At 35.4% G+C, this 108650-nt stretch overlaps 1 protein-coding gene across 1 annotated transcript; it reads left to right on the forward strand.

The window, feature by feature from the left end:
- Positions 1 to 22405: 22405 nt before the first annotated feature.
- Positions 22406 to 90300, forward strand: LOC120637541 (alpha-1D adrenergic receptor; the record flags this gene model as incomplete). The annotated part of the gene is made up of 9 exons (XM_039909363.1): positions 22406 to 23099; positions 29747 to 29849; positions 47667 to 47788; positions 58378 to 58576; positions 65254 to 65382; positions 68640 to 68846; positions 79208 to 79377; positions 85057 to 85183; positions 90117 to 90300. Coding segments are annotated over 9 exons (1935 nt in total), but the record flags the coding sequence as incomplete, so codon positions are not given.
- Positions 90301 to 108650: the final 18350 nt, after the last annotated feature.

The following is a 108650-nucleotide window of genomic DNA, read 5'->3' on the forward strand; positions in this document are numbered from 1 at the left end:
GTAACAACACACATTGTGTTGTTATACAAATGTTTTCTGTAATTTTTTGTTTGGTGTGCAACAAAAGTGCAATCATTCGTTCATTCATATTTATATTAATAGGAATATTCTAATAATACTATAAAAAGGATTTTTTTTTTGTTTGTTTTTTTGTTTGTTTGTACCCAATAGGCTCCGAAAGTTCTAGACCAATTTGAACCATTTCTTCGGCCAAAGAAAGCTAACATATCACGTATTAAGGCTATAATTTATTTTCTCAAAAATTGTAGATCCTTAAGAAATTGCAATATAGGAACCTAAAGTAGCAAATTTATTGCTATAAAATTCATTATTTGGAGTGCGCCGTTCAAACTATTGATGATACATATAAATGATGTATTACATAATTAAAGTACCTACTCACTATTACCTCTAAAAGAGTCAACGAAGGAATATATCTAACTTATGTTATTTTATTTATTTATTTATACTGTGTATTTGTACACCACATCAAGTTCAGAAAAACTAAATAAAGAACAAACACTTCAAGATGACGGCCGATTGGCGTAGTGGGCAGCGACCCTGCTTACTGAGTCCAAGGCTGTGGGTTAGATTCCCACAACTGGAAAATATGTCTGTGTTGAACATGAATGATTTTCAGTGTTTGGATGTTTATCTGTGTCATATGAGTATTTATGTGTATCATTCATAAAATTATTCATCAGTCATCTTAGTACTCATAACACAAGCTACGCTTAATTTGGGGTTAGATGGCGATGTGTGTATTGTCTGTATATATATATCATTTTTTCATCGTACAGTAACAGATAACAGTCAGGAGTTAGGAATTAAGAGGGATTTATTCCCGTGCCTTGGTGGTCATGTTAAGACGTCGCCCGGTGAAATTATCAGTAAAACCCGTCTACTTTATTAACTCAGCGTGCGACTTCGCTCTAAACATCTCTATGTTATACATACCTTTTTTTATTGTAGGACGAAATCTTCATGGATGTTGATCATCATGACATGACATGACATGACGATATGTTGACATTTGTTGACATGTCCGTTGACATGCCCCCCCATCCAAGTTGACATGCCAGACTGCACTAGGAGTGGAATCACCCTACGGGCTAGAACCTCCTACATTCAATGGCCTTCCTAGCCGGAACCGAAATACCCATTACTTCAGGAAGGGGGCTGTCTAATCAGGCTGCGTTCTGCTTTTGCCGATTCCATTCATCCTTCACTCGTCTTCTATCTTATCGCTTCGTCTTATGGATACCTAAGATTCAAGTATATAGCGATTCGGTAAACTCTGAAATTATTCACAGCCTAAAAGCGTTGTAAATGAATAATATCATTCGCATTTGTTCTTGTGAATAATTTGTTCGCCTCCACAACAGGGTAAATATTGGAAAAACACAAAAAAATACAGTGCTTTGCATGATGATAAGATCTACCGGGCCATAACCTTGTTGTTTAAGCGACTGTAGACAACAAAAAAAGAAAATGCTTCATTGCGTTGCCTATCGATTCACATCTTTAAGACATACCTACAAATATTTTAAGTCCAAAATTAATAGTCAATGAAATCCGAAATCTTCGGATCGAATAATTTTTTTCTAGAAGATTGCCTGGAACAGTTGTTCCCAACCTTAGCACAGCGTCGTACTAACGAATTAAGAAATTTGGCAACGTGGCCCACGCTCTAACCTAGCTAGTTGTAATACAATATATTAGCTACTTGTTGGTTAGCGAAAATAAAACATCCTCATTATGACACTAATAGAACCATATCGTCATCATCATCACATCAACCGATTGAAGTCGCCTGCTGGACATAGTATTTTTAGAGAGTTCCAAAATCCACAGTCCTGGGCCTCCCAGCAACTCGCTTGATGTCGTCCGTCCACTTCGGTAGACCGACGCTGCATTTACCTGTGCGGGGTCGCCATTCCAACACCTTGGAACCCCAACGTCTACCAGTTCTCCGTGCTATGAGCCCCGCCCATTTCCACTTCAGCTTTGCAACTCGCTGAGCTATGTCGGTAACTCTGATTCTTCTACGGATCCCCTCATTTCTGATTTGATCACGTAGACATACTCCCAACATTGCTCTTTCCATCGACTGAGTCGGAGAGTCGGAGAGCCGATCCACCCACTGAGTGATTTTGAGTCTTCTTATGAGGCCCATAAAACCATAATCCAACTATTATTATTAATGTGAAAGTGTGGCTGTTAGGATGTTTGATACTCAATCACGCAAAAACGTCATCATTATCAACCCATTACTGGCCAATTGCAGGCCTATGGCCTCAGAATAAGAAGCTTTATCCACCACGCTGGCTTTACACGACTTTGAAAACAATATGGAAGAATCTCTCAAGCATGCAGGCTGCCTCACGATGTTTCCTACACCGTTAAAAGGTGAGTTAGTCGGGAGTGTTCTTGGATATGTTTGAAGATGGCCGTCGCCACAAAATGGCCGATTCTATATTTTTTTACAACTTCCTCAATATGAGTATCAAATGAAACAACTTGACTAGTAGAATGCTATGCACTATAACAAGTTTCAAATTCCAAGATGGCCGCCATCACAAAATGGCGTATTGCATTTTATTTTTACCATTCCTTCAATATGTATCAATTGAAAGGGTTTGACTAGTAAAATAGTGTGCATTATATTGAAAGTTGGAAGTTTATAAAAAAATTCTATTTAATAATTTTTGCGAGCGCTAATAGCCTAGTGGCTAGGACTTCGACTTCATTCTCCGGTGGCCAATTTCAAATCCCAGCACGCACCTCTAACTTTTCTAAGTTATGTGCGTTTTAAGCTTTTTAAATATCACTTGCTTCAACGGTGAAGGAAAACATCGTGAGGAAACCTGCATGCCTGAGAGTTCTCCATAAAGTTCTCAAAGGCGTGTAGAGTCCACCAATATAACGCAAATAACCGTCAACTACGGCCTAAACCCTTCTCATTGAGCGAGGAGGCCCATGGCCTGTCTGGATTATTGTCGATTTATTAACCCACTTTAAGATAAACGGATGATCATAACAATTATATTATAAGCAGCTGCATTCTGCATCCATGTCGTCATGTCGTGGTTTTGTGTCTTTACGTACATTACGCGATTCAATGCAAATTTTGCGCTGTGAATAGTTGTACGTGAGCACACGCACTGAGACGTTACTTACTCATGCGACAAGGCTGTGGCCCTGCGGTTAATCCAGGCTATGTCACTCCGAGTTACGTCGGACGGGGAAATGAGCTATACAAAAGGCAAACGATCTTGAATGTAAAAATTATATTAAAATGTTATGAACTAGAAACAGTTATGTGCGTTTTAGAATGTTAAAATATCACTTGATTTAACGGTTAAGGAAAACATCGTGTGGAAACGTGCATGCCGTTTACATAATATTCTCAAAGGCATGTGAAGTCCACCAAACCGCACTTGGCCATCGTGGTGTTACTCACTGTGGGAGACTCGTGCCCTGTAGGTGTCGGTAAAGGGTTGATTGTGATGATGAACTAGAAACGGTCATAAACTAGTGCGACGGCATATCGCCAGGAAGTCATTTATGGGTTTAAGTATAGGTTTTTATCACTATATTCCCAAGATATATTTGGACCTACTAATTCGTACGTTTAAAGAATGTGTCAAAACACATTTGTAATAGGGAGGTTACTATATAATTAATGAATTTCTTAATGACAAAGTTGCTTGGAAACACACGCGTCTCTCGCAAGACAGCATAATTATTGTGAAAATTATGGCGAAAAAGAGCGACTGCTTTTTGGACCGCACGATGATATCTAATATTGTACCTATATTAATACAGGCAATACGTTCCACTACAGTATATCTGCATAACCACCCTCTGTCTATCACAAGTGGTTTATACTGTCTTAATTCATTAAATATTAATTACAATATACGATGCGTATGGAAATTGGACGTGGATTTCAATTTGAAAATCAAATTGCGAATGGCTAAGCATGAGTTATGACGTATTGCTCGGTTACCGTTTGCTCTATTGTTATAATATATATATGTTTCAGTACCTAGTTTATGTTAATTTTTATTATCTATATGCTCTTAAGTATTTATATATGATTTAGTATATATTAGTTTATTATTCCTAATCCTAAGATTGCCTGGCAGAGATCGCTACTATTAAGGCCGCCTTTTGTATTCTACTTCCGTCTTTGTAGAAATACATTGTTTTTCTTTTATTTTCTTAACTTGTAAAGTGGAGGACAAATAAAGAGTTAAACAAAATAATAAATAATATAAATACTATAGTATCTACTGATACCATAGATGCTAAGTCTATGGTTATATGAGAATCTAGTTCGGAAACTTCTTTTGTAAATAGGTTATAAGCCTTTGACGATCTTCCCTGGCCTGTGTGGTAAGTTATGATGCAGTCTAAGATGGTAACCAAAAAGGGGTAAGGCATTTATAATAATCCCATATCCTTAATTATATTCTACGCGAACCGGAACGCTTAATTTCTTAGCGGCAAATCTCTTTTGGTGATCCAGAGAAAATACAGAGATTATAAATTCCTGAATTTCCCTCGCCGGAATTCGAACCTGTTACCTCCCACTGTTATAAAACCACAGAGCTTACCACTGCGCAAGGGATTTTGCTAGGGCCTTAACAATAATTTATTCAATTTCGCGGACTATAGCCAACGCTGCGTTTACCTGTGCGGGGTTGCCATTCCAGCAACTTTGAACTCCTGCGTCCACCGGTTCTCCGAGCTATGTGCCCCGCCCATTTCCACTTCAGCTTTGCGACTCACTGATGATGTCGGTAACTCTGTTTTTTCTATGGATCTTCTCATTTCTGATTTGATCACGTAGAGTTACTACTAAAATCGCTCTCTCCAGCACCCGCTGAGTGATTCTGAGCCTTCTTATGAGGCCCGTAGTAAGCGACCCCGTTTCGGATCCGTAAGTCATCACTGGCAACACGCACTGTTCGAAGACTTTAGTCTTCAGGCACTGAGGGATTATGCACGAAAAGATGATTTGAAGTTTCCCGAACTGCTTTCTCAATACTTTAACTTTGTAAATAAAATGTACCTACTAGGTACATTTTATTGCGAATGCAATTATAATTGTGGGATTGCATGGTTTTAAGCAGCGTCCTTTGTTATAAATTAAAAATTATAAAAAACCCTCGACTTTCAATACAGTGTACATTATTCTACTAGTCAAGCCCTTTTATTTCATACCCATCTATATTGAAGGAGTTGTGAAAAAAATGATTCACATTTTAATGTGGTGGGGATCTTGCATTTAAAATTTTCCGTCGTGTTTAGTATTCCAGTAGTTAAGCCCTTTATTTTGATATCCATATTGAGGGAGTTGTGAAAAAATATATAATACGTCATTTTGTTGCAATATACGATACCACAGGCAGACAGCCATACACACACACATACACAGAAACATTTCAAACTTATAACACCCTGTTATTCTAGCGGGAGCACTCCGAGCACGTGCTCAAGATATTTCCGCACTTTTCTCACCGCTTTGCAGAAGTTGAATTATTTAACATCATGTTTAAATCTGCCATCACTCTTAGTACAAAGTCGCGGCCATTTTGTGACTTTAGCGAACAATAGCTTCTATCCGTGCTTCGGGGTTTATTACTTCCTACTTCCCTGCCCTTATATCTTTCTGTACACGGATGACTATGTATTTAACAGAACAATGGCTGCTTTGTAATACGTATAAAACCCACACAATGTTGCAGGAAATCTAGAATACCGAAATGGTTTTTTTTTGGAATGGTTTTTTTTTTGCAAAAGTTCGGAAAAGTGTACAGTTTTCGTGTAAAATGGTAGTGAAGGTAGCAAAAATGTCACTTTTAGTTTTCTTTTCGTCTGTAAAAAGTAAGAAGGAACACGCTACTTTGGAAACTATTTCGGTAACTCCAGTTCTTCTAGCTCTCTCCATCGCCCACTGAGTGATTCAAATTGTATTGGATATAAGCAGGCGTTACTATGCGGCATTCCATGATATATTACGATAATTAAGCTAAATTTGCTATACTCCGCGAAAAGCTAATGATTTCTTTTGAGAATCTTTATGGTGCTATTTAATTTTTAATTTCTTCAATTTTTATCTCCACTTAAGAGCACACAAAAACAACAATTATTCGTTGTAAAGTCCGGTGTTGGAGCAAAACGTAGAAGGTACATTGCCGAAGATTAAAGATCTGTTCAGTGTGGAGTATAAAGATTGAAGAAATTATAAATTACACCATACGGGTTCTCAATAGCAGATTCTTAATAGAAATAAGGAGCTTTTCGCTTAGTAGGTATAGCAAATTAAGCTTAATTTCCATGATTCTGATTTTCTCCTTATTAGAGTTAGCGACCATATTTGGGAGGCATATGACATAACTGGCCCAACGTGTCGTGTTCGAAGACTTTGGTCTTCAGTGTTTGGTAGCCATTACTCTTTATCGTGCTTGATAAACTCTGCTTCAAACGTCTATGTATTTCTTAGGCATACTGTGGTGTCCGATAAAAAACCAAGAAAGATAACTTTTGCAACCTTTCGTTCCCAATTTAAAGACATTGGGTGCCAGTTTCCTAGAAGCAGCCTAGCTTTATTAAAATTTGTATTGTTTGTATTGTACTTAGTACGGAATTTATAAGCTCGCAATCGTAGCCGTTTTCGAGTATCGGAACGCTGGAACGTCACAGTAAAATATAAGTTATTGCTATTGTTTTGAAGCTCAGATTTGTTTACAATATACCTTCGACTATTTAACAATCGACAGGTTTATAAATATAATATTATATTTTAATCTTTAATGATTTCTGTGTTAATATGGCATATGTTTTAAATGTTACTATCGTGTGAATGTCAAAAAAAGAGTAGGTATATTTTATCGATGTAATCAGTTCCTAATTTTAGTTTTTTTTTTATATTTTGCATTTAATTTCCTGTGTAAATGTTAAGCTAAATTATATCGACGTATTATTATTACAAAAAAAATGCTTCGATTCGACTCAACGTTTGCGAGCGTGCATATCTTTTACTAAGGGTACTGATATTAGAAGACTACACTCGCATACAAACTGAACCAAATTATTTATTGCGCTCACCCTCTGATCGTTTTTCATAGAGGAACGTTGCCGGCGTGTAGAGCACTGTTATTAGTGTGAATAAGTGGGGTTTTAGTTTCTTTTGTTTTGTTGTGAAACGGCTCTGTTTGGCACTTAGCGCTAATAAAAGTTCGTGGATATCGAAGGTATATAAAATGTGTAACAGAATTGCGAAATACTGTTGAAGGGTGCATAAGTATATTTCATAAAAAATCACTCTGTATAAATATTAAAGCAAAAGATGCAAGCAAGTATTTATTTTTCCAGACCAACTAATTCAAACTTTCGAAATGCTTACTTATAGCAACCCAATTGAACGCTATGCGACACGTACCTAATAAAGTAACAGAAGTCAGTTGATTTTAATTAAGCATGTGATGTTAGGGCTGTATCTGATTTCTCTCAGTATGAATGAATGAATGAATGAATGAATGAGTATAAACTATGGCAGTGGTTTACCCAAAAACTATTTCGGTTGTTATTGATATGATAAGTCTCAGAGACAGTACATAATGTACTTCTAAGTCGTGTAAAGTATTATTTCGGTTTTCATTTACACGTTGTATATCGACGTCGAAAATTCTGCATCTTCGTTAGTAACACCGCTCAGGATATTTGTGAAAACAATCCCGGCAAAATGACAAATATGTGCAAGACGGTGTTTCGATTTATTTTACGAAATCGACTCAGATCTTAATGCTGTAAACAAATCAAATCAATTATAAAATATATTGACTATATATGTATATCTATGGATATTAAATGTCAAGTTAAGAGTACTTTATCAATGATTGAAATCATTTCTGAAGAAATTGAATAAAAATCTTTTCTCAATTTGATTATCTAAATTAACCCTTATTAATATATCGAAGTGGTAATATATTGGTTTGCCGAATTCTTATCAATGAAGACGGTAATTTTACGATGATTGGCATTTCTGTTATCCGATCAAAAAATATCGTTTATGAAGTGTGACAGCTAATTAAACGGCCGACTGGCGCAGTTGGCAGCGACCCTGCTTTCTGAGTCCAAGGCCGTGGGTTCGATTCCCACAACTGGAAAATGTTTGTGTGATGAGCATTAAGTGTTTTTCAGTGTCTGGGTGTTTATATGTATTTTCTAAGTATTTATGTATATATAATTCATAAAAATATTCATCAGTCATCTTAGTACCCATAACACAAGCTACGCTTACTTTGGGGCTAGATGGCGATGTGTGTATTGTCGTAGTATATTTATTATATATTTATTATTAAAAAAAAAAAAAAAAAATTAAATTATATTCCGAAACTAATATGATCCTATGTTTACGTGAGAGGAAAACTGTAATTTTTATTATAATGTGAATAATATATATTAATAAAGCGGTGATATCCTAGTGCTTAGGACTGTGCAGAAGAACATAATGAAAAAACCTGCATGCCTCAGAGTCCCCATGTTCTTTCTCAAAGGTGTATGGAATCGACCAATCCGCTCTGGGCCAGCGTAGTAGCCGTTCTCATTGTGGGTGGCCTATGCCCTGTAGTGCGCCGGTAATGGATTGTTATAATGATGTTAAGTATATAACTTAAGTACTAAAATTATTTTGATAATGTATATAAAAAGAAGAATCAATTTGGCGCAAAAATGGAGTAATATTTCATTAAAAAAAAATCTATGAGCCGAGAAATAAGGGTAGAGCAAACTAGCGATTTGTCTCTGTTAAAAAAATTGCTATTGGCCCTTTTTTGATTTCTTTATTCCACTACAAGAAGTCCCTGACTGAAATCTCACCAGGTCCCTAAGTCTTATATTACAACTGTGTGTCAGTTACCGAATAATGACAAAAAGTACTGCCGAAAAATAAATACAAAACGTTTGTAAAAAATTAAACAATTTAACAATATATAAAATTTCCTTAGGTAACACTAGGCAAGCCTGAATCTTGGGTGCCTTTTTAAGTTGTGTTTACTTCTTGCTTAGTTACCGCAAGCTTTTCCACAATTAATAATATTTTTTTTTAAGGTAAGTTCATTCAATCATCAATAAAAACCTTTTCGGTTTCTACCTGGCATTGTACTGGAATGTTAAATTCTTTGGCAGCACATGTAGAGATATTCCAAGCGTAGCTTAGTAACTGAGTTTTTTATGAGACTGACGTCCACGTTGCAGAATCTCTAACGCACACACACATGCTCATTCTTTAAAGAGCAATGTCAAACATTGTTCCTTAGGGACGGACGGATTTGCAATAAAAGATTTTCTAAAGTCCAAAAGTTTTACAACTAAAAGTCTTTAGTGTGATTTTTCTGAAGTAATCATGGAATAGGAGATTTTAAGCCTATTTTTTTTCTCTTAGGAAATAAAGAGCCCTTTGGGGCTGATAACAAAACTCCAAGTAGGTAAGTTCCTTGGTTGTGCTTATCTTTATCTTTATCTAACCCAACATTACTTTTCACCCGCTGTAGAAAATACCTACTGTTATAAGTAAAATTATTAATACACAAAATTGTTATGTTTGCATATCATTTATTAAGGTATGGACATTGACTCGCTGCTGTTTTAGAACAGACATTTTATTAACCCCTGCTTTTACTACGGTTTACGCCTGTCGTCTTTTTTACAAATCCTGTGGCAAACCATTGATTCCCTGGGATACTCGTATAAGCAGCTTTTGTTACTCTTCGTCCTTTCGACCAACTCTATACCAAAAATCAAATTGATTAGTTCCTTAGTTAGAGCGTGAATTAAAGACAAACAAGCAGCTACACTTTCGCTTTTATAAAAATTTAAGATGTCGAATTAGAATAAAAAAATAAAAAAATTGTATGTAGGTCTTAAAACTTATCATAGGCATTTGTCAAAGCCTTTTTGGCAAAGCCGAAGGAAAGACGTGAATAGCGCTAGGGCCTTAGATAACTAATTTTACTGAAAACACAAATAACATATCCTACTATATTATATTGTATATTATCATATTATCAGTGTGAACATGTGGATGTTTGTTACTCAATCATGCAAAATTTATGAATAGATTTCGAAAAAATGACATGGAAAAGAACATAGGCTACTTTTTATTCCAATTCCGTTAGTTGTTCCCGAGGAAAAAGCTTTGAAATTTGGTACGCATTTCACCTGTGCTATGGAAAAGGACAAGTATTTTTCATAGCGATCTCTCATATTGTTCCTGTGGTGGGATAAAAAATTGTTAACAAGCGAAGCTTTAAACCAAATCTGAAGTCCACGCAGACGAAGTCGCGGGCAGAAGCTAGTAAGTACCTGTATAAAGTTCATGCGAGAGTACGAATTGGACTCGCCAAATTCATCCATAATGTAATTCATCCAACGTCAATTCAACATTAGGGATTTGTCGTTTGCGTAAGTAGTTACCTTTTTTACCTGTTACTTATATATTCTTTCTATCATTTAGTACTTTTCAGTCGGCATGAAATCCATCTTTCAAAACAAGATAAATATCATTTAAAGATAAATATCATTTAAGTTTTAGGTTTTACCCTTGTAAACCTTGGAACTCAACGTATTGCTATTTGCTACATAGTTATGGTGTAAAACCATTAAACTTTCATCCACTCTCCCCACTGGATTATGCTGAATATCGCGACCAATCTTTTTTTTTTTTTTACAGTTTTGCCTTCAGCATCTAGTACCCTCCAAAATGTCTTTAATGTACAAAACTGGATCCATTACACTTTGATAATAATAATAAATGCTTTTAAATCAGGCCATATGACAGAAGTTAAAACAAAACAAACTGAAGATAAACAAATGCCGACTAGGATAATATAACTCAAATCAAATTTTTGCTATGCAAAATTGCAAATAATACAAAAATATTATATTAACATTGAAAATAATAAGCATAATAATAGATCAGTAAGTTTCCTGCGACTTCAACTACGCTTATATCGTAGGAACTCTTTATACCCATACATAAAATGTTTCCGTGGCTGTCTTAAATATGCAAAATTTCACCAAAATCATCTGTGAAGTCATGCTAACAAAAAATATTTTATAAAACCCTGTGGGACGTTGACCAGCTACTTTTACGAAATTAGAAGTAAACTATGTTCAGCTCCGGGATTAAAGCTATCTGTGCTCCAAATTTCATCAAGATCGGTGCAGTTTCATCTGAACTCATCGGTCTAGTGAACGAGGCGTTGATTCCTGATTCGGGCAAAAAAGAGGCACAGGGGTGAATCACCGCCAATTTTAAACTCCCATACAACATTTTAAAACCCAATACAAAACAAACATTTGCCCGACCCGGAGAGTGAACATGGGGCGTCGTGATCTGCAATTAAACGCGAGACCAACGAGGCAGCAAAATAAAAATAATGAGTATACTCTTGGACAATATCGTAAACAATTACAATGCATCATCTGACATCATTTAATGGAATTTTTAATATGCTACGAAATACCTATATCGAGTACTCCCGTTTCCTTCTAGTATTATGAAATGTTATGACCGTGAATTTCAAGACCGTGATGAAGGTCACAATCATAATGCAGTGACTTAGAGAACTCCGCTGTCACATTTCTAGCGGAAATGAAGAACTTAATTTGAGACTTGATTAGAAGTAAAAGATTAAAAATATTTCTAGCTGTAGAGATTAGTGAACGGATCGTGGATTGAGTGGAAAAGCGCAGCTTCAGGTCGTCGATTGATCGTCGATTGATTAAAACAGCATTACTTACTGATTATATTTTATTCTTGTCGCAAACATTAATCACTGATTTAAATACGGTCAATTAAATACTAAAATTAGATTAAATTAAATAGTGAAAATTCTAGATTATAAGCATATCGTTGCTCTGATGTCGCCAGGAAGGAATGCCTTCAAGTTTCTATAAGTGTGTCATTTTGTTTATATGTTTTTTGTACAATGTTGATGATGTTTGGCATAGAGGTATTTGTTTTCCTGGTATATCCTACAATTTTTACGAACGTCGTCTTCAAAAGTAACTTCCGTTTTAATCGACTTAACAATGGGAGAGGAGGTTTCTTGATTTGTACGTTTGTGAAAGAAAACGTATCAAGAAATTTTTGGAGCTAAAGGACGGAATTCGAACTTACCAGCAGTGTGGTAAGATTTTACCACTTCACTGCCTCTTCCAATCGATAAGGGGAATAATTCCACTTACTATCAACATGGTTTTTTTCATTGGCTTTTAGGTCATGTTAGGCTACAACTGTTAGTAAAGTACTAATTTTTTAATATGATAAGTACTTTTTTTGTCGCATTGATGTACATAGACCTCGGTTGTAGTCAGATCATTTGGTAAGTGAATGCAAAGATTGAATGCAAAGATTGAATGAATTCTTTGCACGGAGAGTGCGGTGAAATACCCGCTAGCACTGTGGCCACACCCCAACACAATAAGGATGTTAAGGAAGTGGCGGAAACCGTTACGTTAATAGGAATGTAAAATGTCGATGGAAATCGCATAATTTGTTTGAGTCGCGTCATCGCCACTGAAGTGTATTGGTTTTATAACTGTGCTACATCATTTGATACTGACATATGAGAACTCTTAAATAAAATACTTTGGTTATTTACTCACATAAACATTGAATCGTAAGCGACTTCTGCCAAAAAAGTAGAAAGTTCTTAATATATTATGTCTACGTGTACCAAAAAAAATAAAATTTCAGCCTTTTAGGCCTTCAACCCACTGACTTCTATTACTACCAGTGGACAGTTTGTCTGACGCCATTTTACCGGTAGTATAATTATATGCCAAAATGAAAACTTCAATAAACAAAAAAAAACAACTACAATACCAATTTTGTTAGCACATTGTTTCTAAAGTTTGCAAAGTTAAACCACGGGTAGGTAAATATTCTGCAAGAGCGCAGAGCAGTGGATATTACGTTCCTAATCACCTCGTTACCGGGCTCGGTTTTGCTTTGTAAGAAAAACAACCGCTTTTGCTTTGGACACATTATCAAGAACTGTAAAATATAAAAAGTAACTAAAAATCCGCTTTTTTAGCTTGCACTGTACGTGAAAATGTTTAGAAACGTTCTCAGAAATGTTTTAATTTCATTTTTACAAACTTTCAGAGGACTAAATAGTTTTTAAATTTGAATTAGAGCGCATAGTTTTTGTTATAATTGTGTGAGAAATTATTTAAATAAAATGCTGCAACGGATGCTAAGATAAGTTAAGAGAAATAAAGTATAGAACTAACTTTCATAATCCATATAGATTCTTCTTCGCGAAGCTGAATCTCGAATTGACATTTAATCTTAAACCCATGTTGCCATTCCTAAAACCAAGCTGGTAGCTTGTCATTAGGTCATTTTAGTTAATGCGTCCGTGCTGATATCGGTAAGAAAATCACGATGTCAACTAGTAGTAACTGATTTTTTTTTACCTTGTATAGTATAATAATATATTAACATTGGAAAGATCATCAGCTAACCTAAGAATCAGTGGCGTGCATATGCAGACGGTATAAAATGGAGAAAATCTGCAGCACAGTTTTATTGAAGTTATACTTCTTGGCGCGTTAGGGAAAAAATATGATAGTACATTTTTACAATGCGCGCGCACACCGTCACAAAAAATCGACACCCTGAAATTAGCTATAAGGTTTGACTGTGTACACTTTCAATTGGCAAAGTCTGCGGGCTCACTCCGGTGATTTAATTGATTCAATTGTCCAAAAATCTCAAATTTTAATGTTCAGTGAAACTTGGTTGTCCGATTAAGAGTCTATTAATATTCTAAATTAAATTATGTTTTTATGTCCATTTCTTTTGTGATATTTAAATAACATTATTTGACTAGATAATGCGTTATAATAAAACTGTGTATGTATAAATACCCATTTTTTTATTGTTAGTGTCGTTTTTTCTACAAACGTAGAATTAGGCGAAAGATTTTTATTTTTATAAACACACAGTTAGTTCTTACCAATACTATAAATGCAAAAGTGTGTTTGTTTGTTTGACATTGCTTAACGCCCTAACTATGCAACCTATCAACTTGATTTTTCGCATAGAGTTAGTTATAAAGGCGGAGAAGAACATAGGTTACTTTTGTCCCTGGAAAACAAATGGCTCCCACGGTATTTGTAAAACACCGTCATAAACGCAGACGAAGAATGTGGGTAACAGTTTTAGTACAATAAATGTTAAATAAAAAGAGACAGATTTCGGTATAGTCTTAGTAGAAAACACAGAACTAAAAAAAACAGAAATTTTCACTTCCACTAATGAATGCGCTGGAAGCTAAATGGATTGAAAGTTGTAGATGAAACGCACGGACAGCGAAATACCTAATACAATCGAGAAAGCTTCACTGACAAACTTACTTAGAAATACAACTCACTTCAGTTCAACAGCTGTAACCCACTAACAAATTTAAATAAATTCATGAACGACACGTTTGGTTTTAGTTCAGTACGGAACTCCTATTAGATATTGCTTTAGTAGTATGACGGACGGAACGGAACACAAAACATATTGCGTCGAATAAAGCATGTATATACATCATCAGTCATAACCGCTCAGAGTGGGTTAAACCAGGTCGGTGAATGTATGTGTGTATGGATTTCCTTTTACGAGTAACTAAGCTTTTACATGCCACGACTCTGGGCTCCAAGTCTATTACAATTTTAAGTCAGTGTTCGATCAATTATGAATTAACAAGTACCAACTAAAGACCAGTGGCGTGCATAGAGGGTATGCACAGGGTATGAGGGTAGGGCAGATGATATAAAAAAAAGAAAATCCCCAGTCATCATCACATCAATCGATAGATGTCCACTACTGGACATAGGTCTTTTGTAGGAAGATCCAAATCCCACGGTTCTGCGCCGCTTGGATCCAGCGGCTACCTGCGAAGCTCTTAATATCGTCTGTCCACCTCGTTGGGGGTTGACCAACGCTGCGCTTACCAGTTCGGGGCTGCCATTCCAGCACCTTGGGACCCCAACGTCCATCCCTCCTCCGCACTATGTGCCCCGCCCTTTGCCACTTCAGCTTCGCGACTCGTTGAGCTATGTCGGTAACTCTGGTTCTTCTACGTATCTCCACATTACTGATTCGATCGCGTAGAGATGCTCCTAGTATAGATCTCTCCATCGCCCGCTGAGTGACTCTGAGCCTTCTTATGAGGCCCATAGTTAACGACCATGTTTCAAAGCCATTGGTCATCACTGGCAACACGCACTGTTTGAAGAAATCCCCAGTACGAGCTATTAATACTTAATGGTAGGCTTTCTTTAACTCGTACAATGCATATCCTTAAGTTTTTTATAACTCTTATCGGAGATTTTCTTCATTTTATATCATCTGCATACCCTGTGCATACCTTCTATGCATGCCACTGCAAAAGACCTACGTCCAGTAGGATTTCCAAAATCCTCGGTCCTAGACCGCTTATTTCTAGCAGCTCCCAGTGATTCGCTTGATGTCGTTTATCTTTGCGTTTACCCCTTCAGGGTCGCCATTACAGAACTTTGGGACCCAAGCCTTTTTATGAGGCCTATAGTAAGCGACCACTTTTCAGATCCGGTCAAGTCATTAGTGTTATTATATTTATCATAATCAATTTGTTTAACCAGTATAGATTTAAACCTCAGAAATGTGCGTTTTTTATTTCAAGCAACTAAATATTACTTGTTTTAACAGTTAAAGGAAAACATCGCGAGGAACTCCTTCTCATTGAGAGGAGTTCAGTTCTCTCTAATTTTCGTAATGACATGTGAAGCTTACAAATTAGCATTTTCAAAAGTTCATAAATTTATTTTCTATTTTTTAGTTCGGTTTTCTATAAAAAGCGTGTTTTTTAGTTTTTTTTAACTATTATTTATTTTAGACCAGGGCGTGTTTGGAACCCTCGTAACTTTAGTTTTAAGTTTACGAATATGGTTATCGCCTTCATCTCACTACCGTATACACACCTATGGGCCTACATGAATAAAAATATTTTTGACTTTGACTTTTGAACTCGGCCCCCGAAAGTGAAGTCGAAGTCCTACCCACTGCGCTATCACCGCTTCCACCGATAGAAGACCCGTGCCCTGTAGTGGGATGGTGATAGCAGGCATCCGGATTGAAAATTTAGAAAATAAAAGTTAAGTCGCTTTGTGTAAATGGACTTTGATGGAATTCATACGTCAGCACTTTCACCGGATAGACTTAGAGAGCTTTCAAAGGAAATGCTGTGAAAACGTGTCAGCGGCTACGGGTGGAGCGGAAAACACGTTCGATAGGAGTAAAAACACCCTTTGTAGTCACAGAGAATTACAAAAGGAATGAAACGTTTTACACTAGTTAGCATGACGATATCCCTGTCAAAGAACCGTTTAAGGTTTTTTCTTTATTTTTTTTAGTAATTTATGTCGTAATTTAGTAGGTATTTGATCACATTATATCTGCTACTTAAATAACTTTTGCAAAATGACGTGATTCAAAAGATTAAATGTTTTTATATAAAACTAGCGTACCCAGCCCGCTTCGCCGGGCTAGATTTCGCTTTATTTTATTTAAACAATAAACTTACATAATTAAATTTTTAATTTAAGTCTCACAATATATTAAATCATTTATTTCTCTCCGTATTCATTCTCTTTTCTCTTCTCGAGCGGGTGAAGACCATTATCTACACCCATGTACACCCAACAATAGAATATCATCATAGTAAATTAAAGCTGTATTTGACAGTTCAAAAATAGGAGTGCTCCGATCGTCACCAAACTTTACAGGATTACTCGCCAGGTCAATCCGGAGATTCCCTGAAAGTTTCATTGAAATCGGTCCAGCCGTTTCGGAGCCTATATGGAACATACCCACAAACTTTCTCTTTGATATGCCTATATAGATAATACATAATTTAGTTGACTGCCCACTTCTTCAAGTAAGATTGCATGTTGTAGGTTAAATGCTTGACGTAAACCTCCCTTTGCGTGGGCTAGATGGATGACAAGTTATTCGTCAAATAACTATTTATCTCAAGCAAATAATATTGGGAGACGAACATTATTTACGCCAAAATTGGCACTTTTAGGAAAATAATTATGACAAAATAAGTATTATAAGCTTTTTAAGTTTTTTTGTTTTAATTTAATTTTGTTGTATAATTTTCGCTTGGTACTTAATTCCTAAGCAATTGGGGTTAATGTTTTCGTTTATGTATAACTAAGTTGTGAAAACTTCATTGGATATTTCTTGTGTGCGTGTGTGTGTATGAACTCAACTGAACTGAACACTGAACTCCTCCTAAGCGGCTGGACCGATTTGAATGAATTTTTTGGTATGCGTTTGGGGATGCACCCTGGATGGTTTAGATTCACAAATCAGCCCGACAGATGGCGCTGGGGTCCGCTAGTGTTATATAAAAATACGGCATTACTCTTATATGTAATAGTACTGTTTGTTTCCCTAAAAGCTAATACATTAATAAATAAATAGTAATAATTGACGGAACAAGCAGATGGGTAAGTGGAATACCATCGCCTACAAACAGAGCAACACAGGGCATGCAAGGAGCACGTCCTGCAACATGCCGAACTGTGTCCAACAATATGAGGCGTATGTGTTTATTTTTAATTTAAGTCTCATAATATATTAAATCATTTATTTCTCTCCGTATTCATTATCTTTTCTCTTCTCGAGCGGGTGAAGATCATTATCTACACCCATGTACACCCAACAATAGAATATCATCACAGTAAATTAAAGCTGTATTTGACAGTTTGACAGTTCAAAAATAGGAGTGCTCCGATCGTCACCAAACTTTATAGGATTACTCGCCAGGTCAATCCGGAGATTCCCTGAAAGTTTCATTGAAATCGGTCCAGCCGTTTCGGAGCCTATATGGAACATACCCACACACTTTCTCTTTTATATACCTATATATAGATAGATAGATAATACATAATTTAGTTGACTGCCCACTTCTTCAAGTAATATAAGCGTCATGTGCCTATAAAAACACAGTTCAGATTTTACCATACTTTTTAAGACTCAATGGTTGCCGTTTTTTTATTCGATAGAAAAAAATTACAACCTTTTACCGTACCTTTAATGTTACCTCTAATACAAATTGGCCTTCTGTAGCTTGCTTTCTGGAGACGGCTACAGTCACCGCGAGAAAAGTTCTGAGTCCCGCGGGATATCAAAAATTCTGCGCAGTCGCTGTCATCCGCTAATATCGTATGTTTCGAAGTGATAGTGATTCTCGAATTGATTTCATTTGGGAAGTAAAGATACTCGTGCAATAAGTACATGCAGACGAAGCCACGGGGTAGAGCTAGTTGAGATGATCATTAAAAAAAATCTAGAAAAACACGAACATTCTTATCGCAAACAAAGATAAGAAAGAATAATATATTGCAAATAAAATAATTAATTGTTATAATATTATTCGACCTATTCGAAAATACTGAATCGCATAATTGTTTGCTTTGAAAATAAACTGTGCTAATTAGAGTCTAAGTAAATCTTTTGCAACACTATTTATTCAAGATTTTTCGCTTTGCAACATTACACGGAGACATTTTTCACCAAAATTCAAAAACAACGTGGTTTCAATAATTGGTTTAAAAAAAATTGAGTAATTTTAAATGTTTTCTATTAATTCTGGTATGCCATTTTAAAATATTTCGCTTCTGACATTTCGGCCTCTTTTACTTAAAACTGTACTACATAGAGAAATAGCTTTATTTATACGGAAACATAGTATAAATAAATAGTATAAATAAATATTTAAAAATAAATAAATAAATACTTAGTTTGGTGGCGTTTTTTTTATTAATTTTTATTATAATTATTTGTATTAGTATTTTTTGTTTGCAAAACAAGTTTTAGAACATACAAAAAACCCATTTAATTAATGATTTTTATTACAAGACCGGAGCGTTTGCCTTCTTCTAGTAAAAATAGAATAAATAAATAAATATAAATAAATATACTACGACAATACACGCATCGCCATCTAGCCCCAAAGTAAGCGTTGCTTGTGTTAGGGGTACTAAGATTACTGATGAATAAATACCCAGACACTGAAAAACATTCATGTTCATCACACAAATATTGTCCACTTGTGGGAATCGATCCCACGGCCTTGGCTCAGAAAGCAGGGTCCACTGCCCACTGCGCCAATCGGCCGCCCACCAGAAATATGTGCAGATTTTTTAAATTGCTATCTCTTGTTAATCTATAACATTCCAACTTTAAACTTGTACGAAGTGGCACAACAAGTGATGGGTAACCATTTCGGTGACGGAACCCTAAAAAGAGCAAATTTAAGTATACACGCCATATTGACGCTCTTAATGCTTTTAAGAAAATGAAGTTTTTCCATTAAATTTCTATCATAAATTTATTTTTCCTTCTAGTTGTGAATGAAAGCTTTCGTGAATTTGTACTTTTGCGCGTTATAAATATCAGATGAGAGTAAATTATTCCGAATTTAACACAGCATATGCAGATTTTAGCCCACCAACCCGCATTGGGGCAGCGTGGTGGGTTAACCCGCATTGGAGCAGCGTGGTGGGTTTATGCTCTAAAACTGAGAAGGAGCCCTGTGACCAGCAATGGCACCTTAATAGTGTACGGATGATGCGGCTTTTACCACGTCTATCCTAGTAGTAGTAGAGGTTTTTGTGGCCGAACTCGTCCGGAAAAGTACTATCGCCATGTTTAATCAGAACACAGAAATGCTGCTTGGCGGCAGCAAGCAGCATTTCTGTGTTCTGGTCTGAATTATGAAATATACTAGGTATTGATGAATTTCTTAACAACAAGGAAGTAAGCCGCTCCGTCCTTCCATCTCACACAAGATAGAATATTCTACATACATATATATAATAAAGTTGTGTTAGTTACACCATTTATAACCCAAGAACGGCTGAACCAATTTTGATGATATTTAATTTTTTGAATTTCGCTTAGTCCGGAATAGGATAATAAGTATTCGAATATAACATTCATCAAAAAAACAGATCCGCGGTACGAAGTTCGCTGGGACAGCTAGTTATTGTTAAATTGTAAAATTATGTTGTAAAAGAGCAACTGCTGAGTTTCTTGCCGGCTTCTTCTCGGTAGAATCTGCCTTCCGAACCGGTGGTAGAGTCAATATACTAGAATACATAAAATAAGTTATTAATTTAAAGGAAATTGTATACAATAATATAACAAAGATGAAAGTTTGTATTAAACGTAAGCTTATAGAATAGTCCTATTATATATTATAGTATTAAGGACTACGTCAACGATAAAAATTCTTGGGTGTAAATAATTGCTCTAACCAGGTTGCTTCTTTAATAGTTTTTAAATGACAATGTGAGATGGTGATAACGAAAAAAAAAAATAACAACCGGCTAAGTTTTTTGTGGGCCTCTTATTAGACCAGGGCGCGTTTGGAACCCTCGTAGCTTTAGTTTTAAGTTGACGAATTTATTTAACGCGATCTCACTCCTATTTCGAGGGACATCCGAGGACTTCATCAGCAGATCTTATTATTATTTGACCAAATGGAGATTTCCAAATGAAAATGTACAAGTTACTTTAAAAAATAATCAAATTGCTATAATATTTAAGGACTCTAACTTCGAACTCGAGTCGACTTCACGTACAGGGGACCATTTGGGAAGTATACCGTTTTAAAAAAAAAAGAAAACCAAACCAAATCGGTCATTAAAAAAATTTGAATTGAGATCCTCCCCTTTTTGAAGTCGAAATCTGTTTGAGTGATCTTCAAATAAATAAATAAATAAATAAATAAATATACTGCGACAATACACACATCGCCACCTAGCCCCAAATTAAGCGTAGCTTGTGTTATGGGTACTAAGATAGCTGTTGAATATTTTTATGAATATAATACATAAATACTTATAATATACATATAAACACCATTCATGCTCATCACACAAACATTTTCCAGTTGTGGGAATCGAACCCACGGCCTTGGACTCAGAAAGCAGGGTCGCTGCAAACTGCGCCAATCGGCCGTCAAATAAAATATTATAGGCACACCAATATTAATTCGAGTATTTTGTAAAGTAACTTGTAATTTCATTCGGAAAGCACCATTTAGTCATATAACATCAACGATGTTGTCCGAGTTCTTCGGACCTCCACCGATACATAATACTCAACACGGGACTCGAACCCAGGACCTCTTTATCCATAAGCTAATTTATCATAGTAGGGATTCAAGTAGGAAAAACAGTGATTTGACGAAATGCAAAACCGACTCAGTCTCCTGCCCTTCCCTTCAGCGACAAAAGGAAAACGAATTATCCACAGAATGGCTTCGTAATGCCCACTTTGTTTTCTGCTTGCCTAGTACCCTTTGTTTTGGCAACGGGTTCAATCGATGATTTTAAAGGCCATTGTTTAATGCTTTTTTTCAGTTATATAATTTTAAAATTAATTACAGATCAAAATATTTACAAAACAAATTGTTGGTATTATTATATTTAAAATTTTTTTACCACAGTCTATTCTCCTTTTCTTTTGCCCTAATTCTAAGGTTGCCTGGCAGAGATCGCTATTAAGCGATAAGACTGGCTTTTGTATTCTACTTCTTTCTTCGATGATAACATTTTTATTCTTTAAAATAATTGTTTTATAAATATAACCTAAAATAAACTATTTAATACTAAATAAAATCTAAAACGTCCTCGAAACCACCGCAGCGAGGCACAGTTCCTAAGATGCTGGCAGCATTCTTTCTTCATGTTTCTGTTTTTTTATTTTATTTTTGTATATTATGTTAATGATGTGGTTGGTATACAAATAAATAATAAAATTAAGAATTAAAAAAAAACCTTTGACTTTCAATATTTGTAAATTATTCAAGTTCAACTATTTTTCAGCTTGAATGCCTCGTTTGGTCGTTCATATATCAACCACATGGTCATGGGTTTTCTTGTGGGGCCAAGAATTCGTATTGGAGTTTTTTAAAAAAAATTCTCACAACCAAACAATCTGGAGTAAGGAAATAGGCGGAATACACCCTCGTTCCCCAGAGAGTATGATAAGCCATCGCATACATGGGGTAGTAATCGTTATAGCCCAGTCGGCATTGTAGCGAGGTGGATCTGAGCTCCAAAACCCTTTTTCCTCTGAAAAAAATTTATCTACCAATCAGTAAGGAAACTGGCGGTATAAACCCTCGTGCCCCAGCGTTGGGCAATTCAGTAATGTCTATAATTAATTTCTATGTTTCTCATACACTATTTTCTTTTCGTTCCAGATTTCAAGAGGATGATGAAGAGCAATCGGCAATTCACAACAATGCATCGAGAGAGAGTTACCTAACTTCCTAGAAATGGAATAAATCTACTGGATATGACGAATTTCACTTATCTATTAGATCCCGTGCTAGAAGATTTGAAATGCCAATTAATTTCAGGCAAGAGTTGTGCCAACGAAACTATTTCCAGCGGTCTTGAATGCGCTAGCTACGGGAGTTCTCTAGAATACACCTGCGAACTAAATTTGGACATCCAAAATGAGACCTCATACTCTTGTTTCAAGTGTACGAATAATTCCTTGGATACTTACAGCAACTACACTTCATGCAACTCTCGACTCAAGCTGAATATGCTGGGAACTTTGTACGAGAGCGCCATTAAGAACTTGTGGTTGAAAATACCTGACTTGGACATTTGTGATTGGAACACGTTGTCGTGTTTCAGCGACCCGAATAGGACGCTGTATATTGATGCTTTCAACAGTTTTAATAGTGATACTTTCAACGAAACTTTTCAGTGTAAGTGGGACATGAGAAATGATACGGAGAATTTCATAAGTGCTGAGTACGATTGGAGTTTCTTGTTTGTGATACTGTTCATAGTGGCGGGTGGCGTTGGCAATATTTTAGTGTGCTTGGCGGTTTGTTTGGATAAGAGATTGCAGAATGTGACGAACTACTTCCTGTTATCATTGGCGATCGCTGACTTGCTTGTCAGTTTGTTCGTGATGCCAATGGGAGCTATTCCAGGATTCCTTGGTAAGGACGTCATTGGCATCATTCTTCATTTAGCATTGTTTGCATTACTTACCAAATTTGGGAGACTACGCTATGTAATAACTAATGATTTATTATAATTTTTAGTATATTGTTTTTACCTTCATTTGAAATATCAAATTTATATTTTTTTAACGTGTCATAACAATAAAGCCCACCAACATAGGAGGTGAATAAGGTGAAAGCTCTTATTCCACCAGTGCCGAAATTAATATACATATATTTTTTATTGATAGAGTAGCGCTTGGCAGTGCAGATGTGGCCTAAGATGGATGCGCTTGCCTAGAAGATGTTTATTCACTCCTATTTTAAAGATGCCCAGGTTGTTTAAGTTAGGGCCCACAGAACTCGGGAAGACTTTTCAAATCCTAGCCATGCGTATAAGAAAAGAAGATGCAAATCGCTTTGTGCAAGTTTTTGGGATATCAATAATGCCCTCTTTATCAGTGTTATAGCGACTCGGCGCGACGCCATCTAGTAGGAAAGATTGCAGATTCGATCTACTTTTTAAAAGTCCATATACAAAGTCCAAATAAATACACATTTTGAAACAAGAGATGTAATGTTTCTTTTAGTGTTTTTTACCTACACTTAAAATCGAAAATTTATGTTTTTTAAAGTTTCATAAATTCAATAAAATATAACCTGCTTTACCAGTGAAGGAAAACATCGCGAGGAAACATGTATGTACACACTGACTGAGTACTGAAATTTTTTAATGGTGGCAGTAATCACTTAACATCAGATGATACTTTCTCGGTATTATCTATTAAATAAAACTTACATGTATGAGCCTTGAGAGATACTGTGTAGGTAAGTAGTTATTACTTTAAGACACTTGTGATATATGATCGTTCGTGCACACCATCATTCATAAAATGAAAATGAGAATAAACCGAGCAGCTGATTCTTAGGTAAATATTATGGAACGTGTTGTAAATACTTAGTGAAAAGGTTTAAGTATTTCAAGTAGGTACTAAATCTAGCCACATTATTTATTTATTTACATCCAGTTAGTACGGAAGGGCTACTTACACTAACTAGACAGACACCATAATTTATGGATATAGACAAATGAATGAAAGATGACATTAAACATTATAAAAGACATAATATTAATTTAGTATACTATACTACTCTGCGAATATTGAAGTAAAGGTCATTCAATATTCTCAGAGTATCTCAACAGTTCGCGGAACAATGCAGTCCACGTATGAACAATTTTAGCCACATCTTTGCATTTAAAAAAACGGGCCGGTTACCGCTACGATCTGAGACTGCTTCATCACTTACCATATGCAGTCAAGAGGTAACATTCACTGTTCCTGTTTCAACATCACAAACTGTTCGATTCTATTCTGTTCTAGTCTATTCTAATCTGTTATATTCTATTCCATTCTATTCTATTCTGTTTCATACTATTCTGTTCTATTCTTTTCTATTCTCTTCTATTCTATTATATTCTGTTCTATTCTGTTCTACTCTATTCTTCTTTATTCTAATGTATTCTGTTTCATTCTATTATATTCAGTTCTATTCTGTCCTTTTCCGTTCTTTTTGTTCTATTCTATACTACTAGAATAGAATAGAATAGAATAGAATTACTCAACAGAATAGAATAGACTAGAATAGAATAGAGTAATTCTATTCTATTCTAGTCTATTCTATTCTGTTCTAGTCTGTAGTAATCTATTCTATACTGTACTGTTCTATTCTATGCCATCTTTCTTGCAACAGTGTTACAGGGACCACGAACAATTTGTTTTTTTCGTGGACGAAAGTGATTGTCTTTTGGGGCATTATACAACACAGACGGTAATGAAGATCTGGAGCATCGATATCTCCTCTGAAGATTTTCCACATTATTTTTAGTTGATCACAAGTCCGTCTGAACTGAGGCTGACCTTCAGAGTTTGAACCCTAAGCGATCTAAAAGAAATTTGTTTGGGTGCATAAGTGCACATATATCGTGGATTCGTATCTGGTTTGGCTTTCGAGGATTTTTATAGCAATAATTGGGGGTTCAAGCAGGTGACCTAAATGATGGAAATTAGAAAACCATTGCCTAACAATTTGTAACCTCAGTGAATTTTCAAACTGTTATTCTATCCATACTGAGGAAGTTACGAAAAAAAAATGTAACGCGTCACTTTTAATGGCGGCCATCTTGGATTTGATATGTTATGGTGTTTTTATAGTGGGTAGCAGCTTGACTTCACTTTCGGGGCGGACCGAGTTCGAATCCCAGCAACCACCTCCATCTTTTAAGTTATGTGCGTTTTAAGTAATTAAAATATTACTCGCTTCAACGGCGAAGTAAAACATCGTAAGGAAACCTGTATGCCTAAGAGCTCTACATAATATTCTCAAAGGTGTGTGGAGTCCACCAATCCACACTGGGCCAGCGTGGTGGACTACGGCCTTAACCCCTGCTGCTGGGTTGATATGATGATAGTATTCTACTAGACAAGCCCTTTTATTTCATACCCATATTGAGGGGTATGTGAAAAAAATATGTGATCCGCCATTTTGTGGCGGCAGCCATCTTGCACCGATTTTCATCAAACACACTCCTGACGTATTCACCCTTTAAAACCGTTAGAGAAATATGAAGCCACAGACAGACACACACACACACACTGACACGCCAAACGTCACCCCGTCGTTTTTAGGTCGGGGGTTAAATAATAGGACTCGGTATAACTTTACAAACGGCCTTGCGTATTTTCCCAATAGGATGCTACACTAACAATACAATAAAAGTCAGGCACTCGCGATTTGGAGAACATTGTGAAATCGTTGCAATATCGCGGCACGCCCACGAGTATTCGGAAACCATCGTTAGATATACCTATTGCACTCGTACGGCAGTTTTATATAACGAAGTTTGTTCATAGCTGGCACGTATAAAATGGCGGTAGGCGTTAAATATAGGATAAAATAGGCGATAGCATATGGGCGTTAAATAGCTATTTAAACTTCATTGTTGCATTTGCAAAATCACCCCTTTCTCCCGTCATTTCTCTTTCCGTGGGTTTTTTTTTAATTTTAAATATATATATTTTATTGTTCAGAACAAAGAAATTGAAAGAAATGGAAATTTCAACTGCGAAATATCCCACACTGTAATTGAATCCGGTTGTCCGCAAGTTGGATTTAATGTATTTCAAACTTGAATTAAATCTGCCTCATATCCTCGAAGTGCGATAAAATGCAGTCAAAGAAATTGTATTTTATGGACCATTTCATCGAGAAATGTTCGCTCGCAAAAGGATTATGTGATGTGTTTAAAAATTATTTATAAGTAATGTACGCATATCCATACTGATATTATAAATACAAAAGTGTGTTAATTTGTTGGTTTGTCTTTACTTTACGCTCTTACTAAGCTACCAAAACTCTTGATTTTTGATATAGAGTTAGATTAAAGGATAGAGAGCAACGTAAGCTACTTTTTGTAACAGGAAAACAAACAGGATCCCACTGGATTCGTAAAAATCTCGTCGATTCGACTTTCAAAAACATACGAACAAACAAACATGCTTTCACATTTATAATGCTATAAGATGAATGAATACACTTTTATTGAAAACCACAGAGATAATTCACAGAAATACATATACAATAGCACAATAAGGTAAAAGTACAACGTGGCGGTCTTATCGCTATATACCGATCTCATCCAGACAACCAAAGGCTATAGGTAATAAGGAGATGGTACAACATATACATAAGTAAAATATTATGATTTAACTAAATAAACATATAACATAGTACACATTAAACAACTCATTAAAGATATATACAAAAATATGATATATATTCCATACATAAAAATTAAATAGCGAATGCAATCAAGATTATAATATTTGTCTGCCCGTATATTATTCCGTCTTCGAGAAGGAACGGTCAGTAAAGCAGATACTGAAATCGAGCACTGAAATAAATTTAAAAGTTTAAATAAAAAACACTTTTGTGTGGGTCTTACAAACTGGAAATTACAAGTCAGTACATTAGTTTCTTCCTTGGGAAACTTTTGATGCATTTAACATACTGTAAATTAAGGAGATATTACTAGAAACGAAGGGGTAGACCTCATTTTTCAAGCGTCAAAAAGTAGACATACCTCAAGATGACAAACAGGTAGTGACGTGTACAGGGTTTCCCTGATGTAGCGTTGAAATCTTAGCTGTGCAAGTGATGCATTTCATATCGTAATTATTTTTTACATGTTTATCAAAATGAAAGCAATAAAAACATTTATTCAAGTACGCGCCGTAGATGGAACTCATAATGGGTCATAGTATATAGTATTCAATGGCTAACTTGTAGTTTTATAAAAAGTAAATGCAAATATAGTCACAAACTATGCCTTCTGATCCTAAATCTAAGATTTTAGTTAATCAGATTAAATCGGAAACTTGCAATCCTCCCTATATTTTATCGTCAGATTAAAATAGAATAGGACATCCTAACATTTCGTTAACGATTATGTCCAATTTAAGAGTTAGGAGTTGAGAAATGGGAGTCCTACATCGCGTCGCTTTTCTCTTTTTTATCATTATCATCATCACTTCAACCGATTCAAGTCCACTGCTGGACATAGGTCTTTTGTAGGGAGTTCCAAAATCCACGGCCCTGGACCGCTTGTTTCCAGTGGTTCCCAGCGACTCGTTTGATGTCGTCTGTCCACCTTGTTGGGGGCCGACCAACACTGCGTTTACCTGTGCGGGGTCGCCATTCCAACACCTTGGAACCCCAACGTCCATTGGTTTCCCGAGCTCTCGTTCTCTTTTTAACCATGTTTATTTCAAAGTGCTCTTTTAGATCTTTCAGAAACGAAAGCAGTAGGTACTCTTAAGACAACCATCATCAACATATCAACTCATGACCGGTCCACTACAGGGCACGGCTCCTCCCACAGTGAGAAGGGTTTAGGCCGTAGTCCACCACGCTGTCCCAGTGCGGATTGGCGGATTTAACACGCCTTTGAGAACATTATGGATTATAATTCTCAGGCATGCAGGTTTCCTCACGATGTTTGGCTTCACCGTTGAAGTAAGTGATATTTTAATTGCTTGAATGCATATAACTCAGAAAATTTAGAGGTCTGGTATTCCAACTCGGCCCCCGATAGTGAAGCTAAAGTTCTAATTATATTTAGTTACATATAACGCGTTTCAGTTTTAAGTGTAACATTTTTATTAACATAGTGTCACATAAATTAGTGTCAGAAAATTTTTATTAACATAGTGTCACAAAAATTGGTCCTTGCGTCTGGTGACCCAAGAGCTGGCGCTTATTTAGCCCAACGGCTAAGTCTAGCTATTCAAAGGGGCAATAGCGGCAGCATTTTGGGTACCATGCCCATAAGTGAACAGTTAGACAGCTTATATTTTTTGTAAATATTAATTTTAAAGATAATATATAAATTGAAAATTAAAAAAAAATTAAAATTATTCTAGTAGTCAAGCTTCTTTGTGGAAGTGGCCACCATGGACTTGATATTTGTGATAGTGATAATAGTATTCTACCAGTCAAGCCCCTTCATTTGATATACATGTTGTATGTACAGCTGTGAAAAATATGTAATAACACTCCCAATTAACTCACCATTCAAACAAAAAAAAACGAAATCAAAATTTGTTCATCCGTTCGGGAAATACGATGCCACATTGGTCGAAATTGGAAGCATGTTCATCCGGTCATGTTCCCGATTCAACCAAATTGAATAGTCATATGACATTTCGAATGTGTACTTGCAAGGTACACGATTTGCGAAAGCAAAGCGACTATAAAGTTCAGCTTGTTAACGTTTCGAAACAATGTTACTAGAGTTGGGAATACTGTTGTTGTTTCAGAATTTGTTTAGAATTTTTATATGAATTCATAACAGTTGGTATGACCTGGTTACGGCCTTGTGTAGGGAGTTTATTTATTTATTTCGGCATCTCATTTATTTCGTTGAACTTGAAATGGTGAAAGGAAAATTAGCCTGTAGAAGACCACTGATGGACTAATGGCCTCGCCCAAAACAGGAGGAATTTGGTTTTAATTAATTAATTAATTATTTTTTATATACCAGTTGTGTGAATCGAACCCACGGCTTTGGACCCAGAAAGCAGGGTCGCTGCCCACTGCCCTAATCTGTTATTCTGATCAATTAGCCAGCTTATCTAAAGCGTGCTCGCTTACTATGGGCCTCAAAAGAGGTCTCAGAGTCACTCTTCTGAGTGACTCTGAGACCTCTTTTGAGGCCCATAGTAAGTATTCTGATACTGGGGAAAATGCATTCCAGATCCTTGCGCTGCAAATCAGAAAAGAAGGACGCGCTTCCTTCGTATATCAACCACGTAGGGATGCAGATCCTTACATTGCCTCGCGGTTCGCGGGTAAAAAAGTGAGCGGGGAACTAGATCAAACAGTTCTTGAGCACACTCTCCGAAATATTTCGTATAGAATACCGAAAAGCAGACAACCTTGCCTAGGTCACCGATGGGCTTTCTATCACCGCGATCTACTGGATCCAAGACATCAAGCTGACACTTGGCACACTACTTTCTTACTTTAGTCATGCATATTGTGCCGTACTTAAATCAAATTAAGTTTCATAATCCTGTAATCCTCAGGTTATTGGCCGCTGGGCGTAGTTTGGTGCAACGTGTACGTGACATGCGACGTGTTGGCGTGCTCGGCTAGCATTATGCACATGTGTTTCATCAGCATCGGCAGGTGAGTGCTGTTTACTTTGTTTTGATTGGGGATTCTCTTTCCATTATCTCCGCTCCACTGGGTGTACATACGGATGCATCATTGTTGTCGGAACAAATTGTTTTATATTATTTTGATAGAAGCAGGTGATATTTTCATATTTGTTATCGGGCGTCGACGGGTGAGTTGCAGGCCTTCGAGTTGCAAATTTTAAGGGATGTTTAATTATAATAATAAAGCCTTTTTATTTCCCATCACCTTAGTATAAATTTATTTGTACTATCTATAAAATTTGACTTATAATAATTTATTTATTTATTTATACTCCTTATTTGCACACAAATAAAAATACAGAAGAAGAATAAAAGAAAACACAGACAGAAGAAGTATACAAAAGGTGGCCTTATCGCTTTGTAGCAATCTCTTCCAGGCAACCTTAAAATTATGCACATTATTCACTTCTAAACCTAACGATTTAATACCTCTTCTTGGGTGGGAACCATTTCTTGGTCCAAATCTTCCAGTGGCGTGCATAGAGGTTATGCACAGGGTATGCAGTAACTTAAGGTAACTTAAGGACAGGCATTCTAAGAGTTCTGTAAAGCCTACTTTTAAGTATTTGTAACTCGTACTGGAGATTTTCTTCATTGTATATCATTTGCATACCTTGTGTTACCCTCTATGCACGCCACTGAGATCTTCCTCTCTGTGGCTTTTTCGATCTACTACTTTCCTGCTGTCTTTATGTTATCGTCATTCCATCGTTTCAAAGGTCGTCTTTTTCACCTTTTTCCGCTAGGTTCTTCACATCTCGTCGAAAGGGAAGTTTATCACCCAGCAAATGTCAGGTCTAAGAAGGCAGCGTGTCGTGTAGCGCGCCTTCCTGGAGGATCCGGTAGCCATCAGACTGCCGACAACTATGGGACCCGTCATACATTGTGGGCTTTTCAAAACCTTGGCAATATTTAAATTCTTGTGGGTACCAATTGTAACTATGTGTGACAACCGCTCGTTTTTGACTCTTTGTATATGTCCTGCCCATTTCAATTTCGAAACGAGTACATGTTTTATGACATCTGTAGCCTTTGGTTTATTTCTAATAAAGACATTTCTCACTCTATCCTTCATTTTTATAATCAAGAAGTTCCGCTCTATTCTTCTGGCATTTACCCACATTGTCTAACGTTTTCTTGGTTTTTAGCCAGGTCTGACAGGCGTAGGTCAAACATGGTGTTGGACATTTATCCGTGGCTTTTTTTATTTCTTACATATATAAAAATAATAATATAGAGTGTAATAAATAATTTTATCGTTAGATTTCGAATTAACCTACTTAAAGCATAAGTGTTACCATATACCCGCTAATCCCTATTACCATAAACACTGTAGCTTTCAAGGCGCCATTAAAATAATAACCACTACGACCCGATTGAGCCGAGAAGAAAGTCATTTACATACAAATCTCCATAACAGAGCCGTTCGCGGGGCGCTATAACAATTTAAAGATTTAGGCCAAGTTGCCCGTAGCGACATTTTATCTCAAATCTGTGTCATTTGATATATTTCCCCTGCTCAACGAAAGTTGTCATCGTCAGCATTATCAAACCACAAACGGGTCTTCTCACAGAATGAAAAAGGTTTAGGCCTTAGTCCACACGGTAAAGTTATTTACTTTTCTGTGGTGCTCCACACGCTCGCCATGTGCAAATTGATAGAATTCCCACGCCATTGAAAGCATTATGCAGGTACTGTTATGTTAGTTAACCGCACAAGCCGCGAGCACGCGAGCACGCGAGCCCCAGCAATCGGTTGGGGTGGTAGATAGACGTCCGGGAGGTATACAACTGGTTCCGGGGCGTATAACAAAGCCAACAAGAGGGACATGCCGAGGTGATTTTTAGTTTGGGTATACCCCCTTTAGAGGGGGGAGTTATTATAACCTCATAACCTCCGTCTTGCCCAAGGGTTGGAGGCAGCAATAAAGCTTTTCCATCAAACTAAAAAAAAAATTCTTCACCATCACAGAATTTCAAAATTCAATTGCTTAGCAGTAAAACAATGTGTTGAGGGCGGTGTTGAAAGGCCACGACACTGTCGTGCGTCAGAGATGTTTGCGGTTCTACGCGATCATCCGCAGGCGTGCGGCATCAATGATGAGCAGGTTTGTGAGCACCAAAACCCTCCTCAGTACACTGACATGTAGGCTAGACAGCTCTCCCTGGAGGATCTGGGATGGTGTGCACATGTTTTTTTTTTTTTTTTTTTATTTATTTATAAGCAATTACAATAAAATGGTTAGTATAAAAACACCGAAAAAACCGCAGAGGTTTGTCCTCGGTGCCTATCTGCAACGATTACCTAAGGTGTTAATTAAAAGAATAAAACCACCTGTGGGAAAAACATACTGCTACATTGTAGAACGATAGGAACCAAGTAAGACTGTAAATTTTAATTTCTAATAGTAGTAAGTACCAAAATAATATAAACTACTAGCACCATCTACCCGTACACAAACCCATTTGCCCAGTGTGGTGATTATGGGCACACCCTCCCAATAGGAGACGCCTTTAGTCCAGCAGTGGATCTTATACTGATAAGAGGGTTTGCACCAACGATTTATTGTTGAACTCTGAATCGATAGTGAAGTTTTATCCTAAATATACGTTAAGGAAACTCGCTGATAGCTATGAAGGCGATTATCCAGGCGTGAGTGTCGTTTGTGTAAACAAAATAGGTACTTCCACAAATGGAAGGGGTATATACGTTGTAAAACATAATGATTGGGTTTAAACATATTGTGTCACTTAAGGTACTGTAGTATAAAGTACTTAGTAATATAGTATCTACTTTGTAGCCAACTCTTTGAAATTTTTTAACACATAATTACTGGGTGGGTCTGGGTGTTTATGTGTATATTTTAAGTATTTCTGTGTATTATATTCATAAAAATATTCATCAGCTATCTCAGTACCCATAACACAAGCTGCGCTTACTTTGGGGCTAGGTGGCGATGTGTGTAATGTCGTAGTATATTTATTTATTATTATTAATTTATGACGATAGGATTTTTGGTGATGAATAAACAATCTTTATTCCACTACAGGACTGCAATTTTACGTCGTGGTAAGAGATGAAGCAGTTTAAGTATAAGTCTTATTATATCGCACTTACCTGTTACGGGTATGGCAGTTATATAAAACCCATACCCCATATCTGTGTCTACCCGGAATCGTACTGGAACGCTACACCTCTTGGCAACACTCTTTGTCAGATAGCCTAAGCCTCGAACTAGAGACCAGACCGGAGAAAAATGAGAATTAATAATTCCGAATTATCTCTGCCGGGGATTGAACTCGAGACCCCATGTTTATGACTTCAGTGGTGACACTGCACCAGGGAAAATGGTGATTCCAAATTTTTCTAAAATTTGCATGTTGTTTAGCCGGAAAAATGTGCATGTTATCTCTTAACACGAATTTAAAATAAGGATTCCTTAGTTATACCGATTGCTAATTATTTATTTTTGTTATGTCGTATTTTATTTATGAGACTACTAAAAATTGCAATAAATGTGGAAACGGAAAATGCTCGTAGCGCATTTTATGTTGCGATTTAGTGCACAGAATTCAGAAATTGAATTCGGTCATGACACCCTCTTGTAAGGTTAAGGAGTGCATTTATGTTTTTGATGATAAGCGAATCCCATAAAAAACATAAATGTAAACATTTAGAGCCAAGTTCCATAGGAAGAATATGGGTACTTCGCCGACAAAAGAAGTGAGATTGGAGATGTGTTTATGATACTTGGGATTCTAGATTTTAAGTAGTTAAGAGGCCAAAAGTGGCTCTAAATGGTTTGTGTAATACATCATACAGCAAACGATCGCCACCTTTAAGAAACGAGTGCAGATCACTGTAATCTATTTTGCTTACTTCGTATTCTATATCTTTTTTAAGGGTTTTATTACGCATTATAGTAGATTATTTGTATGTTTATATGTTTGTATAATTATATTTTTGTACATATCTTTACTATGTTATGATTAATATGTACCTACGCTGCGATATGTTTTTTTAAATATTAATTTAGTTTATACTAGCTTTTGCCCGCGGCTTCGCTCACGTTAAGTTTTATTTTTGATATGTTAAATTTACTACAAAGGGTTAAAAAAAGGTCTTGCTGCTTATAGAAAAATATGAACGGAAATTACTTAGAAAATCAGAAACTTTCATATAAATTTTGATCCCCTATGAAATACGTATTTCTTTATTATAAATCGAAAACCTAAATTCAAAGTTTAATTGATGTGACGAAGCTCGAAGTCTGTTTGATTCTAATCGTTTTTTTTTTTGTTGCGGTTTTTCTGTAGTTCTTCTGGTTGCCTGTTGCTTCGTATTTCTCGTTGATCTTCCGATATTTGATTTTTTCCGTGGCATTGTAAATAATATTATTTGTGTAGCACCTGTTTTATCTATTTACATAAATAATTAATTAGTTAATTCTTTTCTATTTACAATTTAAATTAACTATTTATTATTATTAAAGTCTTGAGTATACTTACTAATTAAGAGTATTATTGACTTTCATTAAATTACACTTACAATTAAAATTACAAATCAATTTTTTTAGTACATGATCATGTTATTTTAAAATAATAATTATATTTTATTTTTTTATTTTATTGCTTTATTTTTATTTTCAATAAAAAATGATATATGTGAAGTTAGCTGATTTGCTTTTTAAATAAATTATATTTTTTTGTTTACAAAAGAAGGTATTTCTTTTATTTTCTTATTTAATATAAGTTGTAAAATAACTCATTGAATTTAATGAGAAAACATTTTATTGCATTCATTGCCGCATATAAAATTTAGAATCAGTTGATCGCTATAGAACTTAATGCATTGAAGCGCTATATGATGGTGATATTTAATAACATGGACATCATATTTACATTCTCCGTGGAAAAATACATGGTCATACCAATTTTTATGACAATCGGTTGAACGGGGCGGAAGTCGATACTTGACAGCGCCGCCTGGTGGGGAGTTACATCAATGGACATAGCATGTTCGTTTTCTCCGTGGAAAAATACATGGTCATACCAATTTTTATGACAATCGGTTGAACGGGGCGGAAGTCGATACTTGACAGCGCCGCCTGGTGGGGAGTTACATCAATGGGCATAGCATATAAACCTTCTCCGTGAAAAAATACATAAGCATACCAATTTTCATAATGATCGGTCAAATAGTTTCTGAGTTTATCGATGACATATATACAAACATCCTCTTTTATATATATAGATTGTAATATTTCACCTATGTATGTTGTACCTACCTACCAATTTTCTATAGCATTTTCTCGTATGCCTTTGGTTGCCTGGAAGGTAACCAAATCGTACGTTCTACTTTATTATGCTATTGTATATGTATCTTTGTGTATTTTCTTTGTGGTATACAAAAAAAGGGTATTTATTCATTCATTCATACGTTAGCTGCCTTGCCAGTTCCTTATTCTTGGCTGGAACTTGGCAAACGCATTCCCGCGTATCTTGTTGAACCGGCAGAGTTCAGACGGAAGACTTCAGCATTTTTAGTACTACCTTCCTATAAGAAATTGTCTTATTTTTTATTAATGGTTTAACATTACTATTTTACACCATTCCGCACCTAATAAGATCTAAGCACTCGCTATTTCATTGCTGGTGTCTTGGCAGATGCAGCTCAATTAAGGCAAAGTCTGCTTTAAATTGTTTATCTAATACTTTAAAAATATAATGTCATTATCATCATCTTCATATCAGGCCATTATCGGCCCATTGCAGAGCAAGGGTCTCCCACACATGAAAAGGGCTGGCCCTGTGGGAATTGATGGAATCCACACTTCTTTGATCTAACATTATGGAGAACTCTCAGACGTTGTTGGTTGATTGGTTTCCCCATGATGTTTTCTTTCACCGTTGAAGCAAGTGCTATTTTTGTATGCATAAAACGCATATAACTTAAAAAAGTTAGTGGTGGGTATCAGGATTCGAACTAGGCCCCAAGAGAGTCAAGCCGAAGTCACTAGCTACTAGACTATAATAATAATCTTTATTTACAGACATTACATCCATTTAAAAAAAAACTATAAAATTAAAATTAAAATAATTTTAAATTAAAAATTACTTAAAAAAGACCTAAGAATACCTGTGTCAATATGCTATTTGGCAAATCTTCCATTTACCTTCAACTATAGTATATAATTCTAGTCCAACCAATATGTTTGAGTGGAAAGTTCGGTGTTTATAAAAAAACACCGATTGTTCTTAACACCAATTTATTATATATAATTTGTAAACTTGTAATGTCCACATTAACCACTTTATTATTTACCTGGGTTATACGAGTCGCGGAACCCTAACCTAATCTTTAATCTCCTTGCTGAAAGCCAACCGGCAGTCTGAAACCAGGTCCATAGTTGGGCAGCAATTTGACTGAAGAATAAGAACACCCACTCCCACTAATATAATCCAACTAAACAATTATTATTATATAATTTAATTATTATAGTTTTTAGAAAACAACACAATCTGTTCTGAAAAAAAAAACAATGTTTTCTAAAAAGCTCAGAGAACGTAACGAGCTGTATGACGTCACAAATCGATTTAGTTTAAACTTACATTACAGATAGAGACTAGAACAGAGGTACAATGAAGCCTGGGATTGAGCGAGCACGAACGCTGGGAAAAGAATCTGCAGTAGCTCGGAACGAATTTGTCTTTAACGAAGGATAATATATTAATTTATTTGATTATCTCTAAATATAATTTTTATTAATACATAACTATAACCTAAAATAAACTATTTAAAAACTAAATAAAATCTAAAACGTCCTCGAAACCACCGCAGCGAGGCACAGTTCCTAAGATGCTGGCAGCATTGCCCCTCTGGATGGCCAAACTAATTCGTTGGCCAAGGTAACTGCCCGCTCTAGGATCACCGGTAGACTCGATAACCCTTTTCGATAATTCTTTGAAAAGGGCTCTTGCCTCCGGACCCCACGGTCCCTTTGTCCCAAAGGCACAAAAATGAAGCTGCTATCCAGGTTTTCATATTTACGCCTCTTGGCCTGCTCGGCACTGGAAGCAGCCGCACCTACCATTGACGAAGTGGCCTGGATGTGTGATGCAGCTAGGGTATCAACACAAGTTGCATCCCACAGAAGTGACCTTCCAAGCCTCCAAGGTATGAGCGTCATACCATCAGGTCTCTTGCCATCGCTTCGCGCCAAACCAATAGGTTCTAATACAGCTGGTACGTGAGTGGTAGCTAGAGAACGTCGGATAATGTCGTTGATGGTGCTATGGCGAGAGAAGCGACCAGCGCTTCTTGAACAGGAGAGTCCATGGTGACCGTAGGTGTCAACGCTGTCACCGCAGTGGCATCGATGAGGCTGAATTATAGAGGCGCCAAGCCTAAGACCAATCACCACCGATAGAGTGGTGTGGTCTAACATAGTGCCCAGGTTAGCTGAAGGGAGAGCATGTAGGACTCCTTAGCAGAGAGAGCGAGAAGACGAGCACGGTCTCTTTTAGATGGCATTTGGTCTAAAAGTGTGTCAAAAGTTTTTTTGCAAATAATGTCGTCCCACTGTCTCTGTGAAGAAAAAGAAACCGGCAAAATACTGGGACTAAGAGCAGACCAACTATTTCTTGCCTCTGCCAAGTATGACACTTCTATGGAACCCAAAGAATTGGATATAATTTTTTGAAAAAGAGTGTGTGTACTGTACACAGAGGAAAGAAAAGCTGGCAACGAAACACTTGAAATTTTGCGAATACGGTATGGCGGTCTTGGACCGCCATACCGTATCGGAAGTGAGGCCTGGGTCCATGCCTGATTACTTATGGGACAATTTAAAATATTAACAAGAATATCTTTTATAAAAGTATCCAATTTTTCCATTAAAAAATTAAATTTCCAAAGAGGTGAGCATCTAAGAAAATACGTAAATTTTGGAACAAATAAACAAAAGCGAATAATAGTTAGAGCCATATGTGGATTAATTTCGAAAAGACGATCGGAAGTGTTGCTAAATTGGGAAATTAAATCGTCAATAAACTGTGGGACTGACGTTTCCAGTATAGGAAGGATTCTGTTAAATACACATTTACTTCTAGTTGTTCTGTTGGGATCTCTTCTAGCGAGCGATAGGTATATCCGCTCTGCTTTTTGAGACGCTATTTTTGTAGTCACGTTTAGAAACTTCTATAAGTTTAGATAGATTGCTCTGCGTATCGATGATTTCATCACTCTATTTTTTCTAACTTATCTTTATATATTCCTGCGTTTCGGTGGCACCCTGGATGGTTTAGATTCACAAATCAGCCCGACAGATGGCGCTGGGGTCCGCTAGTAATAATATAAAAAAAAAAAATATTTTTTGGTGTATAGCATTTTTTACAATAAATCAAAACTAAATATGGCGCGTGAGATTAAAGTGTTACTTGGTTTTAGTAAACCAAGTAACACTTTAATCTCACACGTGTGTGACATAAAACTTCTTGAATAAAACAACTTACCAAACAATAAAACCACGTTTTTTCTCTTTGTATAAAATTATTTATTCATTGTTCTTACATATAAAATATATTTTGAAGCTAGTTCAGGAAGCTGAGCACAATGAATAATTCATTGTTCTTAGTTTTGGAGAGACACATAAGGTCATGGGTACGCGAGTTGATAACAGGGTCCAAAGAGCATATAAACTTAAGTAGGTCGAAGGAATCAATGAGCATAGCAACACTCCACAAACCAGTTTTCACAAATATTGAGTTAGAAAATAGAGTCGGCGCCAACACTATACTGTAAACCACTGCTGGGGATAGGTCTTTTGTACGGAGTTCCAAATATCACGGTCTTTTGCAGTTTAATTCCAGTGCCAGTCCGAATGATAATGATCATAAATGTTGACGACCTACCTAAGTCAGCGGTGAGCACTGCGGTCTTATGTCGGGGTTTGAACCAGGCGTTTTCGCTAAACTGCCCCAATTTAGGAATTTATAATTTATCTGGTATGGTCAGGTGGAAGGCTTGAGCAATCACTAGTTGAATTAGTCACTTACTTATGCTCGTTTTCACTAACGTCTGACAAGGCAATGCTTAAATAGGAAACGCATAATCTAAAGGAATTACTAGGCATACATGAACATTACATCAATAGTTATAACCTAAGTCATAAATAATAAATCATTAGGCATGCGATTTAGGCGATGCCTAAAGGTATGTTCTAGGCAAGCGCGCCCTAACTTAGACCTCATCATTGCTCTCCAGGCATGATAGTAGTTAAGCGCAAGCCTTTTTGGTATAAAAAAAAACTACACACTTCAAGTGCATTTTTATATTCTGTATTTTGTATGGTGGCATAGTGTTCGTTGCGCTTTTCAGTTGCAGTTTATTGAAAAACATTTTCTCCTTCCTGGCATGTTTTTACTCTCGTGTTCGAATAAAAAATTTAAGCTCTCAAAAATATTGTGTACCTGAATATAAAATACGTGGAAATGCAAGCAACGTTCAATCGAAATTTAACCTTTAATAAATGTTTACGTAAATCCCTCACCCATAAAATATATACCGTCAAGATAAAGCATCATATTCCGTATTATTGCTGATTTTGTCTGCACTGAGCCGTAAAATGTAAGACGCTCGCCGCAGAATATCAGAGATGAAATTAATGTAGATATATTCTAGTCGAATAGAAATTACAAATCATCTTACGCCTGTAGTTAATAAATTATTAATTGTATCCAAAACATTCAGATGACATACTGAATTTAGTAATTTTATCCTTATTTAAACTATATGCCTCATAAGAAGGCTCAAAGTTATTTACGATGGGGAGAGCTGTGTTAGGAGTTTCTCTACGCGATCAAATCAGAAATGAGGTAGTAGAACTAGAGTTACCAAAATAGCTAAACGAGTCACGATGCTGAAGTGGCAATGGGCGGGGTACATAACTCGGAGAACCGAAGAACTTTAGGGTCCCAACGTGCAAAATAATTTTAATCTGCTCATTTTATTACTCAAAAAATTTATGTAGTAAAATGAGCAAAATCATAGCAAAGTTTCAATCCTAAAACCTATATTATTTTCCTAGCATAACAGTTAAAATATGAAACATGTTATTTACGGCCGTAATACATCTAAGATCAAAAGTGGTGGTTAAGCATTAATGTTAAGCTTTTAATTCAAATATCTCAACAAAATGAAAAAGATATGATTTATAATAAAATGATTGGAATTTTCTATTTGCACGGGGTCAAAGAATATCAGAGACGTAGTAAATGTAGCTAATTTGTACTTTAGCCCGCTCGCAACTGTTTTAGTAAGTTAAGTTTCTAATAAAAACTTTATTAGGGTCTTGATCTTTTGCTTAGCACAATTATTAGAATGTGTATAATATGACATGAAAATGAAAACGATATTAACGTTGAGAAAAACATGGCGATGAAACCTGTCCATCTATGAGAAGTCTACCAATCCGCACTTGGCCAGCGTGCTCCACTACGGCCTGAACTCCTCTCATTCTGGAAGGAGGCCCGTGCTCTGTAGTGGACCTGTTACTGGTTGATATGATGATGATGATGGTGGTGATATACGGACCAATCAATATGGAATATATCATTCCAATAAAATTGATTGGTTATTTACTCCAGAGTTACAATAAAAAACTATTTAGTACATGATACAAAAAAGAAGTGAGATCGCAAGCAAAAACAGTCACGTTAAAATAAGGCCAATCTCCTATCAAAAAGTTTCAACCATTTACGGTTCCTTTACCGCCTAGCAAAGAACTTGGTTATAACTTTGATCGTTATTTATGAGCGTTGTTTTCACATTCATATTTTTGCTTGGGCTTACACTAATAAACTTACTATTGGGATTTGCAGCTATCCTTTAAGGCAGGGATTCCCAATCTTACTAAGCCGGTGGCACACTTACAAGTTAAGAAATTTGTCACGGCTTTGGCGCCCTAACCTAGCTAGTTAAAATAGATAGTTAGGTACTTGTTAATGAGGTAGATACTCAAATACTAATTATAAAAACGTAATTAATATTAAATTTAAATGAAGCATTAAGAAAAATAAATGTGCCCTAACAATGAGCTTGGTAATCTCAACACAATTTTTTAAAGTTCTGGCCAAGCCGTGTCTGTCCAATCATTTATTTCAAGTAGGCCTAATATAAGCACTTTTGAAACGTCAAGTCTGTCTGTGTGTAGTGACTCTACCACCGGTTCGGAAGGCAGATTCTACCGAGAAGAAGCCGGCAAGCAACTCAGAAGTTGCATTTGTACTTTATTCCATTATTGTGGCCACGAATAAAACCGTTATTAATCAATTAGCTGGCATCAATACGAGTAATGTTGTTTCAGACCAACATCCACTATAGCGCCAGGTGCAAGAGATATAAACTATCAAAGTTTACTGCTGGTATAACCATCACTCACGGAATTAAGAACATGCAAAACCCTCATTCAGCCATTATTGCACGCAGTGATTTGTGTCCAAAAACAGTATAATGCCTCGTGCATATCTCACTTCACAACTTTTCCCATTTTTCCACTTTATGTTAGAGGTTTAGAACGTTAAGAGGTAAATAATTGCTGTCAAATACTAAATGGAATGAGAAACTAACCGCCTGTTCGAGAAACACTACTAAAGTGGAGTGGGATGCCACAATATTAGTCATGTGACCAAGCCAATCAAGCCGTCGAATTGTGGAATGCGCTTCCTATGAGCATGCGGCAGTCATAGTCACTGGCGATATTTAAAAAAGCAGTTAAGTGTTATTTGTCCAACTGAAGACAATGTTTAATAGTATTTATTTACTTTTATCTAAGTATTTATTTTATGGTACGAGTATATAGTTTATTAGTAGTTTCTTTTAAATATTTATAATATGCTAGATGTATTTCTGTATATTAGTTTATGTATTAGTATTTAGTTATTCGTATGTATTTATTTTATATTTTGTACCTCCTGCAGTTAGTTCTCCTCTTTTTTACCTAATTCTAAGGTTGCCTGGCAGAGATCGCTACTAAGCGATAAGGCCGCCATTTTTATTTTTTTTCTTGTATAATTCTTAATGTGTTGTGTAATAATAATGTACAAGGTTTCTGTGTCATCATTTCAACCGGTTGACGTCCACTGCTGGGCAAAATATGTCTTTTGTAGAGAGTTTCTGATTTCTTGTTAGTGAGTAGTGTTTTTGTCGCCTCGTACGGCGGTACCCTGCTCCGCCACCCTGTGTGCGTGTGTGTGTAGGTTACCGAACGTTTTAGCGAAAGATCATTGTCAATGAAATTCACACTTTTTGTCCTAATAACTTAAAAGAGTAAAAGACTTGTGTACTACAAATATCAGAAGCCATAAAGGTATTATGGCAGTGCAATAAGAATTAATGTAATACTCTAAAATTTGCATTGTAAATAGAGTATACAATTTAAATAATGGTGTCGATGGACTTTTTTTAAGAGTAACAACCCCACCACATAATTTTTGAACTCTATCGATTTACTCGTGATGCAGACGATGCGTCGATGCAGATTACAGCGTACGCCAAGAAGCTCAGAGATGTCCTTTTTTTTCTAACTTACTTGAAACTTATACACACAGTATCCTTATTAAATATAGATAAATATTACTCTAAAGTTTTATCAAAATCCGTTCAGCAGTTTTTGCGTGAAAAGTAATAAAAAACCATCAATACCGGTAAGCGAGCAAGTCCATCTGGTGGATCAGGGTATACTGTGTAAAAAGCTAACGGCTTATGAAAAGTTCTACGTGGGCGAAGGCGCTTAAAATTAAAAAAAAACAGTAGGTATAATAAATGTAGGTACCTTGTATCCTTTAGCGCTACAACCTACCAAAAGTAAGGAGTTTTATGTAGGCTTTGTGTTTGAGAGTCACCTTCCACCGGACGTCTTGAGGACAAAAGGCGTTCCTTCATATATTTATTCAAAGCTTTTGTCGCCTTTTTATCCGGAGGGTGCTTAATACTACACGGTTAAATCCAAAAGAGCGTATTAAAGTAACCCGCTTTTCCACTTAACCTATAAAAAATCGACTTCTCATCGGAGTCGAATTGTGAATGAAATGGAAATTGTATTATACGTAAAGAGCGATTTAATCTTAAAAGACTTTTAAACCTTTTATACACCAAGCGAGTTGCTGAGCTGAGAAATTTCTTGCTTAAAGTCGTTAATTGAACGCCATCTAACCGTTTATCACACCTTGTTTGTTATATATTTCATGCTAAAGTTTGTCACTATATATTCCCATTACCGCCCCACTACAGGGCACGGTTCTCCTCCCACAATGAGTATTGGTTAAGGCCGTGGTCCACCACGCTGGCCCAGTGCGGATTGGTGGACTTCACACACCTTTGAGAACATTATGGAGAACTCTTAGGCATGCAAGTTTTCTTACGATGTTTTCCTTTACCGTTGAAGCAAGTGATATTTTAATTGGTTCGTGCTGGAGTCGAATTCGGCCCCCCGAAAGTGTAGTCGAAGTCCTATCTACTGGGATATCACCGCTTCTGCACTTTATATTATTAGCATTGAATTAACTAGAAAAATATATTTAGTGTTCATCTACCATCAATCTTCAAGTTTGCGTAATTAAACCACGAAACGTACACGTAGCATCACTAGCAATATGAAATTTAGCCAGCAATTTCCTTATTATAAATGATGTGTTAAGAAAGAATGGTCTTCCTATATCAAATCATTGGTACAGCATGCATATTTATCGTTCGTAAACCTCTTATGAGATTATTTAAATAATCTTTAGTTATCAATACAGACCCAAAAGTCAATTTCTTAAACATAAAAACATATAATATAATAAGGTTTGCTTTTTTGCTTACGTGCAAGCTTACTTGTATTATTGTTTCGGGCTTAGACTTGGTCAGTTTAAACAATTAAACTATTAGCCAATAAAAACAGTTCATTATACTTTTCCTGTACATGGCTTAATGGAATAAGTTTTTTATGATAAAATAAAGATATTATTGTGATTATTATTAATAGTTTCCCCATTTCTATACTCTTCGCCTTACTGTGACAAGGTCGCTTGAAAGCAGCCCTGTTTGCTCTCAGCTCCCGCACCATAGATAAATTCAAGTTAAATTCTAGAAAAATTAAGTGTTGGAAGAGAGAGAATCTGCCTTCCAAACCGATGGTAGAGTCATATAAACGAATACAAGCAGACTTGACGTGTCGAAAGTGTTCATATTAGTAGTAGCTTTCGTTTTAGGTTTACGAAAGTAGTTAACGCCATAATCTTACTACTGTGTACATATTTTTGAAGTTATACTTCTTTTGGCGCGTTAGGGAAAAATTATGAGAGTGATTTTTCACGATGCGCACGCACGCCGTAACGAAAAACCGACACCCTGAAGTTAGCTATAAGGTAGCATTCCGATTCAATTGAACGAAAATCTTAAATTATAATGTTCAGCGAAACTTGGTGGTCTAATAATGAATGAAATACCTTTTTTCTATTGTTAGTGTGGTTTTTTCTACAAACGTAGAATGAGGCGAAAGATAAAATTATTGAAAAGATTTTCATCTTGTTAAGCCAAATAAAAGTACACACATGTTTTTTTTTATATAATGTTAGCATAAAAAGTGACATCGACGTACCTATTTGAAAAAGAAATATTTGCCTTTGATAAAATCAATAAATAGACCGTCACACGACCACGCCTCTATCTTTAATATATGATCATTCGCAGCCTTTTAACGTCTAGAGTTGCTCCAATGTGGCTTGACGGGTTTAAACAAATAAGTGCTGCCCTCTCTTGAAGAAGTAAGACGTCGATGTTAATAACTAGTTTGGCGCGTACTCAGAAGTAATTTGGTAAATTGCACACTTCATAGTGATTAAGAGGTGGGTGCAGACACTCACTATACCCACTAACGCCAGAAGACTGGCTATAAATTTCAATTTGACGATGCATGCATGTTTATGGATGCTGCATTATTCGGTACAAGACCATAAAGCTACAAGCATTGTCTGCCACGAGATAAATAGAATTAGATATTTACTCTTTTAATAATATATTTGAATAAGAAAGATATATAAAACTGCACGACGAAATTATACGTGACACAAGAAAAAAAAAATAACAAAAAATACCGACGTCTGATATAAATGTTATACCAACTACAAAGTAATACATTTTAGTATAAACCAGCTTCCAGTCGCAAAAAAAGATTGAACTAAGAATACGCGAGTATTAAGATTAAAAAAATTATAGATTCTCCTTCTTTTCGCGGAGTATAGCAAATTAAGCTTATCTGTATTCTGTGAAATAATTCTATCATCGAATATAGACATACTAACTAATATTTTATGATATTCATATTATAATAACATAAAATTATAATAATAACGATTTAAGTCGTAAGTTTTCCTATAACCTCGTGTTGCTAATGATTTTCTAATATTTTATATTCGTTTTATTATAATTTAAAATTATTTCATTCAATTAGACAGTAGCGGGGCCTTGGAACGATAATAGATCATTTAACTTTGCCAAAAACAAATTAATTTCTGTAATTCTAATGAAATTTGACGGCCGGTTCGTAGATTATTATGGCTTTCTTTAATTTCACTCATTTAGAACGTTTGTTCCAAAATAAAAGGCATTTCCAAGTTAAATTGGATAGAAGAAGAAATAAAGCTTCCATTTAAGATCCTGTAAGCCCCAGGTGTCTAATTTTTAGGTGAAATTTAAAATATTATAAAAGTCATTTTGACAATTACACATAGAAGAATGGGAAACAAAATACACGGTGTATTTTGTTTTTTAGTAAAGTTAAATTAAAATTAGAAAATACATGGGAAATGTACTTCAGTATATTGACTAAAGGCTAGACATTGGACAAACTAATTATATTACAAACTAACAGTGCCCTGCAGTTTCGCTGCGCAGCGTACTGCTCCATTACATAGTTAACCACCTTCCTCAATAAATCAGATGTCCACTATCTCCAGTCATATTGATTAAATGAAATTGGGCCAGAACTAAACCGATACTATATAATACTTACTATACAAAAATAATTCTTCAGAATGGTTTAATATTCGACGGTGCTATGCTGTAAAATCGGTAAACACTTTCACACACCCCCTCTCGTAAAGGAAATGTGCTGAATTTCGTAGTATGATGTCAAATAATGCAAAGTTTCATTAGACTTCATTCTGTAGTTTGAATGCGCGGCAATGATACAGGCAGACAGACTGACAAAAATGAAAAAAAAAAAACAATAATTTTTTCATAAAATCTGCAATGTACAGAATTCGACCACGCGTTTAGATATGAAGAACTGCTTTGTATTATAAATAAATAAATAAAATAAATAGATTTAATATGACAATACACACATCGCCATCTAGCCCCAAAGTAAGCCTAGCTTGTTTTATGGGTCCTTAAGACGAAAGATTAACTCTAAAGAACGTGGATAGACGTCGCTCTCTCGGTTTTCTACTTTTTTTTAGGACAGAAATTTTTGTAACAGTTAAACCTAATACCAAACAGTTGGCCCGAACCGAGATTCGAGTCCAGGAACTTGCAGTCCATAGTGGAGTAAGGCATTCAGAATATAAACTAATCAAGCTCAATGATTTCATTCGTAAATTTGTATCAATAAATTATAGCAAGGGGAAACCGCAAAGAGAAAAGGCTTCATTAGGGCTTTGCAAAAGTAATCCGGTTGGGACGGTCGCTCACGTATATCGGTTAACCTCCGAAACCAGTCTTAAGTGGAGGTGATTTGCAGTGGAGGTGATTTGCAGTAACAGTAATGGCCACTTGATTTAACCGGTGGCATTGTCTGAGTGTTTAAGTATTGCTCTTACGTTTTTATGTGACCTTTGGTAACTTATACGAGTTATAATAATCTCCATGTGTAGATCTATGATAGCAACTAACTCTAATAATATAAATGCGAAAGTGAGTTTGTTTGTTTGTCCTTCCTTTACGCCCTAATTAAACGACCAATCTACTTGATTTTCGGCATAGAATTGCTTGAAAAGACGGAGATTAACACATGCTACTTTTATTTTAGACGTATTTTAAAACTCTCTCGAACAGAAGCCATTGTAAAACAAGGAAAAAAACTCGGTGGTGCAACAATACATATAAATTAAAACTAACAGTAAAATCCGCCTATTCTATCTGCGTTAAAATCTAACGCACGGGCTGTGTACAAAGTGTTTTTATACAGTATACGAATATTGACATTGAAGTAACTTTAATATTATTATTTTACATTACTCTTTATTACTATGATAACAATGACATTATATATAATTTAGTTATTTACATTGAAATGCTTACTCAACAATGCTTTGTGTTTAATGATTTTTCTTGTTGTGTACCTTAAATTGGGCATGCTTTATAGCAGAATATGAACGAATGTTATATAATAAGAACCTATAGTGAACCTTTGAGAACGCTCATGTTCAGCGAATAAATTTTATTTCTATTCATACTAACCCAAAGACTATATTTTCTAAAATGTTTATGTTGGAAGAGAGCTATTTCAGAGTTTCTTACCTCGATTAACCTGTCTTCAGATAAATAGATTCACAACAAGCAGACAAACTTGGCGTTCATAAAGTACTAACAGTACTTAAGTACGCATAGTATTCAAAATAAATGAATTTTGAATTTGAATTTCACTTAAGGTCGTGTTCGTAGACTTTTGGCTTCTAAAGGTGCTCCCCTCATTTTCTTAAAGTGTGGTTACGTAAAATTAACACCATTTCTTTTACACAGGTACCTCGGTATCCGAAATCCTTTGAAGAGCCGCCATCATTCCACGAAGCGAGTGGTTGTCATCAAGATAGCTCTAGTATGGTTGCTAAGCATGTTTGTCTCCAGTTCCATCACAGTTTTGGGTAAGAAAAATTTTATTGGATAGAAATAAATAAGTATAAAGAAGAAGAAGAAGAAGAAACACTTATATGTTAAATTAAGCTTAATATTCATAAGAGCAACTGTGTTTTTTTTCCACTACAAGTTAACCCTTAACTGTAGTTTATCTGGGGGTAAAAAATTATGAAGAATATTTTAACGGGCTATTTTAACGGGCTATTTTAACGGGATTTTAACGGGGATTTTTTATTTTAAATACAACGGCATACCGTAGAAGATAACTTCTACGGTATGCCGTTGTATTTAACCCAAAAATGGGTTCCACGCGTTATCGTACCAGCACGGCTAGCATGGGTAGAAGACAATTTTCTCCCCGGGGACAGGATAAAAATTGATCTTCTCCCACAGCTTTATCAACTCCCAGAGCACTGGCGTACAAGTTGTAATAATATCCAAAAATAATATGTGTGATGAACGGGGGTAAACTTCTCCTATTCTAGATTCCCGTGCTTTAGCAGGTGGACACGTTAATTATATCCTTCGTCAGGGGATATAATTTATATCTGCCTGTTTTTGCCCTGCCTGAACGCAACCGTTTACCGACGAAGAAGTAATGCGCTTTACTGGCTAAAGCGCATTACGTCTCTGTCGGTTAGCTAGTTACCAAATGCCAAGTAGTTATGGCTAAAGTCTCTCTCAGACCAGACCAGAGAAAATTCAAATTTTCCCCACCGGGGATTAAGCTCGAGAGCTTCAGTTATAAGATTACAGCGCCAGGGAGGTCATGTCATGGTCGAAGCTGCAATGCAGATGCAAGCATATGGTCATCACAATCGGTGCAGCGGTTGAGCTGATTAAAGGTTCTTCAGAAACAAACGTAATAAAAACAAACGGACACACTTTCGCATATCTATGATATAACGGATTGCACATTTATTTTAAACTAGCTCCGTTTTTGACGCGCGGTGAATTAGTCTTTCATCAGCATCATCAACTCATTTCTAGTCCATTACAGAGCACGGTTCTCATCTCAGAATAAGAAGGGTTTAGGCCGGCCTCCCACGCTGGCCAAGCGGTTTTATGTGTATTTTATGTTTTTTTTATATATAAATGATGGTCACGTTTCCTAAGAAACAGCTTTTATTTTTTTCAGGAAATGCATAGTTTTTGAGAAAATCGAAAATAAAATAGCAATTTTAGCTTTGAGAAAAAAACTCAATAACTTAGAAAAAAAATTGCAAAACTTATTAGTTTTTGTAAATATCGAAGATATAATTGAATATAGTTGATGGAAATCTAATAATCTTTAGAAAAAACGTAATTTTTAAATTTTTATTAAATTTAAATATTTACTCTAAGACGCCATCTTGGACTTGATACGTCATTCGTTCCATTTCGTGTAAAAGTCGTTGGAACTATCGAAAAATCAGGACTAATCTAGGTTATGTTAGATTAGTACATGAATACGTTCATAAATGTCAGGCCGCAGGCCGAGTAATTAAGGTCTATCGGATTTTGGATATTTTGGGTTGTTAACATAACCTCAAATTTTACGGAAAATTATTTTTTTTCTGTAAAACTACGAATATTATGCAAGATCCTTACGATTCCTCACGATCTTTTACTTTACCACAAAATATGTGATAATAAATTACATAATGTAAAATCACAATTACCTTATTGTTACTATGTCACACCCGCCGTCCTTTCAATTATCTATACGCTAAAAATCAAGTCGCTCGGTTGTTTTGTTAGGACGTGAATAAAGTACGATTTTGCGTGCAAAAATACGAATGTTCCCATACACCACTCTTGAGAATTTGATGTTTTTCCGGGACCAAAATTTAAGTAAAGCCTATCTTTTGTGAATTTAAGTAAGAGGTCCTGGGTTCGATTCCCGGCACGGCCAATTTGGGAATTTATAATTTCTGAATTATCTCTGGTCTGGTCTGGTCTGGTCGCTTGGCCGTGGCTAGTTACCACCATACCGACAAAGACGTGCCGCTAAGCGATTTAGTGTTCCGGTGAAATGTCGCGTAGAAACCTATTAGGAGTACTACCATACTCCCTAACAGGTTAGCCCGCTACCATCTTAGACTGCATCATCACTTACCATCAGGTGAGATTGCAGTCAAGGGCTACTTGTTTTAAAATTGGAATTAAAAAAAAACTATTTCCATGCCAAAAAATCAAGTCGATTGGTTGCTCAGCTGCGCGGAGGAAAGACAAACAAACACTTTCGTATGTATAATATTACTTAGGATAGCAAATCCGTGAAGTACAAACAGACGAAAATAACACACACATTACATCGCGCAACAAGGTTAATAACATAATTTAGTCTAAAATTAGATTCGTAATTCTCAGTGACGTCATAATTACGTTATCATGTGCATTAGATTCAAGATGAAAGAATGTGCGAAAAGCATTAACAAATAATAAATCATCAACCTGCTTGAGATCGTGTGTGAGATCAAAGACTTCCGTTTTTATTCTACTCGAAAAATAATTGCAACACTTTTGATCAGCGCTGTCCTCTTGACTCTGTTTATTAGGGATCCTCACACCTCACAATATAAAAACTGAATCATTAATGATTTAATAATGTACCTTCACTTTCCATATCGCACAGACTATTTTTAACCGGCCTTCTTAAAAAAGGAGGAGGTTATCAATTTTTTTAATGTCTGATCGGGCATAACTCCGTCATTTATGGACACAAAGCGGTGCAAAAGGGGTACTCTTCAAAAAGTGACAGCAAAGCCACCGCGGTTGCAGTGGCATAAATATGCATTTTTTATTCATTTACACAACATAACATCACGCCTGTAAGGGTAACGAAGACGTATTCAGTAATAGTATTGTAAAAAAAAACCGCTTCTAAAAGCTAGCCGCTGCAAAAATGCATCGAGTTATTTTATTTTTATACACCGCCTATGTTATAGATAAAATTACTAAATGTATAAACATTTAGTAATTTTATCTATAACATATATGAAAATTTAACCCCGTCTTTTTTAATATGGATACGATTTAAACCTGTATTTACCGTACTCTATACATGTTAAGTATGTTTTTTAATTTAATTTTTTTACGTCGTATGTTTTATTTCATCTTATACTCGTATAGCTGATTAATATCTTCATCATACACTTAAGATAAATGCACCATTAATATCGTCACAATCTATTTCATAACAGTTTAAGAGCGCCGACCTATCGCCCTGCTTCTATGTGGATTGGCGACTACCGCCGTGAGCTCATAATCGCGATATTAACTTGACTATACACAATTGCTATTGTATCCATATAATCACATCCAAGTAACAAGTCTTTTAAAAGAAGACTGAATTGATACTACTTATAAACTACAATTTTTAAGGCTGGTTTATAAGTAGGCCTCAAAAAACTCTTAGCATCATATCAACTCATTACCGGCCGACTATAAGGCAAAGGCCTAAAACGTAAGGCTTTATAAAGCTCTTAAAACCAGGAGGCCATTGCCTTATAATGTACGCATCAAAAGTGCCATCTATGTGCCTATTTGAATAAAGAAATATTTGACTTTGACTTTGACTTTACTTTATAGTCGGCGGGTAATGGGTTGATATTATGACGGTGATAATTTTTACAAAATCCTTATCAACACATCCCGGACCACCTTTTATGTAAATACTATTTATTTGTTACAGTTTGATTACAACGCAGTAAGTCATAACATTTTCGGTACGGTTAGTCTACGGAGGCACTCAAACTGAAGCCGAATTCAGGCACCGTTTTTATGAGTGATTTCAGGCGTAAATCTCTTCATTATTTCCTTTGATTTACTGCGAGGGGCATTCGAGGTGAAAGATCCCAAGAGCTGGCTCGTTTGATAAGGAGTATATTTCTAAGTGACTGTCATCTTGGGTGCGCTTTCATTTCTTTTTTTTCGCTACTCGTACAATTAAGACCTTGACTGCATTTACACCAGTGACTTACAAAGTGATGATGCAGTCTAACCTTCATTCTCTCCTCCCCTTGGGAGAGGACTTTAGTCCAGCTGTGGACTGTAATAGGCTGACGATGATGATGATGGATAAAGCAGAACCTTAGCGCGTTTTTTCAGACTGAAACATTATTATTTATGCAATATAATATAGCCTAAGTACTTCTGGACAAAGTATATTTCTAGTGGAGAAAGAAAGATTTAATTGATGAGTAAATTTTTGAAAAGATTATGGATAGAAGCAGGCGTTAGTTTGCGGCAATCCAATATATATTATGAAAATTAAGCTTATTTTGCTATATTTTTATTCGACGGCCGAGTGGCGCAGTGGGCAGCGACCCTGCTTTCTGAGTCCTAGGCCGTGGGTTCGATTCCCACAGCTGGAAAATGTTTGTGTGATGAGCATGAATGTTGTTCAGTGTCTGGGTGTTTATATGTATTTTATAAGTATTTATGTATATTATTCATAAAAATATTCATCAGTCATCTTAGTACTCATAACACAAGCTACGCTTACTTTGGGGCTAGATGGCGATGTGTTCATTGTCGTAGTATATTTATTTATTTATTTATTCCGCGAAAAGCAGGAGAATCTGTATGGTGTAATTTATAATTTCTTCAATCCTTATACTCCATACAAACCAGATCTTCGTCCAAAATCAATCGAACTATTATGGGCAAACCCTCCCGCTTTGAGAAGCCTTTAAAAGCATTTATTGACAAGTATAGATTATTAAAACACACATCAAAGATCATCGTGTCTATACTCTTCCTTAGACGAACATAAAAATACATAGGAAAAGTATAACAGGTAAGGCAAAGGATCTGAGTTTACCACTCGGGACTAAGATCCGAAAAATATTATGATATCATACATATTACATTAAAGCGAATAACCGCTAAGTAATAACGCCGCGTAACGTAAATTGCTTATTTTCCTCGTGGAAAAACTGCAGATATATCTCGTTCATTTTCCCAAATGGGATCCAAAACCCGCCTAAAAGCACGTGACACCTGAGCACATTTATTCAACGTCATGTACCGACGCTATAATTTATTTGAGAGTAAAAAATGTAACCATTACCCAGACAAGGTTAGCTGAAGTTGTGTGATATTTTGGAAATATTGGATAACGTTTCTCCATTACGTGTATCAAATTTCGGATAGCTTTCATCGTGAAAAGGGAAGTCGTGTTTTTAAGTGCGAAATAACGCATTAAAATCGTAAATTGTAAAACGTGTGCATAAAACAAGCTTTTTAATCAGAGACAAATACTGTTTGTTTGTTTGTTTGTTTGTGCTTCTTCCACACCGTTACCAATCAGCTCGATTTTTTTTAAGGACGGCGAGGAACATAGGCTACTTTATCTCAAAAACAAAAGGTTTCCACGAGATTTAATAAACAAAACCTTAAGAAAAGCGAACGAGAAAGCGGGAAAGTCCTACTATACACATATGTATTATACCCGGACCTTCGCGACTTCATCTGCGTATGAGTCAATCGAGAAACTAAAATAGAATTGATGCTAACATCATAATCAGCTGTGTACCTACTATTATTTTACGTGGTATATTGAGTTGTGAGATGTCATTATTTTAGTTGATACATACATACATATATCCATCCTCACAACTTTCGCATTTATACTTTCCGTTTCTTGCAGGCAACTTATTGTTTATCAGGACGAAATTTTTATTAAAATTTTATCTTAATGCTAACCTGTAAGGCTACCTTTTCTCTCAATTCCTTAAGTAGTTCCCGGAGGCAAATTGAAAATTGTTTACGAGCTAAGGCGCGGGCAGATAGCTTTAAAATTCGGTATGCTATGCTAAGTACAAGTGATGAAGTGGAAAAGTATACTGATCTCTCAAATAGTTCCCGTGGTAGGATTAAAAATTGTTAACGAGCGAATCTTTAGACCCAATTCTGAAGTCCAAGCAGACGAAGTCTAGGGCAGAAACTACTATTTTAATAAACGACAAAATCAGGTTTTGTGATCGATCCAACATTCCGCTTTTCGCTGAAAAAGCCACTGTCATTCTGTGCAAAGCAAAAAGCTCTTAAAATAAGGATACAAGGCAATATATATGTATCTTTCAATTACAGTGTAATAGTTGTTTTATGAGACTAGCTATTTCAAATGACATAGGAAATAATGGTCAATAAAGAGGACGTGACAAAAATGAGTGGTGAGTCAATGACATCAATTTCTAAGATAGATTGTAGCAACTCGTTTAGAATCATCTGAGACGTTTTAATTGAATAATTGAGTGTGTAAAGGCTCTCAGGAATATGATGGTAGCCCACACTGTAACGACTTTAAACTTTACCAATACACACATACCAAAATCTGGTATACATTTACTACAATATAACTTAAAATTATATTTATCGCAATCGCACATGCCAAAATGTCTTAGTGTGCAAAGATTTTAAAGAATAAAAAAACGGCGAGCATAATTTTGTTGTGACTGTAATTCTCATGAAATTATATGAGAAAAGAAAATCAAACAGCATGAGAAAAATTGGAGGATAAAGTGGTGAAATTAAGGTCCAAGTCATACATTGATTTCTGAAAAGGTTTTGAATGCATTGTAATGGCTGATCTTTTAAGTGACATCTGACGTTCTTAAGCTTTGCGTGAAAAGGCTCATTTTTCAAAGTTTCTGCAACTAAAGAAAATATAGATACTAATTTTAATAAAAGGTTTTTAAAGAGACATGCTTTTCCGAGTTACATTAAGAACGGTGTAGAAAAAATTGGATATGCCAAATATAAATTCCGTGAAGAGAGAGGGAGAGCAAATTTGGTCCGAAATAGGCTTCCACTGCACTGCACAACTCGTTCATGCAAACACCGATGAGCTCAACTACGCGAGAAAATGTCGTCGTGTGCGAAGTCAGAATTTCTACATAATAAGTGAACATGACCAGCGTCTGTTAGTTACAGTAGCAGCATTTTTATGAGACAAGCTCTTTCAAATTACATGAAAAATGGTGGAGAATAAAGTGGACGTGACAAAAATAAGGTCCGAGTTAGAGTCGGTAAAAGAGCCTAATCTCCCTTCTGTAGACATTGTGCACACGTGACCGATCCCAATCTTGTACCTCGGAGACGTTGATTAAAAATTTAAAAGGCTTCTACGGTAATCCTTGGGCCTTAGAACTTAATAGACCTATCAATTTAGTGTAATAACATTGATACGAATGTAAGCCTTTCGCAAATGTTTAAAAAAAAGGAATAGTAAAAAGGTAAAAGCAAATCAGCAAACAGACTGTGCTAGATCTCATAATAGGATAAAAAATGTTGGAAGGAAAGAGGAACTAGCCTCATTTTATAGTACACTAGCTCCTTCTCGTGACTTCGTCTGAATTAAATCTTAAACCACCAAGGAAACTATTTGAGAGATCGGTATACAAAGTACATGTGCTTTTCCATAGCATACATGACATGCATACCAAATTTCGTAAACAATTGTAAATTTTCCCTCGAGAACTACTTAAGGAGTTGAGATAAAAGGTAGCCTATGTTCTTTTCCATGGCAAACACATGGCTACATGCATGTCAAATTTCATCCAAATACGTTCAGCCGGTTTCGCGTGATTGAATAACAAACATTCACACTTTCACTTTTATAATGTAGAATTAAGGATGTAAATAAGGAATTCGTAGGCCCTTGAATGAATGAATGAATACACTTTTATTGTACACCAAAGAAAAAAAGTAGTTACAGAGATATAAATACATATCAAGATAGTACAATTTGGTGGCCTTATCGCTACATAGCGATTTCTTCCAGGCAACCAATGGCGTAAAAGGAAAAAACATAGAAAAGAGGTAGGTGGTGCAATAAATAATATTTAAAATTATACAAATATATAAATAAAATATATATATTAAGGCCCTTGTGAATTTATAAGATCTGTTTGAGGATTCTTGTTCCGCTCGAAGAGACTGGACTGAAGAATATAAAGAGGCTTTAGTCACAATGCACATATGACGTTTTCATCACTTACACACAGATTTTATGTATTTCCACAACTTTAAATTTTCGGTTCCATTGCCACGTATTGCCCTAGTTAGGTTAATAAATCTGTTATTACTTACCACCAGGTAAGATAAAGTGAAGAGGAATAAAAAAGCTAATTCTTCTATTTTATTAAGAGGATGCGTTTGTGCCCAATAGTGGGTCTAATTAGCCTTATGATAATATGTTGAGTGGCCGAGAGAGTTTCTCAACATTGTGTAAAATATTATCTATCTTTTAACACTCATGTGCCTCTCCGAAATAAACGAACTGCTAGTTTAGTTTAGCTCACATTTTGTTTGATATGTTACATACAGTTCCTAAACCAAAAGCAACATAGTAAGTTCAACTGTGTGTCTATGCAAATAAAACTTATTTTAAAAGTTCGTATACTTTAAAATGGAGCAGATTTCATAGAAATAAAAATTCCTGAAGCATATGCTTCAGGAATTTGCAAGCATTGAAATTTATAAAATATATGACGTGAATTCAGAATAAAATCAAACACGCAAAACTAGAGTGTATTGTAATAATATGCAGAGAATTTTAAAAGAGGAATTTTGCTGTGAAATATTAAAACTATTGTATGCTAATTCGTTTAAGGAACCAAGAAGAAAATAAATTCTATAAAATTAACCTGATTCATACACCTAAAGCACACACTTGGAACGTAATGCAAACTAACTGATTTAATTACCTACCTACTTTGTGAGCACCTGCTTGCTCAGACACATTTTGTTTATACAAGATTAGCCCTCAATAGCTTTTAAACACAAAATGTAGCAATGAAATACGAACGGAGAAGGACTACGCTATACAACGTGTAACCAAAATACGAAATAATGTTGAAGGATGAAAATATACTTAATATTTTCTTCTTGAAACATGATATCAAAAGAAGCATGTTTATTTTTCCTTACAAACTAATTCAAAAAATTCTAAGTGTTTAATTATGACAACCCTACAGGATATAAAAGACCGACATAGTACCTACGCTACGCAACGCGTACCTAATAAAGTGACAGTTAGTTACAGTAAAAACTATGACAGTGGTTTATTTATAAACTTTTCGTTTTCGATTTCAGATAAGTGTAAAGTATAATTTCGGTTTTAATTTACACGTTGTATATAAAAAAATCATAAGTGCTTCTAGTAGCATTATAGCATATCTTTTCACAATATTTAATCTTTCAAACTTTTGCGGTGAACCTCTAAGTTTTAATTTCCTTATTTTCTTTTTTTTTTTTCTTTGCTTTGTATAATAAACTAATTGAAAGCTAGGAAATAAGAAATCAGAATGAAAATTAAGTGACCGTATATTTACCCTCTATAAGTTCTGCATTCACCAACCCGTCCTATTATTGGCAAATCTTCCAATTGGGAAAGGCCTTTAGTCCAGCATTGGTCTTTTATTTATTTATTTTACATCTTGTTAGTACGGCAGGGCCACTTACACTAACAAAATAGAACTATATAAATCTTAGATATTGAACATTAAACATTATAAAAGACATGATATTAATATAGTGTGCTATAGTGATACTCTGCGAATATTGAAGTAAAGGTAAAGTAAGTTTGACGGTCGATTGGCGCAGTGGGCAGCAACCCTGCTTTCTGAGTCGAAGGCCGTGGGTTCGATTTCCACAACTGGAAAATGTTTGTGTGAGGAATATGAATGTTTTTCATTGTCTGGGTGTTTATATGTCTATTATAAGTATTTATGTATATTATTCATAAAAATATTCATCAGTTATCTTAGTACCCATAACACAAGCTACGCTTACTTTGGGACTAGATGGCGGTGTGTGTATTGTCGTAGTATATTTATTTATTTATTTATTTATAGGTCATTCAATATTCTCAGAGTATCTCAACAATTCACGGAACAATTCTGTCCACCCGTCATTGAATAGATCCCATTGGGCATTGCTATCAAGATCGCATTGAATAACGACAATAACCGCGGTAAATGTGCTAAGTTTCGTGCAAAAGTGTTACAGGAAGGGATCACGAATAATTTGTTTTTTCGTGGACAAAGTCTTTTGGGGCACGTACACAACACATTTGGTTATGAAGATATGGACCATCGACGTCTCGTCATAACCCCATTATTTTTAGTCGGTCGCAAGTCCGTCTGACGTCCAGGGAGTTGAACCCCAAGCAACCTAATAGAAATTTGGTGGGATACCTACATTTAAAGGTAATACTCACAGCAGCACTTGAACAAGTATCTCAAAAGGGCCTTCTGCACTTTTTTCTAAAATGAGTCTGTAATTTTTTCGTAGGGGTGCCAAACGCAACTACTTGTTTCTAGTTTGCTCCAGACTTTAGCATAATATAATAACCTTAGTATAATACTAATAAAGTAAATCGCAGTACAAATCCTAATCATATTGTGTTATAATTTGGGCTAGTAATGAACTTTATTTACCCACAAAAAGTATGAACATTGTGACGGCGCGGCGTTGAGTCGATATGGTTTGCTAAGGTCTGTCAACGGTCAAAATTACTTGAACGGTGAAGTGTATATCCCTTGCACACCTTGTCTACTGAGTTTTTAAGTTAGCTAAATTACAACAAAATATGTTTGTTCGACAGGTCTCATCAACAGAACCAATATAATGCCGACGCCAGATCTGTGCGTGATCAACAACCGCCTGTTTTGGGTTTTCGGCTCGCTGGTCGCGTTCTACATCCCCATGTTCATGATGGTGGTCTCTTTCGCGTTGACGGTGCAGCTGCTAAAGAGTCAGGCGAGGTTGGCCGCTACCCCAGTACCGGGTGGGACGCATAGGAGGTGAGAATTTAGGCATGTATGTTTTATATGTTTCATTTCTTTCGTTTATCTTTTACGTTTTATTTACGTGCGTGTGTGTGTCTGTGTGCGCGCGCGCGCGACTGTGTGTGTGTGTGTGTATTTTCCAATATTCCCTTAATATGGGTTTAAAGGGCTTGTGGCAAACCAAATAAAATTAAAAATTTAGAAAATCCCCAACTTTCAATACAGTGTACATTATTCTAGTCAATCCTGGTGACATTGACAATAACAAAACTTATAATGTATATAGAATAAAAATGATTTAGAGACATATTTCCTTTTAAGTTTACTTATATGTTTCAATTCATCTCTATTAAATCACACGTTTTTATAAGTGGAATTCAGAGATAAGTGCGAGAGACAATATATATTATTATGATTATTTATTTATTTTTTCAACTTACGACTAGTATTACAGAAATTTCCCTAATATATTTTGAGAGCCACACCGGTCTCAAAATACAGAAACATAAAAAGGCTATGAACATGTGTTTATACATTTGTTAAAAAAAGAACACCTTAAATGTTTATTCATGCATGCATTTGTTTTACGAGCATCATGGCACGATAGCGTGAAACAAAGCCATCCAAATGTTTCACTAGCTTTGAGACTAACAGCTTCTCGAGATGGAATAGCGCGGTTCATGGTTTAGAAATGCAAATCTCAATGGGTTTTCCGTGTCACTGCTTTGCTTGCAAACGTACCTGCATTCTCGTTTCGACAGAGGCTTATTTTATATCTAATGTATCTGGCTTAAAAGACACGTTCATTAAAAGTAGCCCTGTATAATCTTCTACCGGTTTATGAAAGAGAGAAAGTAGATTTATTTAAGTACCATATTGGAAACAGCCACTCTAAGCAAGTGTTTGAAAGTCCCATCAAAATCCAGCCTTTCATAAAAAAAATAACACGGATTGCTCTCCGGGAGTCCTGACAGAAGTGAAAACTTATTTTGGCGCATTAGACATTTTTAAGAAACCTATTAGGGTATTTATAAGGGTTATTGGGTTATGAATTGCATTTTATTAATCATTAGAAACATTAAAATACATTTAATATTCTTTTATGAATAATCGTTAACAATTATGACAACTCTTGTATCATCTTTATTATTAAAATTATATTAAAATAGTTTCACGGCTGCTAAAATAGGAAATAAACAGTTATTTAAATATCTCGTGAATGCCGCATACTAAAGCGATACAATTGCTTAAAGTGTAATTTTTTTTATAATTTAAAATAGCTAGAATTTATTTCATTTTTACTTAAATATCTACTTCACCCATCTAACCTAAAAAATAATCATCCAACCGATTTGCGTGATTATTTTTTGAGTGTGGAGAAATACATACTAGAGACAAATAACATTCGATAGACCGTGAACCTTGAACGGCAATAATATATTCATGATCGGCGATCGACAAATAAACCATAATTTGTAACCCCCGGGATTGTTGTGGGGCATCCTTCAGTTTGCTTGCTGTCTCTTGGAGCGTCGCCAGAATATATTAGACACTTAGCAAAGATCAACTGAAATGGAAACCATAATATTTTTATGCAACATGTAACGTAATAGTTACGTTAAAATACTTCTTCTTTGTCGTCATGCCAACGATGTACGTCTACTACGGATGGTATCTGATAGAGACCTGCTTACTGCACTTTATTGTTATTCATAAGAGCCTGAAGACCAAAGTTTTTGAACATTGCTTGTTGCTATTGATGACTTATGACTCCGAAACGTTGTCAGTAAGACTCATTCGATGTGGTCAGGGCGATATGGTAAGAAGGCTAAGACTCATTCAATCGGCGATAAAATCTATGCTTGGAGTAATCAAATTAGAAATTGGGAGATCCGTAGAGGAACAAAAGTTACTCAGATATTTCAAACACGCCGCTAGGGTTCCAAGGAGTAGAGTGGCCACCACGCATTGCAAAACCAGTATTGATAGGCTTCTTTTTATTCCAGGAAAGCGAACGGTACCTACGGGATTTGTAAGAATCCGTAATAAACCTTAAAGAAGAATCCGGCCAACAGCAGCTATTACTTTTATAATTTTTTAAAATTTAAAAACGAGTTTCAATCTCGTGTCTGTAGTACAACGGATACACTCTGATACTTACTTTATCGACTTTGTGAATACCTATGAAAAACTGAAAATAAATTTCGGTGCACTATTGTAAAATCTACGTAATGACTAGTAAAATCATTATTATTGTAGCATCGCAGCAGTTACATTTCGGTTTGAATTCTCAAACCTACAAAATTAAATGAAGGGAATAGCATGCCAAGTTATTTAAAATGGTCACTTAAATCCACAACAACAAGAAAAATTACTCTCCGTAAAAATATTATTCAAACAAAACCTGCCCTCATTATTCATAGGTCACATTGTGCCAAACATTCGCTTAAGAGACAAACGTAGATATTTTTTATTTATTGTTTAAGATAGCGCGACGCATTCAAGCGTCTCATTGTTAACGTTGCCTTCATCGTTGACTTCGATGTCAAAATTTGTTAAGGACACTGGCAAAAGACTGGGATTTTTTTTAACTTCAACGCAACCAAACAGGTTTGGTTCATTAAAGTGTTCAACGTCGGGTTGATGTGTCTGAGTTAATTGTCTATTTGTCCAGGGAATGTTAAAATCATAAACATTGTAGAACATACTGAAATCTAATAACCTAAAACGTAATGTTGTAGGTGCTAGTTGCGGTTTCATCGCTGCCTCTTTGTTGAAAGCGAGGGTGTGCTGTTAGAAAATTGGACCTACATAGAATGTTTACCAATCTATTGGCACGAAAACTGACACGTATAAAGTATGATACAATAAATCACAAGTTTTGATAAATTTATTGTCGATCTCGATGTAAAGTTGTCGTAACTTTTTGGTCGTCAGTTGTTTACTTGAAAATATTTCAGAAACGTAGGTAAGTATCAAAACTTGTTCCGTGGGGTATAAGTTCACGACGAAACTCGCCCGCTGAAGACATGTTTGTCTGTTATTTGTAAGACCTGAACTAAATATTTCAATAATGATACTTCATGATAATGTAGTTATTATTATGTCAATCACATAATGGATGTAATTGGAGTGAGAATTTACGTAATAGAAATATAATCACGAAAGTTATTTGCTATGCAAAAAACAATCGTGTGTATACTTATGTACTCGCGTTAGAAGTTATACTTTGGAGTAACAAGATAAAAATCTTTTCAAAAATTTTATCTTTCGCCTTTGTTTGCGTTTTTAGAAAAAACGACTCTAACTAATTAGAAAAAAGGTATTTAATACATTGCTAGCTTTTAACGCAATATATCAATTTAACGCACTATCTAGTTATCTCATTATCGGAAAATCAAGTTTCATCATTAAAATTTGAGATTTTTGTTTGTACAATTGAATCAATTAAATCACCGGAATGTGCTAGCAGACTTTGAGAATTCAAAGTGTACAGTGTGAAACCTTTTATTAAAAAACAAAATTGTTGACTATAGTTTCGGTTTTTTGTGATGGTGTGCGCTATGCTGCGTAAAAAGTTACTCTCATCATTTTTCCCTAACGCGCCAAAAGAAGTAAAGTTAAGTAACTTTTTTTTAACTTACGTTTAATTACGAATAAATAAGGGTTTATTCTGAAATGGTCCCATTTAAATATCGAATATATCTTATGATAGATTCGGGAGAGGAACTCTTAAAAAAATCAGAGCAAATAAACCGTGATTGCTGCTATCACATGTACAACATAAAATCACGCTTGTACTTAACGGGTTACTCAGATGTATTGAGTAGGTATATCGTGGTTCACACCACATTTTATAGCCAATTAGGAAGCTAGTTGTAGCACATTTGATTTTTAAAGAAATCATTTAGGTAACATACGAAGTCGTTTTTTTTGCTTAAAAATTTTTCTATCCTGTTTAATCAATCTTTTGTAAAATTCAAAAGCTTCTCTATCTTTTTAAATTTTAATTTGAGCAATGCACTTGAAACAACGAATTTTATTCTAGCATAAGTAGATGATACTACAACACAGGCCTTTGTGTGCACAATGAAAAGTTGGCATCACGCGATCGCGATATGAACAAGTAGATCTAATGACGATACAAAAGCATTGCCACGTTGTTGCAAACTTTAGTAATGTGTTGAAACTTCGCCCGTATTCGACGGTGAAATTTACAAAGTTTTAAATATAAGTTTTATCTTAATATTGTGGCTTAGTAGTGTCACGAATATTTGCAGATGACTTCAGAATAGATAAATAAATAAATAATAAATAAATATACTATGACAATACACACATCGCCATCTAGCCCCAAAGTAAGCATAGCTTGGGTTATGAGTACTAAGATAGCTGATGGATATCTTTATAAATATAATACACGTATATACTGAAAAACATTCATGTTCATCACACAAACATTTTCCAGTTGTGGGAATCGAACCCACGGCCTTGGATCAGAAAGCAGGGTTGCTGCCCACTGCGCCAGTCGGCCGTCAAATATAGATGAGGTTTTATATTCCCCAGTATGTATACTTTTCCTGTGTTTTAAATATCTACATTAATACAATAGTAGACCTAGTTGTAATTGAAGTATTGGCCGTTTGTATCGTCACAGTGCTATCAATGATATAGTCCGTCGCGCTCTGGACTCTGCGTCTATACCTGCATAATTGGTTGAGGTTTGTTCAAGGATGATGGCAAGAAACCAGACGGTATGACTACGACCTGCGTTGATAAGTTGGCAGTTTCTCACTTACCGAGTATGTGCCGACAAGCGGCAGCAGGTACCGAATCTGCTCAAATGCTTAAGCGCCGTAAATACTCCGTTATTTGTAATGACTACGTTTTTGCGGCGCTTGCGTTTAAGAATCTGAGCCCATGGGCTTCGGACAAGAAAATTTTTATTAACATCTTGACATCTGGTGACCCAAGAGCTGCCGTTTATATAGCAGTGGCGTGCATAGGAGGTATGCACAGGTTATGCAGATGATATAAAAGTTATAAAAAACTTAAGGATAGGGCATTGTAAGAGTTATAAGAAGCATGCCTTCAAGTATTTATAACTCGTATTGGAGATTTTCTTAATTTTAAATCATCTGCATACCCTGGGCATTTCCTCTATGCACGCCACTGCCAACGGCTTAGTCTAGCAATTCAAAGAGGCAATAGGACCAGCATTTTGGGTCCCATGCCCATAAGTGAACAGTTAGACGGCTAATTTTTGTTGTTAATATTAATGTTAGTTTGTAATTAATATTATGTTTTCTAATTGGAATTATATTTGTGTACGAAAGGGGTTAAAATATATGCCGCAAAATATCGTATGTAATGCTGTAATGATGTTCGCTACGATATCTAAGTCTATTCTCTCAATGTCATTACGAGTACACATCCTATTCTGGACAGATACGAGGTTGGTCAAGCAATTACGCGTTTATCAGCAGTGCTCGAATGCCAAAGCGGTTGTTGAGCCGACTTCGTATAGTGGCACTTGGGACACATCAAGTGCCGTCCATTTTAATGACCTTTGTTAGCTTATAAGCACCTTACAATAAACGTGGTGTAACGTTGGAAAAGTAAATATGGCGAGTTTTTCACGCTCTGACATTTAAAAAAAAACTTTAAGTACCTACCCGCCAAGACTTGGCAAGTTCCACCTTTGTACCTTGGAGAGTTAGTCTATTTGCAACTTTGTGGTAATAATTGTTAAACGTTGCCAGTCAGCGTTGTTATAGCGTGGTGGGTAGCTCTTGATACCTACGCTGTGAATTTCATAATTTTATTCTAACTTTCACCCATATTAAAAGATTTAGGCGTTTGGAAGACAGACAGACAGTCGACAATCATTTATGTATTTGTTTTTGTATTACAAATATAAATTAGTTATAGTATACGTTGTACAAAATATATAATTTTGATATTATAAACTTCTTCTTCTCAGACTATTAAATTTAATTTATTTGTTGTACGTCCTGGTCTGGAAATATGTCAAGAGCGAAATAATGTAGACACGGATAATACTTTAGTGGTGTATATTCTTTTATATGTATCAAGAGACACGATAGTGTGTCAGCCAAAGTCCAGCCAAGAAAAAGGATCTATAGGACTATAACGTCGAAATACAGAGTTTTAAGTTTGTCTTATATACTAACGATGGTTAGTATAATAAGACGAACTTAGAAACAAAGCAAGTTTATATAAAACGTAGGTTTACAGAAAATTCCTATGAAAATTTTAAGGATTACTTAAACGATAAAAAGCTTGGGTGCGAATTCCTCTAACTTCATAGCTCAGTATTACTTTACTGTGAGATGGTAATAACAAAAAAATTACCCGGCTCAGTTTGTTGTGGGCTTTTCTTAGACCAGGGCGCGTTTGGAACCCTCGTAGCTTTAGGTTTAAGTTGGTATATAAGACAAACTTAAAACGTGTATCGTATATTATACATGACATAACATACTTAATTAATAAAATAAGGTTTTCCATGTTAACACATTCCCTTATTAGCTCAACGTTTTTTGCATACATATATTTTGGCCCAGGTGTGCTTGCCAAAATATATTTTGTATTTATTGATAGTTTTTGTTGTATTTTATTACACAGTTTAATCTGTTAATTAATCAGTTTAATAAACGTTGGTATTTGTTCAGGCAATGCGGTGGTTACGATAACGGGCCTCAGCAGTGCGTGAGAAGATTGGGGGCGAGGAGTTCACCCGACCTCTCACCCAGCACCAGTGTGTCCAGACAACTGACGTGGCGGGTTACATCTTCAAATAGGTGAGCAACCTTGTCAAAAAACTTTTCGTTTAAATTAAATTTATAATGGCTTTGCTGTATGCGATTCCTCTTTCTGCTAATGGAAATTCTCCTTATATAGGATCCGATGATCTATACTTGTTATAAAATTGAAGCTGTTTTTTGAACGTCCTTATCTCCGGAGCTTCGAGAGTAAAAGATTTATTTAAATTAGTTAGTCAAGAAGTCTTGATATATGATCTTAGTTAACACTTTCAACAAATAAACTAATTAGTTGAATCTTCTTTTAACTAATGGATTATTATTCTTCTGATTGAAGCAATAATTGAACCCAAATTAAATGACATAAAAATATTATAAAAATTAAGCTTACTTTGTTATAGTCCGAGAAAAGCAGGAGAATCTGTATGGTGTAATTTACAATTTCTTCAATCCTTATACTCCCCACCAAACAGATATTCAATGCAATGTACCCTCTACGCACGTTTCGCTCCGAAACCGGAGCATCCTCAGGAGACCTCCTTTACAAAGTGAAAAATTTGCTAAATGTCTCGCCTTTTATACCTTTCTCCTACCCCCCCTACCCTACCTTATCTATCTAAGCCCTTACCACCTAATTAGTGCCTCTGAATATATTCAATAGAGGTGAAGTTGATAAGTTTGAAGAAATTATAAATTACACCATACAGATTCTTCTGCTTTTCGCGGACTATAGCAAATTAAGCTTAACTTTCATAATATATCATGGATATCCGCAAAGTAACGCCTGCTTCTGTTAAAGTATGTTTGTCATATATTTTATATTAATCTTTTTTTTAATATTTTCTTTTTAAACTACTGCCACTTCGGAAGGGGTCATACGTCATAAAGAAGAAGTGGCGAAAGAAACTCCAGAGCAACCCATCTTTTTAAATCTTATCACATTTACAATGTTTCAATATAACAATTATTTATACTTAAGCAAACTTACTACCCAATGACAAACGCAGACTTTCATATTATGAGAAGTAATTAAATAATATAGTATTTATGCTAAGTAATTAACTTTAGTATTTCGTTCGGCGTGGTGCCCTCAGTGAATGAATAACCAACTGTTTGCTGGTCATGTCGGAACTGCCATTTTTAGTTATTTGCCACACTAGTTTTATACTTTTCAACACCACGCGGTTTACTAATACCCATTTCCAGGAAGCTTTATTTTAAAGTATATTGACACTTTTGTATAATCCAAAAAAAATTGTGTGTACAAATATTAATACTTTAGGTATAGTAACATCACTCACAATACACATCAAATATTGGCTACTAGTTAAATATAATAGCGAAAGTCTTTCTTAATACATAATTGAATGATTACGTGTAGTTGTATTATTACCAGTTTGGTTTTCGGCAGAGACTTTTCACATAAACTGGGAGGTTATGTTTGATGAGTGCTTCTTGCACATTTCTAATCGTAGTACAAACGTAGACTAGAATGGTAGTCGAGTTAACTGGGTACCGCACTTGATCACCTTTTTTCACCACCGAAGTTGTTTCACTTTGCTCTCAGAGTAGGCTGACTCAGTCGCGACGTATGTCCGTTTTTATATCACTTATCTGAGCCCTAGAACCTTCTTTACTCGGTAAAGAAGGTTCCTAGAACCTTCTTTACTCGGTAAAGAAGGTTCTAAGTATCAGATAAGTTTCATTGGCGCAGTTTGTGGCGACCCTGCTTTCTGAGTCCAAGGCCGTGGGTTCGATTCCTACAACTGGAAAATGTTTGTGAAATGAGATGAATGTTTTTCAGTGGCTGGGTTTATATGTATATTTATGTATATTAGTCATAAAAATATTCATTAGTCATCTTTGTACCCATAACACAAGCTTTGCTTACTTTGGGGCTAGATGGCGATGTCTGCATTGTCGTAGTATATAAAACAAACATTACCACAACAAACAAACAAACATTATGTATATATTATATAGTTAAATATTCAATCAATGATATTATATGTATAGGTGCCTACAGGTTAAATACCTATAACACGAAGTTGTAACGCGCGACTATGAATGTGTGACTAGTAATAAAGTTCTTTGTAATAATATTATACTGACACGGATACTTTGGTTAACGCTTCCTTGGCCTTTCTAAGGGCTTCTACCTGATCATACAATATGACAGCTCTTTGAAGAACATCATCTGTCAACCTACTGGGGAAAGAAAAACTGAGTTTAAACATAATTAATAGATGACAATGAATTAATACAAAGCTCTTAATCAAGATGTCACTCTAAACTCGGTACACTCCCAGCTAAACGATATTTTCATTATGGTTTAATTAAATGAGTCGCTATAACGGCTTGTTATTTACGCTATACAGACCCGCCTTCGGTGCCAGGTTATTAGACGTAATTAAGTTAAGACGCGAATTAAATTTGAGAAAATAATTGTTTTATCATTTTTCTTTCTTTTTTATTTCACTACAATTCAGCTTTTGATAGCAATCTTGGCTGATGGTGAGTGATGATGCAGTCTAAGATGGCAGCGGGCTAACCTGTTCAGGAATATAGTAGTCATAACCCTAATCGATTTCTAAGCGAAGCACCGGAACACTAAATCGCTTAGCGGCACTTCTTTGTTGGTAGGGTGGTAACTAGCTGCGGCCAAAGCCTCCCACCAGTGCAGACCAGGCAAAATTCAGAAATTATAAAATTCCAAAATGCCCTGGCCGGGAATCAAACACGGAACCTCCTACTTAAATTCATAGTGTTCACCGTTGCGTCAGGTCGCTCGGGAGGTCGTCAAAATCATCAAGTCAGCCAGTTGATTGCCCGCGATAATAATTTAATTGTAATTACGTGTACAGACTAAATCTTATTTCGAGGAAGTTTGCTATCAATCTATATAAATAGTTACAGCTCCTTGACATGAAATTCCGATTTCACTAATCGCACCGGAACTGTGGATTGTTCTTGGTAAAAAGTACCCTATGTGGTAGTTCGAGGGTATAATTTATCTTCGTTCTAAACTTCATCTAGATCGTTTCGTTCCGGCGAGACGGATTAACAAACAATCGTTTACCCAAACTTTTCCATTTATAATATTAGTAATTTAAAACCAAAATTATAAGTCGACATTGTTTAGTTTTTAATGATAATCAATCGTTTGTCGGCCGAATAAACGGTTTAATATTTTTATTGTTAATTCAATGCCACTTTAAAGTTACATTTTCATTTAAACACGACCTTTCTGGAACGCATCCTTTAGAATTCGAACATAAAATTTTTATTTCTACCAGGGCGCAGCGTAACAAAATCGGCATGAGCGTCTCCCATCCTCAACTAAGCTATATGAACGGATGCGGAAACGGGACAGGATCAGGATGCTCCAGACGGGGACGCGACGTGGCTACCCAAACTCCTCCAAGCATAGCTGCTGAGACGCGGAGAGCGAGGCTTATACCCTTGAAGCTTACACTGGCTGCTCCGAATGCCTTATCTTTGAGGTTAGTTTGAGTATTTTAATTATAGGTATCTAAGTGACAACGCCACAAGTGATTTGGCGGTCCAAAAGTTGGCACATACTAGATCTTGCTAGCCCTTTTAAATATACTGCAGGTGCGTTCAGTAAGCTCATGCGCGCTCCACGCAGGGTGAGTGGGACCAAAATAGTATCAAGAATAATTTAAAATATTAAGAGATAATAATACTTTCACCAATAATTGTCCACCAATCCGCACTGGGCCAGTGTGGTGGACTACGGCCTTGACCGGTAACGGGTTGATATGATGATGATCAATACTTTCATGAAATAAGATGAAGGTAATTTAATTACAAACAATCTGATGGGACGAGAAAATTCTCCGAAAGGCTCCGAAATGTTGATGCAGTGGAAGACAATACACCCATATTTGAATACAAAACGGGAGTTGGAACCTAAAGCTTATCCAACAAAATAACCCCAATTAGTTGTTGACGTTCAGGTAAGCGGTCGATTGTATGCAATATGCAAAACCAAAATAAGAAGTCTGTATTCGGTTGTGCCATGACGGCAGATCAGATTACAGTGAACACTCCTCTTCCTCCCTAGGGTGTTATACGAAGCAACTGAAGGTATATAACGGAGAACGAGCAGCATCCTCTGTGCTACTACTACCATATACTACAGCCAAGCTGTCTGCCTAGCGTGGTGATTATGGGAAAACCCACCCGTTATAAGAAGCCCTTAGTCCAGCAGTGCCTGTTATAGGGCATTGATGGTGAAGCCAGTCTTCAAGGACATGGACCGACATCACGTAGCGTAGGAGAAGGATATGAACAAGAATACTTCTCGGAACTGATATATTTGTATAATTATTAATTAATTTATGAATTGCCAAATATTACATCGTTTTAAGATTCTTTGCACCCATAAGCCTTGTCGATTTGTTGGGGTACTGGACATTCCTCTTAAATAACAGCATAGGTACTTAAAAACTAAAGTAAAACGAAACAACAGTTATCATGGTCGCAATGCAAATATGCGCCAAAATATAGTTTCGAAAACATTTGTAATTTCGATAACCCCAAGAATTGCTAACCAAAGGCAAGGTGTCGATGCGAACGAGCCAAAAATGGGGGTCCATAAAATATTAGTTTTATATGTAGGGTATTTGCTAGCCAAAACGCAATGATAATTTTCAGGTTCATGAAATGTAATTAGGGGTCGATGAGATTAAGATGTAAATGGGGGTCAACATAGTGGATAAGTCATTTGGACAGGTCGTGCCTGACATCTGACTTTCCACAAATCTGATAGTTATTATAGTAATTATATAAATCATGCTAACATACATCTTAATGTGATAATGATCACTATCCAGAAAATAATGCCGATAAACAAAGTGACGATAATCACTTCTGAGAAAATAATGCCGCTATTCGAGCTAAAATACGGAGTTCCACTGGTTGAATTTCCGGATTAATTATTCATGAATTGGCAAAGTCTGTCATAGGTTTTCCACTGAAACTCGTACGGCTAAGTTGAAATCGTAGTATCTAAAGAGAAAACATTTGGAGCACTTGATACTTTGCCTTTGAAGTTTGTTTTCGGTTTTCTTAACGTAAAAAGTGTGTGGAATAGATAAATAAATAAATAAATAAATATACTACGACAATACACACATCGCCACCTAGCCCCAAAGTAAGCGTAGCTTGTGTTATGGGTACTAAGATGACTGATGAATATTTTTATGAATTATATATACATAAATACTTAGAAAATACATATAAACACCCAGACACTGAAAACACTTAATGCTCATCACACAAACACTTTCCAGTTGTGGGAATCGAACCCACGGCCTTGGACTCAGAAAGCAGGGTCGCTGCCCACTGCGCCAGTCGGCCGTCAAATAGATAATACTATACCGCTTGTTTTTCCGGGAGAAAACTTTTTCTCCCGGAAAAACAAGCGGTATAGTATTATCAAAGAAAGATTTTAGTCTGGAATAGCAAGACTACTTAGTCTTGCTATTCCAGACTAAAATCTTTCTTTGATACACTTTTCATTCAGATCTATGTAGGCGTGATTGAGTAACAAACACTTTAGTTAAGTAAGATTATAGAAAACTACTAAACAAAAAATTTGTATGTGTAGCAGTAGTAAGATTATAGAGAATTGAAAAAAAATGTATGTTTGTATGTAATGGATAAACTTAAAAACTATTTCCGTAATTAATATCCGTGCAGCTCTCTTATAAATAATTCATAGTTTATTAGTGATACAATATTAAACCTTATAAAAAAAAAATATGTATTAAAGCAACCTTATGTACCTTACCCTATAATCATTTTATTTGATCACTCTTCCATTAATAATAAATTAATGGAAGAGTGATCAAATTATAAGAATAATATTAGTTAGATGCCTTTTGTGCAGATGATATGTAACTAATACCTATGTTTTATTAAGCAATAAACAATTATTATTATTATTATAGTTACGCAATGCTTTGTTGCACGACTCATGATGCGAAGCATCAGAGAGTGCTTTACGATCGAAAAATTTTTTTCGCCTCATTTCGGCGGCTATTTTTATTATTATAGCCTTGTTAGTTCACGGAATCAAGATATTTTGCATACTATTGTCGAGATAATTTAATGGAGATTGATTCCATTCTTTTAAAAAATTTACTGCAATAGAATTGGAAAAAAACACCAAAATAGGTCAAAAAATTTTCCTGTCCGTCATGTGTGAAACCCGAAAACACTCTAACTTGTGAAAAAATCCATTATTTGAGTTCATTTTTTTTTTTTTAATTCTAATCGACGATTGTAGGTCAATGAATGCGAATGATTAATTAATTCAGTGTAGTTTAATTGCAATTAATAAAAAACGAAAACTGCAAGACTGTATATCTATATTATATATCCATGTAAAATTAACATGGATGGTGATATATCTATATCTATAGATATTATGTACATTTTATTCCACCAGGGGCGCCTGTGCATCACTTTCCTAGTACAGCTGTTTTAAATTTTTTTTTTTTTTTTTCAATATTTGATAATTAAATGAGCATTATGAGTCGTGCACTTTTGGATTTTCCAATTTTTTCTTCTTTCGAATGTCAAGTTTACCATCATCATCATCAATTCAACCGATTAACGTCCACTGCTGGTCTTTTATAGGGAGTTCCAAAATCCACGGTCCTGGGCCGCTTGTTTCCAGCGGTTCCCGGTGACTCGCTCGGTGTCGTCTGTCCTCCTGGTTGGTGGCTGACCTACGCTACGTTTGCCGGTCATCATTCCAGCACTTTACGATTCCAAAGTCCATCGGTTTTCTGACCTATGTGCCCCGCCCAATGCCACCTAAGCTTCGCGACCCTCTGAGCTATATCGGTAACCCTAGATCTTCTACGGTTATTCTCATTTCTGATCTGACCATGTAGAGATGATTCTAGCATAGCTCTCTCCGTCGCCCACTGAGTGACTCTTTCTTATCCGAAAGTCTTTAATGGCAACACCCACCGTTCAAAGATTTTGGTCTTTTGAGAAATTTTGGACGATAAAATGTCACGGAGTTTCCTGAACGCTGCCCACTCGTGTTGGATTCGGCGGTTTACTTCATTCTCGAAATTGAAATTATTGATGTCAATAAACGTAAAGCATACAATATGGGAGATGTTGCATATTGCAAAGTTAACCTCCTCCGATCACAGTACTTTGTAAACTCAATAATTTTTGCAACTTAGGTACTTTGAAAAATTTCAAGTAGAGTTTCCGCAACATAGTCATAACCTTCCAACATAAAGGATTTAAAATTTTCCTCGTTGAATTTAAAAGTTTCGTGTATGAATTGGCTTATCTACTTCAAAGACTCCACTTAAGTATGTTTTGGCCATAACTATCAAGTGGTGTCCAGCACTTCACCGATATGGCATTATATTTTACCTCTTAGATCCCGCTGACCCAAGTATATAGCGATCATTCACAGCGCGTCATTTTTATTCTCAGTTTTAAAAATTAAAAAAATAAATCAATCAAGAACTGCAATGTTCCTTATATTCACAAAAAAAAGTAGTAAAATATAATAATAATAGTATTGTAAAAAGTAACAAAATATAATAATTTTCAAGCGACTTGGCTTACGTAACGATTTGGATGAGTTATCCTCTCACTTTTATGCTCCACTTTGCAAAATCGTGTCGATCTTTTGCACTGTGAAAAACCAAAAATAATCTACTTCACGGAAACAGTATATTTTTCCGGGCTCAAAAGAAGGTAGGCAGACCATAATGTATTTCTGTGTTCAATTCTATCCAGATCCCTTGAGCCTTAGTAAGATATTAAGTAACAAACATTCATCCAAACTTTAGCATGTATTAGTAGGTATAGGAAATAAACTACGGAGCGTATGGAACCACTAATAGCTGTATGAAAGATTATTTGAATGAATAAGTTTTGACACTCCCACCTGTTTTCCTAAAAACGCCACCAACGCCAAATTGATCTTATTCCAGTATGAAAGGCACAAGGATTTCTCAACGGGGCAGCTTTAATAGAATATGGCCAAAAAAGACATTTAGGCGTGTGACAAGAATAAGCAAAAAACATGACTGGCCGAGATTACGTTATCTAAAATTACTTTTCCTAAACAGGGTATTTCGCTTCATTAGATATGGCGAGGTCGTTAGCAGTGCCTAATTACCGAGAGTAACGAAAAATGATTGCATTTTCATCGTAATCATCATCGTAACGTCGACGATAGACGTCTGCTGCTGAACAAAGAACTTTTGTAGTGATTTCCACACTCCCGAGTCTCGTGTCACTTGCATTCAGCGACTACCTAAGACTCTTTGTATGTCATGTATGTGCTCATTTAATGGGAGTTTTCCGAAGCGAAATCACTACGCCAGAACTTTGAGGTCTCAGCGTTTTTCGATTTACTGAGCTATGTGCATTGTCACTTCAATCCACACACTTAGCAAGTCGCTGTGCTATATCGGTGGCTCTGGTTATACAACGATTATCTTCATTTCGTGGGGTTCACGGAGTCTTGAGAATCTATGTTGGTGCCTGTCAAGATCGGTGATGTGTTGGATAGAAGCAGGCGTTACTTTGCGGAAATCCATGATATATTATCAAAATTAAGCCTAATTTGCTATACTCCACGAAAAGCAGGAGAATCTGTGTGGTGTAATTTATAATTTCTTCAATCCTTATACTCCACACCAAACAGATCTTCGGCAATATACCCTCTACGCACGTTTAGCTCCGAAACCGGAGCATCCTCAGGAGATGTTGACTTTAAAATGTATAATTGTTAAAACTTAAAGGTTTTAAGCCACCACGCTGGCAACTTGTTAAAATTATCATATTATAACATAAAGGAGTAGTTTGCTATGATAACAAGATGTCTGAGAAAGTGTTTATTTAATACTCCTTTATGAATAGTTAACAGAAGTATGTAAACTGTTACATTATTGTACATTAATGTTGAATACCTTGTCTGAAATATTCACTATCCTTGGCTAAGTTTCGAACTTGACTGATTTCAACTTTGTTAAACGTGTTTTCCTACTTATAAATCGAAATATAATAATTTATCTACTGATAACTTGTGGATCTATAAGTAAGTTCCTGTTACGTACATCTTTAACTTCTTATTCATGTGCCAGGAGTTCATGAGTTTATAGTTCTTAGGAGTCATCTGGTTATATAGATTTTATCGCAACAAAACAAAATCCTTCATTATGTCGTATATTTACGCGATGTGGAATTTTAAAAGATCAACGTTAGCAATGGAGCGATATCGCGAGTGCAGATGAAGTACTTTGCCTATGGAAGAATACATAGAAGTATAAGCAGCTGACAAATAACCTATACGACTCGGAGAGGCTTTTTTGCCCCATGAAGACGAAAACAATCTATGTTGTTAAAAGTAAAAAGGAATAGACGAAAAGATTTAAGTAATCTAAAGTAACATTGAACAAAAATCCTAATTCTTTGACCAACTATACTTTTGTGTAACCAAAAGTATTGATGCTAACAAAACATATTTCCGATTATCTTAGAGACATACGCACCACATTTTAAATAATGTGTACTTCACTAGACTAGAATGGAAAGCGTAAATGTTTTACATGCAAATTAGATGCATCTGTTATGCAGAAAACTAGTATATTATTATAACAAGACGCGGTTTCTAGTAAAGCAAAACGAATGGCCAGACAGCCTAATCCCGTGATTTAATATGCAAACTATTCCCGAACTTTCACAATAATATTCATGAGGGATTCCAGTTGTAGTTCCCGAATTAGTTATAAATAATAATCATTTCGCTTAATTAATCAGGATTACATAATTAGGGATTTACGCCATCGCGCGTCATTCTTGTGTTCCCGCCGACCCGCGTTCGATCAGCATGACGGGTTTGCCCTAAATCCCATTTTCCTTTGAGATAGAAGGCCTGTCTCTAGCAGTGGGGTATGAGTGATTGGCCTAATGATAATGATGATGATTCGTAATTAATTCTGGAGAGGTCACTTTTGCATTAAAAAATTGTTATAGTTCCTAAAACCTAAATCACAATTTTATATAAGCTGCATTTGTAACCCTGCTACTAAATAAATGCCTGTTGACCCCGAAACCAACTTATATTTATTGAAATGAATTTTTCATACGCAATAAAATGAATCTTAATCAAACGCCAAATCAAATTGAAAGTAATCCGAAGAATTCTCTTAGAAAATAGAAATTTATTAATTTTTTCAGGGTTTTGTTAATTTTCTCTTTTCTCAAACATATACCCCCACATCGAGGCGAACAGAATAGTAAAATATTCAAATCGGTCGCGGCGATTTTTGAGTTTTTGCGAGACTAGCTTTGAAGATAAGATAAGACGCTATTCTCGTACTTTACTTTAGCATGCTAATAGAATCATGCAAAATGCGACGTTCTTGGAATACCTTAAGAGTGCCTCTTTTATAATAGATAGGCAATTAATTTAAGGTTTAGCTGGGAGGTAGGTTGGTACAGCTTTTGCAGACTAAAATACTTTGCATTAATTTATCTTGAAATAGAAAGTTAAGCCGAGATTTATCTTGAAATCGGCTTATGTATTATCATATTTCTATTAACATAACTCATAAATACTCAAGTTCAGGTGTTCCTTTTAACCACTGAAGCAAAAACGACAGGGTGTTATAATTTTGACGTGTCTGTACAATGCCACAAAAAAAGACAACTCAGTCTTTTTCTGTGGAATTGTATTTCCCGAACGAATGAACCGATTTTGATTTTGGTTTTTTTTTGTTTGTAAGGTGTCTCTCGTATAAGATCTCGACTAATTAGTCGAGAGCTTATACGAGAGCTTCATTATGTTTGATGAATCTCGGTCTAAGATGGCTGTCGCCACAAAATGGCGGAATACATAGTCAAACTATGTATTCCGCCATTTTGTTGCGGAACTTTGTGGTGTATACAATAATTTAAACTGTACCATCAAGGGACTAAGGCGTAGCAAGTACCTAAAAAAAATTCAGGTAGTTGCAGTTACTTGCATAAAGTGTATTTATTGTCTATGCTTATACGTATGTCCACTCTCCAAGAACACTCGTGCCAGCATTCGAATTATTTGCGTGTCTTTGGTAAATAAATAAATAATAATAAATATTCTACAACAATACACACATTGCCATCTAGCCACAAGCTTCGCGAAGTAAGCGTAGCTTGTGTCGTGGGTACAAAGATGACTGACGAATATTTTTATGAATAATATATATATATAACATTCATATTCCTGACACAAACACTTTCCAGTTGTGGGAATCGAAATCACGGCCTTAAATTAAATGCATAAAATCGTTCTATTTGCAATAGTGATATTTCTCGTGTAGTCTACGTCTGCTATTTCTCTTTCACTACCTCGTATAATAGGTGTTCAATTGTGGAAAAGTTAGTAATTGGGAATGGTGGTGATGCACGACAAACACTTCAAACAAAACATTTCTTATCGTATAGCCAACTTCCAAGGTAACTTGATATTGTAATTTATTTAATTATTTTACCCAGATTTTATGGACTGATTTGCCATTATGTATAATCAGTGGCGTGCATAGGGGATATGCACAGGGTATGCAGACGATATAAAATTAAGAAAATCTCTAGTACAAGTTATAGGCATTTTATGATTTATAAAAAGCCTATCCTTAAGTATTTATAACTCGTACTGGAGATTTCTTCATTTTATATCATATGCATACCCTGTGCATACCCTCTATGCACACCACTGTGTATGATGGGAATATAAGCCAAGTTAAGAAATTTGACTTTTATATTACTTTGAGAGGAAGCTACATAGGCTTATTTATTTATTTATTTAAGAGACAATCAACAGATTACAACAACAACTCTTAAAAACTAAACAAAAAATGAAAAAACATATAAATGTAATATTGTAGACCCACTTAAAGACTGCCACAACTTGCAAATACAAAACTATATTGTCAGTTAGAAGGAGGAAAAACGCTTAAGAGAGACATGAGATTACTTAAAAGCTGTAAGATCCATCAGGCTGTGACATTAACTTGACGAATCTAGAACAAAACTAGCTAAACTAACACAAAAAAGAGTAAAGGAAAAAAATAAAAAATAATAACTAAGTTTAAACAGTACCACAGTATTGCGATAGGAAGTGGTCCTTTAGTTTTTTTTAAATGTAGGAAGACTATCCCCTATTATGTCTATGTCGAGCACTTTATTAATGCTGTTATACAAAGTTAACAACCTATTAATAGGCGCTGAGACCCCCAGATTTGTTTTCAAGACAGCAGCTTTAAAAGGTATATATTTTTTTACACGACTGAACGGCCTTGGGATTCTGACAGAAACTGAGATTGGGATTCTAAAGTAGATCAGACGCATCTAGGGCATTATTAAAAAGTCTATATAAAATCAAAGGTCCAATAGTTTTCTACGATCTGATAGAGTTAATAACTTATAGTGCCGCAGTCTGGAAAAGTAGCTAGGCTTTTGAATCATGAAAACTTCCGGTAACATATTTTGTCACAAATGCTCCTACATTTCATGAATTAACTGCCGTTCAGGGGATATAACCTTTTTAAACAATTACTGGGGTATAAACATGGTGAAACAAATTAACGTTAATATTTATCTGTCTCCCGGCGAACATAACTGAGACCCAAGATGTTATCACTTTGGTTACTGTCCTCATGCGAGTTGTGATTATTTTTAACGTGACCTTGTGTTTATTCTTTGGTCGGTATAATATGACTGAAGTTCAGGGAGTTTGCTAAATTCATAGTAAACGGTTAACAATTATAGTTACCGGCCCACTACGGGGCATGGGTCTCCTTGCAGAATGAGAACACTATGGCCAAGTGTGGATTGGTAAACTTCACACGCCGTAGAGAACATTCTGGAGAACTCTCAAGAATGCAGGTTTCCTCACGATGTTTTTTTTCCTTCACTTGTTAAAGCAAGTGATATTTAAATTGGCTGAATTAAAAACCTACATAACTCCAAAAGTCAGTGGTGCTTGCCTGGGCTCGCACTCCGTCTCCACGAAAGGGAAGCCGATGCTTTACCCACTAGGCCATCACCGCTTTTTAATCTCTAACTAGTGTATTAAAGGTATCGTATTACTAAATATAGCTTACTAAAATACTAAGTGAGCGATAGTATTGTGGTGAAATTCTGAAAACGGCCCCCAAAAATTAATATCATTGTTCTAAGCGAGCACTATATATGTCGCTTTAGATTTATAGTCGCTCATTTGGTATGAAATTCGCCCACTCTGTGTTTCTTTTCGACCGCTTTATTAATTTTATGTAAACATAATTTATTGCTGCGTTACTACTGCTCGTTGGCAATATAATTTTTGGTTCGCTCGTTATATAATATTCCATAACTAATTCATAAAGATAATGTGTGAATGTTGTTAGCTCGGATAATACTAATACTAATGAAATGTAGCATCTTTAAAAGCCACCACTGGGCTCAACAGGCTTTGTCTCTCACAGGAGACAGGGATCGGAGCCTAAACCAACGTGCCTACAATGCGAGGTTGTAAACTGTAGCAATAATAATTATTATCACGAGCTAGTGGTAAAACCAGGATAGTTTTACCTGCTCTCTGATGCAAGTTTGTGAACAACGCTAAATTCTTTTTACAGGGCTGCTGCTAACAATTTCTTGCCAAAACGAAATTCAATACTTAAAAATTTTAGAAACACATCGATTAATTTTATTAATTATATCTACTCTAGTTTGCAAGTAATCAAGACGTCAGATCCTATTTCGTGACTTCTTTAATCAAACGAATCTATTCTTATTTTATTAGCAAAATTTCTCATTGTTCCAGATTCCTAGCTAACCGCAAGAAGGACCGGTCTTTGTCAGCGAACGCTGTAGCTAATGAACAAAAAGCTACGAAAGTTCTTGGCCTCGTGTTCTTCACATTTGTGCTGTGCTGGGCTCCATTCTTCCTCCTAAACATACTATTTGCTTCGTGTCCTGCTTGTATAGTACCAGGTGAGTTTTCAATTGTAAATAAATAAACTAGCTAACTATCACGGTTCATGACAACCTGGTAAGAGTGAGACAGACAGACGGGCGGACAGCGGAGTCATAGTATAAAGAGGCCCCATTTTACCCTGAATACGAAAACCTGAATTGATTACTGAGAAATATTCTGACTATACTTAAAATTGCGAGAATTGTTGTCAGCTTAATATTTCATAAAAATTATCAAAATAATTAAACATTATGTTTAAAAAACTCTAAAAGATATTTTTTAATTCAAAACTGTGTCATTACTGAAACCGATTTTATTTCAAAATCAAAGTATATAATTTTTTTTAAAGTTGTCAGAATAATCGGAGCATTCTGGGGCTAAGAAAAACTCAACCGGGTATCGTTTATTTTGTTATAATTTTTTTTTAAATGTCACAACATAGTGGCTTCAGGCGCTCACAAACTGTCATATCATACAATACAACAGATTGGAAGGAACAAATAAAAACGTAATAGTTTACAGTCTATAATAAAATACAAAAAAATATTATAATTACTAGTTAATTCGTTAAAGAAAAGAAAAACGTAATAAATAATCTAAAAATCAAATCATAAATTGTACCGTTCCATTCCATTATATATTTACAAGCATTATGGAATTATTATCTAAGTTTCCAAGAGGCACTTTTCAGGTCAATTAGCGGCAACGGATTTCCATCATCAGAATTCAATTTGGAAGTCTTCCCAAACATTCAAAAAGAAAAATTGTAATACGAGTACGGGGACATCGGTAAATCCGATATTTGTTTCCGAAATACGAATCAAAGTTGCTTAATTGTGTTTTCGCGAAATCTTTCTCGTGGATTTCTTCGCCCGTCCTAAATGATAATTTAACTGTTGTATTACAAGTTTTAATGCCTTTGTAAACCTGAAAATCTTTGTTGGCATTTCTACAAACTTCGAAATTTATTATGCAAAGCTATCAATTTGATATTATTTTGACAATGTTTTCGCAAAGATGGTTTTATGGCCTTTCGTAAAATTGTCATTAAAGAAACATTGGCGTTATATTATGGCGGTGTTTTCTTAATACTTCCAGAGTATCATTGTTGTAGCCTAGTTTTAGTTAAAAACCTTTTTGTCTTTAACCTTATGAGAATTTAATATAATTAAGATTGAATGGGAGACAAGGCCAGCTGTTGTTGGCTTATAATAGGCTATGAGGAATATAATCCTTATAGAAAGCAATGATAACACAAACATTTTGTCGCGCCTGTATTCAAAATGTCTGTTTGCTCTACCCTAAAGGTACCTACTAAGTTAAACACGACACTTGGCAGACAACATATGCCAGAAAAATGTTCTATTCTAAATGTTCAGAACATCGCCACCTAGCCCCAAAGTAAGCTTAGCTTGTGTTATGGGTACTAAGATGACTGATGAATATTTTTATGAATAATATACATAAATACTAAGAATATACATATAAAACATTCATGCACATCACACAAATATTGTCCAGTTGTGGGAATCGAACCCACGTTCTTAGCACTTTTAAAAATTTTCTGACCCATCCTGGCTCAAACACATCTTTTTTTTAAATTTTAAGTCTAATATGAGAAATAAGAATTTAAAATAGTATATTGTCACTTTCTTGGTCAAGAGCAAGAAGCCAGGGTACAACTAATATAAGCACTTTTGGAACGCCAAGTAGGTCTGCTTGTAGTGACTCTACCATCGAATCAAATGATTCTACTGAGAAGAAGCTGGCAAGAAACTCAGCAGTTGCTCTTTTCCAACATCATTTTACAGTCTAACAATCGTTGCCTATCTTGAGTCAAATGAAAGCGAAGCGGCTTGTTTCAGGCAACGCAATGTATGCATGTTTTATCAACTATCATTACATTATGCTAGTGATAATAGCCAAGACCGTGCGAATAGTTGAACGTGCTCTCCGAAGTGTACAATTTCTTGACAGCAAATACTTTACAATTTTAGCCATCATTTGCAACATTACTGCAACTAAATGAAGGCAAAATCCTATCACCTGAAAAAAATTATAAATGTAATCTTAGATCCTTAGTTCTTTAGATTTCAGACTAAATTAAATAGTGCTTTCACTTTCCTACTTTTCATCTAAGATAAGAGTACCTACTATTAGTAGATTTTGAATAAGATCAATAATTATTACATTCGGCGTTAGTTGGCAACACTGGCAGCCGTACCGCATTTCTGCCGATTATGCGACAATGTTGAGTTGTACGATAACAGCTATTGAGATAATTATTAGAAGCGAACATAACATTCAGATCGTGTTTTTATACAGCTTTAATTGGTTTGGACAGCATCCAAAGTCGTTAACAGAATGATCGTTCGGTTAAACAAGATGGCCCCCATTAAGGTTTGGTAGTACTTAGAACAAAGACAAGGTCACGGATCAGAGCAGACTCAAGAATCTCGTAGTATTATTGTATTAATACTACAGCAAACTTTTTCCTGATAGAAACCTTCCCTACACCCTAATTGGCTAATTTTAAACTTTGAATATTTCATAGCATATTCTTTACGCACTCTTGAGGCTTTAAATGTTTTTTTTAACTATTTTTAAAGTTATATGGATGTAACTTTAAAAAACGCATCTTGGAAAACAAGCTCCGATAGCCCGCATATGTGCTGAATACAACGTAATATCACGATTATTACCTGATATCGACATACCTATTTCATAACTCTTACCCGGTATTTAAAAAAAAACTTATCGGTGAGCCCTCCCTTAAGATAGATATTACATACAGAACACCTATTCCTTCCTATATTTATGATTATTTTAATTTTAGCTGTGTTTACATGTCATTATTATTATTATTTTTTGTGAATGTCATGGCCACTTGTTATAGATGTACATATAAGGGAATGTGTTAAATATTGTACAAGTTTATAAACTTTAAAAATTACAATTGAAAGACAGTAACTTGGCATTTGGGCTTTTGGTAATAAAATAAAAAAAAACACGTGCAGTTTTAGAAACATCCCCTACATAATACTAAATGGCTTAAATGTGCAGCTAGTATCTTATCATTTAAACCCAACTACCGGCCCACTACGTGACACCGGTCAACTCCCATGTGAAGGGTTTAAGGTAGTCAATCACGCTGGCCCAGCTCGGATTGGTCCTTTCAGCTATTATCTGGTTAGTAATAATAAAAAGGTATTTTTCATAGCAATGATCCCTATTGTGATAAAGTTGACAAACTAATGGGTTCGATTCCCACTACTGGAAAATGTTTGTGTGATGAGTATGAATGTTCTTCAGTGTCTGGGTGTTTATATGTATATTCCAAGTATTTATGTATATTATTCATAAAAATATTCATCAGTCATCTTAGTACCCATAACACAAGCTATGCTTACTTTGGGGCTAGGTGGCGATGTGTGTATTGTCGAAGTATATTTATGTATTATGTATTTATTTATTTAAAGAACAGAACATTTTTCTGGCATATGTTGTCTGCCAAGTGTCGTGTTTAACTTAGTAGGTACCTTTAGGGTAGAGCAAACAGACATTTTGAATACAGGCGCGACAAAATGTTTGTGTTATCATTGCTTTCTATAAGCATTATATTCCTCATAGCCTATTTTAAGCCAACAACAGCTGGTTGGCTTATAATAGGCTATTTTATTTATTATGTTTATGTATTCATTTTAGTACCCATAACAGAAGCTACGCTTACTGTGAGGCTAGATGGAGATGTGTGTATTGTCGTAGTATATTTAATCATCAATAAATCAAATTCCAATCAAAATTTGTACCCACCTGAATGTAATGAATAATAAATGATTGCCTAGAGTACATTTTGATTTAATTATTAGGTCACGTGGATCCTTAATATTATGGCCTAATAGCGGTGGTTGTTTATTAATATGTTAATTAAAATTAATAAATCGTCAGGCGCTGTTCGGTAATTAACTACGTACCGTAAGCAAAATATTTAATTACAATGCCTATATAATGAGAAATCCTTCAAATTCACGGGAGAAACTCTAGAATCATGACTATATTAAAAATACGACAGTGTTTTGTTGGTTTGTTCATATTTACATCACGTATTTTTTACGCAGGATAAAATAAAGCATATAGACTACTTTGAATCCTGGAAAAATAAATGCGGTAGAAGTCACGTGTAATAACTTTCAGCCACTGATGAAACAGACAACAGGCGAATGTGCACCAACTTTTATTTCTTAAGTTTTTCTTAGCCCTATTTTATCCCACAACTGGGAAAGAGCCTCGTTAAAAGTGCTTCGACCCCTATGCTGGTTTGAGAGCCTTGAAGTACCTATTCGAGCCACGTGGATGATAGCTATCTCATTATGATAAAAACAGTTGTAGTGACATCTGTCTATTAAAATGGTAAGAATATTTAAAAATGAGGTTTAATCTATCTATCTTCTATCTATATACGAGTATACAAAAGAGAAAATGTGTTCCGTATAGGCTCCGAAACGGCTGGACCAATTTTAATAAAACTTTCAGGAAATCTTCAGATTGACCTGGCGAGTAATCCTGTAAAGTTTGGTGACGATCGGAGGACTCCTATTTTTGAACTGTCAAACTAACAATATTTTATTTACTATGATGATATTCTATTGTTGGGTGTACATGGGTGTAGATAATGATCTTCACCCGCTCGAGAAGAGAATAGAAGAGAATGAATACGGAGAGAAATAAATGATTTAATATACTATGAAACTTAAATTAAAAATTTAATGATGTAAGTTTATTGTTTAAATAAAATAAAGCAAAATCTAGCCCGGCGAAGCGGGCTGGGTACGCTAGTCTATTATATTTTATTAAATGACTAGTTACTTCACAGTGAAAATTAAAATATTCTCGACCATATTTCTTAATATACGGTTATCCTTAGCTCACGATTAAGTTAAATTTTCGACAGAAAAAAGTATCAGAATTACTTAACGCTAATTTGCAGTAAGGTTACTATTTATTTTATATGCAATATAAACCTTATAACAGTGTGAAGGGATTAGAGATTACTTCGGTTCGATTATATGTAACCGGCTAAAAATGGCAAATGGAGAAGCGCACGGAGCGGCCAATTAGCATTTTATGTCTCATTTTAGCTTGCAACGGATTCCTGAAAGAGAATCCGTGCAAGTCATGCTAATGCCCGAACCATCACTGCTGGGCGTTCTCAAACCAGATTTTGTTTACCCATTACATTATACCTGATCAATAAATTATTGTGTTCTAAAGTATTGTAAAGACCAGTGGGTAGAACTTCGACTTCACTTTCGGGGGGACGAGTTCGAATCCCAGCACGAAACTCTAACCTTTATTTAAATTAAAAAATCAATTGCCTCAATGGTGAAGGAATACATCGTGAGGAAACCTGCATGCCTGAGAGTTCTCCATAATGTTGTCAAAGGTGTGTGTTCACCAATCTGCACTGGAACATCATAGTGGACAACAACCTTAACCCCTTATCATTGAGATTACAAGCCCGGTAATGAGTTGCTATGATGATTAAAGTAGTATATGCTACAGAAAAAAAAACATTGGCCATAATTAACTTTCAGCTTTCCCCCTTTCCCATTTGCACCTTTTTTACGTTCTATTTTTTATTATTTGTTGTATGTAGTATAATTTATAATGTAACTAAAATTAAACGTTTATTACAGAACACGTTGTGGACATCTGTCTTTGGCTGGGCTACGTGTCTTCCACCATCAACCCTATCATCTATACGATTTTCAACAGGACATTTAGAGCCGCATTTCTCAGGCTCTTAAGATGTCATTGTAGCAGGTATGGTTTTATAAGTAACTGAACGTGCGAAGCAAACATTCAAGCTGTAGTAGTAGAGCTTATCGGGACAGAGCTCCTCCGGGGTGGCACTACTACCATGCTTATTGCTGCCTTTGCTTAAAAAGCATTCCGGTGTGAAGGGTGTGGCAGCGTAACTACAGGGATATGCTTAACAGGTTGATTGATTATGTACCAAAGTTGCAGCGCTACAACTGTGCCTGCACTTAACACTTTGTTGGTTTGTTTCTTCTCTATTTATACAATTCATTGATTATATATGACTTTTTAATATTACATTATATAATAAACGTAAATTAAAAAAAATAGATATATTAAATTAATGGGGTTGTGCATAAGCAGTATCCAACATCGAGTTGCAGCGGCATTTTCATGCTAACCAATCGAGGTCTACTGCTGGGCATAGGCTTTTTAATCTACTTACAAATACGGGAGGTTATCAATTTAGTTGTTTTTTTTTTTATTGGAACTAAATAAAAAAAACAACTGAACGACTACATCTAACCAGGCACCGACTTCTAAATGTTATAGAAAATATTTATTTAGGAAAAGTCGTTTCATTTTTTAAGTAAATTTATGTAGTTCCAAATATGCGACTCGTTTGATAGTCGTTTATGCAGCAGAAAAAGTATTTAGATCGCCAATTAATTTGAACAGCGGCTTCTAAAGTTTCAAATACATAACTTAATGTTTTAACTTTTTAGAACTGGTGTAAGTAATCTACTATTATCTTAGAGATCTGATAGATTAAAAGTGTTGTCATTGTTTGACGTTAATAAAATCATTATTTCTTTTATACTTTTTTATAAACATTGTAAGTGAACTTTTGCTCAGGCCCAAGGTAATTTGTTTGTTTACCGTAGGTCGAAGTTTGTCGCATCGTTGACCACACACCAAATTGCTCTCAAAGGGTCAGACATCGTTGCTTGCCAGACGGTTGTCTAATTTCAACTTTGCAACTGGGATTAAATTTGTTAATGCTTACATTAAGGAGGGTATAATACCTTTTTAGTCTCATATTTTTTACCGATTTCTAAAAAAAAGTACATTTTTGGTCAATATTTATTGCCTACCGAGTGTAAAGCCGAAGCCGCAACCATTATAGGCTATCACCGCTTCGCTATATTGTATTTATTTTTAATAATCGAACAAACAGAACTAATTTTGCATTTAAAATAAATATACTACGACAATACACACATCAGCATCTAGCCCCAAAGTGAAGCGAAGCTCGTGTTACTTTTGGGCACTAAGATGACTGATGATTTATTTTTAGGACTAATATACATTATATATACATACTTATAATATACAGATAAACACCCAGAACTGAGAAACACACATGTTCATCACACAAACATTTTCCAGTTGTGGGAATTGAACCCACGGCCTTGAACTCAGAGAGCAGGGTCGCTGCCCACTGCATTAGTCGGCCGTCAATCAAATTTACAATATAATTATAAACCAGTGCTGACTACATGGCTGAACTTTTATTTTTAATATTCGACGCGTACGTCGTAAAACACACAACTGTAATCAAAGTTTGTGTTCATCCATCAACATTGCTTATTTGAAATAAAAACTGATAAAAATCCATGTTAATCAACCTCTGTGGGCGTAGTTTTTGCTTCGATCGAAGATGTTTTCATGAATAATCACGAATTCGTTAATTTAAATTCACTCCAACAAAATCATAAGCAAAGGAAATTTGGATTCAGGCTTTGTAACGACAAAACCTACATTCAATAACTAAAGTAATTTTATACCTACTCCTCTATTTGTGACACTTTCACATTTACAATATTAGTATTATCGTCATCATCATATCGATCCATTACCGGCCCACTACAGGGCAGGGGTGTTCTCCCACAATGAGACGGGGGTTAAGGCCGTGGTCCACCACGCTGGACGAATTTGGTTTGGTGGACTTAACACACCTTTTAGAACATTATGGAGAATTCTCGCGCATGCGTTTTCCTTCACAGTTGAAGCAAGTCATATTTTAATTGGTTACAACGCACATAACTTAGAAAAGTTAAAGGTGCGTGCTTGGATTCGAACTCGGGCCCCCGGAAGTCGAAGTTTAACCCACTGAGCTATCGTCGCTTCACATTAGTATAGGAGCGGTGAATTTGATAGCCTAGACGTGGTTTATACCCCACTTCCCTTTCGGGACAACCGAGTTAACCCCCGGTACGCATCCCTAACTTTTTCGGAGTTATGTGCGTTTTTTATTTAGCTATTTAAATATCAACTGCTTTAACGGTATAGGAAAACATCTTGAGGAAACCTGCAACCCTGAGAGTTCTCCAGCATTAAAGCATTTGAAGTTGCCCAGTTAAATTGGTTAACAAAATTAAGCTTAATTTGCTATACTCCGCGAAAAACAGGTGTGTGGTGTAATTTATAATTTCTTCAATCCTTATACTCCACACCAAACAGATCCTCGGCAATACACCCTCTACGCACGTTTCGCTCCGAAACCGGAGCATCATGCGGAGATGTTGACTTTACAATGAATAATTGTTAAGTCTTAACAATATGTTTTTCGCGGAGTATAGCAAATTAAGCTTAATTTTGTTAATATATCATGGATTTCCGCAAAGTAACGCCTGCTTCTATACAATAGTTAAATTGGTGTTTACAACGTGTAAATGAAAACCGAAATATTACTTCACATCCTTTAGGGGTACTTTATTTACTGTCTCTGAGACTTATCCGAGAAACAGAAACGCTAATAGTTTGAATAAACCACTTCCATAGTTTTAATGAAAGAAATCACATGAAGCCCGCAAATTTATAATCAAGTGACTCCTGTCACTTTATTAGGTACGAGCCGCGTAGCGTAGGTACTATGCACGTTGCAGTCTTTTATCTTAAAAAGGCTTGTCAGAAATAAACACTTACAAGTACGTTTTGAATTTGTATGATAAAATAAATGTGCTTCTTTTTATTTAATATTTTTACAGCGTGATTGGTTATGAAATATACTTATGCAAATTTCAACAGTATGTCGTAATTCGGTTACACGTTTTATAACAACACAAAACTAAGTTAACCTTACTAGTATGATATCGAATTTAGCTGCGGATAGGTCTCAAGTTATAATATATTCAAAATTTCTCCGTAACTATAAGTTCTCAGTGACAGCCACTTTCTCGTGTAGCGAATGGCACGGGCGGTCGTTATGTAAGCGAGGTTCTAATATAGTAAGGCCCGAATCCTATTTATAGCGCTGTACCTTTTTATATTTCGGATGACAGGTCATCGTTTGGCTACAATCTCAGTAATGGATAAATGACGATGCAGTCTTTATAAAGGATTCTCCGCACGGCTTGTTTTGATTTGTACCAAAGGTTGGGCCCCTGCCAAACGAAGTAGTTGTTTTTTTTTTATAACAATAATTGACGGACCAAGGAGATGTCCCACCTGATATTCGGCACAATATACACACATAAAATAAGTATTTCATTAAAAGGAAATTGTATACAATTTTACAATAAATTACCAGTTGGAGATCATGGAATGGTCTCTGAAAAAGTTCAAAGTTTGTATTAAACGTAAGCTTATAGAAAAGTCCTATTATAGTCTTAAGGACTACGTCAACGATAAAATGCTTGGGTGTAAATTATTGCTCTAACCAGGTTGCTTCTTTAATAGTTTTTAAATGACAATGTGAAATGGTGATAACAAAAAAAAATAACAACCGGCTAAGTTTGTTGTGGGCTTCTTCTTAGACCAGGGCGCGTTTGGAACCCTCGTAGCTTTAGTTTTAAGTTGACGAATTTATTAATCGCCATCAACTCACTCCTATGTCATATTTTACATGTTATGTACGCATCAAAAGTGCCATTTATGTGCCTATTTGAATAAAGAATTATTTGAGTTTGACATTGACTTTGACTTTGATGGAAGTGGATAACCATTGCCTATTAACAGAATAACACTTCAAAGGGCATGCAAGGATCACGTCCTGCAACATGCCGTCCTGTGTCAATCATTTCAAGGTATAGGCGTTAAGCTCAGTGGCGTGCACTGAGTTATTTACCAGGGTTTGCATACAGCAGGAAGATTGCATCAAACAGCAAAAATCCTCCTCCTATACGAGTTATATATATCAATATTAGGGTAGGCAGTGCGTTTGTGCATGTATGAAGTGCACGCCACTGGTTAAGCTTCATGTGCCCGTAATTACACCGGCAACCGCGCCATTCAGGCTGAAACAAAACATTGCAACAATGTTGCTTAGCGGCAGAGATGAGCATGGCGGTAGTGTTTCTACGGACGAGCTCGGTCGTTAAGTTAGCTTTTGACTGCAATCTCAACCGGTGGTGAATGCAGTCTAAGATCGTAGCCGGAAAACCCGTTAGGTATTGCAGGCGTTACTTTGCGGAAATCCATAATATATTATGAAAATTAAGCTTAATTTGCTATACTCCGCGAACAGCATCAGAATCTGTATGGTGTACTAAATTTATAATTACTTTAATCCGTATACACCACACCAATCAGATCCTCAGGAGATGTTGACTTTACAATGAATAATTGTTAAGAAGTATTCATTGTAAAGTCAATATCTCCGGTTTCGGAGCGAAACGTGCGTAGAGGGTACATTGCCGAATATCTATTTGGTATGGAGTATACGGATTGAAGTAATTATAAATTACACCATACAGATTTTGCTGCTGTTCGCGGAGTATAGCAAATTAAGCTTAATTTTTATAATAAACCTTTTAGGGAGTATGGTGGTAAAAACCCCTAATCGGATTCTACGCGGCATCACCGTAACACACAATCGCTTAGCGGCACCTCGTTGTCGGTAGGTTGGTAACGTTAACTCATATAAATAAGGCGAGAAAATGGTAGATTAAAATACTATGCTTTTATTTATTTTAAATCTAATTTTCTTTTCCAGAAGGGGGCGTTGTACTCGCTACAGATCGGTTGGCTCAACGCGCGGCGCTTCCCAGCTTTGTGCACGGTCTGCCTTGCCTCTGGCAATATCGTTAAGGCCCTCGGCTATGCCTACGACCACACCGCCGGCGCATGAAACTACCGAGACAGTGCTTATAGAGCCGCAGTACAAAGTGCGGTATTAGATGTGTATAAAATACCAATATCGGTCAATGTAACAAAAGAAAGAGTTCTCCTTTTATCAATATTCTCATCACACTTATTTCATACTTTACTCTTTTTTTCAGTGTAAAACAAAGTCAATAAAGCAGTTATTTAGGACCGAAAACAATAATATATTTCATAACAAAACTAAGATAAAATTTTTGTTATTTCGTAAAAATAAGATATTGTCATTTATGACTTTGTCCGCGTTGGTTTTTCATAATCATACAGGAACCGTTTGATTTCCCGGGATAAAAAGTATCCTATGTCCGTGTCCAGGATGTTAGGTGTCTCTACGAAAATTTCATCAAGAACGGTACAGTGAGCCGAAATTAGGTATTACCAACAAACAAAAATACTTTCGCATATACCTTTAGTATTGATGTTATAATGTGCTTGACTTGGATATTTGAAAGCCTTGTGGTAAAAAAATGTTCCCACAATACTTTGGCTTTGATAAAATTGACTAAAAATAAAAAAGACAGAAAACAGTTATAACATAAATTTGTTTGAACGTGTAACTTATTCTTATGTATTTTAAATTATTAAATAGATTGTTTTATGTTAGTGTAAGAGTCATGTAAATACAATTAAAGTAAAATATTTAGTTAAAGTTTAAACTCTGTATTTAACTAATGTTTACTGTTAAATGTGCAATGAAACTACAAGACGAATTATTAAACTAATAATATAAGATTGTTCTAGTACTATTGTGACAAAGATGACATCTTCTACAACAGTATTAATATAATGGTATATACAGATATATCAGCGTCGGATCAAGCTTTATCATTTCTTCCGCATTGGGTAGCAAATTTGGCTTGCATGTAATTTATATGGACTCCTTCACACAATTATGCGTATAAAAGGAATAATCAAAGACATGCAACCCTCATGCTGATATCTTAAAAATAAGACAGTTAGAATGAGGCGAAGTTCTGATATAAATACTTCACGTTTCATAGTCTGAAAAAAGTGAAAATACTTTCTACGAGGGAACATAGTCATAACTTCAGTGTTGAGTATGCCATGGATACAAATGCAATCCAAACTTTTAAACGAATTTTTTTTACCCGGATAAAACTGTTGTTTAACTACGATAGCCTTATAATGGAAAATAAACTTTACTATTTCAAATGTCCAAACTTCTGATTTTATTTGCTTGCTGCTTAAAACGGAATTTGTACAACACAACCTTTTAACATTTTTTCCGACTTATCTTTTTCTTGAAAAGACAAGTGACATTCCAATAGATAAATTTACCATTTAATTTTACAACACAGATATTACAATTGAATTATTTAAGAACCTAACGATGCTAGTCAACAGCTGTTTAAAGATGATAAGATGATTGCCATTTGACATGATATGTAGACAACGAGAGGCGCAATCTTTACGGGTTAAATATTACAAAGTCCGAGATTTTCTGACCCTGATATATCTGCTTAGACCCTTAGATATTATAAATGTTGACTTGGAAATAGTGCAGCAATAAATTGTAGATACTTGCATGTAAATGCGTATTTATTAATAATCTTAAGTGAAGATGTTTTTATTTTAAGTTGAGTAATTTAAAAAATTGTATAGTCATAAGGTCGATAATAGTCCCTTACTACTTTATCAAGTCAACTTCACCAATGGTTTTTTAAAATCCGGCTCATTTTTGTTTTTTTTTCTGATCCTCCTTTCAAAGCAAAGGTTTCCTTTACGCAGTTTTTCTTAAGTTAAACACGTTGTACGGGAGAATTAGAAGACGGTTTATAGAAATTTACGTTGTACCTTTGAATAATTATTTAATATTCACTAAATAGCCCGTGAAAAGGCCCGTGGCCTCACTCGTTTATAACTTTTGTAATCAACCTTATTAAGTATGCATATAAAAGCGAAAATCCACTGACTTGTTCACTCACTATTTCACTTAGTTAATACTTATTCGTTAAGCACATTTGTTTAACTAATCATGTTTTTTTTAGAAAAAAACATAGGCATTCTATAGTTTCCCGGGATAAAAAGTTCTTATGTTAATAAAAACAGCTCTAGAATGAAAGAGTTTGTAGTTAAGAGAATAGTTGACGTCAAACGTAGGTAACCTAAGCAGATACACTCTCGGATTATTAGACCATTTTCCCGTGCTCAACAGAGCATCTGTGGTCAGTGGCGTGCGCTTCATTCATGCACGAAAGCACTGCCTAACCTATAAAAATTATATAATTCATAAAGGCGAAGGATTTATCAATTTTATGCCATCCACCTTCTTTATGCATACGATGCTCAAAAACCCTGTGCACGCCACTGTTTGTGTTGGTACCGTCTCGTTTCGTGAACGGCCCGTGGTCCCACCGATTTTGTGATGGTATAGATGATGATAAAAAAAAATTATTGATGTACTTAATATGTAAATACTTACAAATTTAGATCATTGTTAATAGAATAACGTGTAGGTATTAATGTGTAGATATTTGATGGAAGACTTTCAATTAGTATCTCAGTATTACATATATACGACTATATGTAGAATAAAAGTTATTTTCAAAGTAAATATGTGTTTTCTTTTTCACCTTCACCTTTATAATGCTGTACTTGGACGCTTATTTTTTTCAAAAGTAATAGGTAAATAATGAAAGACTGACAAACCTGAAAACTCACTTTCGCATTTATAATATTTGTAGGGTTTTCGGATTAGAAAGTATATTATTTTAAGACCAAAAGTAGTCTAAAAAAGTTAATAACATTACAAAATAACGCTACCTATCACGCTATTCAAAGTCAAAGTCAAAGTCAAAAGCATCTTTATTCAAGGTGGCACTTATGATGCGTACATATTCTGCATCACAGTCCGTTGGTCTAGTGGGTTCTCAATACTCAGTAAGTATCAGGTCAGAGTTTGGAAATCAGCGTTTTCCATCCAGGTATATGGAGAATAGTAGAGATTAAGTCGTCGGTCCCGGTTATCATCACTAGTGAATATATAATAAATAATCGCCCAGGAAAGCACTTTACGGTGCGTTGGTGGGCTTTAACGATTATAACGACTTTAACGGCATCTAAAATCGTCTCTAAAATCCTCTCTTGTATAAGAGAGGAGATCTGAATGTAGGACAAACCAACAAACACATTTTCATTTTTAATGAGTAACCCTTCTTATAAGGTAAAATCAGTTTTAGAATCACGCGTGTTACAGTAATTTTATAAAGTGGGTAAATAATTAAACTTTTCATAACTATAACTTGATATCCCAGATTTAATAAATTGTTTAGAAGTTAAAAAATGTGTTGGTAAGTCTTATTTAATTAATAAAACATAATTTTTAAGACATAATTATAATTATATTTGAGTCACAGCCAATGTTCATGACATTTTGCCCGTGGTTATTTTGACATGTGCATTTTTGATATACTTCTGCTCGCCCCCGATGTCGTCGAGCCCTGGGGCTCTTCTCAGTGTGAGCCTTGAAGCTTGCCCCTCTCGCCTTGAGACGCCGTTGCAATCCCTCTAGTGGTTATCGGCAACTGCCCTTGCGAAAAAAAAAATACACTTTAGTCCTGTATGAACTCCAACGATGCAAAGACGGGGTGTCTTTACATCGTTGGAGTCCATATTGCATCCGGTGTCTTAGTCGTTAACACGTGTTATTTTATAATAAAACTAGCTTCCGCCCGCGACTTTGTCTGCGTGGCTTTCAGAATTAGGTCTAAACCTTCGCTTGTTAACAATTTTTAATCTCACCACGGAAACTATTTGAGAGATCGGTATAGAAAGTACATGTCCTTTTCCATACCATTGGTGACATGCCAACAAAATTTCAAAGCTGTCTGCCCGCGCCTTAAACAATTGCGATTCAGCAAGCTCGTAATCAATTCAATATTTTCCCTTGGGATTTACTTAAAGAATCAAGATAAAAGCTATGTTCTTTTCCATGTCCAAGGCTTCATGTATACTAAATTTCATCCTAATCCGTTCAGCCGTTTTTGCGTGATTGAATAACAAACATCGACACTTTCACATTAATAATACTATAGTATATTAGTAGGATTACTAGGATTGTGCTGGTCGTTAAATTCGCTATTGAAACTGAATGCGAAAAGCAGCATATTGATCTCATCTGATGTTTTTCTACATAACAGTATTGGGTAGTAGTTAGCCTATCCTACCAGTCTCCCAAAGGTCCACACCTTCACCTGTACAGATTGAGATATTTAGAAATAATGTTTAAGTTTACCTCCGAATGGCATCGAACGGGGTTCGACTTTCCCATATAATTTCCCCGCTACGTCAGATTGGTTAACATGCTGCGAAATAGCGTTCATCTTAAAACAGATATACTTCATTGCCATTTAAAGCTTCATAACGTACTATATTCAAGGTGTAATAAGGAAAACTACAAACCCTTTGTTTGCTTATTTATTACCCTTTTTTGGCTCAACTAATGCACCAAACCTGGATGAGAAAAATCCTTACTATTCTAGAAAAACGAAATAACCCCCGAATTTTTAAAACCGTTTTTTAAAAACGTGTTTTTAGTGATGAAATACACCTTACAACATATTAGGGACTTATCTCTGGTCTTGAAATCTGTAGAGTTGCGCATAAGTTAATTTTTTGACAACTTTTGCCATAAAATGAAACCCTGGAAATAGGTTACGAGAAAAATAGAAGCTCAATTTTCCACTCCAATAAACTTGATTTAATTTTGTATAAATTCGACCCTTTGACGATAGGGAACACAAATTTAATAATACCTATGTGAGTTACTAAAGGTCTGGATTTATTACAATTGGTTATAGAAAATCCCCTTTTGACTACTTTTGCAAGGGAATTTAATCAGCACGGCCTTATGTTATAAAAACGGCCCGATAGTCTAGCCATTAGCATATTTGACTGTGGACCGCGCTGGGTCAGATTACCGACCAGTTAAAAACCGAGTTTTTTTAAATACCTTTGCAGATAAATGTTCTTTTTTATTACATTAGGGTTTTCTGTTAAAGATTCTGAGTACCAGTAACATGTTGGCGAAAAAAATTAAAGTCCATCGGAGCAGAGTGGTAGGCTATGCCCTCGAAATCTCCACGACCGTAGAGGAGTCTTGCGGGGCGCAAAGAAATTTTAATAATTTCATGATGATGATGACTTCTTCTAGTGTATCCATCGTTTCCTACTCTCACAAAACAGAAAAATGCTAAAGATTGTTAAACTATAAAACGATGTTGGAAAATGGAAATCTGCTGAGTTTCTTGCCGGCTATTCTCAGTGTAATCTGCCTTCCGAACTAGTGGTACAGTCACTACAAACATACTGACTTGACGTTTCAAAAGTGCTTATAAACTAGGCCTACTTGAAAAGAAATTTTGATTATATTTTGAAATTTTTGCTCTTGGCATATATGTTAAAATTGTAGCTAAAAAGGGAGAAACACTAACATACTCACTTTCGCATTGAAAATGGTAGGTTTCGCAGAATAAATAGACACAAGATACAACGTAGAACCTATGTCAGTTGCATCTGTTCATCCATGAAAGGTTCTATCGGAATACCGAAATAGAGAACTTTTCCAGGATTGCATATGCCACACTTTTTGATGTGACCTGGGAATCGAAACCATAATCTTATGATCCGTCTTATTAAGCACGAGACAAACGAGGCACTGAAAAATATTTTTGAATAGAATTTGCAAAGGACTTTCCAAACTAAATATAAAGTTAATATACCAAATAAAACGAAAATTTAAGCAATGAAATTAACGAAAATAACGCAATTGAGAAATAAGTCTAATTTGATATAAAATTGAATATAATTTCTAAGAAGGAAAAGTTCTAAAATGTCACGCAACGAAATAAAAAGTAAAAGAAAATTTGAATCTTTATTTATCACGATTTCGCTGCGTAGCCATCTAAAATGTTTTCCTTAATTCTTGGTTCATGTTAAAATGAATTTGGTTTTTATTATACTAATAAAAGTGTTTCAACTCGATTATTTTATTCTTCTGTGATAGAATGAGGAATATAATTTATTGAAAGAAAATTGTTTATACTAGAGTATTAAAAATATGTAAGCGATGATAGCGCAGTGGTTAGGAGCTCGACTTCAGTTTCTTGGAGAACAAATCCCAGCTCGCACCCCTAACTTTTCTAAGATATGTGCGATTTAGTAATTAAAAATATCACTTGCTTCGACGGTGAAGGGAATCATAGTGAGGAAACCTTAATTTCTGAGTGTCACGGCCTTAATCCCTTCTTATTGTGGGAAGAGACCCGTGCCGTGTTATAAATAAACATTATATTAGTTTATTCAGACTTCGCTGAGTAAAAAAATAAAAAAATCGTTAATATACAAAATTGAGAGGTTGTACATCAATTCAACAATTTCCAAATTAAATAAAATGAAATTAATCCGGAAATACATAAATAAAAATATATCATAAATTACTAGTTATCATTCATTCTGAACGCATTATTAATAACATTATGATTATAATAATTATTTTCATTTTCAAGACTTCCTGTTTCGGCTGTTATAATGTTCTGTACTTCTTCTTCTTCTCCTCCCTCTGCCTCTTCCTCGTCGTCTGTTGTGATGAGTCTTTGTATGATTTGGGTAAGATAGATAAGATAGTAGATCTTATTCCGCTTAGTGACTGCCGCGTGTTTTTTATGTAAGTAATGTTTGAGGGGCCTTGAAGACATTTGAGTATTTGATGGTTGTTGTGTTTTGTACGCGCTGGTCTGGTTGAGTATTGTGTACAAATATACACACTGTATTTGTACACAATTAGGATCACCTAGGATTTTTCTGAGAATGATTGATGTATGTATGGCTGCTTGTTTTTGAAGAATGCTAATGTTCGAGTCTAACTTATCTATATTTTTTGTAATACTCTTAGCGACTACATCTGTTGCAACAATATAAAAGAAACGACAGCTAATCCGTGGATTTACTCTCGTATAGTCTTGCTTCGGGAAATGAGCTATACGCAGTATGAATGGTACCAGAATAGCATCAAGAATTTTAATAATAAGGAATTGTATTTTTAAATAAAATTAATCTAAGCGAAAGGGTCCTCAATTATATCATGCGTATGCTCAGAGAGACTGACGGATTTTGCAATATAAAAAGATAAGAACCTTTGAACGAAGATCTAAGTTAACTTAAATACACAACAAACATAAAATATATATAAAAGACAGATTTTAAAAATAAATAAATAAAGAAAAAAAAAACCGTTTTGAATTTAAATTAGAATAAATTAAAATCCAGCTATTTTATATTAGTGCTCCAACACACATGATAATTTCCTTATCCAGCCAGTTCCCATCATATTTTATGTTAATCATTGGGTTGACAACCTTACTACGCTGTTTCCAGTACGCTGTCCCGATTTTAGAATACGTCTGTTCCTGTGACCTTCGGTTCTGCGACAGACATGCCTACCCACTGCCACTTTAGCCTGCTTATTCTTTGAGGTATGCCGCTCACATTGATTCTCCCATGAGTTTCCTCGTTGCAGGTTATGTCTCTAAGAGCAACATCAAATATAGCCCGCTCCATAAGCACGCTAAACAAATTTTGAATTTTAGGGTAACACACACTTACTGAGTCCAATATTTTGCATAATAAATTGTATATACACTGCATAACATGCATAATATATATTACATCATACAACGTGTAACAGAATTACGAAATAATATTGAAAGATGCATTCGTATATTTCATAAGGAATCACCCTGTAAAAATATTAAATCAGAAGGATGCAAATTAATTCAAAACATTTTAAGTGTTTACTTGTGACAACCCTATTGAAGCTAAAAGACCGACACGTGAATTGTATTGTCATGTTAGAGCTTTATCTGATTATTGTTCAGTAAAAACTATGGCAGCGGTTTACTCAAAAACTATTAGGTTTGACCGTGTATGGAAGCAATAACAATATTTTGTATAATGCAAAACCCTACGAAATCCTCTTATCCTTGCCTTTAGGTTAATAAATCATTTAACTTACCCACGAACTAATTTCCAAACAATTCTAATAATTTTCGTAACGGACACTAGTTTCGGTGTTTATGAATTAATTTTCTATTGTATTGGTCATACGATATAAGTTCTGAATTCATTGGTGGAATAAAGAGATTTCCCTTTGTTTACACAACACATTTCTCCGTTAATAATATTATACATTATTTATATTGTTTTTACGTATATTATTTCTTGAACGGCCAGTTGTCCAAATAAGTGACTAGGGCACCAGAGCACTCGGAAGGTGATCCATGAGGTAAGTGACTAAATAAAGGCTACAGTGGCTGTCCCCTACATGAGTATAAAAGGATGAGAAGCTACAGTTGCCAGAGAAGAGTGCGACATATAGTCAAACGTGCCAGAATACTTAAACAACGACCACGATCGCTCTGACGAGAGCAAACCGACTGAGAAGTACATTGTTTTATATATTGAGTTTTATATGTAATATTTATCAGATACACTCATTTGTGCAAACCATAAATAATATCCTTATACTTGTAAACAATGGAAATAGATTTTTCGGGTATTATTTTTTAGTCTAAAGGAGAATGCTCATTTGGGACCTAAGACCGATATGAAAGAGGTCTTATTTAGTTTTCTTGTTATATTAGGTGTTGTAACCAGTGAATAGCAATTATAATAACCATCATCACATCTACCTATTACCGGCCCACTACAGAGCACGGGTATCCTCTCACACAGTGAAAAAGGGTTAAGGCCGTACTCCACCACGCTAGCCCAGTGTGGATTGGTGAACTCCACACACCTTTGAGAACATTATGTAGATCTCTCAGGCATGCAGGTTTCCTCACGATGTTTTCCTTCACCGTTGAAAATGATATAGAATTACTTAAAACGCACACAACTTAAGAAAAGTTAGAGATGCCTGCTGGGACTCAAACGCGGTCTCCAAAGTGAAGTCGAGCTCCTACCCAATTAGAGCACCACTTTATAGTGACTAACAATACATAAAGTAGTATATATTATTTTCATGTTTATTTTTAGGTAACGTATAAAAAATACTTAGTTTAATATTTTACATTGACTCCACTAGTTTATGAGCTAAATTTACTGTGACAATTTTTAGTGAACTTGCGCATCCGAATCTGGATTGCGAAGTTGCAAACTGCAAAATAGGACCTGCCGACGCTCAACTTCAACATCCACTTTTGTTTTTAATATAGAGACCATTACTGTGAATGACTCCTGAAAATAGCGCAGTATATTATGGTGTGATTGACCGGTTATAAAAATGAAACCCGGACAACCGGTTTTGATGTGCTCGATGGGAAAAGCCAACACAAGACATATAATATAAATATCACAAAACATACAAGTTACAGTTTTTTATCCACGTTTCTGATACGTGCCAATAAGATGTGGAACGCCCTCCCGGTAACTGTGTTTCCTGCCACGTATAATTTAAGTACCTTCAAGGCTAGAGTGAATAGGCTTTTTCTAGGCAAGCGTGCTCCAACCTAGACCTCATCATTGCTTTCTAACGGGCATGATTGTCGTCAAACGCTGGCCTATCGTTAATAAAAAAAAGAGACTATACATAACAAAGGGAAAAAACAGAAGCGTAGCAAGAAATCGACCGATTATAGTTAAATTTTTTGTGATTGAATAAATTTAATTAAGGAATTTAGAACTTTTTTGATAGTTGATGAAAGGAATAGAAGAGATTTAAGATCAATGGGTTTGGGCACACAGGAAGTGAGGATGTTGTACAGGGAAACTGTTCTTTTTGGGACCTGCCAACGTTGCCACTACTATAGGTACGTCCGTACGTACGTACGTACTAAAATAAAACTCAATCATTCATTTGTAGGTAAAAAACTCCTTTAATCTAACTGTCAAATTCAGATCAAAGCAATTTACTATCAATGGTTATGTGAATGGAAACATTATTTACTCTAGTTCAATCTGATAATTTAAATTTTATAGAAACACTCAAAAACTTGTAAACATTTTAAATCAATCCATTGATTATTTCTGAGTTTTATAAACACTGACATAAGAAGCGGAACTTTTGTTGTGATGAGGTTAGCTTTGTGTTAGAATCTGAAAACATCATAAAACAAAAAAAAATTATAATCTATAATCAAATAAAATATGTATAATCTTTTAAAAGATGCACAAGCTTTGAAAACCAATTAAATTGAGAGTAATGTAAGTTTTGAACGTAACATAAATAATTCATATCACAGACTTTCATAAAAATTTTATTCCTCTTTATTTAAATTGCTCTTTATTTAAATTGTGAAAAAATTGTTTAAGAAAAATTAACCTAACATTTTTGGATCTTGTTCTATTGAAAAGGGTTCTGTTAAAATTAATTTGTATTAATCAATTGCAAGTATAAAAAAGTAAGGAATCCCCTTTTCTTCATTACGGCAACGTTTTGGCTGAACCTTGAATTTTAAATAGCCATAAATTCCCTTAACGAGCCAACTTTCGTAGAAAGTTAGACCGTGTAACAAAATGTAGAGTCGTGAAATTTGTCGCAGTTCACGTGACATGATACCTCATAAAAACTTATAAGTTACCTTTAGACTATGTTTAAACGGATGGCAACATAGTTAAAGTTAACATACCTAATTATATTAAAGCTAACTGACGTTAGTGAAACTATTTAATAAATAACCCGGTTTGAGCTTTAACTTAAATCGCTTAAAAGCGTTACTTCGAGCCCCAGCTCAGGCTTCTCCTATATAAACCGCAAGCTACAAATATAAATAAATAAATATACTGCGACAATACACATATCTATGAATAATATACATATATACTTATAATATACAGATAAACACCCAGAACTGAAAAACGTTCATGTTCATCACACAAACATTTTCCAGTTGCGGGAATCGAACCCACGGCCATGGACTGAGTAAGCAGGGTCACCCAGCGGCAGAAACTTTAGCATTTATAACAGTAGTCATCAATCATCAACAGTCTATACAAGTCCACTGCTAGACTAAAGGCCTCTACCAACGGGAGGGCTTACCAATAAGTAAGTAGTGACCACCCACTACTCATTTAGCTTGTTAATCACAGTAGATGGTAGTGGCACAGAGGGTGCCACAGCCCGTTCTCCGTTAAATTCCATTAATCGCTTTCTATGTCAACCCGTGGTAATGGGAGGAGTAATGACAACAGTATTCTGTCACCACATTGCACAGCAGTATTTATTTTTTATTTATTGAAATAAAACTTTTGTAGGCGCGACTAGGGAGTAACTTAGATTTTTTTTTTGACGGAAGTAACGCTTACGTCAGACGTCTGTGTAGTTTCCATTCTATTTAACATTTGTTAAATAGAACGGAATATACTAAAATAACTATTCTATTTAACAAATGAAAATATTTATAAAATGTAAAAAGTTATACTAATGAATTTTAAATAGAATATAAAATTAAATAGTGATTTTTTTTGGCAAATGAAATGGCGGTGTCCCAGGAACATTTAAATCTTTCATCAATAAATAATAGTAAAAGTTTTTCTTCTATCGCGCGAGAAGGTTACACGCACGCACTTAAAGAAAAAAAACAATGGATGTGTCCATTGTTTTTTTTCAAGAGGAAACTTAAAAAGTAGGATACAAAAGGCGGCCTTATCACAGTTGTACAGAGGGAGAAATACAGCACTATGAATAAATAATATACGATGGACGATCAGAAGTGTGGCGTGATAATTAAGATCATATTAAACAATCTGTCTACTCATCTACTATCTAGATTAGACTTTAGAAACGGGGTAAATAAACCATATAACTATTTTGGAATATGCCAGGCGCCAATGAGTCGCTCAAGTTAAGGCGCTGCACAAACGTAGACACTTATTTTATCAACAGATACTGAACACTGTCACAGGAAAAAGGGTTTTGACTGGTAACGGGTGCTGGACACAATCCCCAGTTGCTTCGTGTGGGTAATAGTTACAGTAAAACGTTAAATTGCCATAATTTATATAATTTTCTTAAAGATACTATTATGTACACCACAGTAAGCTTAGGTGTTCTATGTCCGATCTCAAAGTATAAATTCAAATCATAGAACATATGAACTCATTCAGTAGGCAGGTGATGTGCGGCCAAGATACAGACAGACGGATAGAAAAAAAATAACTAGGTTTCAGTACCGGGAGTAGAGTGCTCTCCAAAAAATGTTTGTGCCCAGATTAACAGGCCCGTTACGGTTACATTAAAGTATATATTTTTTTTGGTTGTATGTGAATATTAAAAATAACCTAGTATTTACATATGGAAGTATTAAAGAACGAAGACGATAAATTTATAATAGTTAAATAAAAATGAGTAGGTATATTACCTGATACAGTATGATTCCAGTAGCTATTTACGTAAAGTACCTAAAATCCTTTTTTTTTTTTTTTTTTTTTTTTTATTTGGGACTTTTGTCCAACACGGATATGCCAGCCCCATCATCCCATAAGCAACTAGATAAATAACAAAAAACTGAATTATTACAATAATACGTACTATATGAGAAATGTAAAAGATACAATATATTATTGCTGCCTACGCAAAAATATCTAAAATACTTAATTATCTATACGACTAATCCTAATCCTAAGTTTCTTCTTATTATTATTAAGTAATTATAACTGCATGTTTAATATTTAAGCTAAAAATAATCAAAGACCCTAGGGGGTGAAGGCACTGAAGCTGTAATACAAGGTTCTTAGTTTAGCTTCAGAAGCTTGTAGTAAAATAATTATTTAAGATTTCATGGATGCCCCATCCTATAAAATAAGAAAACTTTTTACTATATTGTTTAGACTTAAGATTTTTTGGAAATAAACATTATTATTATTAACCTATTATATAGTTTGAATAAAATTATAAAAAACGATATTAAAATTTTGTATCTAATACTAGACACTTACGTGCCCAGTTGCGAAGCGCCTTAAATACCACTAATTGCATCAGCATATTACTTCAAGGGCATAATATCCAATGTCATTGTGAAGGCAGAATTAAATTAAAACTCGCGGTTTCCCCAACTTTCTCCGAATATCTTCGAGGAGAACCACGTTTTACCCATGTAACCTCTAAGGACAACTTTATGTTTCAAATAGTTTTTCTTACTTCATAGCCCTTTTGGAGGTGAAACCTGATCGATGTATATATGTATATTTGCAAATACATCAAGATCAGGTTTCTCCTGCTTCATTAAGATCGTGATTATCTGTCTCTCTCTCTCTCTTTTTGTGCCTCTCCACTACTGGAGGTTGGACGTCAGCTAAGCGAACTTCTCGCGGTCTTGCGCCAAGCGAAACAATACTTCCACGCTTTCAACATTGGTCCATTCACGGATGTTGCGCAACCACGACTTCTTCCTCCTTCCAACACGTCGTTTGCCCTCTACTTTGCCCATCATTATGAGCCGGAGCAGCTGGTATCGCTGATTATCTGTAGTTGTATGATAAGTGTTTGTTAATGTAGATCAATTATTAATTATTATTATTTAGTGTTCAATCCTTAGATTGGACACACCATAGGGCCCGATAGGCAGACCCTAGTTCTTGATGCAGGTTTGAGTTAATAAAAAACGTGACCTCAGCGAAGGTTGTATTTGAAGAAGTGAATGATATTGCATTATTTTGTGTGACAAGTTACATTGACAGATGACGCAAAGTTCACTCGCAGTTGAAAATTAAAAAAAAAATGTACAAACATAAATGATAGAATGATAATAAATAACTAACTCTGACTGGAATTTATCTGAAAAGTATCAAAATACAGTCGTTGGTTCTACATAATATACTTTGTCCACCAATCCACACTGAGCAAGCGTTGTGGACTACGGCCTTAACCCCTTCTCATCGTGGAAGGAGACCCGAGCTGTAGAGGGCCGGTAATTGATGATTATTTTAATAACAGACCAAGCGTTTTACTCTACAAATAATTAAAAAATAAACATAATGGCCATATTATTGTATTTTTTTTCTCTATCTACAAATTTATGTATTTTTATTGGTAGTAAATGATCATCAATATTATTCTTGTTTAATAAATAAGTCTTCAGTGATAGCGCATTGGTCAGGAGCCCGCCCTCACTTTCGGAGGGCCGAGTTCGAATCCTAGCACGTACCTCTAAGTTTTCTAAGTTATGTGCGTTTTAAGAAATTAAAATATCACTTGCTTCAACGGTGAGGGAAAACATCGCAAGGAAACATGCATGCCTGAGAGATCTACATCATGCTCTCAAAGGTGTGTGGAGTCCACCAATCTGCACTGGGCCAGCGTGGAAAACTACGGCCTTTACCCCTGGGCGGATAATGGGTTGATATGAATACCGATGCTTCACAAACTGAAATCTTTGTATATTTATAACTATGATTAAAACGTGTTCCAGTGACAGTGAGTAAGATAATCAATGTGGAGGCGATTATTGTATTGGTTAAATAATATAATATTTTTTTTAAAGAGTTTCTTACTCGACTTTTGCATATAGTGTACACTATATTGAAATTCGAGTAAGAAATTCTTTAAAATCTATAAATTCAAGCCATCTCGGCGGATATTTTGTATTTGAAATTTTAATAGTGTATAGTGTTCTACTAGTCAATCCCTTTCTTTGCAAACCAAATTGAGAAAGTTGTTACAATTATTTATTTTATTTATTAAACTCTTTATTTGTATACCACAACATTAACATATTTAAAATATAACAAAAACAGAAACATATCGAAAGAAGTAGTAATACAAAAGGCGGCCTTATCGCTTAATAGCGATCTCTGCCAGGCAACCTTAGAATTAGAAAAAAAAAAGAAGAGGAGAATAGACTGCTGGTGGTACAAATATTAAAATACATACATGCGAATAACTACATGCTAATACATAAACTAGTGTACACAAAAAGATAAAAATTAAATAATATAATTAATAAATAAAAATAAACTAATATATATAATAACAACACTTACATATTTAAATACTATAACATACAATAAATGAGTAAGTATATACATACTATTAAGAGTCGTTAACAATATAATGGGCCTTAACTGCTCTTTTAAATATCGCCAGTGATTTGGATCGTCGTATGCTCAATGGAAGCGCATTCCACAGTTCCACAGCTCGTACGCTAAACGAACGCTTATAAAATTTTGTCGTAAATTATTTCATATATTAAATCATAAATATGTATATATTGTGGCGAAAGCGTAGCTAGGACTCCCTACTAATTCACCCTCAAACAAAAAACAAAAACAAATCAAAGTCAGTTCACTCGTTCAGAAATACGTACAGTAACACACAGCCACAGTAAGTCATACACACACACACGTCAATCTTATGAAACCTCGTCGTTTTTATGGTTAAAAAGTGCACCCGTTCCACTAATTTGACCAACGGTCGTTGTTTTGGAAACTGAAGATAAAGACTGCGATTATCATGCGAGTATCTGCGAAGTTTTGTAATACGGGGCAGGGTCAGTAACTTGGTTAATTTCGTGCGATAGAACTTTTTGGATAAGATTGGACCCAGAGTTCGTGACTTTCCCTTTAAGAACTTGTTAGGGTTGATATTATCGTCTTTCTGAGTCGAGGTTAGTTCATAATTTGTTGATACGACTCATGACGAAAAAGGATTTTCCAACCTCAGTATCAGGGTGGTGATGGTTAAAGACTATTATACGTATATGCGTGATGTTGTTTTAACACGACGGTGTGTATATGTTATACGCGCGCGCGCTTTTGTGTGTGTGTGTCTGTGTTTGAGTATGTGTATATTTGTTTGTTTCTATGTGTGTGTGTCTGAGTATGTTATATTTGTTTGTGTGAATGTGTGTGTGTGTTTGTGTATGTGTGTGTATGTGGCATTGTAGTCTCCGACGATGAACCGATTTTGATTTTGTTTTCATTGCTTGAAAGGTGAATAAGTCGGTTGTGTGTTAAATATAACATGTTTGATGAAAATTAGTCCAAGATGGCCAAACGCCACGAAATGATTCCATATTTTTTTTCACAACTTCCTTAATATTAATGCATTGGCTGACCATGGTTTTCTTAATTAAGGACATAATAGTTGCTTTTGAAATTGCTCTTGATCTTGTTAGTAATCATAAAATTATTTAATGTCATGTTTTTTTTTATTGAACCACTCGATATCTATGTTATTGAACTGAGACCTTTTTTTTTAATTTGACTGGTTTAACTCTGACTAATTTAAGATATATTTTTTTTCATCATATTTCTATCTTGCATTAAAACAATCCTATTCGAGGTTTGAAAAACCATAGCCCTTAAATCATAAAAAACTCAATGAAACAAAATCAACCCTTTTAAACCGGCTACTTAAAGGAAGTTAAAGTCAAACTTGAAATAGCTAGTTAGTAGCCCCAGGTATCAGTTATTTTTAACCCCCGACGTAAGAGTGTCATAGTTTATATTTAAATTTACTCGAGAGTAATACCTATTTAGATGAAAGCTCTATAATACAATACAACAATATTTGAACGTAAAGAAAATTTACTGAGTAGAAGTTTTAAACATTAAAATACATATTCAATGAGTCTCAATTCTCCCAATGTTCTAGAGTTCTTGTTTGAGTTAGTATATGCGGGTATTTTAAACTTAAAAAGAAAGAAAGATAATTTATACTGCACTTATACAGTAATGCTTTGATTTTTTTTTTTTATGGTAATAGTTACAATTATGACCTCCCTGGTGCAACGGTGAGCGCTCTAAATTTAAGTGGGAAATCCCAGGTTCGGACTTCGGCTGGGGCAATTTGGGATTTTATAATTTCTGAAATTTCTCTGGTCTGGTGGGAGGCTTTGGTATTGGCTAGTTACCACCCTACCGACAAAGGCGTGCCGCTAAGCGATTGAGTGTTCCGGTGCGGTCGCGTAGAAACCGATAAGAGGTATGACTACCATACTCCTTGACAGGTTAGCCTGCTGCCATCAATGCACCATCACTTATATCCCTGATTTATCAGGTGTGATTGCAGTCAAAGTTTAACTTCTAGTGTAATCAAAAAAAAAAAATTGACGCACCAAGCAGCAACATTTTATTTCTGGATATCTGGATATATATATAAATAGGCTTTATTATTTTAACCGAGATTTTCCAACAGCCATTTATTTTTTAAATTATATAGACAAGTGCCTGACTGCAATCACACCTGATGGTAAGTGATGAGGCAACCAAAGATGAAACGCGTTTGCCTAGATGACGCCTATTCACTCTTGATTTGAAGGTAATAGGTATCGAGAAAGACGGAAGATGGGAGGGCATTGCAGGCCTTTGCGGTGCGGATCAGAAAGGAAGAAGCAAAACGCTAAACGTGTTGATGGTATTTCAACAACGTAACGGTAACTCGCAGTTCTATCGCCATGATATTCGACAAGCGCAAGTCTATCAAATATATTTTTGTCGGGCACAACCTACAAACTGCCGCCCCTAAGTTATAAGTTTTAAAGTCATATGTCTGTACATTACACCTGCTACGACGCCCTTCAGACCGGTGCAGAGATAATACTTGGTGGCAGAAATACGCATAGCAAAGGTAGGTACGACCTCGGATGATCTCTGTCAGATTTATGATAAATAAATAATAAATAAATATAATACGACAATACAGACATCGCCGTCTTGCCCCAAAGTAAGCATAGCTTGTTATGGGTACTAAGATGACTGATGAATAATTTTAAAAACATTAATACTTATCAAATACAAATAAACACCCAGATACTGAAAAACATTCATGTTCATCACAGAAACATTTTCCAGTTGTGCTACCATTATTAGCTAGTAACACAGATGGATACAGGTTTAAACCAATGCTGCTCTAATATGGGATGGTGGGCTTAAAAACAAACTAGCTCTTAGGTACTGAATTTTCCTAAACTACTAGTTTATTGAAATCCATAGACCAATAAATAAAACATTTTAAATACATTAATACAACCGAAAAACAAGACCCGTGCTCGCAGTCAGCAAAATAAAATGTAATTCAGTATAGGTACATCTTTACCCTACTTCCTTAGTATTTTACGTTTTTCTTAATATACAGAAAATGTATTTTTAAACATCACATCTTAGAAATTTATACAGACAAAGAAAAAAGAATTCACCGTTGTTTCTAAAACTTTTTCAGTGATAAAACACCTGCTCTTTGTGAACAAATATATTTTTTATAAAGGGCGACCCTGTTGTCGCTTTTGTGACGCCTTAAAATTATTGCGGTATGGAAACTGGAAGCGGTATTTCGTCCATACGTAATTGAGGAAAATGTTCCTTCTTACCATTCCATACAAGTTTTTATAGTTTTAAAACGTCCAAATCGAAA

Source organism: Pararge aegeria, chromosome 4 (assembly GCF_905163445.1).
Source record: "Pararge aegeria chromosome 4, ilParAegt1.1, whole genome shotgun sequence".
NCBI classification, from domain to species: domain Eukaryota; kingdom Metazoa; phylum Arthropoda; class Insecta; order Lepidoptera; family Nymphalidae; genus Pararge; species Pararge aegeria.